This window comes from Vitis vinifera, chromosome 17 (assembly GCF_030704535.1).
Source record: "Vitis vinifera cultivar Pinot Noir 40024 chromosome 17, ASM3070453v1".
Lineage (NCBI taxonomy): Eukaryota > Viridiplantae > Streptophyta > Magnoliopsida > Vitales > Vitaceae > Vitis > Vitis vinifera.
In genome coordinates, this window is record NC_081821.1 from 8417760 (window position 1) to 8531854 (window position 114095).

The window sequence follows — 114095 nt, forward strand, 5'->3', positions numbered from 1 at the left end:
TTTTTTGTTTATCATACCATTTTTTTTTAATTAAAATTGTATGTCCTTTTTGGTAATTTATTAATATTAAAAGTGTTTTTATATTTATACAATATATTATCAAAAACACTTTAGAATCATTTTTTCTGATTATCATAAAAGTGTTTTTCACAGAAACACTATAACAGAAAACACTTCAAATAAAAACACTTCCACTAGAATCACTACCAAACGGGCTCTAAGTACGACAATTGACAATAAAAAAAGGATCACACATAGGGCCCCCACCAAAGCCCAATTTATTACTCATGAACTAGTCTCACAAATTCCGTGTTTTAGAATTATGAAGAATTTATTATTGTTTATGTAGAATCAAGAAGATCAGAAGATTATTTAAGAACCGGAATAGAATTAAAACTATTCAAGTGAAAACTGGATTTTTGGAATTTACTTGAAAATTGGAGTATTGGGAATTGAATTTAAAATATTAGAGCTTCGGTAATTAAAATGAAATTTGCCAAAGAAGATGAGAAATGAACTTTAGGAAATTGATTTGCGAGAATATGGGTTTTGAAAGTTGAATTTGTAATAATAATAATAATAAGGAGTGAACTTTAGGAAATTGAACTGCGAGAATATAGATTTTTAATAATAATAATAATAAAAAAAAATAAACTTTAGGAAATTAAATTGCGAAGATATAGATTTTTATTAATAAGTATAATAATAATGATAATAATAATATTAGGAAATTGAACTGAGCGAGAGTATAGATTTTTAATAATAATGCTAATAATAATGCTAATAATAATAATAATAATAATAATAATAATAATAATAACCATAATAATGATAATAATAACAATGAGGTTTTGGAATAATAATAATAATGATAACAAGATTTTGAAAGTTGAATTAATAATAATAATAAGAATAATATTTTAAAAGTTGAATTAAGAATAATAATAACAATAATATTTTAAAAGTTGAATTAATAATAATAATAAGATTTTAAAAGTTGAATTAATAATAATAATAATAATAATAATAATAATAATAATCATAATAATAATAAGAATAATAAGATTTTTAAATAATAATAATAATAAGGTTTTGAAAGTTGAATTAATAATAATAATAATAATAATATTTTAAACGTCGGATTAATAATAATAATAATAATAAGATTTTAAAAGTTGAATTAATAATAATAATAATCATAATAATAATAATAATAATAATAAGATTTTGAAATAATAATAATAATAATAAGGTTTTGAAAGTTGAATTAATAATAATAATGATATTTTAAAAGTTGAATTAATAATAATAATAATAATAATAATAATAATAATATTTTAAACGTCGGATTAATAATAATAATAATAATATGGACTTCAAAAAAATGGGCCTTAATAATGATAATAATAGGCCTTGGACCTCAAAAAAAGGGCCTTGGGAATGAATAGTACAGGGGGCATGAGGCCCTTCATTAACGCGACTAGGCTTGGGCTTCCCCACCAGGCCCATATCCATCATCTTGGACAGGCCCCAAGCTCTAACTCCATCACATGCTTGGATTGGGCCCCAACTCAAGCCCAAATTAAAAGCAAACCCAAGAACACCAAATTCTCTCACAGCCCACATCTCCAACCTCCGCCTGGGCATCACCATCTAAATACTCTGTGTCCTCGAGCTCACCGTCAACCTCATCGCCTTCTTCATCGGAACCCCACATCTCATCATCCTCTTTCAAGGTTCGCCGCCCACGCGCACTCACACGCGCTTGCTCTGGTTGCCGAAGCCAAGGGTTGAACCAGTCTTGGACAGCCGCAATAACGTCAGTGCGCGGGCATCTGCTCAGTTCTCATGTTAGACGAAGGAGATGGGCCTTCCGATCAGGGTTGAGGAGAAAAAGGGAGGAAGCGATCCTGCTCGTTGGAGCAATGCGCCAGGTGACCATGGAGATCGGTGGAGAAGTTACTCCTAGCCTCTGAGACGAGCAATGGAGGAGGAGAAGCTCCACTGCCGCCATTGATTCAGCTGACTGGGCAAGCTTGAGGAGGCGGGTATGAAGGATGGCGGCCATACATGGCTATGCGTGGCCACGTGAGAACGAGAGGAATGAGTGCAATGGACAAGGAAAATGGGTTTGGATAAGTTTAGAGATATGATATGCATGGGCTGCTAGAGAGGAATATGATGGATGAACATGGAGTATACTATGGATGGGAAGGTAGGGATGACTATGCGCATGGAGCTCCATGCACACGAGAAGACAGAGAATCAAAGGGTTAGTATAGATAGCATGGGATCTCAGACTTCAATGTCTTCAATATTGCGTTCTCTGCATCACTCCAAACATGACGCTGGCTTTCAGGATGGAGGCAAACAGAGCAAAGGAAAAAAAAAGCAAAACCAAGCATGGATAATCGAAACAAATGGAACCCATAACAGCCTCATGTTGTGCATTAATCCCTGGGCTTAGATGGAGGTGGGTGAAAATAAAGGATCATCAAACAAAACCAGAGCATGGTTGCAGATATATTATGGGGAAAAACAAAGACGAAATCACCTTAAGCAAGAACCATTAAGAAGGGATATATGGATATGCTTACCCTCAACACACAAACATCACCCAAGAATGGACAGAGAAAGAGAAGAGAACCATACCTGTGAGTGATCTTCTCTAACAAGATCGAGCCAAAAACTCAGCAAAGCATCCCTCTTTTCCCTTGCTTAGCTTTCCACCATTCTCTCCTTTTCTTCCTTTCACTATCTCCCATCTCTCCCTCTTGTCCCGTCTTTTCCTCTCTGGCCCCCCACTTACTCCTCCTGCCACAGCCCCAAAGAAAAGATATATTTATTATTATTTTTTCTTTGCTGGCAGCTTCTCCTCCGAGCTATCTCTCGCCGCCACCAGCAGCTCGCCTCATCCCATCCCATGGCCGCCCGTTTCCCAGGTGGTCAGTATATATATATATATATAAACAATCAGATGTCTCTCATGGGGGGTCTACACATACTTTTATTCATTCATGTATAGAGTATATATGAAGGATAATCACCATTCTAAGAATGGGAAAGAATGATACAAGGAAGGAATGATATAAGGAAATAATGATACAAGGAAAGGAATAATATAAGGAAATAATGATACAAGGAAAGCATTCCTAATATCTCAACACTCCCCTCTTAAGGAAAAAATGATACAAGGAAAGTATTCCTAATATCTCAACACTCCCCCTCAAGTTGGTGCATAGATGTCACACATGCCCAACTTGTTTAAAAATTTTGAGAACACTTGTCTTGAGATAGCTTTGGTGAGGATATCAGCCAATTGATCTTCTGATTTAATCTTAGGCAATTCCACAATCTTATCATCCAACTTCTCCTTAATGAAGAATCTATCCACCTCGACATGCTTTGTATGATCATGTTGTACTGGATTATGTGCAATGTCACATGCAACATTATTGTCAGAAAACAATCGGATTGGTTGCCTAGATAGGTAACCTAAATCCTGTAAGAGGAGTCTTAGCCATAATGCCTCACAAAGTCCTAAAGCCATACCCCTAAATTCTGCTTCTGCACTTGAATGAGCAACGACATTATGCTTCTTACTTTCCATGTCACAAGATTACCACCTACAAAGATAAAGTAACCAGATGTAGACCGCATAGCATCCACTGTACCGACCCAATCAGCATCAGTATATACTTCTATACTCTGATGATCAACATTTTTAGCGAACAAAATTCCCTTCCCAAGAGCATTCTTCAAATACCTCAAAATACATATGATTGCATTCATATGTTGTTCTCCAGGATTATGCATGTATTGACTCACTATACTCAGTGCATAAGCAAGATCTGGTCTGGTATGAGCTAAGTACATTAATCTCCTTACAAGTCTTTGGTATCTTCCTTTATCGGTTGATACTTGATTAGGCTCAACACACAATTTCAGACCTTTTTCTATTGGTGTATCCAAGGATAGAAATATCGGTAAATACGGATATATCGGTACTTGGATTTTACGGATATATCGGAAATATCGGTGGATTTTTCATCAAATATCGGTGAGACAAAAATTATCCAAAATTGATGGGAATGCTTAGAAAAATCCAAAGAATGATAAAATAAGCAAGAATATACATGTTAAAGTTATTTTATAACTGTAATTGACATAAATATGGTCAAAGAAAAAAATATCGGTAAATAGTTTACGATACTTGGATTTTAAGAATAGAAAATATGAAATTTGGAATTGTACACTTAGAAAGTTAGAATTGAGTTAAGAAATATTTGATTTTATTAAATGAAAACAATTTACACATAAACATAATACATATGACATTGCAATGGTCCTTAATACCAAAATGAAGATCGATGTGGTTCCATCATATTGTTATTGTTAGATGAAGGGAGCCCATCTTGTTGAAGACAATATTCATACCAGGACATGGAGTTTCGATAGTATTGATTGTATGTACGAACATGCCATGCATAAATTTCTTGAGTCTACCAACAACTTGTCCATGGATAGGAAATCCAAGGTTTTCCCATGTGCTCGTTTGAAATCCTTGTTGTTGCAACTGATGTGGAAGGTAGTATGGCATTTGTGTGGAAGAAGGATAGTTATACCTTTCATACTCTTCATCAGTGGAACTTGAAAGATTTTGAGGAGGCTGACCATAACTCATTGCATAAGGGGCATAAATGTTGGCTTCGTTTGATGAATCACTGAATTGAGTCTCTACACTCATCGACTCAAAACTGGCCGACAATGAGTCCTCGTTGTACAACATCATCCTTCGTTGTCTTCCTCTATATGGCTTTCCAATGGCTCCAACACCTGGACCGGCTCTTCTAGAGCCGTGGTCTTCATCTTGAGTACAATGTGTGAAATCATCTTCACAAGTAAATGCCAATGGTTGTCCACTTTGTTGTTGTTGTCTAACATCCCCTTCATCATTTCCAAGGTCGCTACCATCATTGGTCCCCTCTTCTCTTGAACCATCATAACCGGAAGCGGAGGCGAAAGTACCAGTAGCACTAGGTCTACTACTATGTTCAACACTCGTGGAGTCAAAAGAAGGTCGAGAAGTGACTGCCGGCTGAGAAATTCCTTGTCAAAATGAATATCTCGTGTCTTGGCTGAAACTATCAGTATGAACTTCTTCGGATAACACTCAATCAACATCAACACCTGCTTCTCGGACATGTGCGGCAATTCGTGGGTCGGGATTTCCATCTTCATCATCTAAATGAAGAGGTCTAACCCATTGAAACAATTGGTTATCTTCTTCTTCACCAACCTCAGTTGCAATGTCAAGTAAATCGAGGTAATCTTTCTCTGCAACTTTGTCATGTTCTGCTTCCATGTCACGTATCTTTAGTTTCATGTTATAATAATAGAAAACTAATTGTTGGAGCATCGGGTAAGCAAGCCGATTTCTTTGTTTTGTATGAATTAAGGCAAACGTGCTCCAATTTCTCTCACAAGCTGAAGATGATGCAGTTTGCGATAAAGCCTTGATGGCCAACCTTCTTAATGTAGGAGTGTGATTTCCATACATGAACCACCATTCAGCTACAACCAAATAAATGATATCAATACTTATATTGGAAAGTTACAATAATATGCTAATGAAATGAATTATTAATTCACAAATAATACTCACCGGGAACCATTTCTGACCTCGAAGCAATCGCTGCTCGATCACCGAATCCTCTTTTTGCATCTCGAAATAGTATAATCTACATATTAAATAATTGAAAGTGAAAAAGTTGAGTAAATGAAATTCAATTATTTAATTTATATTATAACTCTAATAATTTACCTCATTTCCAAATTGACTAAGACCTTCTGATGTAGGATCTAATTTCGCAAAGACTTCATGAACAGCTTGAAGTAGATCAGGATCAGTACCAACTCCACGTTTATATTGAAATCTTGGATTAAGAAAGAATGCTACAATAGTAAAGTAGAAATGTAAAATTAGAATGTTATGAAAGAAACATATTAAATACCTATAAATTTCAAAGATGAATAATACTTACCTGCTGCATGAAGAGGATGTTTAAGAGTTCTATCCCAACGATCTGCAATTATTTCTAACACCCATTCTTTAGCATTAAGTCGAATGAGGTTCTCTTTCATAACTCGAATCAATTCATACACAAATGGCATTGTAGGAACAACTTCTGAATCGACAATGCGAAGAACTGTGTATAACGCCTCATATATTGACACTCACTTTCCCACTCTTTCCCAGTACGCATGGTCAAACATAAGTGATTCAACTTCTTTGCCGATTAATGTGCGACTTAAGTTGTGTTGTGCCCATTCATCACTGATAAACACTTTCTTCAAGTTTGCTTTCTTTTTCAAAAGACTGTCGAGGGCTATATAATTGGTTGCAAATATTGTTGCTCCAGGACGAACTATGTCTCCACCACACACCTTCCGCATCTGTGCAAGCAACCAACCATGGTTATAAATGAAGTTGGTTATCTTTCGAGCCTTTGTAATCACATCTGCAACACTCGTCCTTTTACCGATGTCTTCGAACATTAAGTCGATGCAATGTGCTGCACACGGAGTCCAATAAAGATTGTATTTTTTCATTAACAACTTCCCCGCCTTCACAAATGCCGACCCATTATCTGTAACTATTTGGACCACATTTTGTTTGCCAACTTCCTTGATTACATCCTTCAACAAACCATATATGTATTTGTTGTCCTTTATATTATTTGATGCATCAACAGATTTGAGGAAGATTGTGCTACCTTTTGAATATACCATGAAATTAATTATGCTTAATTTCGTGGGTCCAGTCCATCCGTCAGACATAATCGTGCATCCATAAGTCTTCCACTTTTCTCTTTGAATATTGACATAAGCTTCCATGTCTTTGTACTCCATATCCAAATACTCGTGTTTGATTTCATAAGGAGGCGGTGGTTCTATACCCATACCTACCATCCATATATAATTAAAACATATAAGAACATTTGTGGCAATCATACTATATAAATAGTAATGATATTGTTAAAATGAATACAACTTTTAAAATTATAGTAATTACCTGCTTGTTGTGCACCAATAATCATGTTCTTGAAGTGGTGAGAGTCTGCTTTATTGGGCGGAACACTCTCATATATGAAGAACTTACTGATCAAAAGTCCCATGGTTTCCTTGATGGCACCACATTTGAAAAGATTTTTCATAGTTTTCTGTCTTGCCGCTGAAGATTTGTACAATGAGGGTGCATCAGGCAGTGATGGATCTGAATATCGAACACTTTGCGATTTTCGCATTTGCCTTGTTGTTGGATTGGTTGGATGTGAAGACTCGCCTATTATAATTATTAAAATTAAACATATATGCTAATTTAATATTATTGATAAAGTTGATAAGAAATAGTAATAATTCAAATTAATATTATACTTGTTTTTCTTTTGCTTTTTATAAAATGTTCTTCTTGTTGTCGATTCCATTCAGCAGCTTTTGATGCTTGAACCGCCTCTCTATAAGCATGTCGCTCATCAGGGTGCATGTCAGCCGGATACATATACACATCATCATCTCCATCATCATCATCACCACCAAGGTTCTCCTCATCGTCCTCATCAATTACATGTCTATGTCTTCTTCCCATTGTGTCTCGCAGTTCTGATCGAATCTCTTCTATATCTGCAGCTTTCTTCGCTTTTGCCTTATTTTTTTGCTCTAGAAGTCGTCTTATTTCTTGTTTCACTTCTGGAGGCACGTTAAGACACTTTTTTGTATTTGAATTAGGGTCTGTATGTGATAGGTGAAATTTAAAACAAGTAATCCCACCACTCTTTATTGCCAACCCACAGTAATTGCATATTGTTCCATTTTTGTTCCCTTCCATAGGTGTACAATATTTCCAACAAGGATCTCGACCCATGATACCACTTTCACTAGCCATTTTCTAAAATTGAATTATGAAACTAATATCAAATTTAAAATTATTAAAGATAAAACATGTATGAAATTTAATATTCATGAAATTGATAAGAACTAATAAAAATTGAAATTAAAATTGAATTATGCACATATGAAATAGATAAACATTACAATAAAATTTCAATATGAATTAAATTTAAATTAAATTAAATTTGCATATTCATGAAATTGATAAGAATCATTACTAATAAAAATTAAAATTAAAATTGAATTATGCATATATGAAATAGATAAACATTACAATAAAATTTTGATAAGAATTAAATTAAATTAAATTAAATTAAATTTGCATATTCATGAAATTGATAAGAATCATTACTAATAAAAATTAAAATTGAATTATGCATATATGAAATAGATAAACATTACAATTACATTTCCATATGAATTAGATAATATCAATTAAACTATATATAACAAATAAAATTGAATTATACATAATAAAATAAATTTTATGGAAGGTAAGACATACCTTAATTAGCCTTGACTTGGAGTTAATCCCCTTCACCACCAAATTTTCAAAATAAAAAAATTTTGCTAGATCATATAAGAATTTTGATGTATGAAATGGAATGGAATGTGGGTATTTATAGGAATTTTTTGGTCAAACTAGCCATTGGATGGTCAAATAGTCGTTATAAATTAATTTTAACCGTTGGATCAAAATTTGGTTCAAATTTCACCATTAGATTTTCATATAACCGTTGGAAACACTCCATAGCCCTTGGATAAAGTGAAGATTGATTTTCCACCATTGGATCACAAATCTGACCGTTGGAGGCCTTTACAAATACACGGGTGAAATCTGGGCCATCAGATCCTCAAAAATTCAAAATTGGCCATCAGATCAAAATCATTGGAGCTGGGAAAAATCGGCGATTTTCTCGGTAAAAAATCGGCGATATATCGGTAAAATCGTCGATTAATCGCTGATTTTTTCAACTCCTCTGGCAGCTTCTCCGCGCGTGCCTCCACTCTTCGATTTTTTGCCGATTTATCGGTGCTTCACCGATATTTCGCCAATATATCGGCGATTTTGCCAATTTTTGGCCGATTTTTCCATCGATCGATAATCGGTGACGATTATTGTTTCAGTGCCGCCCGATATCCGATATTTATTCGAAATATCAACGATATATCCCGATTTTTCAATCCCTGGGTGTATCAACAAGTTGACATCCCGACATTCCAGTCTCCTATAAAAGATTTAAGGCATACTTTCTTTGAGACAGAAAAATTCATTCACTTGATTGAGAAACTTCAATCCCAAGAAAGTATTTCGGAGGACCTAGATCTTTCATTTCGAATTCTCTAGATAGATAATTCTGTAGAGCTTTTCTTTCTTCAGGATCATTTCCTGTAACTACCATGTCATCCACATATACGATGAGTGTCGTAATCTTACCATGTTGCTTTTTCAGGAACAAAGTGTGATTTGAATTACTTTGATGATAGCTAAAAGCTCTCATTGACTTTGTGAACCTTCCAAACCATGCTCTCGGGGATTGCTTCAACCCATACAATGATTTCTTCAATTTGCACACCTTCTGACATTGCTTTTCTGACCCCATGCATCCTGATGGAAGATCCATATATACTTCTTCAGATAACTCGCCATGTAGAAAGACATTTTTTACATCGAATTGTTGTAATGGTCAATCCAGGTTTGCAGCTAAAAACAGTAATACTCGAACTGTATTGATCTTAGCTACAGGTGCAAATGTCTCTGTATAGTCAATTCCATAAGTTTGAGTGTACCCTTTTGCTACCAATCTTGCTTTAAAACGTTCAATACTACCATCTGCCTTGTACTTCACAGTATAGATCCAACAACACCCAACTGGCTTCTTTCCTGGTGGACATTCTACGAGTTCCCATGTTTCATTCTTCTATAATGATTTCATATCTTCATTCATGACTGCTTTCCACCTTGGATTAGCTAAGGCTTCCTGCACACTGTTAGGAATAGTTACAATAGATAATTGATTTACAAATGACTTATTTGATTCAGACAAACAATGGTTAGATACATAGTTGCTCATGGGATATTTGACATTGGTAGACAATTTAGGTTCATATGTGGGTTTAGGAATATCTCTATTATGACGGTGTGGAAACCGTTTTGTGAATGGATTAGGTTCCAAATTAAGAACACCCTCAACAGACGACGATTGGTTTGGTATTTCAGTGAAGGCATCTTTAGACCCAAATTGCTCGGATGGTTCAATTGTACTGTCTCTCCCCTCTTTTATCACTTCTTCAGCTTCTGGGTGGTCATTACTACCTGGTTCACCCGCTTCTTTATTCACTAGTTTAGATTGTCCATATTCATCCTCCTTAGAGATATCATAATCGAGAGTCTGAATTTCCTTATAGTACTCCCCTTGAAGTTCAGACTCAAATGAAAAATACATTGAATCTTCATGAAACACCACATCCATTGTAATAAACATTCGTCGAGTTGGAGGATGATAACATCGATATCCCTTTTTGTGCAATGCATATCCAACAAACACATATTGCAATGCACGGGAAGTTAACTTGGTGCGTTGGTGTTTGTGTAGATGCACAAATGCCATGCAACCAAAAACACGAGGAGGTAGATTTGGGATGGTTGGGGCAACTACAACATTAGTAAGAGCTTGGAGAGGTGTTTGGAAGTCAATTGAACTGGAAGGTACCCGATTGATCAAGTATGTAGCAGATATGATTGCTTCTCCCCAATAAGATATCGACATTTTTGCTGCTATCAAGGAAGCATGAACAACCTCTAACAAGTGCCGATTTTTTCGTTCAACGACTCCATTTTTCTGGGGTGTATTGGAACAAGTAGTCTGATGAATGATGTCATGTCCTTCCAAATACTTTTGAAGATCAGAATTATGATATTCTCCACCATATCGCTACGCAGAACCCGAACCTTTGCATTGTATTGAGTTTCAATCATTTTATGAAAATTTTGAAACAACAAGTTCACTTCATCTTTGGTCTTCATCAAGCATAACCAGGTCATTCTGGTACAATCATCAATAAAAGTAACAAACCAACGCGAGCCTCTCAAAGTTGGGACTTTGGATGGGCCCCAAACATCATAATGTATAACCATAAAAGGAAGCGGACTTTTATTCAAAATTAACGGAAACGAAGTACGATGACTTTTAGCCAATTCAAAAATATCTCAACGAAAACCAGAAATATCACTCATTGCAAACAAATTAGGAAACAATTTTTTAAAATAGCCAAAGGAAGCATGTCCCAAGCGTCGATGGCACAACCAAATTTCAGACTTTTTCTCCTCCCCCTCAAATCCATCTATCATCAAGGCTTGTCGTAATTTATTGGAATCCTTTGACTGCAAGTCCAAGTAATAGAGTTTTTCCACTTAATACCACAACCAATCGTCTGTCTTGTTTGGATGTCCTTAAAAACACAAAATTCAGGCCAAAAAATGACAATACAAGATAATGCTGCAGTGATTTGAGAAATTGACAAAAAATTGTAATCTAAAGATGGAACAACTAAAATAGAATCCAAATTCAAAGTATCAGTAAGAGTTAAGGATCCTTCCCCAATGACTGGGGTTGTGTTACCATTGGCTGTGGAAATAATTTTTTGTGAGGAAGGTATAAGGGGTGAGACCTGTCTAGAATCAAAAGTCATATGATCTGTAGCACCAGAATTAATTATCCATGCACTATTAATAACAGGTGTAGAAGTATTCAAAAACTTACCATCATAATCTATATTGGCTACCAATGCAGAGACATTCTCAGTAACATTAGCCTCTGTTTTTATTTCGGCAATAGCTGCAGTCGAGGTTTTCTTGGAATTCTTCTTCCGTTGATCACGATTATGATCCCACCAGTCTGGATATCCCACAATTTCAAAGCAACAACTCTTGGTATGACCAGTCTTATTGCAGTGAGTGCATTTGAAGGTTGACTTATCAATATTAGGGCCCGTCTTAGGATGGTTGGTCTTGGATTGGTCCTGCCAATTCTGGGTTGATCGCTGTCGGACTACCATAGATGAGGTGTCAGGATTGTCATATTATGTTTTCATACTAGCATGACGCACTGCCTCTCGTCGAATCAGTGCATAGCATTCTTCCAAATTGGGAAGAAGATCTTTGCGTAGAATCTCTCCTCGAACTTGCTCAAAGTCACCATCCAATCCAGCAAGAAAGATGTGCACCCATTGTTGTTCAATGGATTTCCGATATGTTGTAATGTCATCAGGGTCTTTCATGACCACCTTATCCCGATGATCCAATTCGCAAAAAATCTCAGTTAACTCTCCGTAATATTCAGAAAGAGACCTGCCGCTTTGTTTGGAAGTGAATACTTTTTTTATTCAAAGTGAAAACTTGTAATTCATCGCTTCCATCATAGAAGACATTTGATAATGCACTCCAAATTTCTTGAGCGGTGGGTAAGCGTAAGTAACACTTCATAATTTCTTGACTCATGGACATTAACAACCATTTCTTCACCTTTTGATTCTCAGCATACCATTTTTCATATCTATCTTCTGACTCTTTTGGTGGATTTGTTTTACCTCGAATGTAGGAAAGTTTTTCCCGTTCAACAATATGCATCTTCATAAGTTGTGACCAAACGTCATAGTTTGATTCAATCAAAATAATTCCTAGATTAAAAGTACCTTCAGATTGAAAAATAATAGTATTTTTTTCACTTTTTTTTTTTTTTTGATGATTAAATATAATATATATTCAACTGGTGATGTAGGAAGAAAGTGACAAAAAATAGGGGACCCTAAATAGAAAGAAAGATTTTTCAAGAAAATCAAATAATAGAGAAAAAAATAGTAGAAGACACTGAAAGTACAAATAAGCATGCCAGGTTGTAGGACAATGTCAGTTTTCCGGCAACTGTCCAAGATTTCAGTTCCATGGCTTTGATACCATCTTCAAATTAATGAATGAGGTTTTTTTTTTTCTCATTCATATTTTTATTCATTCATGTACAGAGTATATATAAAGGGTAATCATCATTCTAAGAATGGGAAAAAATGATACAAGGAATGAATGATATAAGGAAACAATGATACAAGGAAAGGAATGACATAAGGAAAGAATGATACAAGGAAAGTATTCCTAATATCTCAACAACTGGTATATCACTTTTGACGATAAAAGGAATTTTAGTTAAAAGTGAGGTTAATTGCTCTATTGTAATGATATGATATAAAATGTCTCTTTGATGGAAAAAATTGAAAATTGAGTTCATAGAATTTAGTCTGAAAATTATTGAAAAATGTCTCAAATTCTTAATTAATAAAAATTTATTTTTACACAGAATATTATATAAAATATTTTCTAAATTAATACATCATTGTAATATTATATTATTTTATAGAATAAACAAAGTTATTAGAAATATCTTAATAAATATTTTAGGTTAAGAAAAGAAAAAGTTAATAAGATAAATATGAGCTTTTAGAGACTACACATTGTTTTATCTTAGTATCGGAAGGCCAGGTTGCGGAGAAGTTGAACATGGATAAAGCATATGGGCTGGCCTTACAATGAGCCGCCCCACTAATGGTGCACCCACAGCCGAGGCTGTCACCCCAAGGTTTCGGGAAGTAAATGAGGTTGTTTTCCCATGATTAAAACAGAAAACTTGATGATGGATTTGGCTGAATAATTATGACGTTGGAGAGCGATGGAGTGTAGTAGTTTCGTGATGGGTTTTCCCTCAGCCACGTGGACGTTAATATTGTAAACGTTGACTCTGAAGGAGCTATCTAATAATGCAATATGTCGGATTAAAAATTAAATTATTTACCCCACAATATGAATGTCGAGCGTAGGAGAAGAAAGTCATATGATGAATATGAAGGCATCACAATCTAAAGAGTCGTGCAATGCGGCGAGTGAATATGACCAATAAAAGCACGAAAACTGAACGGGAGTCGCTTCATCTGTCCTGCATTCATTTACATTCTTTGCCCCATTGGTTAAGAATCCGTCCTGTTCTAGGAAAATTTTTCCCATCATTTCGAATGTCTTCCCATTTAAATATGAAATTTTGAATGGTCGTGTATGATTTTTTTCTTACTAGCCATTATTTTGAGAATAATACAAGTTTGACCAACACAACTATGTCTTTTTTCCTCATAATAAATTTCCAATCTTGATTCATTATAATTTTTTAATGAAATAATTCAAAAAAACTACATACAAGTTGTTATACATCTTGCTCATGTGTGTAAAAGGAAAGAGATACATCCTTGTTTTTCAACTATTAAAATGATATCCTTGGGCCAATTCTTTCATTACGTCTGAATATTTTGGGAGAATTGTGGAACCATTTTGAGACAGTGAATTTAAATAGCATTTTTAATATTTTAAAAAATTATTATTAAAAACGTTTTTTAATATCCATTTTTTCAACATCAGGACCAAGAACGCAAAATAAAATATAATTTTCCCTACTTGCTACCAAAGATTTTGGTTGATTATTTTTCTGATAATAAATAATATTTTATTTTGCGTTCTTGGTCAAAAAATGGATATTAAAATATATATAATTTTTCAGCTACAACAGCGCGCACGGAGCACGCTCTTAGTTAGAACACACTTGTACCCGTCATCTTTGATTTAGCTAACCCCGAATCTCCCTTTATATTCCTCTCTGGATTCAGGAGCCGAGACTCAGAGATAAGCCAAGAAGCCATGAATCCCCTGGCGCTGATTTTCTGCACGGCTCTCTTCTGCATTCTCCTCTACCACTTCCTCACGCGCCGCTCTGTCCGCCTCCCTCCGGGGCCCAAGCCATGGCCGATTGTGGGGAACCTCCCTCACCTGGGCCCCGTCCCTCACCACTCCATTGCTGCGCTCGCTAAAACCTACGGCCCTCTCATGCATCTCCGTATGGGCTTCGTCGACGTCGTGGTGGCCGCCTCCGCCTCCGTTGCCGCTCAGTTCTTGAAAACTCATGATGCTAATTTCTCCAACAGGCCTCCTAATTCAGGTGCCAAGCATATCGCCTACAACTATCAGGATCTGGTGTTCGCTCCCTACGGCCCCCGGTGGCGCATGCTCCGCAAGATTTGCTCCGTCCACCTCTTCTCTGGCCAAGCCTTGGATGATTTTCGCCATATCCGACAGGTACCTAGCTTAATCTCTCTCAGAAATGAATCCTTTCTCAATTTTAATCCATTTTTCGTTTTTTCTTCCTGATCGCTTCTATTATTTCATCGCAAATTAAGATCTGGTTACACAGATTTCATTTTTCCATAAAAACATGTAAGAAAATAATAGCATGTGTTCACCATCATTGTCTAGTCCTGTCAGAGTATTTGCAGTCTCCACTCTCTCTGTATACACTACACATCTTTTTGAAGAAGGCCCGGCTCCACAAGTTTATTATTACTATTTTTTTAATGATTTTTTTTAGTAAGGTTGTTTTCCTCCGGCAGTGGAAGTCCGTGCATTCACGCGAGACTTTACCATTTAATATTTAAAATTATATTTTTTTAATGTTTGTTTTATAAAAATACTGAACTGACAAATGAGTTGCCGCTGAGTTTTATCCAATTTTGATGATTAGAAAAATAATCAGTAGATGAAAATTTATGTGACGTACAGGAGGAGGTTTTGGCGCTAATGCGCGCACTTGCGAGGGCGGGTCAAACGCCGGTGAAGTTGGGGCAGCTGCTGAACGTGTGCACTACCAACGCCCTAGGGCGGGTGATGTTAGGCAGGAGAGTGTTCGGCGACGGCAGCGGAGGCGAAGATCCGAAGGCCGACGAGTTCAAAGAGATGGTGGTGGAGCTGATGGTCCTGGCCGGAGTTTTCAACATCGGCGACTTTGTGCCGGCGCTGGAATGGCTGGACCTGCAGGGCGTAGCTTCCAAGATGAAGAAGCTCCATGCTCGGTTTGACGCTTTCCTGGGCGCCATCGTGGAGGAGCACAAGATCAGCGGCTCTGCTGGTTCCGAGCGTCACGTGGACTTACTCAGCACGTTGATCTCGCTGAAGGATAATGCCGACGGTGAGGGAGGCAAGCTCACCGACGTTGAGATCAAAGCCTTGCTCTTGGTATCTCTCATTATCCATTTTCTGTCACTGTTTCGTCTACTTCTTGTGGTAATTTGGCACCTGAAATTGATGAAAACCGTCTGTTGACATGGCAGAACTTGTTCACAGCTGGAACTGACACCTCATCCAGCACAGTGGAGTGGGCCATTGCAGAGCTCATTCGCCACCCTGAAATGATGGCCCAAGCCCAACAAGAGCTGGACGCAGTGGTGGGCCGAGGCAGGCTTGTAACTGATTTGGACCTGCCCAAACTTACCTATCTCCAAGCCATAGTCAAGGAAACCTTCCGCCTGCACCCATCCACGCCCCTCTCCCTCCCTCGGATGGCGGCGGAGAGCTGTGAGATCAACGGCTACCACATCCCCAAAAACGCCACTCTTCTAGTGAACGTGTGGGCCATAGCGCGGGACCCAGAGGTGTGGGAGGAGCCACTAGAATTCAGGCCCAACAGGTTCCTCCCAGGAGGGGAAAGACCAAATGCGGACGTGAGAGGGAATGATTTTGAAGTGATTCCATTCGGGGCTGGCCGGAGAATATGCGCGGGGATGAGCTTGGGACTGAGGATGGTGCACCTGTTAACCGCGACGCTTGTTCATGCGTTCAACTGGGAGTTGCCGGAAGGCCAGGTGGCGGAGAAGCTGAACATGGATGAGGCATATGGGCTGACCCTACAACGAGCCGCCCCACTCATGGTGCACCCACGGCCAAGGCTGTCACCCCAAGTTTTCGGGAAGTAAATGAGGTTGTTTGCCCATAATTAAAGTAGAAGACTTGGTGATGGATTTGGCTGAATAATTATGATGTTAGAGAGCGAGTGTAGTAGTTTTGTGATGGGTTTTCCCTCAACCACCTGCATGTTAATACTGTAAACGATGATTCTCAAGGGGTATCTAATAATGCAATATGTTGGTTTAAAATTTAAAATATTTACTTCACAATATCGAGCGTAGGAGAAGAAACTAGAAAGTCATATGATGAATAATGTCCCCAAAACTCAGGGAAGAAGGAGTAGCTTCATCTGTCATCTGACCAACAAGCCTCCTCACAAAAAACCATATAACAAGTCAAAGGTAGTATATATGATTTATTGGATGAGAAGTAGAGGCTCCAAACATTGATATCTTTAATACCCCACCTTTCAAACAAAGATACCTGAAAATGTATAAAAATAAATAAAAAATAAAAATAAAAATCACTTCATCCGAACCAGGACTATAAAAGAAGAAGACCTCCTTGACTGACCTGTGTCTAAAAAGACGAGTCCAATTACCCTTATCCTTATATGCTCAAAAGTCAATAAAGCCTACTCACATACCGTAAAAAGTGTATTGACCTATCAGATAACCAGATTGATCGACTTGTGTCTAAAAAGACGAGTCCAATTACCCTTATTCTCATATGCTCAAAAGTCAATAAAGCCTACTGACATGCTGTAAAAAGTGTGTTGAAACCACTCCTTCATAAAGAAAGTGACTTTAAAAGAGAAGTCTCTTCCTCCTCAAGGCTCTCTCTCTTTTAAAGATGTAGAAAATGCATCTTTGTATCCAAAATGATTGAATAAAATATCCAATATGTTTCTTGAAGAATTTTAGCATATTCAAGAAGCATCACAACTCTTAATAGATTTGATTATCACTATAATGATTGAAATAGAACCTCTAGATGTGTTGTGATCATGAATGCTTAAATATAGTAATTTTTATTTATTTTTAAAATAAATAATAAATTAATTAATTTAATCTTATATATTCTCTAGATCATGTGGTATCTTTTAATTTTTTTAATATTAATTTTTTTACAAATTAATTATCAAATTTATAAAAACCCCATGAATAATTGACTAAATCAATTCTTCCCTAGCTTTCAATATCTTTCATAAATAGGTAATTTTTGAAAATATTAAAGAGTAGCGTGGAAACTAATTATTAATCTAATTACAATATTAAATAAATTAAAATTAGATATTTTTGAAATTCATGTACCATGTAGTTATTTTTTCATAAATAAATTCTTATTCGTAATTACTAATTTGCATTAATAAAAATTTATAACATTACTTATATCATTGTAATAAATTTAAAAAAAGTGGACTTGTCACGTTCATTTCTTTCTCTCTCAATATATTGTTAAATACATAAATTAATAATATTTATTAAAATGATATTTGCAAGTTGGGGGTGGGATGAGAACTCGTGTTGGGATTTTTGATCCTAAAGGTCTAATTGAAGGGATTTTGAAAAAAAAAACATTTATTAAAGTATATCACTTTTAAAACTATTTTCAAATCTACTATATTTTTTATAATATCAATTAAAAATTGTCTTTTTAAAAAAACCAACTTTAATTCAAATATGAAAATTATTTTTTGAAAAGATAATTTTAAAATTCAACTAAGTTGTCTCTTCAAAAAGCAACTTTTACTTTTAAGTTTTTGAAATTACTATACATTTGGAAGTAGTTTCAAAAGTGCGATATTTTAATAAATATTTTTTAAAATTGCAATAGTTTTTTCAAAATCTTGACACTTAAGATAGAGAGTGGGCAAGCATGAGAAAAAAAATTACATACACTCAGATTTATGTCGTAGACTAGGAACTGAAAAATTGTGGGGCATATGGGGCATATGGATCATACAAAAACAATTATCTTACTTAGTGTTACTTATTATTACTTAAGCATTAATTAAAAGGAAGTGTTAAGGTATGCAAGTATCCAAATGCTAGATATAGAACTTCAAATTCGGTCCATTAAATTGAATAAAAATACAAAATCTATATAATGATATTTAAGTAATGAAGATTCAAACAAATAAGATCATAGTGTAAGAATACGAATAAATGAGATTACGATACAAATGATAACATTTGAAAATGTATACCTAAGACCATTTTATTGAGTTTTTTCGTACATTTATTTGAGCTTAGGATTGTAGATGGTGCATGATGGGAAGTGTCACAAATTCCTAATTAGTAAAGATTGGGAGATACTCAATGAAGCGAGATGACTCGTGGTTCTAAGTGTGAATACAAGGAGTGAAAAAATGTTTTGAGAACCCAATAATTATATCTGGTTTTGTTCTCTATAATGTTATCTATGATATAATTGAAAGATTTTCTCTCGTGTGTGAATATATGAATAATTGACCAAACCACGTTAAAATCTCGTGTAATCTAACATTGCTTATATTAAAGCTTTTGTTAGCGTAACAAACTTGTATAGGACTTTTGAAGATAAAAAGAATTTTAGTTAAAAGTGAAGTCAATTGCTCTATCGTGTTGATATGGTATAACAAGTCTGTCTCATGGAGAGATTGAAAATTGACTTCATAGGATTTGATATGAAAATTATTGAAAAATATCTCAAATTCTTAATTAGTAAAGATTCATTTTTACATAGAATATCATATAAAATATTTTCTAAGTTAATACAACATTGAAATATTATATTTTTTTTTATAGAATAAACAAAGTTATTAAGAATATTTCTATAAATATTTTAGATTAAGAAATGAAAAAGTTATGAGATGAAAATGACCTTTTAGATACTACACATTGTTTTATCTTTGTGTCGGAAGGCTAGAAGGCCAGATTGCGGAGAAGTTGAACATGGATAAAGCATATGGGCTTGTAGGGAATTAAACCGAATTCCCAACCCGTGAGAAACAAAAAAAATTAGAGAAAACACACGCCAAAGAAAAACAATCACACACACAAGACAGTATTTACGTGGTTCGGCAATTTGCCTACATCCACGGAGTTGCAGGGATATCACTATTATCAGGGAAGAATACAGGGTACAACCTGGCGGCTACAATATTCTCTATATATATATAGCACGGCAACACTACCATACTAAAAAACCCTAATTACAAAGGGTGGTTCCACAATGGGCTAAACGAGCCCAACAGGCCTCAATAAATCTCCCATTAAAAAAGTCATGCAATATTATTCGGGTCGGGTCGTCAAACCAGATCAAACAAAACTAGGCTCCACAAAGCCCAACAAATCTCCCACTTGGAGACTAGTCCAATCACCAACATCAAACCGCTATCCTCCAAGAAACGATCCCTCATCCCTACAACTCATCCTCCTGTCCTCAAGCTAGAAGACCAATTGAAGTTGCGCACAGCTTCAACTTCTCAATAGTGACACCCTTAGTCAACATGTCTACAGGGTTTTTAGATTCACAAATCTTCTCAAGTATTACCAGTTTATCCTCAACAAGATAACGGATAAAGTGATATTTTGTTTGTATATGTTTCGACTTTGAATGAAAAGCCGAATTTTTTGCAAGAAAAATTGCACTCTGACTGTCACTGTGTAGAATGCCCATCTCTTGCTTCTTACCCAATTCATCTAAGAAACCATGTAGCCAAATCATCTCCTTTCCAGCTTCAGTTGCTGCAACATACTCAGCTTCTGTAGTAGACAAAGTAACAATCTTCTGTAGATTTGAAGTCCATAATATAGCTGTACCACCTAGAGTAAAAACAAACCCAGTAGTACTCTTTCTATTATCAATATCACCAGCAAAATCAGCATCTACATAACCCTGTAGTTTCAAACTTGCACCTGTGAAGCAAAGACATGTATCTAATGAACCCTTCAGATATCTTAAAATCCACTTGACTGCCTCCCAATGCTGCTTTCCAGGCCTACTCATGAATCTGCTCACAACTCCCACTGCATGTGCAATGTCTGGCCTTATACACACCATAGCATACATCAAGCTGCCAATAGCTGAGGCATAGGGCACCTTGCTCATATGGTCCCTTTCTTCTTCTGTCTTTGGTGACTGTTCTTTGCTTAGTTTGAAATGACTACCCAAGGGTGTGCTCACTGGTTTAGCTTCATTCATGTTGAACCTGCTGAGAACTTTCTTCACATACTCTGACTGTGAAAGCTTCAATGTACCATTAGCTTTGTCTCTAATGATTCTCATACCAAGGATTTGCCTTGCAGCTCCCAAATCCTTCATTGCAAACTGTTTGGACAATTGCTTCTTCAGATTATTAATCTTCTCAATGTCAGACCCTGCAATAAGCATATCATCCACATACAACAGTAATATGATGTAAGAATTGTCAAAGAACTTAATATAGCAATAGTGATCAGCTTCACATCTCTTGAACCCAATTCTATGCATAAAATTGTCAAACTTCTTGTACCACTGTCTAGGAGCTTGTTTAAGGCCATACAAGCTTTTTCTCAGTTTGCAGACTAGATTCTCTTGTCCCTGAACAATGAACCCTTCTGGCTGAATCATGTAAAGGTCTTCCTCCAAGTCACCATGAAGGAATGCTGTCTTCACATCTAACTGCTCAAGATGTAAGTTTTCTGCAGCCACCATTCCAAGTACAAGTCTAATTGTTGACATCTTCACAACTGGAGAAAATATCTCTGTGTAGTCGATGCCCTCCTTCTGCTGGAACCCTTTAACAACTAATCTGGCCTTGTAACGTTTGCTACCATCATGCTCATTCTTTATTCTGTATACCCACTTGTTGTGTAAAGCCTTCTTTCCTACTGGCAATTCAGTCAGTTCCCATGTCTGATTCCCCAACAGGGAATCCATCTCATCCTTCATGGCTAACTCCCACTTGCTTGAATTCTCATCTTGCAAGGCTTCATCATAACACTCTGGCTCACCACCATCAGTCAACAGGAGATAATTTAAAACAGGTGAATAACGCTGCGGAGGTCTAGTGTTCCTAGAAGATCTGCGAACTTCAACTACAGGTGTACTCAGATCTACCTGTGAATTTACATTCTCCTTATCTTCTTCACCCCCTTTTTGGACAGTACTTTCAGTCAATTCATCTAAGTTGACAAACTCAGATTTCTTTTGATCTATCTCTGTAACATCTGACACTACAGATGACCTGTCTTTGTACATAACCTGTTCATTAAATATTACATTTCTATTTCTGATGATTTTCCTGTTTTGTTCATCCCAAAACCTATAGCCAAATTTCTCATCACCATAGCCAATGAAAAAACATATTTTTGACTTTGCATCAAGTTTACTACGAGCATCAGAATCAATATGAACATAAGAAATACAACCAAAAACTTTTAAATGTGAAAACTTCACCTCTTTACCGCTCCAAACCTCCTCAGGAAGTCTGAACTCCATGGGAACTGATGGTCCTCGGTTTATCAGGTAAGCTGCAGTGCTAACAGCATCAGCCCAAAAAGTTTTTGGTAGTCCAGCATGCAACCTCATACTTCTAGCACGCTCATTGAGAGTTCTGTTCATGCGCTCAGCCACACCATTCTGCTGTGGTGTCCCAGGAATGGTCTTCTCCATCCTAATTCCCTGTGCAGCACAATACTCACTGAATCCTCCATCTATGTACTCTCCTCCATTATCTGACCTCAAACATTTTACTTTCAAACCTGTTTCTGTCTCAACCATGGCCTTCCACTTCTTAAAAGTTACAAATACATCAGATTTATTTTTCAGAAAATAAACCCATACCTTTCTACTTGAGTCATCAATAAAGGTGATGTAGTACCTTGAACCTCCTAGGGATGCAACCGGAGAAGGCCCCCACAAATCAGTGTGTACTAGTTCCAATTTTTCAGCCTTCGGTGTCCTGCCAGTTTTCAAGAAGCTCACCTTTTTTTGCTTTCCTAAGATGCAACTTTCACACATGTCAAAATCAATGGACTTCAATTCTGGTAGTTTTCCTTTTGACAACAACATCTTCATCCCTTTCTCACTCATGTGACCAAGTCTGCGGTGCCATAGGCTTGTATCAATACTTGCATCAGCAACTGCAATTGTGTCTCTTGGACATGAGGTCATATACAGAGTGCCAGTCTTCTTTCCACGAGCCAATACCCTAGCTCCCTTTGTAACCTTCCAAGTACCACCAACAAATAGTATTGCATGTCCTTCATCATCAAGTTGTCCAACAGAAATCAGATTCCTCCTCAGGTCAGGAATATGTCGAACCTTCTCTAGTAACCAAACAGACCCATTGGGCAACGATATCCGGACATCTCCCAGACCCACAACATCCAAGGCTGAACCATCAGCCAAATACACCTTACCAAAATCACCTGCAACATAATTCTGTATGATTTCTCGGTGTGGAGTGGTATGAAACGAAGCTCCTGAATCCAAAACCCAATCATCAAGTGGACTGTCTACTGCAAGAAGTAATGCATCCTGTACCTCTTCTGTTACAGCATTAGCAGAATCATCTTCATTCTTCTTCTTAGGGCTTTTGCATTGCCTTTTAAAGTGACCTGTTTTCCCACAATTCCAGCATTGTACTTGTTGGCCTGATCTAGATTTGCTTCTGTTCCGATTAGAATTTCTGGAATTTGATCTACCCTGATTTGAATTTCTGTTATTACCTCTGCCTCTTGTCTCAAGGTTTAGGGCAGAACCAGATCCTGAGGTTTCACCTGCATCTCTTCGGCGAATCTCCTCAGCCAGAATTAAATCTCGTATATCATTGTACTTGAGCTTTTCCTTTCCCGTAGAATTGCTTACTGCCATCCTCATTGCCTCCCAACTATTTGGCAAAGAAGCCAAGACGATCAGAGCACGAATCTCATCATCAAAATCAATTTCTACAGACGACAATTGATTTGTGATTGTATTAAATTCATTCAGATGTTGTGCTACTGATGCATTCTCTGCCATCTTCAAATTGAACAATTTTGTCATCAGATGCACCTTATTGTTTGCGGACGGCTTTTCATACATACCGGACAAAGCCTTCATCAGATCTGTTGTGGTCTTCTCCTTTACAACATTGTGTGCAACAGACCTAGACAGAGTTAACCTAATAACTCCTAGAACCTGTCTGTCAAGAAGCGCCCATTCCTCAGCCTTCATACTCTCAGGTTTTGTCCCCAAAAGAGGCAGATGTAATTTCCTCCCATAGAGATAATCTTCAATCTGCATCCTCCAATACGCAAAGTCTGTGCCATCAAACTTTTCTATTCCAGACGCCTTTCCTGCTTCCTCTGCCATTGCTCCCACTCAAACCTAACCCTAGGCTCTGATACCAGTTGTAGGGAATTAAACCGAATTCCCAACCCGTGAGAAACAAAAAAAATTAGAGAAAACACACGCCAAAGAAAAACAATCACACACACAAGACAGTATTTACGTGGTTCGGCAATTTGCCTACGTCCACGGAGTTGCAGGGATATCACTATTATCAGGGAAGAATACAGGGTACAACCTGGCGGCTACAATATTCTCTATATATATATATAGCACGACAACACTACCATACTAAAAAACCCTAATTACAGAGGGTGGTTCCACAATGGGCTAAACGAGCCCAACAGGCCTCAATAAATCTCCCATTAAAAAAGTCATGCAATATTATTCGGGTCGGGTCGTCAAACCGGATCAAACAAAACTAGGCTCCACAAAGCCCAACAGGGCTGACCTTACAACGAGCCGCCCCACTAATGGTGCACCCACAGCCAAGGCTGTCACCCCAAGGTTTCGGGAAGTAAATGAGGTTGTTTTCCCATGATTAAAATAGAAAACTTGATGATGGATTTGGCTGAATAATTATGACGTTGGAGAGCGATCGAGTGTAGTAGTTTCGTGATGGGTTTTCCCTCAGCCACCTGGACGTTAATATTGTAAACGTTGACTCTCATGGAGCTATCTAATAATGCAATATGTCGGCTTAAAATTTAAATTAATAACCCCACAATGTCAACGTCGAGTGTAGGAGAAGAAAGTCATATGATGAATATCCTCAAAACTCATAAGGAGATCGGCGAAGAAGCCATCACAATCTAAGGAGTCGTGCAATGCGGCAAGTGAATATGACCGTGTGCCAACGACCAATAAAAGCACGAAAACTGAACAAGACGGGAGTAGCTTCATCTGTCATGCATTCATTTCACAAACCGGTCGGCCCCTCACGTGCGCTATGCCAAAGCTGAGCTGACCCACCGGCCTCCTCACAAAAAACCCATACTCCAACTTCAGCAGAGCGCGCATGTTGTGGCGTATGCCGATGGTTACCGATCCATATACATTCTTTATCCTGCCGCCTTTGATGAAAAATTACATAGGTTAAGAATCCGTCCTTAATGTCTACTCGTTCTTGGAAAAATTTTCCCATCATTGCGAATGTCTTCCCATTTAAATATGAAATTTTGAAATTTTCTTTCATTTCATTTTCATATATTTTGAAGCTTCATGGTCGTGTATGGTTTTTTCTTACTAGCCATTATTTTGAGAATAACACAAGTTTGAACAACACAACTATGTCTTTTTTCCTCATTCGCGTAACGAAATAAATTTCCAATCTTGATTCATTATAATTTTTTATTACTCATTTCTCTACGAAAATAATTCAAAAAAATATTCAATTAAAAAAACTACATACAAGTTTTTATGCATCTTGCTTATGCGTGTAAATGGAAAGAGATAGATTCTTGTTTTTCAACTATTAAAATGATTTCCTTCGACCAATTGTTTCACCACGTCGTAGGAAAAATATGGAACCAATTTTGAGATTGATAACCCATTTGATAGTGATTTTAAATAATATTTTTAATATTTAAAAAAATTTATTATTAAAAATATTTTCTAAAATTACTATCAAACGTATTCTAATTAATTTAGTAACCCATCTTTTCAACATTAGGATTAGGAACTCAAAATAAAATATAATTTCCCCTACATGCTACCAAAGGTTTTGGTTTGATTATTTTTCATTTTCAGTGATAATAAATTATATATATATATATATATTTAAAAAAACACACATTAATTAAAGAAAAGTTCAAGACATTTAATTAATGATTTATTGATGGATAGAAGCATAAAGCATCTATAAATAGAAAAATTCACACAAATTTTTATCCACCTTAAACAAATATTAAATTATAAAGATATATATATATATATATATATACATATATATAATAAATGGATAATAATTATTTTAATAAATAATGTAATGATGAAATTGGTAATATATATATATTAAAAAATGATAATAATCTATTAAAAATATAAAAGATAGATATTAATATCTTAATAGATGATAAGTATTAATAATATTTTATTTAAAATAATAATAAAATCGAGATGTTGCATTTGGGAAGATGGGTGAGTCTGTAGGGTAGAAAAAATAAATGATTTAAAAAAAATGAAAAACTGAGATTACAAGTAAATAGAAAAGGCATTTTTGAAGGTTAGTATTTTTATACGTCATTTTTTTTTCAATAGGTACTAAAGCCACCACAAATCAGGTAATGTCACATATACAATTTTAAGTCTTATCGTTTATACCTTAGTCCTATTTATTTGTATTTTTGAAATCAATGCTCCATACATGATATCAATGCATGAAACTGTATACAGATGACAAGTTTTTCTTCTGGTATTGCAATTTAACTTACAATCATCCTTCATACTTAATAGATGACTGAAACACAGACTAATAAATAGTATTCCAAAATGAAGGCAACTGAGCAGTAACTGTATTACTCTTTATATCAACCAAGATGGCATTAAATCTCTTCAAAAAACTAGGTATCTGACATGTAAATGGAGAGATTAGAAGCTAGGGAACTGAAGAGCAATTGGTTTGGCCACTCTTTTCATTCTAGGGGAATAATTAGTAGTACCTGGAAATACTGTTTTGTCTCTTGGTGTTGATGAAGAAGGTGAGGTTCGATGTTAAATTTACAAATACCTATTATTGGAAGCTTCAAAATCTTGTGGTATTTGGATGTCTTGGGTCCAAAACTAGTCAAGAGTCCTGATTACAGTTGCTGAGATCCATCAAGTTCTTCGATGGAGTGCTCTTGTTCAAACCCAATATAACAATCTGAAACTAAAATCAGCTTCATTCCCTGGAAAAAAAAAAAAGACAACATTTTTATCCAATCAAATCAGAGAATTACCAGACAATTGTAGATTTCTGCTGCAGAGAAAAAGTATCATCACAAGAAAATTTCTTAAATCACATCTAGTAACAGACAACTGTACCTATTTACAATGGTCCAATTTTGGGGAACTCAGGTTTCTCTTGCCTTTTTTAAATAATAATAATAATAACTTCACAAGTTTGAGTTTGTGGGGGTTTCTCTTTGTTTTTAGCTAATGTTGGGTGTTTTTTCTGTTGTTCAGATTGTGTAGGAAGGACCTCTCATCCTTCTAGTGGTTTCTTTTGTTTTTTTTTTCTTTTCTTTCTCCTGTATCTTTCCTTCTATTAATATATTTCTCTTCGTTTCTGATAAAAAAAAAATAATAATAATAACAGACAACAGTACTCATTTACAATAGGGCAATTTTGGTTTATAAAAATAATATTGATGATGATGATGATGTTTCTCTTGCCTTTTTTAAATAATAATAATAACAGTAGTAACAGACAACAGTACTAGTTTACAATAGGGCAATTTTGGTTTATAAAATTAATACTGATGATGAATTTTAACCCTTCTTCAGTGATTTTCTCCACCTCCGGGCAAAAAGGCGAATGAAATAAAACCTCTCCACCATGTATAATTAAGGGTATAATTATAGAGAAACAGAAGGAAAAATGATGATGAATTTTTAACTCTTCTTCAGTGATTTTCTCCACCTCCAGGCAAAAAGGCAAATGAAATAAAACCTCTTTACTGTGTATAATTAAGGGTGAAGGTATTATAGAAAGAAACAGAAGGAAAAAACAAAACAAAGTAAAAACTGTAAGTTGGAAATTAGATGTGAAAGTACCTGGAGATTGGTTGGAGTTGATGATGGTAACTTCATGTGGGTGACTAAGCGGTCAGCAAAACTAACTCTCTTCAGAGCAAAGAGTTCGGAGGTTGAGGTGTTACCAAGAACCAGCCACCAAGCTTCGTTTTTGACCTGTAAAGAAGTGATAGCTTAATTGCATTATGGATAATGATACTAAAACAAAGTGAACTTTTACCTTTGGGAATCGAGGGGCAAAAGCTCTCAAGGATTTCCGCTTGGAATTCATTCTTTCCAATCTAATATTCAGAGTGGGAGACTTTCCACCATTAGCGTCCTTTCTCTGAAGCTTTAATATCACACGAACATGGGGGAAATACTGCAGATCCTGAGAAAATGATGAACAAAATGCTCAGACAGAAACTAGTGGACATGCCCAACTGTAAGGCAAGAAAACGGAAGCACAATCCATTTGACAGAAAAGCTAATACAAAAAACAAAGAGAGGTGTGGTGCAGATTTAGATTTGAAAAGCTAATAAAGTGATTCCTGTCAATCCAAAGAACTGACAGAATCAGATTGACACAACCAGCTTCCAAATTTAGATTTGAAATTTGGAAATACAGAAACCCAAGAGTCTGACATAATTCAACCACTTTCTGTTTTCTTTTTTGCGCTAAAAAATAATGATATAATCAACTAGGCTCTTATCTTGAATGCAGTCTTAGATCTGGAATTTCACTTGAATGCAGTCTTACATCTGGAATTTCCAATCACTATCTCAACATGTTTTCTTGAATTTTGAAAATGAGAAAAATAGAGAAGGCAAAGAAAAACAGGTTTCACACATACAAATTTTTAAATCACAATCAAACAGAAAACAAAATTGCATAATCCTGAGGCTCACATTGTGACTAAAGAGAATAACCATGATACCCCCACACCAAGATCACCACCACTAGTCTCCCCAAACAAAGATCACCACCACTACTTTCCCCACACCACAATCACCCCCGTCACAACCATCATCATGACCACCTCCAGTCTCATCCCTAATATCATCTGATGCATTCATCTGTTTTGTGTGTTTCAAAAGTAATTGCTGCTGCTACCAATTGACCAAACACACTATTTTTCACAGGAAATTTAAAGACAGCTACAAGTTCCTAGAGTTCTAGTTATAGAAATAGAAGACACAATCCATCCAGATGGTCCCTTAAATATAGGATTTTCCTTCGGATCTTCATCTGATTTTTTCTATTTGAAGAATTGCTTCTACAAGGAAAACTTCAAAAACAAGCCCCATCTTCACTTGCCCCTGACAGCCTAGGTTATGAGTATTCCATGATATAAATGCATTTTGGAATCTCAAATAACAGTCAAAACACATGCTTTAAAAAAATGAATTAACACCTGAAACTGAAGCAATAGCCAAACAAAATTTTTTCCATACTCGAAAAGAAGAACAAGTGGCACAATATTTAAAATTATGAGGAACCATTGACATGTTCATATTATCATAAATAAATTAAAATATAAATTATTTTCTTCAATGGCACAAAAATCAAATTAATGAAGCTAAATGGGATGATGCCTTGTGTGCATGCACAGTCACAAGCTGTGTATTGCCCCCAAGGATCCAGGCCAATGTGTTCCCATCCAAATAATATACATGCTGCATCTTTTTCATGCACTTGATCTGTGCCATCTTTGTACCATATTTCTGTTCCTGTGATGTCATGTGCTCCTCCCTTCATAAATATCATTAGATTCTTGGCATGCCATATCCTTCTATTGACTCTCGCTAATTGTTTTGGCTCATGATGCAAAAGAATAGGTTTGTAGGGATGCGTGACTTGAATCCTTCCATGAGCTGCCACTATGAGGATATGAACTTCAAAAGCTAACAACTGGGTACAATGGTTTCACACCCTACAGTGGTGGATCAAGAACTAATACCAATATATTATTGAGGGTCATCAAAACTGATTATGGGTATTATTTGATCAAACAGGTAACCTTAATTCAACTATATGTTAAAAACCTTTCATCACTAAAGTATCATGCAGTGTCAGGAATGTAAACTTTGAAACCATTCTCATGCACCTTTGAAACTCCAACCTCAGAAATAAAATTTATCTCAGAATCATTGTAAGTGTTTTTGGTGAAATTTCGACACATGTTCCATACGGATTGAGTTGAAAGAATGCAGGATGACTTTCTTTCACATTAATGCAGAGATGAAGATAATTTCATGTTCAAGAAATGTATGAAAAAAAATACTAAAAAAAAACCTTGCGAAATATCAGAGAGCAATCCAAACCTGATATAATCTTGAAGCAGGGAAATTATTAATCAAAGCCTGCAAAGTTGCCTTGGGAAGATCTAACAGTTGCTGCACTTTTGAGATTCCTCTTCTGGTCAGTGAACCCTCAAGTTCATTAGTCATGCAGGGCAACATCCATAGGCAAGAAGTCTCACTAAACCATAAACCCTGAAAGTAAAGGAGGAATAATAAATGGAGTAACAAAGATAAGAGTGTGTTTCCTTCTGAGCAAGCAGGAATGTTTATGAATACTGGAGATAATTTTTCACCAATTCAGCCACAGTTGCATTTGAAACACAGCAAACTAAAAAACTGTGTATTTTTCTCCCTAACATGCTGTGTAGCAAAAATGTGGCTCCTGTTTACAGGTCAAATAGTTATCTATGACAATCTCCACTAAAAAAGAACGCAATAAGGTGTAAGTTACATTATCCTAGTGTGTCCTTGGTGCAGTGGTTCATGAATCTACATCCACTTAACTTTTAGTTCAACCCAACTATGAAAATTATTCAAGAGGCTTCAGTTCTCATGCTGGTTGGACTTTTCCATGAAAGATGTGTTGGTTGGGTGACAAGCTGCATGAACATGCAGACTTTCTCTGGAAGGATAGATTGCAAAGGGCCAACTAGATGTGCTGGGCGCTAAGTCCACAGATAGTCAGATGAAGAAGGCAAAACTATGGTACATGTCATAATTACGATTCTAACATGTGATTAATAACCTGACTTTGACTGAGATTGAAGAAGCTAGTAACACTTTGTCAAGGAATGTCTGAAATTTAATATCACAGGCCAGAACAACCTGGAATATAAGTGCTAAGGTAGCATAATGATGAATGACTAGTGCTGATTTTGAAAAGCATACTTTTGGGCTCAATTTGAGCCAATAGGTACCAATGCTTATAAAATTTGGACATGGAATGTGATTTCAAGGGATATACCAGGTTCGAATTCATGGCCTAACTAAGAAAGACCACAACTTCAGATTTATTTCTCATTTCTGGAATATATTTTAGTACCTGCTAGGAAGGGGATTTACATTCTCCTTGTCTCTTTGTAATTGATGAGAAAGTAAAGGAAGCTAGTCATCTATAGCATTATAAGTTGCTTGTGGAAGAGGACAACTGGTCTTCAAGATCCATAAGTGAAGCTGATTTCCTCCTAAAGAGAGAGGCCAAAATGCTAAAGGACTTTGGGAGCCATTTCTGCTCTTCATAGTTGTGTTTACCAGATTGTAAACATGGGTCTTTTCTTTTTCCTTAATTTTTCTACCGCTTTCTTAAAGGACATATTATTCTCTTTTGTGCTTTTCTTTTCTTTCTGTTTTTTTACTATTTTATTACTTTTCTTTTTCTTTATGCTTGGAATTCAACCTGGTGCCTCCCTATCCCCTCCAACCTCTTGCTTAGTGATATTTTTTTATTTCTATCAAATGAAAAAAAAAAGCCCACATATAATGAGATCCCTAGTGCATCGCATCATCTGGGATCTGTTTCTACCACTAGCAGAATGCCTACCTCTTTCAGTCTTCCGGATAGAATTCATTCAGCTTGTAAAAGTGGGATTAAACAATCAATTTCTGGGGGATCAAAAGTTATAAAACTTTGTAAGGAGGAGTTGATCCTTTTCGGATAATTTTGACCATGGTACAGGTCAGAATGTCTTTGATTAGGTGATACAAGGCATATTTATGGCTAAGATAAGTCAAAAAGTAGCATAAAATGGAAGGCAGTACATGAGAGAAGAGACAAAAAGCATGAGTGAGACAAATTTTGCTTTCTTTTAAAAAAGAACAATCATTTTCACACCTTATTTTCTGTTTTATACCAAAAAGAAAAAAATATTGATGGTCAAATGGACGGGTTGATAAAGCAGGCTGGAATCCTCAGACAATTAAAATACAGGACAGTTCTTACCACAGGAGGTATTCAATCTTGATTGAAAAAATAACTATAATTAAAATGAAAAATCACTGGCATGAAGGAGATTCTCAGAATTGAATGATCCACGGTAAGTAGAAGGCCTTTTTGTTGTATCCTACAGATGGAAGAATCTCAAATTGTGATTTAGTATGTGCATGAGCACATATACCATATACTAGAATTTCAAGTTCATGGACATTGACAAAAATTATTAACCAAGATGTAACTTTCAGTAACAGAAACACAATGTTCTAAATGTTGATTGTTGTTAATTACCTTACTATTCCATTGTTAGATTGACACCATGCTTTTACAAGTGTAGCAACATCCAGCCCATGTATTTAATGAAAATGATTATTCGATCAATATGGTCAGGACACCTACATTCTCCTTTTATCAACTAAAATTCCCATTTATTATAAACAAGCATCAAGGCATCAATGGAGAGGAATACCTGCATGATCATTTGCAAGAGATGCATACAAGTAATTGTGCTTGAAAGCCATCCACTGTTAGCACATATATCTATCATTGCCTGCACAATACGTATACTTTGATCCAATACTGACTTCAAGTCTGTGACATAGTCACTGATGGGCAACTCTAGCTGAGAAAAATGTGCCTGAATTCAAAAGTTCACATACTATTATAAGACCATAAAATAAAGGTGCTTGAAATGACCACCACTTCACATTTACCAATCCTTTGATAAAAGGTCTGGTCAGAGATGAACCTGACCTGAAATAGCAAATTTGCTTTGACATGTGGGTCATCTAGGCGATTCTTATCCACCATACATGGAACTTTCGCAGATAGTGCTTCATTGTAATTTTCCTATGAGCAACACAAGAAAATTTAGAGAAGGAAAAATGAGAAACAACACATAAGTTTCTTGTCCAGTGAAGTTTAACACGTGACCATGACTACTATCGATAAATCAGAGAGTTAGTGCATATGTGCAATTGATGATACTGATGCCAGAATTTACACAGATACGAGTTTGAGGGTCTACAAACCATAGAAAAGGTTCATGAAGATGCAGAATAAAATCTAGCTTATAACCAAAGGACTTTTTAGTACAACAAAAAACATTCTTTATTGGATATACAATTCACAAACACCTGCGTAATAAAGATCAAATCACAAAAGATAGCAGGACAAGTATAAGTTTTTATCTCCAGTTTAGTAACTAGAAAAAGAAACAGAACTTGCAATGAATAGCGGAGTTAAGAACTGAACTGAACTTTCATCTTTTGAAAAACTTCTTTGTTTCACAGCAAAGAGAATATCTTTGGCTGCCTTGCTGCAGTTCAAAACCAGGAGACATCCTATGTTCTTGAAGTTAAGCAAGGATTCTCCATTCAGGACTTCCATAAATACATTTCCTCATTCTCTCCTGAAAATCTGGCAGAAATTTTAGTTCTCCATTTTCTCAGAGGTCCACAATGAGTCCAAATTTTTGTTAAAAGATTCCATCCTGAGTGCATGGCTAATTGAATCTAGGACAAATTTAAAAGGAGCAATTGTAATATTACTTTGTTTTGGTAGTTAACAGACCACACCCCACCCCCCACCAAACAAAGAATTATCTCTGTAAAATACTGAGAAAAAAAAGAAGGGAAAAATCACTTGTCATGGCTGAACACTTTCCTCTCAGACACAAGACGTAAGGGACTTGTTCCCGCATGCTCTTTTCTGACTTAGCCTTAAACCCAAGTGCCCATGATCTTAACCTATGATGCTAATTGGAAGAACCCATTAAAAATATCAAAGCAAATAAAATTTATATGATATCACAAAAAATAAATAAATAAATAAATAAATTACAAGTCTTAGCCCAAGGTTTGGCTAAACCTAAGTTTTGATGATAACAAATAAAGACTTTGATTTAATGTTTAATTTCAAGGGTGATATAAAAGAAGATCACCTTGGATGAATAATGAAGAAACTATACAACTCAATGATGTAGAGCTAAGGTAGATCAAAGTGCACATCATGAAGAACTCATCAAGATCGAAGATTTATTTTTAGGTCAATTTCATGTAAAACTGGTGTGCACCAAGTTAGGAAGCATGTGATCATTTTGAGGCACCAAAACTCATCCAATTTAAATCAAATTGTTTTAAACCTTTTCAAAATTGTATGAAATATCTTTTCAAATGAAAACGACTTTAAAATTAGGTAATTCATGTCTAAAAGATTTTCAAATCATAAGGAGTTTGTTTAGTTGGTTTTCCCTGAGTTTGTTTAATTGGGTGATTGACCAATTGAGGAGGTTTTGGCAAAGGGAGAAAGTAGTGGCTATTGGTCAAGGAAAACCTCTGCCAGTCGTGTAATAGGTCGACTGATCACTCAACCATCCAATTGACCTGTAGAAAACAAAATGTGTCTACCCACTCTTTTCTAATTGAAACTCCTATTTAAAGCTCTCCAAGTGCATTTATGAATGAGAGGAATCTTGAGTAATCATTGTTACATCATTTATTAAGCTTTAAAGAGTATTTAAATGCATCCTTCATTAGATTTGCTAATCCATACATAATGAACCTTAATCCTAGTTTTTATTGTATCCTTGAGCTTCAAAATTGCAAACTAGGAGGATTACTTGTGAGGTTTCATTCTTGTAAGCTTGAGAAAGTTTGTATCAAGTGTGAGGTATCACTTGAGAGAAATTGTTGAAGGCCCATTGGAGTCAAAGAATCAAAGTGTAAGAAGTTTTAAAGGCTTTGAATTGAAAGTTGATAGCGGAGCCCTTGGCTTGGGATTGAAGTTAGAGGAGAGTGGATGTAGACGGGTTGTGTCAAACCACATTAAACGGAGCTTGCATCTCTCTTACCCTCTTTCTCCTTATTTTATTTATTAATATTAGTGCTATTTGCATTTAAATTTGTTAAAATTTATTTAAAGAGACTGATTGATACCCAATTCAAACCACACCCAACCAAACCCAACACCCCACCCCCCTCTCTTTCCTCCCCCTCTTCTCTCTTGGGTGATTACCTAGGTTTGCTAATTAAATTGACTTCACAACAGGGACTTTGAAGTTACTTTCTTGAATAAGATGTTATTCTCTTATGTGAAATGACATCCTTGATTTTAAACAAAATCCATAAAACTTCTACTCCATCCTGTTCCATACTAATTAGGTAGTCTATGTGAAGTTGTTTTCATCATTCTACTCCATCTTGGTCGATACTAATTGCTAAGCCTTATAACACCATGTCTTTCCTCAAAGCATCAAAACAAAGAACCCAGTAAAAGGAACAACCCAATTTTGTGGTAATATTAAAAATTTGGTAGAACCACTCATCAAACCTTGATGAGCCTATTTCCTAAGGATTCATCCATGAAATGGGAGCAATGGAATCTCCCTCAACTACAAGATTGGAAAGGCCTGAAGCTTTAGCCTACAAATAGCCCTCTAGGATGGTTAGAATCACAGTCCCAATAGTGGAACTCTAATCTGCAGGTTTAGACTAGGTCTTTATCACAGTACTGCACTGATTTCTAAGCACTCCTTCAGCCCTTAGCTGCCTTGGGATATACCCAAGGAACATCCATCAAAGTTTAATTTGACATAACCTGTAGGAAGCAATGACCATACACGAAAAGTCTTCTTAGGCAACCTCTTGGACCTGCATACAAGGTTCCAATTGCTCAAAGGAGTGCCCATGAAGGCTTCATTAATAGAGGCCCAAAGAGAGGAAGAAAAGTAAAACAAGTTCTAACAAAATATACTGTCCTTCAAATATCCCAAAAAATCCTCACAGTACTTTTTTGCCCTATAGCCCAAATCAAATTGAGGCTTGCAATGTTTCATAGAACCTTGATCCTAGGCCAACCCCCCAAAAGCCCTAAAAGAAATTATCAACTCATTTAATCTCAAAAAGGATGAATAATCTGTGCCACGGGCACATGACAATTGGACAATGAAGGCATTTGCTTGTAGAGCATATCATTGGTATTAACCTTCTTAAGGATCATATTTACTCCTTCCTAAACATGTCCAATCTTTCCTCTATAACTGGTACAGAAGGTGGGGCCCAACATTGTTCACTTGACCTAAATTGTGATAGGCAATTCACTTGGCATAGTTCTCATTGTTCACATGCTCTCCATCACACTTCCATTGATTGTGTATATATGATAATTGTTTTGACTCTAGAGACAGTTGTTGTTGTTTCTTTAAGGACCCTATCCCAAGCTTTTTTTTAAAATAAATAAATAAATACCTTATTTCTTCTTCTATCCAAACATTTCATTAATTGATATAGCATCAACAGTGATCTACCTGCCATGGCACCAAACTAATTATATGATTAACATGTTTCATATTTTAGTATTTGATTCAGCACTCTCTCCTTTAGTTTTCACAGTATGAATCAAACATTTCATGTATTGCATTTATTCATATACGTGCCTATGTATGTATATGTGTTCTCTATGAAAAATGACATCAAAATTCATTGCAATTTGAACTAAAATGAAGAAAAATGAGTTATTCTTCAGGAAGTATAAGACACAAAATAATAGTCTCTAAGAATGTGATGCAACACACAATCATTATTAGTTTCTATTTTAAATTCATCATTAGTTTCTATTTTCTACATCATTAGTTTCTATTTTAGGTTCATTATTAGTTTCCTATTTTAAGTTTCCTATTTCAATTATTTCTTTTATTTTTGCATTACAAACATTATTTAAAGACTTGTTGTAATTGTTAGGAGTTGAATATAATTTTTCAGAATTATTCCATAATTTTCAGATCCTATTGTGATCTTTGTGTTTGTTCTTGAGTGTTTTTCTGTTTCGTTTCAAAACAAACCTTCCGCTGCCCCAAAATTGGTATCAAAGCAAGAATTTTTACCTCGATCTGATGGCTAGCGACAATTCTAGTGGAAAACGAACCATCAACAACAAACGGTTCGAAATTGAGCAACGACTCAACAGGATCGACGAAACTCCTTGCAACCTCACGCAAATGGTGACTGTGTTGATTGTTGAAGGGAAACGCGAACCCATGGAGCGACGACTAGACCAGTGTGGTGACTAGCAAGAGGATTGCTACGACGATTGACGTCGGTCATAGATCAGGCCAGAAATCAATGGCAAATGAGCGATTCGTGCGGGTCCAACCACAAATCGCAATTTTCGCGAGCCCCTTCCATTATGAGTGTTTGAGCGTCAGAATCGGGGAGCTCTTAGGCGGCGTGATGACGACGACCTCTGGCGAGGGGTTTTTGATGAACAAAATGAGTTTTGTCCACCTTTTCGAGATGGTGATGATTTTCAACTTCCACAGTAGAGGAATATTCAACAAAGGCATCAACGGAGGTTGAGTTATTCATCTAGAGAAGAAAATGATTTTTGTTTCAATTATTAGGCTAACAATCGAAGTCAAAATAACCAAGAGTTTAAGATAAAGATGGATTTACCAAGTTTCAACGATCGACTACACATTGAAGATTTTCTTGATTGGGTCCATATTGTAGAAAACTTTTTTGACTATTTGAATATTTTAGAAAAAAATCAAGTAAAGCTCGTGGCATATAAGTTGAAAGATGAAGCTTCTACATGGTAGGAACAACTTCAATATAATCGTCAATGATAAGAAAAACGTGTTCATACCTGGCCTAAGATGAAATGGTTATTACAAGGGTGATTTCTCCCTCCGGATTATGAACAATTTTTATACCAACAATATCAAAATTGTCGACAAGCCAACCGGACTGTGAACGAATACACGGAGGAATTTCATCAATTAAATGCCTGAGTTAATTTGTTTGAGACGAAGTATCAATGAATTGCTCGTTATATTAGGAGCCTAAAGTTAGTTATTCAAGATCGAATGGCTCTTCAAGGGGTTTGGACCATGACAAATGCAACTAATTTGGTGATGAAAGTAGAAAATCATATCAATAGGTCCACGATGCACACTCATGGTAACTTTTGTCGACCAACCCAAGAAACTTCTTTTGCTCCAAATGGGTCAACAACTTCGGGTAGCAATGATAACAACAATAAAGATGCCCCTTCAACTCAAAATTCGACGCAGAATCAAAGTGGAACTTCAATTCCTATTCGATCTAATACTCAAGGCTGAAACCAACAGCAACAACGAATCAATAATGACCCTTATGCGCGTCCAAATCTAGTGCAACCAATCAGGCCATCTTTCAAATAATTACCCGAACAGATGATCTATTAACTTTGTAGAATAAGGTGGCAGTGAAGAGGATTAGGTTCTTGACGAAGATATTTACGAGGGTGCTGAGTTTGTAGAAGGAAATGTGGGAGAAAAAGTGGTGTGCATCGTCCAACGACTTTTGTTTATCCTAAAGAAGCCAAACGACTCTCAACGACATAAAATATTCCGGACTCGATGCACTATTTGTAATAAAGCGTGCAACGTGATCATTGACAGTGGCAATAGCAAGAATGTTGTTTCCAAGGCTTTGGTGAAAGCACTAAATTTAAAGACTAAGAAACACCCTTCTCCATACAAGATTGCATGGATTAAGAAGGACCCAGAAGTTCAAATGCTAGAAGTTTGCAAAAGTCCTTTGTCGATCAAGAAGTATTACAAAGACGAGATCGTATATGACATGGTGGATATGGACGCTTGTCATATTTTATTAGGAAGGTTGTGGCACTATGATGTTGATGCCACTTATTTATTTTTTTAATCAAAACAAAATATATGTATTAATAGAGAAAAAAGGCATGAGAAGAATGAGAAATCCTCCCTAATAAGTACAAACTTGATAAAAAAAACTAAGTAAACCTTCACTAACCAAGGAAGGCTATACAAGAGATACAAAAGGTTGCATGATCAAAAGAATTAAGTAAACCTCCACTAACCCAATGAGGGCTATGCAAAAGGAACGAAAGGCCTATACAAGTAAAATAATCTTGACCCTATAGCCCAACCCTAGGGTGTACACAACTAAAGCCAACTAAGTTGGATTACACTCAAAGGATAGGGTTTTAAAATGTCTATACAGTAAGCCTAGAAAGAAACATGAAAATGAATTTGATCCCACATCATCTTTAGAATCTTCCGAATGTCCTCGAAAATCTTAGCATTTTTCTCTCTCCACACAATCCATAGGAGAGAGAAAGACGCGATCCTCTAAAGAGTATTGCCTCTAATAGAATTCCCAAAACACTTGAAGGAGATCACCAACATAACGCAAATACTACTAGGTTGAACCCACTCCATTCCAGCTTGTGAAAAGATTCTATGCCACAATCCCAACGTAATCGGACAATGTTAGAAAAGATGATCAATCGTCTCTCTGCTCCTCCTACAAAGGATGCACCAATTAGGGCTAAGGGCTTTGAAAGGTCTTCTTAACTGCAACATGTCATTGATATTTATCTTCTTATGAGCCACTAACCAAGCAAAGGCCTTGACCTTAGAGGAGACTTTTGAGTTCCACAAAAAATTAGTTGGGTAGAAAGGAATAGAATTTGAGACACTGGCTAAGGCTGAAAAAAAAAAAAAAATTAACTGAGAAAATTCCGGAAGAGGACGGAATCCAAGCTTTCGCATCTGGAACTGAAGGAGTCAAATAAACAAGGAAAAGTAAGGATTTTAGTTTTTCAAGATCCACAATCTCCTCATCAGTTAGGTTGCGTCTAAATACTAGATTCTAGGACAAAGAAGTGTTATTTCCCAAAATAGCTGAAATAGGATGAGTTTTAATGGTGGTGATTCTGAACAGTCTTGGAAATTGTAAACAAAGAGGTTGGTTCTCCCACCAAAGATCTTCCTAAAAACGAATTTTGGTCTCATCAGCTACCACAAAACGAATGTGTAGAAAAAATTTGAAAAAAATGAGCAATGGCTTTCCAGGGGCAACAATGTAACCATCTAATTATATTGTTGGCATCCCATCCATTAGGATGTGTCCCATAGATACTCAAGATAACCTGATGCCAAAGGGCAGAGGTAGTACCTCCAAAGTCACTTCCCTAATAAAGCTTGGTTCCTCAGAGAGATTTTCCCAAACACTAACCCGCTAGACTCCTTAGGCTTACAGACCATGTCCCAATTGACCAAATGATCCTTTTTACCCTCCCTAAAATTTGACCACAAAAAATCTCTTTGTAATTTTTCAATCCTTAAAGCTATTAAAACTGGAACCTTGAAAAGAGAAAGAAAATAGTATGGGATGTGTGACAAACAAAACTAAATAACGGTGATTCTTCCTCCTAAGGACAAAAAGGTTTTTTCCATCCATCCAACCTCCTAGAGACTATCCAACACTGGATCCCAAAAGGCGACCGAATTTGGATTTCCTCCCAAAGGGAGACCCAAATACGATAAAGGTCAATCAAAGACTGCACACTCAAGCAAAGAAGCCTACCTTGCAGTTTAGTCTTGACTAATGTTGATTCCCGAAAGAGTGCTCTTATTTAGATTGATCCTTAGCCCTAATAACCGCCCAAACACCAATAGAATTAACTTGAGAGAATGCAACTCTTCAAATGATGCTCTAAAAAAATATGGTGCTATCCGCAAATTGTAAATGAGACACTTGGATCCTATTTCTGCCCATTAGAAACCTCTCAAATAAACATGTCTCCTCCGCTCTCACAATCAATCTACTTAAAACATCAACCACAAAGGTGAAAAGAAAAAGGGAAAGGGGATTGTAAATGATGCCACTTATAAGGGTCGAAATAATACTTTTGTTTTTTGGTGGTTTGACAAGAAGATTGTTTTGATGCCATAGTCTCAATCATCAAAAAACAATTCGATTACTAAGAAAGATAAGTTGCTATTCACCAACATAACAAGCCTAGATTTCTTTAAGCAAGTCAAGGATCCAAATTTTGTTGTAGCATTGGTGGTTAAGGGCCAATCTGAAGCAACTATTAATATCCCCACCAAGGTTCAAGAGGTACTTGCTGATTTTCCTGATTTATCTCCTAATGAATTACCTAATGAGTTACCTCCTATGCGAAATATTCAACACCATATCGACTTAGTACCTAGAGCTAGTTTGCCTAACTTGCCACATTATCGTATGAGCCCAACTGAGCATGAAGAGTTGCAGCAACAACTTAACGAGTTGCTTGATAAAGGCTTGATTCGTGAGAACATGAGTCCTTGTGCAGTCCCAGCTTTACTCACCCCAAAGAAGGACGGTAGTTGGCACATGTGTGTGGACAATCGCACTATCAACAAAATAGCGGTCAAGTATCGTTTTCCTATCCCACATCTTAATAACATGCTTGACAAGTTAGAAGGTGTTGTGGTGTTTTCCAAACTTGATTTACGAGGTGACTATCACCAGATTCGTATTGGACCAGGAAATGAGTGGAATATGACTTTCGAGACTAAAGATGGCCTTTATGAATAGCTAGTGATGCCAATTTGGGCTATTACATGCGCCAAGCACTTTCATGTGGTTGATGAACCAGGTTCTTCGTCCATTTATTGGAAAATTTGTGGTGGTTTATTTTGATGATATTCTCATCTATGGTAAGAACGTGGAAGAGCACTTATCACATTTCAAGGAAGTTCTTTTAGCCTTACAAGCTAATAAATTATATATCAATCTTAAGAAGTGTAGCTTTATGACTAGCCATCTTCTATTCCTTGGATTTATAGTGGGAAAGAATGGTATTCAAGTTGATGAGACGAAGGTGAAGGCAATTCGGGAATGGCCAGCTCTTAAAACTGTGCATGAAGTGCAAAGTTTCCACAATTTAGCTACTTTTTACAAGCGTTTTATTCGAGGATTTAGCACAATCGTCCATTACCGATTGTTTGAAGAAAGACAAGTTCCAATGGGGTAAAGCACAAAAGACAACTTTGAATCGATAAAAGCAAAGTTATGCACTATGCCAGTGTTCGTACTCCCCAATTTTGAGAAAGTGTTTGAGGTTGAATGTGATGCATCAGTTCTGGGAATTGGGGTTGTCTTATCTCAAGAGGGTCGCCCAATGGAATTTTTTAGTGAAAAGGTTAGTGAGCCTCGACAAAAGTGATCCACCTATGAGCCTTCAATTTTATGCAGTTGTTCGAGCCTTAAAGCATTGGGAGCATTATTTGTTTCATCAAGAGTTTGTGCTATTTACGAATCATCAAGCTTTAAAGTTCATCAATTCTCAAAAGACGATGAATCGAATGCATGCTCGATGGATTGCCTTTTATAGAAGTTCACTTTTGTTATCAAACATAAGTCTAGCCAACAGAATAAAGTAGTTGATGCATTGAGTCGACGAGCCTTTTTACTAGCCACAATTAGTACCAAGGTGGTGGGGTTTGATTATTTGAAGGATACTTATGCTGTTGATGAGGATTTTGGTGGCATATGGGCGCGATGCAACAATAAGGAGTTTGTTACTGACATCTTTATTTAATATGGATTTTTATTTTGAGGTACACAATTATGTATCCCTCATTCCTCTTTACATGAACATTTAATTAGAGAATTGCATGTTGGTGGACTAGGAGGACATGTTGGCTGGGATAAAACAATCAGCTTGGTAGATGAGAGATTTTATTGGCCCCAACTTAAACGGGATGTTGGGCGTTTCGTTCAGCGTTGCCTAGTGTGTCAGAAAGCTAAGGGACAAGTTCAAAATACTGGTCTTTATACTCCTTTACCTGTTCCAGAGACAATTTGGCAAGATTTAATTATGGATTTTGTTCTTGGCCTCCCAAGAACTCAACGTGGAGTTGATTCAGTTTTGGTTGTAGTTGACCAATTTTTTAAGATGGTTCACTTTCTTCCTTGTAAAAAGACTTCGAATGCTTCTTATGTGGCCAATTTATTTTTCCGTGAAATTGTTCACCTGCATGGCATTCTTCGTTCCATAACTTCAAATAGGGATGTGAAATTCCTTAGTCATTTTTGGAGAACTCTATGGAAATTGTTTGACACTTCTTTGAAGTATAGTAACACGAGCCATCCCCAGACTGAGGTGGCTAATCACACTCTTGGCAATATGATACAATCTGTTAGTGGAGATAAATCGAAGCAATAGGATGTTGCCCTTCCACAAATTGAGTTTGCTTTTAATAGTATGCCTAATCGTTCTACCAAGAAGACTCCTTTTGAAGTTGTCTACACTAGTGTTCCAAGGCATATAGTGGATTTGATTCGTCTTCCCCTTTCTCATGATGTCAATCCTAATGCAGAGGAGTTTGCAGAGCGTATTCAACAGATTCATCTAGAAGTGAAGAAGAATTTAGAAAAGGTTAATCTTCATTACAAAATTGTTGCAGACCAACATCAGCGCCTTAAGTTGTTCAATGAAGGTGATCTAGTAATGGTCTATCTCCGTAAAAATCATTTTCCTACTTGCACATACAATAATGCTTACAAGATTGGTCCTTTTCGAGTCCTTCAGAAGATTGGAGATAATGCTTACAAGATTGATCTTCTAGCCGATATAAACATTTCCAATACTTTCAACGTTGTTGATGTCTTTGAATACTTTCCCTCGGATGAGTTTTCTTTGCAGCCACAAAACTTGAGGATGAGTTTTCTTCAAGTGGAGGGGATTGATGCAACACACAATCATCATTAGTTTCTATTTTTAGTTTCCTATATAATTAGTTTATATTTTAAGTTCATCATTAGTTTCCTACATCATTAGTTTCTATTTTAGATTCATCATTAGTTTCCTATTTGAAGTTTCTTATTTTAGTTATTTCCTTTATTTTTGCATTACAAACATTATTTAAAAACTTATTATAATTGTTAGGAGTTAAATATAATTTTTCAGAATTATTCCCTAATTTTCAGATCCTATTGTGATCTTTGTGTTTGTTCTTTAATTTTATTTTTTTTTGTTTCGTTTCAAAACAAACCTTTCGTTGCACCAGAATGAAGAAAGAGAAAACAAAAACCATAAAGATGCACAAACCCTCTCAAGGTGGCATAAACTCCTCTACGAACGCCTTTAGCCTAGAACCCCCTGGTTTACCCAAAGAGTGAGCTAACTAATTAGCTGAGTGAGGAATCCACCTGAAGGAGCAACCCAACTCAGCAGACAAGACATTTTCTGCAATAAAGACTCCTTCATTCCTATATTCCTTGGATCCTATAATTCCTCTTCCAAATAACTACTTTTGAGACTCTGTATACATGCATGCATAAAAAACAGAGACAAGAAATTCTGTCAAAATGTACAAAACCTGATCAATACCAACAAGCTGAATATTAACTGTTCCAGTGCATAAGCAAAACAAGCTCTGCAACACAGGAAAGTGACAAAAATGTACAAGCCCAAGAAAGCACTATAATAGCATAGAGAGAATCCAGCAAAGGAATTAGAAAAACACAGCCATTTCACTGTTGAAAAGTGAGATATATGTTAGTTTGTGGCCAAGGGAATAAGGAAATAAAACCCAAATTTGATGACAACTGCATTTTTATCCAATGCAAGTACAGTATACCTATATATTATAATGTTACTAACACCAAGCATAAATATTTTCTGATATTCATCTGAAGAGGTAAATATACAAATCTGGGCATATCCTAATCAGAAAATTACCTCATTATGCCGCACAGGAAGCTCATCATACTCAGAAGCACCAGATAGAATATGAAGGAAAACCTGAGATACAGATCATTTTCAATGAAAAACAGTCTGAAGGAAAACAGAAAAAATAAATAAAGAGGATTAAATTAACAATACATTGGAACAGTTACTTACTTCAAGTGATGTATCAGGGCCTATGTTAGAACCAAACATTGACACAGTCATGTAGCTAAGGTAATACTGAGATGCTATTGAACCTAACATCATAGGCTCGACATTATCTTCATTCATCTGGATGCATCCACTGTCTTCCAGATCCTCGAAAGTGTTTTGCACTAACCTGCCAAAAATATGGACAAAGAAGATAGAACTGTCATCAAAAGGAAAGAAAATTTCCTAATAGAAGAACTTCCATGGAATCAGTATGGCAATATTACCGTGACAAGTATGAACTTAGAATCTCAGGGTCTGTATCATCTAAGCCATAATAAGCTGGGTTAACCATCTGTCACATGGATTTGTTGCTCAGAACTTTTAAAGAAGACAAAGAACAAGAACTTTTGGAATAAGTGCAAAATCATCAATACTTGGGCATGTTTTGTCATCTAAGATTCTATAGGAATAGAAGAAGAAACACAATTTGAGAAGTCCAATAATTTTCTAGATGTTGCAGTGTCAAATACAAAATCTTTCACTTTTCTCATGTATGACAGCATTTTTCTTACTAGTCTGCGAAATAAATAAGTCCAGGTGAGATAATGCATGGCGTCCTCTTTATGACAAATTGTTCCAGAAACTATCTCTGCATTGATGTGATCATGAAAGTGCTCCCTCAGACTACTCTCAACTGGAAATGGTTCATAAAGGAACTGCAAATAGAAAAGATCACAAGTTGTTCCAGGAAGTTTAGCAACAAATATCGCTCAATGATCATGCATTTCTTTTATTATAATAACAACAAAACTTTATTTCATTGACCTTTTTATAAAAGCTCTTTTTAGGTTCATGAACAAGAATGACTGCTTTCCCATGTTGGTCATATTGTGGTCGGCCTGCACGCCCCATCATTTGCAAGATATCTGTGATAGGAAAGTCAACATATCTTTTGGCCTTTCCGTCATAAAACTCTGTTCCCTGGATGAGAAATAGAAGTTATGTTAAAACAATGTTAGTCACAAGGTGTCAAAGGAGATCCTGCAAAGTAACAGATTCTCACAGAAAAACCAATTTAAATATATATCTATCCACTTGATTTAAGATCTAGATAACATTACATCCAAATTTCAAAAGAAAAATAGTTGACTTAAGCCAGTACCTGAACTGAGTTACCCTTAGTAGTTGATGTGATAAGACCGGTTTGAAAATAAAAAGTCAACTGAGGGTTATTTATGTTTTAAAAGGTAAAATATCCATAAGCTGATACATAATAGGGTAATTACAGCCAACTTCTACAGTAGGCTCCCTTTCCATAAGATGTTCACAAGAACTAGGGCAGTAAATAATGTGTTCTATCAACTTCCAGTCCAGTTAATTGATTTAGAGGGTGGATGTTTGATAAAGCAACTTAATGACTTTATATGAATTAATAACTTAATTTAAGTCATTAACTAAATTAAATATGTTTGGAAAAATAACTTATTGTCATAAGTTAAGAGTTAAAAATAACTTTAAGTATTAAGTCAAAATAATTAACTTATTATGAATCTTAAATCTCTTTTGCCCTAATTTCCCACATTTAGTGAGAGCCTCTTATGGATCTAGAAGACTATAACTCCACATTTATACCTCATTTTTTATAATAAATAACTATTTTATGCATCTACAAGACTTTTAATATGGATGTTTAACAAATAAATTTATTCCTTGAGATTAAAGAAAGTAAATATTAGTTAAAATTAACAAGAGTAAATATGAAAATTTGATGATTTAGAAAAAAAATTAACTCTAGAAAAAAAAACATTTATACTTACAATAAAAATCAAGTAATAATTACTAAACCTAAGTTAAGCAAAAGGTGTAATCAGTTTGTTATGTTCTCAAAACCATTTACTAAAGAAAATGCAGGAAAAGAAAAAGAATTTACTCACCCCTCTTCAGGAGTTCATACCAACATTAACAGCTATAAATAATAAATATATACATATATATATAAGCATACAATATATAGCTTTGCCTCACCTTGATTATAACTAGATGAGCTGGAAGGTTTACACCCCAGGCTAGTGTGCTAGTACAAACCAAGACCTATCAATATATAGAGGTGAAAATGCCTAGTCAATAAAATGAGTGAGAACATACCTTCATTTTTTAAGGTTTGTCTTCTCCAAATAAAAATTACTGAACAGGTGACAAGGAAGAACCTGAATCTTGTTGTTTGAAAAAAGCTCCTCAACCAGAGATCTGTCTTTGTCATTTAATCCTGCATGGTGTAGCCCAATGCCAAATTGCAAGGTGTGCCTTAGGTTCTGATCAGTAACCTGAGAAAGAACCATCTGTAGTGCTTCTTCTGGCATGCTCAGAAATTGCCTTGGGTGTTCATCCGAAGCTGCAAACTTCAATTACATAAAAAGAAAAAACAAGAACTGTAAGTCTCAACAGTGACAGAACAATTTATTTTCCTAACTGGTTGTTTGATGTCACCTGAATAAGATCTAGTGCAGTAAGCCTTGTCTGGCGACGAGATGAAACAAATATAAGAACTGGTTTCATAGGAGAATGGGTGCAAATGGCAGCATATGCTGGTTTATTCATGCTATTCATCCTTGGGCAGTAAAATTTACCAGGGTATCCCTGTTCATGAAAAGTGACATTAGAGTGATAACACAACAGTTGTAAATACAAGATCTTCAACCAAATCAACCATACCCAGAGGTAGTAATTAGAACAAAGAAAAGCCAGTCTAACCAATCTAACACCCATCAAGAAAAAAATTTTAGTTGGATGAGATACCATGACAAACATAAATCAAGTTCTGTAGGTCTTTTTTTTCTTTTTTTCTTTGGTGTAGTAATTATAAATTATACAGTAAAACAAGTCATTCCATCAATTTTCTAATCAAGATTTCTTTTATCAGACATCAGTAGCAGGTGGCCCATGTATTCAGCCCTACCTCTCCTGGTTTTATATTTTTCAGTTTTTATAGGATAGGATAAACGCTTCTTCCCTTCAACCCTCTTCAAAATATCTAAAGAATTGTTCATGCTAACATGACCACATATTTGGCCTGTTCCTTGTACATTCATACTTATCCCCCACATTGGAGAATACGAAGTCAAGCTTTCAATTCATTATATAGAACATCAATGGAGGAATCTCAACTTCCTAGCTCTCAAATTTTCCATTGAGAAATTCCATGAGGAATAGAAAAATATATATCACAGAAAAGGATCGTTGATCCATTGTTCAAGCTTAATCTACTGAGATATATATTTTTTTTTTAATTTAAGTTATAACTAACAAGATCTACGGAAAGAGAATAGGAAGAAAAAAAATATCAACTTATGATAAAGCTCTGTTTTCTTAAAAAAATATATAAATATGTTACATTGTCCAAGCTTTTTCTGTAAAATCTTTTACATGTAAATTCACCCTTTTTCCCTTGTTTTTCCAGTGTTCAGTTAGAAGCTTGAAAATGTGCATACTCATTGCCGTTCTAGGAAGTACTTCCACACAAAGAGTCAACAATAAATTCATTATGAGGGAGAAAAAGGCCAAAATAAAAACAAGATCCAACGCCATTCCCCAGAAACCTGATCTATGTCCCCTCATGAGATGTTCAGACAATAGGACATAGGAGATAAGACATCCAAACCCAAACCCTAAACCAACCATCCATTTGCCTGCTCAAGTATCTGAGCCTTGAAATATAATCCTTTACCCCTCCTTAATTTCTTTGCTTCTCCCTTTGAAAAAATCCTCCTTGCAGACCCTATAGAAATTATGAAGGAAATGAAACCAAGACACCCAAACCCAAATCTGAAAGAAACTCCACTTTCTGGTTTCAGGTTTTGCAGGCCAAAAGCAAAGCCCTGATTTCCAGCTTCCTGGTGTTCTTCCCCCTCTTCCTCTCCTTCACTCATTCCAGTGACAATCTTTTGCAATCTTATTGAAATTTTACAAGCCACACCTCAATCTGACAAACCCTGATAGATGATGATCTATCAAATTTGTGATTTCTCATGGAACTGATAATGGCAAATCAGAAACCGCTTGTTTTCCTAAAGTGAAGCAATAATTAACTTGATTAAAGAAAAAAAGTCATTTCAAAGAGTTGACCAACCTTGTTGACAAAAAGGAATGTGAAATATGAAGCTTTTTTTTTTTTTTTTTGATGAGAAACAATAGTATAGTATATTAAAGTAAGAATAAGTACAATAGAAGGATGAGTAATCCTCCAAAAAACTACATAAAAAGAGAGTAGGAACCTCTAAAGTACAAGTAAATCTATACAACTATGAGGTTCCACAAACCATGTCCCATGTGGGAATATACAAAAATAATCTATACTTGCTAACCCACACCCTTGGAACTACACACCAACATCCAATCAAGTTGGATCATATTAAGGGGAATACCCTTAAAAGTTGTAGTCCAAGAGGCCCAAAAGGAGGCTAAAAAATGACTTATGTTCCGAAGACCCTCTGAAGTTCTCACCTTGTTCTCAAAAATCCTAGTATTTCTTTCACGCACACAACTCACATCAAAGCAAGACAAACGAACTGCCACAACACCTTGCCTCTAATGGTACTTCTCAATCCTTTGTATGAGATAATCATCATGTCGCATATACTCCTAGGAGGAACTTAATCCATATGAGCCAAGCTGAATAGTCTGTCATAGGCCCAAACTCAAAGGACAATGTAAGAAGATATGGTCTACCATTTCACCACTCTCCATATGCAATAAAAAAAACATCAGGACTAAGGGCTTTGTAGGATCTTCTAAGTTGTAACATGTCATTGATGTTTACCTTCTTGTGTGCCACTAACCAAGCAAAAGATCTAACCTTAAATGGGGCTTGCAATTTCCAAACAAAATCAGTAGTGAATGATGGAATTAGATCAATATGGTTGAACAAGACTCAAAAGAACAATTTTACTGTAAATAAACCTGAAAAAAAATGGGAACCAAGCTCTTATATCAGGACTAGATGGAAATAAGTGCAAATGAGAAAGAAAGGACATCAGTCTTTCAAGATTTCCTATCTCAAAATTAGAAAGATTGCGACAGAAGTTTAAATTCCAAGAGAAAGGATTAGTGGACCCGAGAACTAATGAAATAGTGAGGTTTTTAACTGTGACAATTCTTAATAGACTTGCAAATTGAGAACACAAAGGTTGATCCCCCCACCACAAGTCTTCCCATAAATGAATTCTTGTCCCATCTCCCACCACCAACTGAGTATATCTAGAAAAATCTTGAAAGACTTGTGCAATGGTCTTCCAAGGACAACGATGTGACCACTTAACTATAGTGTTGGCATCTCACCCATTAGTATGTATCCCATAAATGCTTAGAATAACCTAATGCCAAAGAGCAAAACTTTCCTTAGGAAATCTCCATAGCCATTTCCCTAATAGAGCACAATTCCTTACAGAAATCTTCCCAAACCCTAACCCCCTTCCCCCTTAGACTTACACAGTAAGTCCCAACTAACGAGATGGTCTCGCTTGTCCTCCCCAACCCTTGAGCATAGAAAATCCCTATGCATTTATGAAGTATGAAGCATTGTAGTGATTTACTAAGGGTATGAAATGACTCGAAGTAATTTACTAGATGAATCAGTTGCTGAAAGAATGCCCCCTCATTTTTGGATACAAACACTTAACAAAACCTTAATTTACAAGATAAGAAACATTGTGAAATGTGAGAAAAACTTTGGGCTTCTTATTAACCTAGTTGAAAAGAAGAAGAATAATCATTTTATTCATTTAGTACAGATTTCCAAGAACCATGAATTACTCAAAATATCTCTTTGTGTATTTTCTTATAGGTTTTCTTTTTATTTTTCATTTTTCTCTGTTGCTAGTACACAAAATAAAAACAGGAACCTCTCCCATCCTAACTCCAACCCCTTGCCACTTGGGCTTGGCCTCAAGGGCACCATATCATTTTATGTATATTCCTCAAGGCATCTTATTCTCTTGACATATGTCCACTTCATCAAAATAAACTTAAGAGTTGGCACCTATCTTCATTCAAAAGAATAATAAGTACAATGCAACAATAGAAAATGAAAATCAGGGTTGATATGAAAGCTAGTTGATGTTGAAAGAACCATAATGCATGCAAAATACTGCCTCCACTTACCTGGATATGAACTTCAAGAGGGACAGGCCTCACACTAGGCTTGAAATTGAAGAGTCCAATTTCACCAACACCCAACCAGTCAGCCAAGTCACTAAGTACAGATAAGTGTGTGAGAAAATTAGTAAATGAGATAACAGCCAATGAACACAAAAGCACCTAATATCCCACAAATAATCTAACCACATGCAAGAGAATGTTAAGGTGACAAGCCAAAATTTATTCTTCCTGAATTCCAAATCTCTTTGTAGATCCCAAAACCCCAAAATCAAACCAAACCAACCCCTCCTCCCCTCCCCTCCCACTCCCATGCCACCCCTACCACCAAAAATCATCGACTAAAAAAGAAAAAGACTCAATTTGATTACAAATTAAAACAAAACAACCAAGGTATAGTATCTTGGTTAAAAAAGAAAAAGGAAATACTTGAATAGATCTCTAAACGAAAAGAGAATAATTTTTTTGTTGGTTAAAATCTTCCATTATTTGTAGTTCTTTTTTTTTCTTTCTTTTTCTCATAGAAATCGACAAGTCTTTTGTTCTTACATGTAATGTTTTTGTTCTCATAGTTCAAATATGCAGTATCAGTTGTTGACTCCATTGGTTGCGAAACAAATCAGTCTACACATCATGGATAAATATTGAATGACATATGATACACTAGTTAAAAAGCTCAAAAGATTCTAAAAAAAATATTGAAAATTTTGACAAAGATAATTACAATTTAATGTAGTTAAACAAAATAATAAAAAAACAACTATCGCGTATGAAATTATCTAAATAGTTATACAAGCATGTGTTCATATAGTTCAAAGTATCAGCTAAGATCAATACACCTCAGCCAAGTCGTATTGATCGTAGCCACGGTTGCGATAAATCCAAGATGCTTGTTGTGCAATTCAGTAATAACTCAATCCCAACTTGAATATAAATCACTTCATTCGACCAACTCATGAGACAACTAGGAGTCACAACCCCATGACCCGGATCCAATGAAAATGGACAAAAAAGATAGAGAATCACTACAGTTCTCAAAGATGTTTCTCATCAAATAAGAAAAAATGTCTCAATCCATAAGTAGGAACAAGAAATTCCAAATGATTTATTTTCAAACAATTATTGACTTGTTAGCAATCACATTTCTTTTTATTCTTCTCATTTTTTGTTTTCAAGATATACCAATTATAAAAAATTGGTATTGAGTACAAAATGGATAATGGTAATATTTTAAGAGTTTTTCAATTCTTAACACTATCAAAAACGAATCTGAAAACCCATGCTTCTATGACTATTCAAATCATTTCACTTCTTAACACTATCGATTCATGGAACAAGAAATTCAAAATGATTTATTTTCAAACAATTATTGACTTGTTAGCGATCACATTTCTTTTTATTTTCAAGATATACCAATTACCAAAAATTGGTAGAGTACAAAATGGATATGGTACTGTTTTAAGAGTTTTTCAATTCTTAACACTATCAAAAACGAACCTGAAAACCCAAGCTTTTATGACTATGTAAATCATTTCAATTCTTAACACTATCAAAAACACATCTGAACCCATGCTTTTATGACTATTTAATTTTAATTAATTTTTTGAAAATTTCCATTATTTTTTTAAAGAATTTTTTGAGCTTTTTTAACTAATATATAGTGCATATCACTTGATATCAATCAGAGATGCTGAGATCAATCCCCCTTAAGACTTGCCAAGTCAGCAACCAATGTTGTTAAGCCTGAACGATGTGTTCAAATTGATTTATAATTATATTAAGAGTTGAAAAACTCTTAAGACATTACCATACTCATTTTTATATTCAATACCAAGTTATGATAATTGGCATATCTGGAAAATAAAGAAATGAAAATAATTAATATTTGTTTGAAGATAAATCATTTTGAATTTCTTGATTGATAAGAGAAATTTCTGATAAATGTAGAGATTCTCTATCATTTTTCTTCCATTTGCTTTGGATCCAAGCAATGATGTTGGGATTCCAAGTTATCTTGCAAGTTAGTTGAGTCAAGTGATTCAAATCCAAGTCAAGACCAAGTTATTGGGCTAACAGTATATATCAAGCTAACCTACACTTGGGCTAAAGCCCTAACACCTACCTCATGGGCAGCCTACTTTGGGCTTGTGCGTGAGCTCAATAAACGAGGGTAATAAATATCAGTAAGGTTTGAACATATTAACTGCACATGACCTGTAAACTAAGGCTCAAATGCCCTATTAAGTTACCAATTGATCAAACTTACTATTAGGTAATGGGGCAACCATGTAGATCAATTTAATTTACACTTGAACTAACGCATTAACAATGTTATAATCTATATATGCTCCTATTACATTAGTGTTGAATCAGTACATCATTTAACAGAAATGCAAATCTATAATGCTGGAATGGTATGTACAATTTGTGTTGCCAATATCTCATAGTTGGAAAATGTACATTATATCTTCCAAATCTGATACAAGAGGCCATGGTAGTGAAGTCCTGGAGAACAGGGGATATTCTGAAGATTCAATTAAGCGTGAGTATATAGACATACCCTGCATTTGCTAAAGCAGTTGAAAGTCCTACAAACCGCACTGTCCTCTCTGTTTGTGATGATATGTATCTCATCCTTGAAACAATAACCTGGAGTCAAACAGTTCTTTGGTGAGATTTACAAGTAAGTTACAGTTATGAAAACAGTTTGTAGGCTACTAAAATGAGGATGATTAACATAACAGCTTTAAGGAACATAATGAAAGAAGGATAGATGCATCTTGTCTAACATCCCAAACATTCTAGACAATAGTTTTATACAATTGTCAGATGTAAATATAAATTCCTCCTCACTTCGATTAAGAGAATCTCTATTTTTAAGTCTTTTCAGACAATGGAGGTTTGAAGTGTCTCATCTGCTTTACCACCTCATATTCCCCCTTTTTAAAATTTGGATACACATGTCAAAAATGATTTGTCAATGTCAAAATTCTTCCATTACTTGGAAGACTAAAAGAGAGAGAATCATACACTTATCTCAACAAGATGAAGATAAACCTATTCCAACCACTGATAAATGTGGCTCCCACATATGCTCAAGGACCTAATAGACCATTGATATATATATATATGTGTGTGTGTGTGTGTGTGTGTGTGTGTGTGAGCATGCACATGTGTGTCTTCATCCTTATCTCTACCCCTTGCCACCTGAGCCAGACCTTAAGGCCCAATAAACCACTGAATAATTGAACTTTCAGAATTAGTGTCTAATGTATTTTGTTTTCAGAGCATGGCAATAATTAAAAATCAAAATTTATTATTCATGACTTAACCAATTAAACTAATAAAAGTACCATGTAAAATATCAAATTCTGAGAACATAGATTCTAATATAAACTAAGTGATTCAAAAATATGTTATAGCAACTAGTAAGTAAATACCTCAAGAATGGGTCCACGATCAGCTCCAAGTAAGTGGATCTCATCCAAAATCATAAGCCCGACCTAGATATCAAATTTCACAGGTTTAAATGCAGCCAACAAATATGATTAGTTTGTGTACTAATTAAAGGTACAATGGCAATTCCCCAAAGAGATAGAAGTAAACAAATAACAATTTTCACCTTTTTAACATAGCCTCGATTATGCCAGTTACGACTGATACCGTCCCATTTTTCGGGCGTAGAAATTATGATATCTGCTGACATGAGGGCCATCAAGTCTGGAGTATAATCCCCAGTCATCTCAACCTGACAGAAACAATGTATTAATACCCATACCAGATGTTTTCATTGCCTATGCATGGTTAAAAGTAAAAAACATCACCATCTCTTTTCCAAGTTGAGAGACAATACGCTTTTTCCAATCAATCATTCTTTCCCGAACAATAGCCTTCAGAGGTGCTATGTAAATAACCTGCATTAAGGCAACAATTTAACCATGTCCTTGCATTTTGTAATATGGGACATAAAACATTCAGAAAAACTGTTAACAGAAAGTAAGGATGTGCAATTTAAGCACACATTGGACCTGGATAACAAGAGACTTAATTCATTGTTCTCTGTGACAGTTGTTATACTTTGGTGGAGCATGTAAAACAAGTGGAGGGACTGTTAACACAAATTATGGATATTCAATTTAAGCAGACATTGGACCTGTATAACAAGCGACCTAAGTCACTGTTTTCTGTGAAGTTTGTTTTACTTTCCATTTCATAGGGAAAACCAAACAAGGAGCAAACAGAAAAGGATCTATAAAAGAGGGGTGATAGATCCTTCATGGGAGAAAAACCAGAAAAACAACATAATGCCCAACAACAATTATAAAGGGCATTATAGACTTGAGAGATCTATTTCTTCTTTTATCCAAAAACCTTCCTACTAGATCTTTTCGTTTTTTTAATCTCTGTGTGTGTGTGTGTGTGTGTGTCTTTTATAAACAAGCATATTCATTGCGTTGAATGCAAAGAGGGGTGAGCATTCCTTCCAAGGTGTAAAATTTCTGATTGGAAGTATAAATGTAAGGCTCCACATAAACTTAAGACTACCAACACAAATTATAGCAATGTACACATGATAAAACCACTCTATACACTCAATGAAGGAAAAGGTCTCCAACAAAAGAAGCTAAGTCTTTTGCTCCTCACTTGGCTAATTGGTTAACAACTTGATTAGCTGAGCAAGAAACCCAAAAGGAGGAGCATCCCAGCTCATTAGAAATATCAATTATTTTGCAGAGTCAACCATCTAACTTCCGTGAGTCTCTTTCCTATTGGACACCCAAGACACAAGAATAGAAAAATCTCCCTCCACATTTAGGTTGGACAGACACAAAGCTTTAGCTTGCAACAAAGCCTCTAGTAATGCCAGTATCTTTGCCTCCATAGTTGAACCCACTACAGCAAATTTAGAGTAAGCCCTTGGTGTTATACCTGAATGATCTCCGAGCAAGCTTCCCATACCTAATTACCCAGGAGAACACAGAGAACACCCATCAAAATTAACTCTATTGAACCTACCAGAGGTAACCAATCAAGCATAGTCTTCCCATGTCATTTCTTGGAGTAGCAAGCATTTCTCTAATCTAGCAACAGTAGGTTTAAAGGAGAACCCACAAGCTCCATGGGTTGAAAACCTCTAGGCAAGAAATTGGCATACCAGTATTAGATTCAGTTCCTCTCTATTGCAACAATCAAGCAGCCATTCATGTTGCTAGCAATCCTATTTTTCATGAATGAACAAAAAACACATGTAGGTAGATTGTCAGTGCATTCCCTCAAATCTGGAGAAAGGAATCTTTACTCCATTTGTATCATTAATGAATCAACTAACCAACATATTCACCAAAGCCCTTTCAAGATTGTCAGGGAAATTCTAAAAAAGATTGTAGGAGAATTTTTTAGAATATTTTTTATTTATCTCCTTTTGTTTTACTTTTATAGGCTCATAAATACCATTGTAACTTGATTCAGAATATACAGAAAAATATGAGATATATTCTATTCTTTTCAACAAGGACCAAATTTTATTTGAAACCTCCAAAGCCACCTTAAACTAGAAGCAAATAACAGCCACTAAATTCCAAAATGTTGCTGAGGATTTGAGTTAGAACTGATGGCAGTTTGATCCGATATGCATAAGCTATAGAAGGTACATTCTGGCAAGAACATGACAAGTAGTATAGTTTAACATGTAGTCCTAAAAGGCATGCAAATCTTACAACAATCATTAAACTTAAAGCAAGAATAGAGCCAAACATTTGGTCAACCCTTCAGACCTTAACTTCACCTTTTGCCTAAGATTAGAGGCATTGCACTACAATACAATTTTCATAGCCTGAAGTACATGACTCAACATTGTTAAGCATTGTACAAAATGAAAATTATCACTGAAATCCCAAATGAGGCCCATGTATCATTAAAGTGAAAAGATCAACAAATTTACCTTCATATCAGGCTGAGTGTTGAAGAGATGAAGCATAGCAAGCTCAGCAGATATCGTTTTTCCACTTCCAGTAGGAGCTCCTAAGAGGACATTGTTGTCTGTGTGATACAGGACATGAAAAGTCTGCAACTTCCCAGCAAAAGCATTAAATCAAAAGGTCCAGTGTGATGAATAAAACCTGAAACCATGAAGAATAAATCCAGAAAACTAGGGGAAGGTCACTGAGTGCAAACCTGTGTTTGAATGGGATTGAAGTGTGAAAATTTGTACAAGAGTTCATACGTTCTGTTGCCAAGTGAAGTCACAGGAAGAGGTTTCAAATCTAGAAGTTCTGTGTGGGAAGTACGAGCCTGAATGGACCGGTATTTATATAAGACACGTCATTAATAGGAGAAAGAAACCACAAAATCACCATCCTATTGAATCCTATTAAAATAAGGAAAAGAATATAAAATATAAAACCTCTGGCAGTGCTAGATTATGGAAAGATATAGTGTAGAAGGCCTCTGCCTGCAACCAAGAATCAGAAACAGCACGAATGTAGTATTGAGGTGGATGTGGTTCAAATATTGGCACAGTGAACGAAAGCTTCTGAGGCTCCCCTCTTGCCATCCGCTTTGTCAGTGTGAAATTCTCAGAGTGGTAGATGTGGTCATTGTCAGAGTCCTGTTTAAAATAGTTGATTAAGCCTCTAATTCAGATTTAGTAAACATTATCAAGTAGAATACATAAACAGCAATGTTATCACAACAGTTTGTATTTGAAGCCATGGGTTGATCTGCAAGTGCATTGAAAATTGAAATAAAGAAATTCTCTACCGACTGCATTATAGGTTGCACCTAACTCACAGTATAAATCACCATGCCTTTATTGTATAAATGCTCAAAACATGACTTCACATCTAAGCCATCTTAATATGTACTAGCTGCATTTTTGCAACAAAAATAAGACAAATAAAGAAGAAAACATTGGATTCATTTTACAACTACAATTTCATGTCAGACTGCTAGTCACTTCTTTGAATACGGTCAACAAAAATCAAGCCTAATATCTGGAAATTCTTTTAAATTCAGAAAAAAAAAAACATAAATTACCTTAATAACCTTGTGTTTGAAGGAAAACTCAATTTGGCCCCCGAGCTGCTTCAAGTAGCAAGGGGTTGGGGTAGGGATGTGGGAGGCTTCAGGTTCTAGTCCCAGCAGGGGCAAATATTTAATAGTAAATAAACAAATTTTATCCATAAAAAGAAAAGATAAAAAACATAAAACAAAAAAAAAAACTCAATTTGATGTCTGTCCAGTGTCCAGTGGTCCTCTACAACACTGCAAATTATTAAGCTTAGAATATGAACTCACAAGAAAATTTCTTTGCTTGTGTAGACATCATCCACCTCAATTAAAAACCTAGAACCTCTATTCTTGCTTTGCACTAAACATTTGAGGTTCCAACTGTATGTCAGATTTCAAAGTTAACTGGATGAAACCATTTTTGAAAAGAAATGAATAGCATATTTGGTAATGAAGATCCATTCAAACCTGCATGGGACATCTTGCTAGGAGATTTTGGAGAATACATTGTAGAAAAGAGAGAGAGAAAAAAAAGGAGCTGAAAGTTGAAATAGTGTTCACCAGGTTGCCTGCTACTAGATTTTTTTTTTTTTTTTTTTTGATAGGAAACGACAAAGGAATATATTGATAAAAAGGAAGTACAAGAGAAGGATGAGGAATCCTCCCACCAGAGAAAAACAAGACTACAAGTAATCAAATATAAGAAAATACAAAGAAAAAACAAGCGAACGCTCTAGTTAGACCAACCCATTGGGATTACACACCGCTAACCAATCAAGTTGTAACACGTTAAGAGGTATCCCCTTAAAAACCTTAGAACAAAAAGCCCAAAGAGAAGCTAGGAAAAGAATAGAATCCCAAAGATACTCTGAATTCCTTACTTTATCCTAAAAAATCCTTGCATTTCTTTCCCGCCACACCACCCACATTAAAGCGATGCACGCGTCATGCCATAAAACAATCCCTCTCTTAGAAGATCCAAAACCATTAAAATTAGTAGATAACATGTCAGAGATGCTCCTTGGGGGGACCCAATCCGTCTTTGCTAATTGAAATAATATGTGCCACAACCCCATCGTCAAAGAGCAATGGAGAAAAAGGTGATCTACTGTTTCTCCATGCTTCATGAACAACTTACAAATGTCGGGACTAAGTGCTTTGTAGGGTCTTCTCAACTGTAGCAAGTCATTAGTATTAACCTTCTTGTGAGCCACCAACCAGACAAAGGACTTGACTTTGAAGGGGACTTGAGAATTCCAGACGAACTTAGTAGGGAAAACTGGAGACGAATAAGAAATTTGAGATAAGGCAAGAAAGAAAGATTTGACTGTGAAAAGTCCTAAAGGAGATAAAGACTAAGATCTCATATCTGGAACCGAAGGTGATATGTGTAGACGATCAAGAGACTGCATAAGGCCTTCTAAATCTTCTATCTCATAATCGGAAAGATTTCAACGAAAGTTGAAATTCCAAGAGAATGGACGAGTAGATCCAAGAATTGAAGAAATAGGAGTATTTTAATCCGTGACTACACTAAGTAGTCTTGGATATTGGACCCCCAAAGGTTGGTTCCCCCACCACAAGTCTTCCCAGAACCGAATTCTATCCCCGTCTCCTACCACGAATCAAGTAAACTTGGAAAACTCTTGGGAGACTTGTGCAATGGCCTTCCAAGGACAATGATGTGACCATTTGACTATATTGTTGACATCCCAACCATTGGAGTGTGATCCATAAATGCTTAAAATAACCTGATGTCACAGAGCTGAACGCCCCCTAGGATATCTCCACAACCACTTCCCTAAGAGAGCGACATTCCTCACAGAAATCTTTCCAAATCCCAATCCCCCTTTCGTCTTCGACTTACACACTACGTCCCAACTAACCAGATGATCTCTTTTGCCTTCCCCTACGCCTGACCATAAAAAATCTCTTTGCAATCTCTCAACTTTTGCTGCCATTGAGGCGGGAATCTTAAACAAGGAGAGAAAGTAACATGGCATATGGGTGAGACAAGATTGAATGGGAGTTATCCTGCCTCCAAAAGATAAATACGTCTTTTGCTACCCATCTAATCTCCTTGATATCCTCTCAATCACAGGATCTCAAAAACCACACGCCTTAGGATTCCCTCCCAGAGGAAGACCCAGGTAAAATATAGGCCACCCAGAAGCCTTGCAGTCAAGCATCTCGGCCAACCTAGAAAGATGATTCTGTTCAAGATTAATGTCATAGATATTACTTTTGTCAAGGTTAACTTTCAACCCAGAAATATGCCCAAACACTAGCAAAACACTTTTGAGGGTCATCATATCCTCTTCTCGAGTACTAGAAAAGAAAATGGTATCATCTGCAAATTGTAAATGGGATACCCTTGTTCTGTTTCTACCCACCCTGAATCCCTCCAAGACGTTTCTCTCCTCAGCTCTCAATAACATCCTACTCAATATATCTGCAACTATAGTGAACAAAAAAGGGGATAAAGGGTCACATTATCTTAAACCTACAGAAGCCTTAACCCACCCTTTCGCGTTACCGTTCACTAGGACTGCAAAAGAAACCGAGGACAAACAGCCTCTCATCCATTGCCTCCATCTAGGACTAAACCCCTTCATCTCCAACACATGATCCAAAAAACCCCAACTCACGTGGTCATAGGCATTTTCAAAGTCAATTTTGAAGACAACTCCTTCCTCCCCTGATCGTCTTTTCTCATCCACTATCTCATTGGCTATGAGAACTACATCCAAAATTTGTCTCCCTTGAACAAAAGCTCCTTGAGTAGAATGTATGGTTTCGTAAAGTACCCCTCTTAGACTCCCTGCTAACACTTTGGTTATTATCTTATAAAGACTATTGATCAAGCTAATAGGTCTATAGTCTGAGATTCTCTTTGACATGCTTTTTTTGGGTAACAAAACTATAAAGGAAGCGTTAGTGCTTTGATTGATAATTCCGCTCCTGTGAAACTCTGCAAACACTCTCACTAGATCCTCCTTTATCACTTCCCAACAATCTTGAAACACTGCAATGGTAAAGTCATCCGGCCCCGGTGCCTTATCCCTATCCAACAGAAAAATGGCCTTAGAAATCTCTTCTTCACTAAAGAGGGATTCCAACCTAGACGCACTCTCACCAGATATAGGGGACCAATCTAAGCCTTCCACTCTCCAAGGCTCTCCAGAAGGACTCGCATAGAGCTTTTCAAAACCTTAATATCTCCTCTTTGATGCTCGCTGAATTATTCAACATTAGGCCACTTTCATTCTCTAACTCCTTGATATATTTTCTATTTCGCCTGCCATTAGCCACTTTATGAAAAAAAATTGAGTTACAATCCCCTTCCTTAACCCATTTCACCCTACTTTTTGTCTCCAATGTATTTCTTCCCTCAAAATCAACTCCTCTAGCTCCCCTTTTCTTAAAGCTCTCTGGACTAAAAGTTCAGGGGATAGACCCCCTTCTTGCTCCAAGGTATCAAAGCTAGCTAAATCAGACAAGATGTTTTTTTTCCTTTTACTTAGCTCTTCAAAAGAAGCCTTATTCCACTCTTTCAATTTGGCTTTAACGAATTGTAATTTCCTCATGAACTTGTGCCCTTCCCACCCATTTCCTTGAAACTCTCTCCACCAACTTCCAAAGCTCTCCTTAAAACTAGGATGTTGCAACCACATATTCTCAAACCTGAACGGCGTTGGGCCCCACTTGAACGGATTGGTTTCCAAGACTATCGGCCAATGATCCGATGTCCATCTAAGAAGAACTTCTTGAAGACTTTGAGGAAATAATTGTTCCCACTCATTTGAGTACAGGAAACGATCTAATCTCTTGCATACGGGATGCTCTTGCAAGTTTGACCAAGTGAATGGTGCGTTCCTTAAAGGTGAATCTATCAATTCACAATCTCTTATGAAATCATCAAAGTCCTTCATGCTTGGTGTTAATCTAGAACCTCCCAATTTTTTTGAACTTCTCCGTATGACATTAAAATCACCGCCCACACACCAACGCAGAGAAGAAAGCCCAAAAATGTCTGAAAGCTCCACCCAAAAATCCTTCCTAAGAGCTGAGTTGCTTGGGCCATAAACTGCAGATAGCCAAAATGGTTCGCATCCATCCAATGCGAACTTGATTGAGACCGAAAAGGAACCTAATACTACCTCCTCCCTACGCAATTTTTTAGAGTCCCAAATGATCAAAATCCCACCTGAAGCCCCACTTGCCGGGAGGGCTGCCCAATCCTTATTTCTGGTTGTCCAAACACTCTCCACGAACCTTCTATCACACTCCGCCTTTTTTGTTTCCTGAATCATCACTACATCCAACTTTTCTAATCTCAGAAAATCTTTAACCACCCTTCTCTTTTTCTTTGAACCCAAACCCCTAGTATTCCAACTGATTATCTTCATGTGTAAAACTCACTGACCCTAATCTCCAAACCAAATCCTACAGGTCTCACAATCCTGTGGAGCATCTGCTCTTCCTCTTGGAATATACCTTAATATCCAGAGACTTTAAAACCTCACGCACTTTTGCCATTTTCCTAGGGGACAGTTCTTCTATTTGGAACTCACCCGAAGGAGAGCCCGCAGTAACTCCCTGGTTACCTGTAACCATGTTGGAGTCCTTAATAGGCGAAATTGGATTAGGCGAAAGAGGGTTGACACTCTCGAACATCTGGTATGGAAAAGCAGGCTGGATCACCTCCATTTCTAAAGTAGGGATATCAACAGAAGTTTGACCTTCATAAGCATCCTAGATGGCTCTAAGCTTTTCTAAGTAGTCTTCTCAAGGAATTAGAAAGGATTATTTAATCCCTACAAATTTCAGGGGAATGATATCAAGCAAAAAGTGCATCAATGGTTTAAAGAGATTCACTGTGTTCGAAGGTGTTTACAGTTAAGAGTTGAAGTAGCTAATAAGTAAAGGGGGTATATTAACATTTTCTAATTTCCTTATAAATAAATTAAATAATAAAGGTGCAGGCTTCCTAAGAATAATCCAGAAAGTTCCCTGCATTTTTTTCTTCTCTCTTTCATTTTCCTTTTTCTTTCTTTTGTGCCAAACAACTTGGTACTAAAGCAAGGTTTAAATCATCAGAATGGAGACATAAAGTTGAAGACAGATTAAGCATGATATCTGAAGGATGTTGAAATCAGCAGTACACACAGATGCCGGCACTATATGGACACAAGAATCCTAAAACTCTAGGGTTCTTTCAGTAGTTGTTTGGAGAATTAGAATCTGTCATTTCATAGTATTTTGAGGTTGTCTGATAAGTCTTTCCATTCTTCTTGTATTTTTCAAAAAAAGGAATGTTTTAAAAAAAAAATGAAAATTTTCGTAGCATTTTGGTTTTCACTAGTAATCAACTTGCAAATGTTCTTACTAAGGGAGTCCCAAGTCATGAATTTCATTAGGTGTTAAATGTTAGATAAGTTGGGCATGTGTGATATACATGAACATATTTGAGGAGTGTTGAGAAGTAGTTAATAAGTGAGAGAGTACATTTGTATTTTTCAATTTCCTTATAAATAATAAAGGAGTGAGCTATTGAGAACAGTCCAAACATTTTCCTCCTTTCTTTTCTTCTTCATTTCTTTTCCCTTTTTTCTTTTGTGTCAAACAACTTTTACATGGTGGGGTAAGTAGTATAGCAGCAAGGATTCTAGATGTCTAAACTTCCCAAATGTACCTTTTGTACTTTGCAATCATGTGACCAATTTCCTCATTCATGATAACCTCTCAAAATTTTCAGTGTTGCACTGCTACCCCTGAGATTGTACTGAACATAGAGCACAATGTGCCTAGGGTATGCAGTGTGATTGGCTGTATTACAAAATTCAAATATCTAACAGAAATATTTGAATTTTTTCGTTTTCTGATAAATAAAAAAAATCAATATGCGCATGCTTATGTTACACATGTGAGTCCAAATTCTGTGTCTTTCAAATAAAATCTAAGCACCCAGAAAGTGTGGAGCAGAGTAATTCTTCAAGGAAAGTTTTAATCTTATGATATAAATGATTAAATACAGGCACATCTGAATCCTTTCCATGAGGAGCCACAAAGCTAACAAGCAAGGAAATGGTTCAGAAGTCAACACCTCAACCAGGATCCACCAACGTTGTGCTGCACCATGAAAACGATCCTTCCATACGAAGTCTGAAGCTATGAGCAGATCAATCTGAGAAATGAAATTAAATATCAAAATATAGAATCTACTTTCAATTTCTAAATGATCAAAAAAAATGTCTCCAAATTGAAGAGGAAAAAGTAAAACTGTTCATCAAAGGAGTTACCTTCAAAACAGTTCTGGTGATTGGACTTACAGTTGCGGACAACTGGATTGATGGGAAATATCCTAAGTATTGCTTAACCAACTACCATTGCAAATACAAGCCAAATAAAAACTATCAGTATTAGCAAACTGTAATACCGTAGAGAACTCCATCACACCATTTTTTAAGAGGAGTTACACCTTTCCACCAGATGCATAACGAATCAGGGCACCAATGTCTTTTTCCTGCATATCGTAGAGGCGATCTAAGTCAGCCCCACGATCTTCAAGCTTCCGCAGTATCTGAAACAAACAAGGAGTGTTACTTGACAATGAACATAGAACACAATCAATTTAAATAATACTATAATAATGATAAATTGATGATATGCTAAACTAACGTCTGATGAAAGATCCTTGTCAAATTGTCTGAGGGGATGTTGATGTGGCCAAACTTGGCGATCCACAGCCTTGCAGTAATCCAACATGAAGGAACACATCTCACACCACCCTCTGCGCAAACAAATTTCAAATAACGCTCGCATGATGCGAGCCAAACTTGCGCTTATGTATGCAGCATCAGAAATCAATGAAAAACTATCTATTGAACCCCGAGATATGTACAACTGCAAATTATATAAGCAGCATAATTGTCAGATACAACCTTCTCTTCGATTTCACAAACAAAAAGTGTCTGCTGCTGTGTGACAACTGACCTGAATAAGAATTGAAATTTTTCCATGTTTATTTGAAGGACCACCCTTAATTTCTAAGGGGCATGATGTACGTGCCAACATTTCTAGCTCATTTTGTTCCTCCTCTCGAACAACAATGTTTTCAAACTCAGAAGAATGGGCTACCATGTCAATTACCTATAGATAAAAAGGAACAAACCCATAAAATAAATAAATATATATATATATATATATATATATATATATTAAAAAATAAATACAACTCTATAGTATGATATTAGTTATAAACACATAACACCAGAGATTAAATAAGTCAATAGATTGCCATAAGAGTCGTGGAACCTTACACCTAGAAACTACGAAAATATCTACTAAACAACCTATTTTCCTAAAAGCTTAAGCTTGCAGGATTTGGGTTCAATATGCATATCATGCTATCTTCAACACCCTCTCTCATGTGCAGCCCTATACTCGTACGTGGAGAGATACACAAACTGCAAATTGGGGGAGAGGAGAAACAAATGGGGAAACAAGCATGCAAATTGCGGAAAGGTGGCTCCAACGCATGACTTGTCAAACCAAATTTTGCTTCCATATTGAACAACCAATTTTCCTAAAAGCTCAAGCTTGTAGGATTTGACTTTAATATACATATCATACTCTCTTTAACAATATCTTTCCAAAAGATAACTCTACATGAGTAAGAAATATCCCATAATTGGTATGAAAGAGAAGCTCATAAATCACTAGGCCTTTTGAACTAGATCCCAAAAACTACTTAAAAAAGGAGGTAAGAATAACTTGTACCTTACAAAGATTTGTTTACTTTCTTCTTTTTCTTTTCTTCGGTTTTTTTTTTTTTTTTTGTTAGAAAAATAAAAATAAAGGTAAGAAATGTTATAGGCTTCTAAACTAAATCCCAAAAACTACTTAAAAAGAAAAGGTAAGAGTAACTTGTACCTTACAAAGATTTTTGTACTTTTTTTATTTTGTTAGAAAAATAAAAATAAAGGTAAGAAATGTTGTTAGTATAAAGAATGGACGGGTATACAGGAAGAACAAGAGCTCCTTAAGGGAAAAAAAGAAGAGAGTACATTGCATATAGTTTTTGAATTAATTTCATGTAACAATAAGAAAATAGGAGTCCAAAAGTAAAAAAAAATTATGTATATTAAAGAAATGCAATAATCATAACCAATCACCTCACTGTCATTCATGTGGCGCCTCAACATTTCATTGTAAGTTTCAACACTGGAGTATTGAATATAAAAGTGGCTAGCAATTCGACCAAGCTCTGTACAGTAAAAGTTCCCACTTTTCTCATCAAACCGCATCATTTTTGCTTTGTCTAGTGCACGTGCAGCATCTGTTACAAAAGCTCTCTGCTTTAAACTCAAAGAAGGATCTGCAATGACCTGTCAAACAAAGATGCATGGATTGTAGGAAAAAGTGAAACCTAATCAGGAACCTCTCTTTTCTGATGCAAACTAAAGACAGACAACATTGTAAAAAATTGAATGTACATAATAGCAACCACCCATTTTAATGAATGAAAATGCACACAAGAATGGATTAAGCATCAGCAAATTAGAAAAGAAGACTGATAATAAGAAAATGGAAACATTGGTAAGAACGTTCATATATACATACGCATGCACAGACACATGTAAGAAAGTATGTATATATACATTGCTGCAGGCACACACATGTACACTTCCCGTGACATATCAAGGTGGATTAATATTAAAAGCCTTACTGTGGATCACAATGAATTCTTATCCATAATCATGAAGATACCTCATCCCATCCAATGCCATATGCCAAAGGATTCAGCCTCATCCTTATAAAAAGGTATGTATACCCAAGCCATGCACAAGCTTCCTTAACATTTGTAACAGTACCCAATGCCACTTCTGCATTCAAATTATCTTTCAAGGAGCTAATAAACTGCAAAAATAAAAAATAAAAAATAAAAAAAGCAAGAAACAAAGAGTGTATCAAGTGTTAAAGCCATATTTTAGGACTGATCCATAGATGCAAACAAGTAAAAACTTAATGTGAAGTCAAAATAGATATGTATCCAAACAGCATATAATATATCCTATATCCAAGGATATGCATGAAGCAAATAGTTTTCCTCCTAATGGTGTTCTAACAAACAACTTGAAACTACTAGAACATGTCAGGGAGGATCAGATGTGATTCAATTGCATGGAATAAACTGAATTTCCATTCCTTAACCATCAGCCTAATAACCTGTTGAGCTAACAGCATAAGCTCATATCAGACATATAAATCTAAACTACCAACTGGTTGTGAGGTGCCTTCACAAAGAATAAGGACTTCCAATCTTATCACTTGATTTTAGTTAAACAAAATAAAAGAAGAAACTCTGCATATCTGCCAAGAAGGGTCTATAAGTCTACCCCTTAATCAACCAAAATCATCTTAAAGCAAACCCAAGCAGTGTGTGTACGTCCATATGTAGTTGCAAGCTATATGTTAATATAACCAAAAGTCCTCATCCCAGTTATCAAAAGTAAAATTACATCATGAAAATATGTTAAAAGAAATTTAGTGAACTCTCCGCTAAACAATTGCTTAAAGTAGAAGATGGCCATATGACAGCATGGAGCTAATGACAATGTATAAGGTTCAAAATTTAATATAAATAATAAGATACCACTCGTTGGAAGAGTATTGTGTTCCTAAAAACAATGTGCACATGGAACACATAATGCAATTTGACAGTTAATGTCAAGAGTTACTTCTTTTCCTCAGTAACCCACTGCAAAGCACAAACATAAGAGAGTAGCATCCAATCCCATGGTAACCAAACTGTCACTATAATATTTCAAGGTCTCAACAAAATCTTCTTGTTCTAGGTTTCACAATAAATCAAAATACAATAACTACCTGACTTTCTATGGGTAGTTGACTTGTCAGTAACCGTAGATAGTAGGCTAGTTTTTCATGAGATGTTATTATGATGCCTTCACCACTTTTGTCAAACTGAGGTCTTCCAGCACGTCCAAAGATCTAGACCAGGAATACCATGAGAATAACTGAAATGACTCATGAAAAATCATAACTTCATAACTTAATTCCAGATATAATTCAAGGTGGAAGATCTATCTCTTGCCTGCATCACATCAAGCATGCCCAGATCTCGCCATCCACCTGCCTTTGGATCATATAATTGAGTCCCCTGAAGAAATAACACCAGATAAGTTGAAAAAATTTTAGACAAAAAATGCCATATAAGATTCATCTGTCTACAGAAGGTATTACATGATATATCCAATCCTCAAGCTGCCCTATATAATATTTTTAAAGAATAGGGGATCTAAGGAATGCACTATATAAAGATTCATTGAGCTACAAAGGGCTTATTATTAGAAAACGAATATCCAATTTTTACTCAACACAGACAATCATAGTTTGAGATGATATGTGATTTATATAGTGGATCATTACGCAGTGGTAAGTGAGAAAGAGACATGTAGTTTCTTCTCTATACAGGAATCAATCCAGAATTTATTGAATCATCTTTTACTTTTCTACTGAAGTATGAGATATAGTTTCTACCCATTTCAAAGCCTCATATTTCCTTCTTGTTATTTTCCAGTAAAAGAACTTAGAATTGTGGGTGATCACCCATAACTAGGGAAAGGACAACACCAGGTAGGTACCTTTCCTATACAAGGAGTGAGGAAATGGTTGGTTATTCCAATCATCATTAATTATTTCTTCTGAGTGAAAGGAGCTATTTGTGTAATTGGCAGGCTCAGCAATTTGTCAAAGCTGCTTTAGAATTGGCAGTGACTTTTTACAGGAATCATATTATTAAAAGGAAAGAGTGTAGTGCAGGGAAGGATTAGATGTCCTTCAAGAGAAACAAATAAGAAATAATTGGACACTGCACTCGCATACAACCAAGCAAGTTCAAGCCCACTCACACCTATAGAAAATCCCCCTAATATCTAGGGGCTTTAAGGGGGATGGAGTCCCAAACAAACATTTCTAGTGGACTGGTTCCTTGCTTAGCCAATCGATCCGCTATCTGTTTGGCCAACCCAGGCTTCCAATCAAAGAAGCAGCCCAAACTTCTAGAAAAAATACACTATTATGAGGATTAACAAATCATAACACCAGTGTCCTCAGATGACATGCGAAGACCCAGCAGTGGACAATTATCAAGCTCCCCTCCACCAAAAAGTAACATCCAATGGGACCACTTTGGTTAACACCTGCAATAAAAGATTCCATAGTGCCTTTACCTTCCAGAGGGAAGATAACTTGGAGATAGGACCCTACATTGGTTTACTGAAGCTCATGGAAGTGTAGGACAGTGGGAACTTGAATAATATCAGGTAGTCAATCAACATTTAATTTTCCACCTTGTCCTGGTTTGTGGCTTTGTAAAAATTCTAATATGACATTTCAATCAACACAATGCTTAAACCATAGAAAAGTTATAGAAGTTCAATTAGCAAATCATGCAACAAATTCCACAAACCTTAATCACAACAGTATGAGCAGGTAGATTTACTCCCCATGCCAAAGTTGCTGTGCAAACAAGAACCTGAAACAAGCAAATAGCATAGTTTCACAAAAAACATGTAATCCAAAATCTAAAACCAGTCAGGTGAAGCATGAAAAAGCTCTACCTTCAAAAGGCCATCAGAGAAAAGCCGCTCAGTTAGACCTCTATCAGCACGTAACATACCAGCATGGTGAATACCAACCCCAGACCCAAAATATTCAACCAAATCTTTGTTTCTGGATTTCATGACTTCCATCTGAAATGATTAGAGTGGATAACCGATCAACAAAAAAATGAAATGGTTACAAGTGTATCACCAAAAATGAAGCATATGAGTTCCTTGCCTTGACTAAGGAAAACTGTGGATGTGTTTCATTCTTAAAAAGCTCTACATCATCATTCCTTCGCGCAAGCTCAATCTGTTGAATACTCAATTTTATCATAAATAAAATACTGTGAACAGTACAGTGCAACGACATGCAAAGGATGGCATTTCACAATTTAATGTTTATCGAAGTGAGTTTATCTTGGGAGGAAAAAAAAAAAAAAAGGAACCATTTCTGACACCAGGCAGCATAAGAAAACAAATATACTATGACAGAATAAAACTTGTAGCATACTAAGCAGACTACATTTATGTGCCTCCATTAAAAAGATCTCACAACGAACTGTGTGGTCAGATCTATACCACAAGATAAGAAATGCCAACAATATAATGTACATCATCAGTTCTAATGCAGTTCTACCTCTAGTTTAACACACCCGTTTTTTTTTTTTTTTAATTTACTATATATATTTTTAAAGAGAAGGGGCATAGTATGGTAGATAAGGATGAGAGATCCTTCTCAAAAATAAAACAGGGGAAACAGGCCTAAAAACAAAAATCAAGACTACTCCCACTCATATCATTTAGGGGAGAGGAGTTAAAGAACATCTGCAAATCAGTAAAAAAAGGAATATGCAAGATTGTGATATCTAAAAACTCAAGATATGTGGGTTCCCTCTTACGTAAAAAACGCAACTGACCATCTGCCTTGTGCTGTAACCTCCAAGGGAAGGAGGCTCCCCTGCCTCTGGAAATCTGAGTGATTTTGTGGTGCCACTACAATTTTAATCAAGAAGAAGATTGTTGAACCCTGATCCGGCGTAAAACCAATAATCTGAACCTGTGACAATTATTGAATCTAACCCTAGTCATTCCCCTGTGTCACCAATGTTTTGAAGACCTAAATTTGCCAATAGCTCTTAGGAAAGGAGTTAAAAAATGCACCAAACACCTATGTCCAATTCCATATCTTTTGATAGATTATTCTCACAACACCAAACCTTCACTACCCAATTAAATCTTATTGAAATTTCACCAATTGCCGAAGAGGCACTTAGAAATGAGAATCGGAGAAAAGCTATTGGTAAGGAGATGAGTGCTCTTGAAAAAAATTAAGAAATAGGAGATTGTTGATTTACTCAAAGGGAAGAAACCAGTAGGGTGCAAGTGGGTGTTTGCTGTAAAATATGAAGCAGATGGAACCTTGGAGAGATACACAGCTACACTTGTAGGTAAAGGCTACACTTAAGACATATCAAGAGGACTATCAACAAATCTTTGCTCTGGTAGCAAAGATGAATACTATAAGAGTATTATTGTCCTTATCAGCTAATCCTGGTTGGTCTTTGCAACAGTTTTGACGTTAAGAACACCTTCTTGCATGGTGACCTAGAAAAAGAGGTTGACATGTAAGCACCTCCAAGGTTGAGTAATGTATTCAAGGCTAATGAAGTATGTAGGCTACAAAAAGGGCTTAAAAGCATTCTTCTAACACATGGTTTGGAAGATTTGCTAAATGGAAGTTCCGATGGAGCAAAAGGAATCATACTCTTTTTATCAAACGGTCAACAACTGGTAAAATCACACCTTTGATTCCTTATATGCATGATATAATTGTAATAAGGGATGATATTGAAGAAAAAGGCTCAAGACCAGATGACTTATCTAAGTTGGCTTCTTATGTGGTTCAAGGCTTGTTCAGGTTTGAGAATCAATTTGGAGAAAAGTGAGCTAATTCTGGTGGGCAAGGTGCATAATATAGAGAATTTGGCCTTGGAGTTGGGTTGCAAAGTGGGCAGCCTCCTTTCCAGCTATCTGGGTCTTCCTTTGGGGGCCCCTTTCAAATCTGTGATGGTTTGGGATGGTGTTGAAAAGAGCTTTCGAAAAACGCTAGCCATGTGGAAAAAACAGTATATCTCAAAAGGAGAGAGGCTCACTTCAATTTGAAGCACTTTGTTTAGCATGCCTATCCATTTCATGTCTCTCTTTTGCATGCCAAGACAAGTGAGGTTGTGATTGGAGAAGATATAGGGGGATTTTCTTTGGGGTGGTGGGGCTCTTGTGCAGAAACCGCACCTTAAAAGGTGGAAAACGGTTTGTTTGGAGAAAAGGAAAGGTGGTTTGGGTGTGAGAAATCTCTCTCTGATGAATTTAGCCCTTTTATGCAAGTGGAGTTGGCGGTATGCCATTGAAAGGGAGGCACTTTGGAAGCAAGTCATTAGTCAAAGGTATGGTGAAGATGATGGGGGGTGGCATTCCTGTGAGGTGAGTGAGAGGTTTGATGTGGGGTTGTGGAAAGTTATTAGGAAGAAATGGAATTATTTGAGTGATAGGTTGACCTTCCAAGTGGACAATGGGCAAAGAGTGAGATTCTGGATGGACAAGTGGTATGGAGATGAGCCACTTTATGAGTCATTTCCTTCCTTATTTACCCTTTCTTCGTCTAAGGAAGCTTGGGTGGCGGATGTTTGGAACCCTAAAGGTGAAGAGGATGGATGGACCCCTCTTTTCTCTAGGGTCTTTAATGATTGGGAGTTAGATTTGGTGGAGCGTTTTCTGCAAAAGATTCAAGCAACTAGAGTTCACAGGGCTGTGGAAGATAGAGTGATTTGGACAGCTTCGAGGTGCCGAACCTTTTCAGTCAAATCTCTCGATTCTATCTAGGAACCCAAAGATCCTCTTTTGTTCCCTAGTGGTAGTATTTGGAGATCGAGCACGCCTCCTAAGGTGGATTTCTTTGCTTGGGAGGCTTCTTGGGGGAAGGTTTTAAATATGGACCAACTTCAAAGGAGGGGGTACTTTTTAGCAAATAAGTGTTTCTTTTGTCTCTCTAAAGTAAAGATGGTTGATCATCTTCTTCTTCACTGTGCAAAGACTTGGGTTCTTTGGAATCTTTTTTTCTCCCTCTTTGGTGTGTCTTGGATTCTCTCTTGTTCAATGAAGGAAACTCTTCTTGGGTGGAATGGGTCGTTTGTGGGTACTTGGCAAGCGGCCCCTTTATGTATATTTCGGACTATGTGGAAGGAAAGGAATTTGATAGTGTTTGACAATGAGGAGTAATCAATCCAAAGATTGAAAAATTTTTTTGCATGTAACATGTGGTCTTGGTTTAGGGTGTCTATAGATATGTGCCCTATCTCTCTTGTAAGTTTCATTGATTAGCTAGGCTCTAAGTAAGGGTAGGTGATATTTTTTGCTTCTTCCCCCCCCCCCTCCCTCTGGTTTGAGCCTTTAGGCTTCTTTTGTATACTTCCCGTATACTCTAAGGGCACTGTTTTTGGTGTCTCCTCTTCACATTTATACGACTTTTCTTTACCTATCAAAAAAAGTATTGAAGAAATGGTTGGCCAAAGAATTTGAGATAAATGACTTGGGTGAGCTCAAACATTTCTTGAGAATTAAAGTGGCTCATTCAAGAAACAATATTTTTATTTCCTAACAAAAGTATATTCTTAATATTCTCAAAGAAACCAAGATGCTTACATGTAAGTCTGCCAACACACTTATTGAACAAAATCATAAGCTTGAAAAAGCATCAAAAGATGTAGTCATAGAAGCAATATTTTTATTTCTTAACAAAAGTATATTCTTAATATTCTCAATGAAACCAAGATGCTTACATGTAAGTCTGCCAACACACTTATTGAACAAAATCATAAGCTTGAAAAAGCATCAAAAGATGTAGTCATAGACAATGAAAGTTACCAGAGGCTACATTTATTGGTCTTACACTAGACCTAATGTAGCTTATGCAGTGAGTGTGGTAAGCCAATTCATGCACTTTCCTAAAGCAACTCACGTATGGGCTATACACGAAATTTTGTAATACCTAAAATCTACTTGGGCAAAGGAATACTCTTCAAGAAAAATGAAGAGTTAAGTTTGGAAGCCTACATTAACGCAAATTGGGTCCGATCAGTAGTAGATTGCAGATCAACCTCTAGCTAATGTAGTAAGAGAAAATTTGGCGACATTGAGAAGTAATAAGCAAGTTGTAGTTGTTAGGTCTAATGCAAATGCAAAGTTCAAAGCCATGGAAAAAGGAATCTATAAACTACTTTGGCTTAAAACAATTCTTTGTAATCTAGGAGTGAGGTGGAAAGCGACTATAAAGCTATACCATAATAAGAAATCAATAATAAATATTGCTCATAACCCAATTCAACATGATTGTATAAAACATGTTGAAGTGGATCAATGCTTTATCAAAGAGAAGATAGATAGTGGATTGCATTGTACTCCTTATGTTTCAACAGATGGATAACTTGTTGATATTTTAACAAAAGGTCTACCAAATCACTCATTTCAATAGATAACTAGCAAGCTAGAAATGGATAATATCTATTCACTAGCTTGAGAGGAAGTGTTGATGAATCTCATTGAAGATACCAGGTAATTAACTCCCTAATATCTGAGATTTGATTAAAAAATATCAGGAAATTAATTCCCAAATTTCCGAGATTATATAGCCATATATTTCTTAATTTATTTTTCTGATTTTTAGGGTAGAGAATTTCTAAGAATTTGTCAACCTTCTGATTTTGTGTAATTTAATTTCCTAATTTGTAGGATTGAACGCTATAAAGACTATATCATTCTGTCATAAATGCAAGAATAAAAATCATTCTTTTCTGCACTCTAGGTGGATGAAAGTTCTTTGTCAAATGAAATAATTGTTTTTTTTCTTTTCTTATTTTGGGCAATCAAAAACACCTTTTTATCTTTGTTATGACTGTTCATATTTACATAAACTATGTTTTAATATGTCCTACAAGCACAATATTAGACAATCACGAATACCAACACACCACACATCCATAACAAAATTGAATTCTATAGTTCCAAAAGAAAAGAAATTTAAGCCAACATATAAAGATGATGGCAATAATATGAATTAAAATTTACAAGAAGTTCAATCAAACACAAACAACTCCAACTAATTCCATGAAGATGGAATGTAAGAAGGAAATACCAGTTTCTCAGCAGTTTTTGCAGTGTCTTTTCGTGAATGAACAAAAACCATTGCTTGATGCCCTTGCCTCAATGAATCAACAACCTTGAATAGAAAACATTAAATCTCCCAAGTGGTCATTCCAAGTATTAAGTTACATAAGAGAGCCCAGGTGAAAAAAGAAACCTTATTATAGCATATCTCATTTAAAAGTTCAGTGCGAGCAAGAAAGTTCTGCTCACTAATTCCAATATACTGTTGTGCAAGAGGCACTGGTCGATAGCTAGAATCAAAGTAGAATAGTCCTGCCTCAGGATTCACCCTCAGAAACTGAGCAACCTGGATGTTTACAAGGGAGATAAAACCAACCACTAAATAATAATGGTAGAGGCTTGAAAAATGAGAGCGAGAGACTAATGAATAAATTGAATATAAAGTGTGTGATTGAGAAACCTCCAAATAATTGGGTAGAGTGGCCGAAAGGCCAACGATACGTATCATGGTCTGTGTTGACTCAACCTGCCAAAAAGCTCAGGATGAAATACTTAAGAGTTAGAACTAGTTATATGTAGCAAGTCCCAAGAATAAATACAATAATACTACTATGATTCCAACGACCTAGGATGGACAAAATCACAAATACATGGCATATTATTTACAATTAACAGCAGTCTGGGATTTGTTTCAATTGCATATATCAATTGTTGGGCATTGACAAAAGTTGCCCTCCAAAAAATAAATAAATAAGGAAAATTGACAATTTTATTTGATAGAGGCAAAGAATTTATTTTTTTTTCTCAAGACAGGGAAAATGTCTAATAGCCTTTTTGTAAAGAAATGTTTCCAAAGATATTTCCTAAAAATAGAACATTTCATGAAACGTGAAATATTGTTTTTCACGTTTTTCACAAAACACAAGCATTTTAACAATTAAAAACAGTTGAACTACCAATTTTCCTAAAAGTTTAAGCTTGTAGGATTTGGGTCCACAATGTATATCATGCACTCTAACACCCTCCCTCATGTATAGCTTCATACCCGCACATGAAGAGACACATAGTCCAGTGAGCAAGCAATCACAATTAACCTCTTTTAGGCTTACTTAATAAATTGGGGGTATAAATATATAGTGGTGAGTATCAAACACATGACCTCCCACCAAACAAGGCTCCGATACCATGTTGAACTTCCAATTTTCCTAAAAGCTTTAGCTTGTTGGATTTGGGCCCACAATGTATATCACACACTCTAACAAAAAACAATTCAAAAAGGATACAATTTCTACCAAGTCCATTGTTTTGGCTTTTCACTAAACAAACCTGAAAATTCTGAATGGAAGTCCTCCGTAGATAAATTTAAGGCTACATGCCTACCAGCAGAGAATCCTTTTCACCACATACTCTTAAATTTCCAAACATTTATGTTATGATGACCAAATTCCTTGTGTCATAGAAAAAACTAAAACAAAACCTAAATCACAACAACGACAGGTTTATTCTTGGAAACTCTACCATGATCAACCCATGGTATGTTTGGTCTTCTTCTAGTTAACATTCAACTTGAACCAAATTAGTTTTCATACCAGCAAAGTCCATGGTCTTCATTACATATAAACAAACCAGTCAAATAACATTCCCTTTTCTTGTCCTTAATTGGTGCTAACTCTGGGCTCTAGCTTTTCACATGCATTTGCTACTTATTCCATCTTTTCCTTCATTTCTACTCACTTGTGTCAAGAATTGCACTTCAAGCACATTCAATTCATAGACATGCTGGGACTTGACCACCTGACCTCTGAATTTTCTCTTTAAATGTCAAAAATAAGCAAATAAAACTGAGGACTAAGACTAGGACCAAAAGATAGAAATCACCCAATGTTGATGGTTATGAAATACAGTCAATTGCTTCAAACTTAAATTGGTTGATATGAAACTTAGTTAAGAAAGAAAATTACATCACACTGACATTTTACCTGTCGAAGGGTCCGAGCAACTAATGCCTCTATTACCGCCCCTCTATCATCATTCAAAAGATGCACTTCATCAATAATTAAGAGCTTTACGAGCATCGAGAGTGACATGTCACTGCTCTTACGAGTAATGACATCCCATTTCTCAGGTGTGGTCACTATCATCTGATTGAAATGAGTAAACAAGGTTAAGTTATTTACTTTTAATCTGTATGTTCCTACAGCATGACAAGGCAACAGAATATCGTTCAGCAAGCAACCTGAGTTTCTTCAAGCTCATACTTAGAAAGTTGCATGTCTCCAGTAAGTTCTCTTACGGATATATTCAATGGAGATAAACGATGACTAAATGTTGATGTGACCTCTGCAGCTAATGCCTAAAAATGCACATGATCATAGATTAGCAATGGACAATAGATAAAACATCAGAGTAAAATGTGGATGAGTTTTACCTTCATTGGAGCAACATAAACTATCTTAAATTCATTTTTATGCAAGTAGCCATCCTTGAAGTGCTGGCCAATCTGCCACAAAACATCTTACTTCCCCAATCAGATAAATACAAAATTGCAAGGAAAAAGTGCATACAATCCACCCAAAAGGAAATTTGCCTATATGATATCACCAATTAGGTTGTTGTTGTAGAACAAGCAAAGCTACAAGAGCTTGGCTCAAGAAGCAACTTGAGAAGAGAGAGAATATTAGATAGGCAAGCAAAGTTCAATCTTGCTCTGGAGGTCATGAATTTTTATGTGAATCCAAGCCAAACACTGCCTGGCTTGATAGGCTCATCAGTGCTCTTAAGATTGTCAGAAAAATCCAAGATACAAGATTTTGAGCCCATGCCCAACTCAATTAAAGTCTTCTTGAGATAGTAGTAGACAGATATAGACTATGCCCAATCCTACCTACTAGACACGGCTTGGCTCGTGTAAAACCCCAATCAACAATTGTATGAAATTTCTTAAATGGCCAAGATGTAAAATTAAGTGGTGGCTTAACTCAAAATTTCAAGAAAAAGAAGCAACCTTCTTGGTCAGGGTCATCAGATAAGAGATCTTCCTCCAACTCCAAGACGTCACTCAAGTGGGACAAATTTACATATGCAAATGACATAACAATAAGACTCATAATACATCAAGGCAATTTCTCCCACTTATACAGCATTTTAATCTCCAACCACCAAAAGGACAGGATTATAATTCCAAAAGCCTCATATATTTATGTCAAACTATGCTTTAATCCCAAAGATCTTTTTTTTTTTTCTTGCAGATTTTTTTTACTACATGAAATCAAACCAGGAATTTACCCCATTCCCAGCCAACCCTTTGCCACCTGAGAGAAGCCTCAGAGGTACTTTCATCCCAAATATAGAGCATAGCAGTAAGGGTTGAATCCTAACAGAAGAGCAAAGAAAGCCAAGTAGAGCTCACTCTTTGCATACCTCATGTAGAATAGCAATCATAGCTATATTCGTTTTGCCAGCTCCTGTTGGAGCACAAACCTGCAGGCATTTAAAAATCATTGAGCAAAAAAGCATCAATTTAATAAAACTGGTTCAACAATACACTAAATAACATACCAGTACATTCTCATTAGTGTAATAAACAGTTTGGAAAATCCGGCTCTGGATACGGTTAAGTGATTTGTAGCCATGGAAAGCAGCTTGAGCAAAGTCATCTAACTCCTTTATATCAATCTAAGAACAAAATATAATAAGCACAAAACATAGTAAGAAAGAAATCAAGATGAAAAAGCATCTAAAGAGAATTTTAAGAGCACACCAAACAGTAACCCGATTTGTTATAAAAAACAAGAAAGACAGTATTCAATACAGAAGTGAACTCTGAAATCAAGTCTTGCCAATATACTGTGAAGAGCTATGTTTAAAGGATTAAAATGGAGCTATGATACACTTTATGTTTCCAAAAATTGAATCTAAAACTTCAAACCAATAATGTTCTACAGAGAATGACAGGTAATGTAAATTCCAGGTAAACTTGCACATTGCATCCCAGTTAATATTAGAGATAGGTTTAAGAGAACAGTTGACCACAGGGAAGCATCTGCATGGCTGGTCAAGAAAGATCAGCTAATCTTTAAATACTTTGGCAACAGATCAGCTATCGTGGTGCTGGGTTCATAGACACCTGCTAAGGTTGGCTTCTTCCCTAGGGAGGCAGTTAGGGGGAGAGGGGATGGAGAATAATTGTTCCTCTTTGTTGCACTTCATTGACTGTATAGGATCCCATAACCTTTTTTGGCACCCTTCATATAATCCCGATACACTAGGGGTGCCGCCCGCCCGCCCCCCCAAAACCTTGTTCCTACTCACTATTGGCCTATCAAAAAACACAAGAAATGAAAGTTACCAGTTTTTCTCCAGGTTTCAATTGTGCTGTTGGAGTTGGTGGGACTATGACTTCTTCATAACCCTTGTAATGCTTCCTGAGAGTTCCTTGAGGAAGGGCAGTAACTGGTAATGAGTGTGGGCCTTCTCCACTCCCAATTAGACCATCAAATGGACTCTTGTTTTCACTAGCTTCAAGTAAAGAAGAAAAATTTGCAGCCAACAAATTGTCTCCAACCCCATATTCACTTCCACGTCTATGTCGTTTTTCCTCTTTGCGCCGAAGTTTATCAATCTGCCGCTCAGACTCTGTTTGAACGGTAACCTAAAACAATGGTTTAAAAATCACAATGAGAAATATAGCATCTTGATGACTGATAACAGGGCAGAGAATAGACCAGCTAACATGGTAAACCACCCTACCCCAGCCCATTCAAGTAGGGCAAGGGATGGTACTTCCATTGCTGACTCATCAGATATGGCATGGCAATGAGTTTAAGTTGTCTAACTGGCCCCATGGTAATTACATTGAGGTGATTTGTTCTACAGCTAAAGGAAACTTTGTTTAATCAGATTATAAAGAGCACCCAACTACTCAAAAGTCTAGCAAACGGCTAATATGCGACTGGAAACATGTAGAATCAAGATTAAATTTCATTGTATTTGAAGGAAAATAGCAAAAGTTTAAAATTCCCTGCTCCCTTTGGCTGCCCCACAACCCAACCCAACCCACCAACATTCATTCTCATTCCAAGGTTCTTTCATGCACTTTGCCTGCATGTAAACTGTTTGACAAATTAAAAATAAATAATAAAATAAAAAAAAAATTATTACAAGAGACCCATAGGAAAACCCACCCCACCTTGGCCTGCTTTTCCCCTTCATCTCAGCCAACCTTTCCCTGGCTCAAGTTTGGGTTGGGTATGGAAGTGAGATTTTTAATACTAGGATAACCCCAATTCTCTGGCCATCCCTAATTGATGACATGAATCCCTACTTGATAATTTAACAAGACAAATTTTTTTTTCTTCTGATGAGTAAGATAATCCATGGAAGGGCACCAAGAAAGGTGTTGTAACCTAAGTTAACGAGAACAATTATTTTATACAGAAAGTTAAGACCATACCTGAGTGCCATAACTAGGCATACGTGATTGTGAATTCGAAGCTGCTTTTTCAGATTTCAGCACCAGCAAGCCATGATGTATAGCATCAGTAAGGTCCTTTCGATGCTAAAAAGGTGAAAAGGAAGATTTTAATCCAAGAAAAACAAGAAAAAGAATCTTGTAAACTTAAGTCATTCAATGCTTAATCTTTTTAAATTAACTAAAACAATAATCAGATCATTAACCAATGGGTTAATATGGAGCTAAAGTAGCAGGATGGACAGGAATGGACAGGAATGTCGTCCTTAAATGTCATTATCAACCAAAAAAAAAAAAAAATCAATAATTCCAGTTGCAAAATTTAGCAGTGAATATGAAAAATAAACAATTTATTTGACCTCTCAAAATTTCCACCAAGACAATAAATTGCAATTGTTCAGAACAGAAGAATCACATATCAGTTAATACAAGTGAACTTCATGAACAAACATCCAACATAAATAATCAAGAATAGCTCATATCCTTACCGATATAATATCTTGAACCATTTCAAATGCATTATCCCCGACAAGATCCAACAAGTCACCAGCTATCTTCACAAAAATAGTTTAAGAAACTAAGAATTAAGTGCACATGAAATTGAGACACAAGTGCTCAAAAAATCATCATAGATCAAACAGTTAAAGAGAAGCTGGTGACCAGTACCTCCTCACCAGGTTTGTCCGAATCAAGCACCCGGCAAATGGCCATTGCTAATTCATCTTGGGAAAGCTGTGAAGTACTGCCTCTGACTATTCCATCACAAGCATCTCTTAACCATCTCAAAGTGAAGTTCCGCCGGTCAACAGCAGAATGATCATGTGTAGAGGCAGTATGATCATACCATCTATCACGTCCTGCAGAAGGTGGAGCACTTTCCTCCCCCAAAAATTCCTCATCTTCCAAAGATGCATCCACCAAAAACCGAGAAGGTGCTTGGAAAGCAAGGTTAGCACCAAATTCCACATCATCACTGCTCCCATGTACTTGCCTTTCATGAACAAGTCCAGTCACAAGGTTGTTAGGCTGCAAATTGAAAAGCCTCTGTGCTAGAGAGGCAACTTTCTGCAGATTAGCATCTGAGACCACATAACCAAGAAGTTTTTGCAATTCCAACCTGCATTGGAAGAAATTTTGTTACAATCACAATGCTTGAATATAAGTAACAAAACTCCTATGTACAATTTAAGATCATATACTCTTGTCACAGTCTCTGTACTCCATTATTAGAATTTAAAATTACAACTAAGGGGCATTGCCATTTTTATTTTCCAATTCATATTAACAAATTGTTTGTTTTTTTATTAATAAATAAACAAATAGATAATGGTCCTCTCCTCAGGCAAAAGAGTTTGCACTATTAAAGGCCCTGAGTTTTTGCAGTGCAAGTATATGAAATATGATAGGTAAAAACACTGAAATTTTGCAAAATACATGAAAGATGCCTTTTTCTTGCAAAAATATGTTGGGTAACACACCATATATGGAACATGATTGTTACAAACTTGAACTTCTCTGAATGTATTTGTAAGATGCCTCTTTCTCAGAAATGCTGAACACCTTGAATTTTTTTAACCACATCTACTATATATTTATTAAATCATGTAAATTCTTTCTTAAATAAAATGACATTAACATTACATCATCATAATGATAGACCCTTAACTGAATTGCATGGCTTAGTGCCCGCTCCAACTCTGTTTCCCATTCAAACAAACAGAACTTAAGATAGGGGAAAACATTATCCTTACTTTTTCTCGGCAATCCTCGTATCATCTTCATACTCATCTCTGGGGCCTGTAAAAAGATTATAAACCAATAACGCTACCTCACGGAAATATTCTGAGGCCACTTCACCATCTATCAACTCAACCACTGCAGCAATAAAGTGTTTATATGCTTGACACACTTCAATGGAAGCTACAAGAAAAAGAAAACACATCAACATCTGAGAAGTCATTGATATCCATGTGAATGAAAAGTTTTATGCAAGGTAATAGTGCATAAATATTATATAAAATTAAAAATAACACATTTCATTCACAGAGCAGCTGCTTCACTAGTGACTTTACCACTCACAAACTATATCATCATAAAACTGGCTATTGTCTTTTTCATATGCCATTATCAGGCAGTGCATTGACAAAAATTGCAAGCAATTCCCAAAATTGAATGTCTCTTGCGAAATTTATAGATGGAATAAAATCATGAGCGATGGATTAAAAACTTAGTCAAAAATATCTTTCTGAAAGGGGTTGGATATTTACAAGATATTTTCTTTTTGGTGGCAACTCCAAAAAAAATTGAAATTATTTCTTCCAAAATCACAAGCAAACTTCTGATTTTAAGTTATAATTTTCACTTGTTGGATGTGCCCTAATGAGACTAGTGAACTAGCAAGTAAAAGCAACTGTTAACCAAAACACCTTATATGCCAATATATGTACGACTGAAATGAAGTTTCACATGCCACAGTACAAGGAAAAAACAAGTCCATATTAGAAGCAAAATTTTGAAATTTCACAGAACTTGGTTCCGAATCAAATCCAATTCAGTAATCCCGTACCATAAAAACCAGCCTTGTAGAATTCATTCCCTACTAAAGCTTAAATATCAATACTAAACACAAACTGAAAATATCAACAGCCATGAGTCATAATACCTTCGTCCCACCCATGAACTATCTTCCGTGCAAGCTCTGATTCCTCAACCGAATTGGCATCACTGATTACAGAATTAACAATCCCAAGATCAAATTTCACAGATTTTGACAAACTAACCAGCCCCTTACCCTCCATTTGGTTGCTGAGAAACTTGAGTCATTTCCACTAAACTAAACTAGCTCAATTGGGCTGAGTTTGTTAACATCTCTAATTTTCTCGTAAAGAATCATGGATTCAGAATTATAATTCCCCGGACTCACCAACATTTTCTCGGCAACCAAACAAAAATAATTAATTAATTAATTAAACCATACAGAAGACTGTGTTTGAACCTGCGAGGGTTGTGGTTTTGGAGGATGAGTTTGCGTTGGAGATAGGCATGGTCGACATCGAAGGGGTCTCGGAGAGAGTTCGTTAAGCGAGGAAGCTGAACCAACATTACTTCCTGTGAAGATTCTGGAAAACTAGAAAAGGTTTTCTCAATAGAAGATTACTCGAAGTAGAAGGTGACGGTGATCGGAGACAATGGAATCCGAAAATTATTGAAAATGTACGATTATGAAGATTGCTTGCGGCACAGGTTTCGTTTGTATTATTTCGGATACGAAACGGCTGAAGAGTCCAATAGCTACAAACCAATCACATCACGCCACGTCACTTCACGCAGGGCAAAATTGTCATTTCTGCGCATTACCCCTAGCTTCCAACACCGTGAATACCCTAGCGAATTCAGAGAAGGCGCGAATCAATCCACGACGTCACAGTTGCCGGCATTTTCGCCGTCGAACATACTTTCAGATTCTGGTTTTTGTTGCTTTTAGTTACAGCTTGATTGTTTGTTGGGAATTTGAGATTCACCAGAAAACCTGAAATTCACCAGTGGGAATTTCTACCTAAGTGATGCAGAGAAGAATAATTTCGCAATTTTCTTATTCCAAGAGGGTACACTGCCAATTAAGTCCAATTTTCTTCTTTGCTTCCAGAAGAACCCTAACCCTAGGAGGGGAAGGAGTGGATGATCCACTGTATGCAGATGTACCAAGGCCTTGTAGAAGAAAGTCGGAGAGGAAGCCGTATCCAACACCCATGAAAATTCTGATCCGAAGAGCCAAGGAAGAGAAGGAAGCTAGAAAGGCCCAGCCTAGTAGGGTGCTTGAAGACCCCCCCGACAATGGTTTGCTTGTCCCTGAACTCATCGGGGTGGCTCATCAAGTTTATCAAGCCCAACAGTCACTCCTCCTTGGCCTCAGAAAACTCATTGATGTCATTCCCGTTCAACGCTGCAGGTACTATCCTGTGATTTTTCTTCTAATCTTTTTAATGGGATATCTCTTATATATTTTGTTTGTTGCCTTTTCCTGTGGGAATACATTTTCTTGTTTCATAGGCAATGGTTACAATTCACATGAATGCTAATTGTAAGCTATCCTTTTTCTCTGCAAATTTAGGTCTTTTAGTAGAGATTGTTAGCCCATTTCTAAACTGTCAATACAAGGTCTAGAAACCTAGAATCAAGCTCAACAAAATTACATTTAGGTTATATGTGGCCTGTTATTTTGGTGTGTCAGAAAATGAAAAACTTATGAGTTAAGTCTTTGTTTCTTCTATGTTGGTTCTGGATCCTACTGGTTTTCCAAGTTGTGTTCAGTTGATTTCCTGGGTGAGATTTGTCTTTGTTAATTTTGGGGCGGGCTCAACCTCTTGCAGCTGGGTACTTCTTTGTATCTGGCTCAACCTCTTGCATCTTCTACTTAGCATTTAGTTTTGCTGCTTCTTTGTGGTTTCAGATAAATTAAACTTTTTCCTCGAATATCAAGACAACAGGGTGAGAAGATGATCTTATTTTGGAGAAAACTGGAAAATATAGAGACAGAGAGATAATTGAAACATACCAAATTAATTTGCACAATTAAAACCTCCAATTCTCCTCGCCTTCCTGTACATGTTTCACTTTTCATGCCTGGCCTCCATATGAGTCTGCTGCTGAATAACCGATGCCCTTGCAGCATTTAACTGATTTGCTAATTCTCTATAAGGCTTTGCTTTCAGGTTCTGCTTTGAAGTTCACATTGGCCATATGGGTCACGAAATTCGAACGTGCACTGGTCCAAAGAGTGGTTTCCGTAGTTCTAAACATGTTTGGAGAAAGGGGCGAGTTGAAGATGCAGTTTATTTTCCCAAATGCTTCCATCTCTGTGATCGTGTTGGAAAACCCAGAGTTGTACATGATGAGAGGTTTAACATCAAAAGAATCCCTGCCATTTTAGAGCTCTGCATTCAAGCAGGTGTAGACCTTGAAAAGTACCCTACAAAGAGAAGAGCAAGGCCTGTATATTGTATTGAAGGAAGAATTGTAGATTTTGAGCCAGAGACAGAAAAAGATGAAATGAGAAGAAATGTAGAAGCTTCTGATTTGGGGACCAAAACTGAAGAGATGGAAAGGAATTCCAATTCACATAATCCTAGTCATTTTCTCACACATTCAAATAATGGGGAGGAGAAGAGCTTGAAGGAATTAAGTACCACCACACTTGAATCATGGTTTGAGATGATATCAGGAGCGAAAAAGATTATGGAGAAGTACAGTGTGAAGACTTGTGGATATTGTCCTGAAGTTCAGGTGGGTCCCAAGGGACACAAGGTGAGAATGTGCAAAGCATCAAAGCACCAGTCTCGCAACGGTTTGCATGCTTGGCAAGAAGCAACAATAGATGATCTTGTGGGTCCCAACTATGTCTGGCATGTACAGGATCAAAATAGGCCTGCTTTGGATAACAGCCTGAAGCGGTATTATGGCAAGGCTCCAGCTGTGGTGGAGTTGTGTGTGCAGGGTGGTGCATCCATTCCAGATCAGTATAGGAGTATGATGAGATTGGACGTGGTTCCGCCTGACCGTGATGAAGTTGATCTTGTTGCTTGACATGGTGTTTCTTCCCACAGATGAATGGTACATTACTCAAAACATTAGAGAATCTGAAGATCCTTTGCTTTTGCATTAGAGCTGAAGTTCTTTGTCTTGATGGAATTCGACTCAAAAGGAGTTTCCAGTAAGTCCTTTTCATTTAAGGCTGTTGATCTATTGTAGATGTGCAAATTTTTCATCACCTGCAGTCTCATTAAAAGAATCTAGCACATACTACTAGAAGAGGCCACCTTAAATTTGATGTGGCTTCCAAATTGATTACTGCCAACTGTTGGTGGTCCATAATTTCATAGTTTGGCAACTGGACCATATCTGGTCCAAAACCCACTGAGAGGCCTGGACAAAATAACTTGAGAAGTGTCCATACCCATATAATATGACTTTTTTCTTAAGAATTTATGGGGAAAAAACACTTTCAAGATCGTTCAGAAAGGAAAATAGATAGTTTCTTGTTGGAATGTCACATGTAGTGATCAGAGAAATTCTTGTATCCTTTAATCTCCTCCTTAAATTGTTTTGCTGAGACTCTCATCTCCTCCTTCAAAGTCTAGCACCTAATATAGATTCTTAGTCCAAGGTTATCAATACCTATTGGAATTACTTGATGCTGAGCACTTAAGTGGGTCTTTGTGGAGTAAGCCATGGCACAAATCAATTGTTTAAACAGTTTTATCTCCTCTTCTTCCTCTTCCTCTTATAAGATGAAACATCAAAATTAAGGAACAAATCCCGATTTCCTGAGGGGTGAAACCATGGGGAAAGGTGATAGAATTATGTACCTCAAATCTGTATTGTGTCTTTGGATCAAACCAGTTAGGAGGGTTTTGGTATGTGGATGGCCAATACAAAGCATATATTGCACATAGTGGACGGGGATCATGAATATTAATTGAATCTTGTCTTAAATTGTTCAAATTGAATGCTTGTTTTTTACTAGAATAAGAGGTGGCTTGCTTGTTTTTCTATCTGTTGAGGATTTCAATAGATGGCCTTGATTCAATTCATTGTCTTCTTTTCTGCAATTTCAGTATTGATTAAATCTCTGTGTAGCTTTTGACTACTATCAAAGTGGGAGCTGGTCCCTTCATGAAATCATCCTTGAAGAACCTTGATTTGGACAAATTCAGCATCATTCGGTACTATCGTTCATGCTCATCAACCCCACAAAGTGCCATTCCTGCCGGAATTCTGATTTCTCTCATATGGCCTGAGGCTGGAATACGTGTAGTATTGCCCCAGTTTGAGACTGAAAGCATTACTATCTTCGGCCGGGATGGAAAAAACATGTGCTGAATACAATTTTTCACATGGCCGGATCAGCCCTCTCCCTCTGGGAGCCTGAAGCTTCCAGTTTTCACCTGGCTTCTACAGAGACAGGGTTTTCCTGGTAATTCTCCATTTCATCCTCTGTAAATTGCTTCCCAATTTTTGCCCTCGTGTTGATCAAAATTTGGATTTTTTTGGGGAGTAAGCTAATTCGATACCTTCTAAGATTTTGGAACCCAAAATGCATTTCCAAATACAGCATTTAACTTCACAACTTCCTCGGGTTTCTGTAAAGATTCACATTGGGGTTGGTGATTGGCCTAACAGAGGCTCGAGGTTTTGGGTGGCTGTCAATAAGAATACGACACAATGTGGATCTGATATGAGAAACCCTATGATTTTTTTTTTTTTTGTTATCAAAGCACCATTCATTTTACTGGATTTGTATGCAGTGTGAGATTTTGGAGACGTGGCATTAGGCAGCTGACCTATAGCTGCAAGTGGACCAATAGCCAGAAACCAAACAGAGACAAAAAGTACGAGCCACGGACTGTGCATTCTCAGCTGGCGCGCATGTGTGCATGTGTGACACAATGGCTCCATTGGCTCCCTACCAGCAGCTAGGCTCAAGAGCATGTCTTTATGCGGTGGTGTATGGGCCCATGTGGAGCAACGGTCGGGAAAAAAAATGCCGTTGTGGCGGATTGCTCTTCAGAAATAGGTCGGCGCTGGGGTGTGATTTTGTGTTAAAGCTTAAAATCATGCACGGTTTTTCATGTATTTTTAGACCAAATACTCCGGTGACAAAACAGGTGTTTTGAAAAACTGCCTTTTTATTACGCAAAAGTTTAAATTAAACTACTTTTTCTACATGTTTCAAAAATAAAATTAGAATAGCTTTTTTACTTTTGACTTGGTAAAAGCTAAAGTTGAAAGCTTTCATTTGAAAATAGTAATTTTGATATAATATAAAACATATTTGAAGTGTGAAATGGCTTAGAGCTTTTTTCAAAACTGATTTTGAAAACAGTTTTCTTTTCTTTTAAACAAAAAAAATAATAAGAAAATATATTTGATAATTATAAATTATTTTTTGTTTTGTGCTTTTAATAATAAAAATAAGTTGTTTTTACTTTTTTTATAATTGTTTTAGAAAATAATTATATGGATATGTAAAATGATTAAAAAAATAATAAATATAAAAATTATTTTTAAAAATATTAAAAATATTTTAGGTTTTGAAATTTTTTTTATAAACGGTTTTTAAAAATTATTATTCAAAACCTTTTTCAAAAACTGTGAGGCCTTAAAATATTTTTAATTTATCATCAAAAAAATTTATTAAGGACTAAAATAATTGTAAAATATGCTTAAAAAAACATTCTTCCTTATGAGAATATTTGAAGTTCAAAATGAATATTTTAGGTGGTTTATTCCTGTGATGAAAAGTATAATTTTAACGTTAATTTGGATTGAAATTTCGTTTTTATTATAATTTATATAATAAAAATAATTAGCATTAGCATTCTTTAACGTTGGTCAAGAGCCGTTGCAGAAAGGGGATGTTTCTTGGGGTTTTCAAAAAGGAGCGAGGATTTGGTAATTCAAAGAAAATAAAAGGGCAATAAATAAATTAAAGGAAAAAAAAAAGGGCCGTTGCACTAAATCCAAAGAAATTCAAATGGAGAGAGAAATAAAAAGGAATCAAAAGGACACAATAATGACAGGTGGGGAGGATGAGGCGGGGCCCACTGCCAGCTATCGTCCACCTCTATCTTGGTTTTTTAAGCTCGTAGTCACCGTTCAAATCATGCCCAATGATTCACGTTCATATTTACAATTACATTAATCCCATCATCATCCATCATATTATCGTTCTTGAAATATTTAGGGTATGTTGTTTGGTTACCGAGAAACTCGAGGGAAAATGAAAAAGGAAGAAAATAGAATGAAAAATAAAAAGAAATAAAAAGTGTAGGAAAGTGAAAAATAGGTTTATATCTGATAAATTGTTTTTATATGCTCCTCTAAATTTATTTTATTTATTCCCCTTTATAAATTTGTAAATAATCTTAATTATATTTTATTTTTATTTATTTTTTTATAATAAAACTAAATATAATAAAGTTATTTTCTTTAATACTTTTTTTTTTAGGTTTTTTCTTAACATAGTCTTACGAAATTCATATATAATATTATTTCATAAAAATAATTTATAAATATTTGTAATATTTTATTTAATCATAAACTAAATAGATGGATCCCATGGGTTTGAAAGTGCAAGAAAGTGTGGGGGACTCTCCGATAAATACGCAACAATGAAGCTATTTTTATAATTTTTTTATTTAGATATAAATCAGTTTTGAGACTTTACTTATCAACTTATTTTTTTCTATACTTCTTAAAAATGTTTTATATCTAATATTTTATTTTTAATAATGTATCATGTTTATCAAATCAATTTTTAAAATAATTCCCAGAAAAAGTGAAAATATTTTTTAAAATACCATATTTTAATAATAAATAATCATCAATCTTATTTTTGAGTGCAAAAAAAGTCTTTTATTTTTAAAACTCTTTGAAAAAAAAAAAAAAAGAGTTCCTAAAGGTTTTATTTAAAATAGTTATCAATTCTAAAATAAAAAAAAAAGGTTTTTTATTCTTAAAAATAAAAAATGTGTTGTTTTAAGAAATCATTTTTTGAACGTTTTCTATTATAATAATTTATTTTCTAAATATTATATTAAAAAATAATTATAATTGATTCAAAATAAATGACTATATATCAAAGTTATTTTTAAAATATATTTAAAATATAAAAAATAAATTTAAAATATTTTACTTAATCAAATAAAATTTCAGTTTATAAAACATCGTATAATAATTTTTAAAAATTATTCTCAAAATTATTTTTTTATAACCTTCTAAGAGTACTTTTGGAAATAATTTTAAAAAAAATTACAGTATTTATAATATTTAAAAAGTTAAAAAAATTTCAAGTTTTAAAAATATCAGAAACGTTTTATAAAATCATTGCAAATGTATTATAACATTTGAAATTTTTTTATTTTTTAAGTATTTAAAAAACTAAAAAGATTGATCGAAATTATTGTCAAATGCATTATACAAATGTGTTTGTCAATAATTTTTTGAAATGTTTTTAATATTTTTAATATTTAAATAATAAAAAATTTCAAGTTAGAAAGGTTAAAAACTGTTGATAGAATCTGCAAAACCGACTCTAAAACAGCTCACAAATAGAGGACAAATGCTCCAATTGTATCCCTAAATGCGATGATCCGAATTCATATGGATTTGGGTTGGTTTGTGGGTGGAGTATGCAGAACAGCAGAGAGGGGGAGAGGCCAAAAAGCTTACGCATGCTCGCCTCCCTATGACACTCTGCAATGTCCTTGGTAGATGATAAAGAGAAGCGAAGAGTAAGAGTAAGAGTAGAGTAGCAACAAACAAATACACTACCCATTAACCGACACACACAGCTGGCCCACTTTCACCCCACCATCTACATCACTCTTGTATCTATATATTTCTTCTTCTTTTTTTTTTACTAGAAATTCCCATTTCTCACATCCTCTCCATCACTGTATCTCTCTCTTTTTCTCTCTCTAGTGCTCTCTCAACCTGCAAGAAAAAGCCTTTCTCTGAGCACCAGTGTTATCTCTTCCACCCCATACTCAAGACTCATCCCCTTTGTTTCTTCTGCTTAAATCATGGCTGCTTTAGTCTACATGGTGCTCATTTTGGCCATGGCTGGTCATTCAAGTAAGGCTTGAATATCTGGTCCCTTTTTTTTTCTAATTTTTCTACTGATATGTGTTTTTGGACCTGGGTTCTCCTTTTTTCCTGCTTTTATTTGGTTGGCATGCTCTTTCTGCAATGGATCCTCCTAAGCAGCTTTTGGTTTTTCTTTTGAGTCCGTTTTTTTGTTGCAAATTCATGGGTTCTTCTTCTTCTTTTGAGTCTTCTTTTTCATATTTGTTTGGTTCTGGGTTTTTTTTTCTTTCTTTCTTTTGTAACCCTTTCACATGGGCTGAAATGTCACATGAAGCGCTCAGGACTTACCCTCTGCATTTATCTTGATTTTTTTTTTTTTTTGCTTTTCTTCTGATGGAATTTTTTTTTTTCCTGAATTTTTGTAGGTGCTAATTGGTGTGTTTGCAAAGATGGGCTTAGCGATGCTGTCCTGCAGAAAACATTGGACTATGCATGTGGAGCTGGGGCAGACTGTGGCCCTATCCATCAAAATGGTGGTTGTTACAACCCCAACACTGTAAGAGCTCATTGTTCATATGCTGTCAACAGCTATTTCCAAAAGAAAGGTCAGGCTCAAGGAACCTGTGATTTTGCTGGCACTGCCTCTGTTGCTACATCTGATCCAAGTAAGCCCTCACAAGCCATCCCTCTCCCTTTAACATTTTTTGTAGTAATAATATTAGAGAACTAGTTCTTTTTAGTTACAAATTTTGCTTTTTGTTGGTGATTTACAGGCGCTTCTGGTTGTGTCTATCCTTCTAGCATCAGGTATGCATTTTAATCTCTTTCATTTTTATTCTCTTTAATGGGGTGTTGCAGGTCTGATACTTTTCAGAACAGTGATTAAGGTGCCTTTATTTTGGAAATGGGGTGCCCCTGTTTATACTAGATAATTCTGGTCCAAAGGGCACAATGGGATGACCATGAACCCAACTCAGATCTTTTCTTCATCTGAAAGTAAATTAGTGTATGGCAGTATTATGAGTAAAAGAGGTGTGTCTGAAGAGAGCTAAATCAATGCCTAGAAAAAGGGTCAAAAGAGAAAGAAAAAGTTAACAAATATAGGAGTAATGGCATGGTTTGTTTCCATGTAGAAATGCCCAGATCCCCATAAATATTTTCTGTTTTCTAAAATCATTCCAGGATGTGGTCCATGGTTTTTGAATTCAGAGCTAGTTGGTGGGATTCCGATTCCTCCACTCCAGGAAATGAATTTTATTTCAGATGGACACGCTCCCTTTTTCCTGGAAGCTGATTGAAAATTGGATATTTGGGAAAGGTTTTGGCAACTCAAATACTTTAATATTTTTGGTAGCTATAAAATATGGTTAATTTTGGAGGAGTATGATGAACTGCTTGTTTTAGAAAGCTCGGGTGGGTGAAATTTGCTGAAAATAAGATTGCGGAAAAAAAAGAATAGAAAATTTTGGAAATAAAAGCCGTGATTTAATCGAAAGTGGAGCCTGCTTTTTGTGTTGTGCCGCTTTCTTTTGATTCCTTCATCGATGAGCCTTTCTTTTATCAGATACATTTTTCCTTGGTGGATGGGCATCTTTTCTTTTTTTATTTGGAAAGAATAGCTTTTTGAATGGTTGCAGTCTGCATCCTTTGTTTCTTTTTGAAGCCTTCTATCTTATGATGATAAGTTTAGTGTGAAAATCCAACACCAACACCCTCTTCTTTTTTTCATCTTTGATCTAATGATGAATCGGAGCCCCTTTTTCATTGGATGCATTGTAATTGTATGATGATGTTCCTGACTCATTACGCATTTATTGCTGGTAGAGCTGTTGGTGTAGCTTTTCGCTTTCTTCAAAGATTCTTCAATTATTGGTATCTAGTGTGTCTTTTACTGAAGGTTAGATGTGAGTAGAGTTGATTGGTACAATGTGTATCACCTTGTGAAAAGATTTCCCTTTGTTCTGAGACTGTATCCTTTGTAAATAAATAAATAAAATATCAGCACCCAGAACAGTGATAAGGGGAGGGGGGAGGAGAGGGGGGAGTGTAGGGATTTTGTCTGGACACTACTGTCAACTAAGCTTGTCCACATTGAACGAACGGTAAAGTAATTATTCATGAGTATGATTCAAAGTGATGGGTGGACCACTGCCTCGAGATTTGAGGAACTTTTTGACATTTATTGGTATCCTGAGGGCTGTATGTACACATGTGATACCATAGTGTTTAGGTGGCTCCTGGGGTTTTATTTTTAGGTAGAGCCTCTTTCATGTCTGCATAAGTGTGTTATGAACCTTTTGGGATTGGCTTTCCATTGGCAAATCTAGGCGCTCTAGTATTTTTGGGCTACTATTTTCTATGCGGAATATTCGTTTAGAATATTGGAACTCATCAAATGATAGGTTCTGTTTGAGAGGATAATTGTGTAAAAAATCAATATGGTTGGATGATTTTATCCATTGGTTATGTTGAAGAAGCGAACCTATCCAAGTACGATTTAAAGAAAAGAAAAGAATCAAATGGTTAAATTTTTTTTAATCATATTGATTTTTTGTACAATTGTTCTCTTAAGTGGGGTTCATCATATGAATAGCCCCAACATTTGGAAGGAGCATACCATATGGAACCAACAGCATGTGATTCTTGGATTGACTAATTCATTCCCAGATTACCCACATTGATGTAGTTCGGTTTACCTCTTTCAACACAGTCGCTTAAATGGAAAGACCACCATGTTAAATATTGATTAATATTTCATTTGGGGATAGAGTGATGCAATTTTTTCACACAATCCTTTGTGCTAATACCGTAGTGTTTACCATTGTTCTAAAATCTTTAAGAGAGATGGAATACAAACTAAACTAAAATGGAATTTTGGGTGGTTATTTCAAAAATAATAAATTTAGCCGTCAATGTGCTGGTGTCAAGGTAAGTAATTATGCATTGGATATATAAGAACCAGCAAACAAAAAGTTTGTGTGAGCATTATGGCAGTCACTGGACTGGATATGTTGGAACCAATCTTGTTATGTATTCATAGGATTTTAATTCAAATAAATATATTTATATATATATATATATATATATATTACAACTTTATTGCGGTTTCAATGGCCATCTTATTTCATTCTCCATCATGAATTTTGATGAAGAACGATGTCATATTTTGGGATTTATCTTACAAATGACATCCTTCTGTATCAAATTTGGTGAGGAGAAATTGGCTGTGATGGTCATCTTATTTATAATGCTAGGGTGGGTTTTTTCACGTGAAACAGCGTTTATAGAATTTAATGTATGTTTGGCTGTGGAAAATGGTTGCTGGGATTTCGTGTATTTCTGAGGACATACTTGTGGCAAGCTTGCTTTTTATAAATGTTCAAGACAAGTTCACTTCCATGACTTGTATAGAATGGTAAATTTCAGCCCAAATGCCTCTCCCCTGTGCCATTTATGTTCTGGAGTACAACCTTCTTCCTTTTAACCCATATGCTTGGTAGATGCCTAGGTAAAACTGTTGCTCTCCCTGTCTTTGCTTTATGACAGCATAAAAAGGGTCCCAAAACGTGGGACAATTTCTTACCACTAGGTTATACAACCGAGAGATAATAAGAACTTAAGCTTGCTTTGAAGGGGGCAAATATTCTATGTCTCAAGTTATTGGTTGGAAAATTGGGAAGTTAAAAGTTTTAATAATGTTGCATCAGATCTGTGCAACCATCTTCTTAGGCTTAAAACTCATTAATTTTTGAATGACCTTAAGCCTGTCTGGATTACTGTGTACTATCTTGTTATGCATTTGCTTTAGTGGTATATGGTTTTTCAAGGTTGATGCTAATGCGCTTGCATTGTTTTCTTGGTTCAGCTCTGCGGGCACCAGTACAACCCCTTCCACGACAACTCCCTCAACCACACCATCAACCACAACGCCCTCAACCACGCCATCCACTACAACACCCTCAACTACAACACCCTCAACCACTTCACCTTACACTGGGACACCTTCTACTGGGGTATATGGCGGCATTAACAGTGGTGTTGGCCCATCAGGAGCTGGCATCAACACAGACATCAGTCATGGTGGGTTTATGCTTCAAAATACTTGCATGTTCTCTTTCTTTATAACCCTCTGGTTTTCAGGCTTGATGCTTTTGTGGGGTTGAAGAAACAAAGAACTAGATGTGGTGGTGGTGGGGCAGGGTGGTGAAAGGTGGATGTTGAAGAATTGCGCAGTGGTGGTGCAATGCATGTGATTCTACTGTTGTTTTGTGGGAAATCATCTAAAGACAGCCTTGCTAGGTTTTTGTTTTTTTCTTCCCCTTCCTACTTGGTAAAAAAAAGATGGCTTTTGATTCCTTTTGGGTTGGGGTGGGGTTGCTGGTGGGACTGCTCTCTTCTCACTCTCTCTCTCTCTTTCTCTCTCTCTCTCTCTCTCTCTCTCTCTCTCACGCTGTGTACTCTGTACCCTTTTTCCCTTTTTGTTGTACATCTAGATCTAGAGAGGCAGTAATATATTAATTTGATGAGAAGTTGGTGCCTCATTTTCCTATTGGTATTCATGATCTTCAAGGGTCTTTTTCTTTTTATCTACTCTTTTTCTATATGCTAGATTCTTCATTTTATATTCTAAACTCACATCTGCAGTATGGAGACCAGAAGATCTTGGTATTTGTTAGTTTAGTTTTTTAAGCTTGTATTGCATTTTGTTGGGGTTTTAGAATTTGGTTGAGGTGTCTCTATCTAACTTGGCTTGAGCTTGATTAGGGGTGTCATAGTCCTGTCTCAGCTGCCCAATACAGAACCTCAAAGAAAGCCCAGACCTTTATCTCCACAAGGGAGACCAAATGGGTCTTTGTGCCTTGAGCAAACCAAGGACAGAGGAAGGCTTTTTAGGCTTTTACAGCTTGATCACGATAAAGTCGCACTTCGTGCTGGAACTTCAACTTGAATGGGGCACACCCCTAGTTCTAGAGATGAACTCCATGGAAGTGCATCTGAGAATCTTTTGTAATGCTCATTGCCATATTGCAATATGACCCAAAACTAAAATGGAAGAAAAAAGATCAACCTGATGAAAATCAAGGAATAATGATTAATTCAGTGATTTCAATTTTTCTTTTTGGCATATTCTGCTCTGTTCATGTTCATATCATGATTCTCTTTTGTGATTAAAGCTTTAACTCAATGGCTCTCATCATGTACTCAGAACTTAAAGTCAAATGTTGTTGTTATGGGTAACATCATTGGTGACACTGAAACATTGGGCCATCTGACATGTGACTTGCCTCTTTTTCTTGCTAATATTCTCTTCTGAGCAAACATAGTAATTCTCTTTTTTCATATCTTCCAAGAATATTCTCTCCAAATCAACACCAGACCCATTCAGGCTGTTCCTTGGCTTTATTAAATTATTGCCCTTCATATAAACCACTTTTAAATAATTTTAAAAAAGTTGATTTATACATGTGGATAAGGTGGGGTTGATGAATTTTTATGCCAAATTGATACATATTTTGTTAAAATAATATTGTATTTACTAAATTTCTAATGAGAGAAGTCCCCTTCAATAGTAAAGGATGTTATGCTCTTGTTTGTTTTGAATTTTGAGAATTCTTTTTGAAGTTTAATAGGAGCTTTTACACCTATTTAGTTAAATTTGTAATTTTTGTTTAAAGAGCTTATGATTTAAGACAATTTAATTTCTTGTTAACTCTATTTTAGCTTGCGCAATAATTTTTTCATATTTTATGAAACTTTTATATATCAATATTATCTTTTAAAAATTGTGACTTTGGTTCAGGTTTTAGCTTTAAACATTAAGAGGTGCTCAAAGATTTATGTACAACTAAATCTTGTTTCAATTACGATGTTAAAAAATTTAAAGATTTGCTCCCAGTCATATGAGTCAGAAACTTTTTTCCCTTATTCGACGTAGAATATCGCAATTATATCTCATGTGAACACAAATGTAGGTTGGAGATCAGAGAGAGATCAATTCTAATACCATTTGTAATGCTGTACTCTTAAGTCTTAACTATTCTCCACTTTGGGTCTAATGCTAGTGGTTCTAACACCATACCTTATAACTTATAAGGTTGCCTATGTTGGGTAGACTAGCTATTTGGACCAATCCAAGCCCAAACCACTTTCATTGGGTTGGGCTTGAGAGTGGTGGGCTTTGGATTATTCAATTTACAATATTATCTTTTAGGCAATTTGAGAAGTTTTGGGATCCAATAGATTTTGCATTTGAGGATCTAAAATCTAGTATGAGTTTTCATTCCACCGTCAAAACTATTGCTTGCCATCTGGAAGTCATAAGTCACCGTTATGAACTTTATGAAATGTAACGTTAGAAAAAGTATGTAACTTAAAAAATATCAATCATGATAAAGGTTATCAATCCACGTGTTAAAAGTTATTAATTCACATGATTTTATCATGATTGTTTAGCCGTGGTTAAAAAAAATTGCGACCAAATATGACCTTTTGCCACCATCAGAAATTTTGAACATGGTTGGAGGGAAATTGTGACCACGACCAAAATAACATTAAGCTTTGATTTGTTTTAGAAAAAAAATTATTACTAAACCTTTCTTTTATATTTTTTTATTAAAATCGTGACTAAAAATGTATTGGTATCAAGGATTATGATCACGGGTGGGGTTCTCTATAACCATGACTATTGAGTCACAAGAAGATAATCCTATGTTAATGTCTCCATATACCATTATATGAGATGTGCACTTGCAAAATCCCACCATTCAAACACAATTTGTTCACAATCTTTTATGTTTTTCCTCTTGTCTTTTTTCCCACCAAAATAAAGTAAATATAATTTAATTATCCTTTAAACACTACTACTACAAAAAAAAAAAAAAAAATTAAATTAATGACGCTTTATTTCTTGACACTTATATGGAGTGCCATTATTTATTCTCAAAAATGATTATTATTGACAATTGCATTTTCTTGGTGCTTCAGAGGGAAAAATAAAGACGTTTTTAAATAACAATGCTTTTACAAGCATCATTTTTACGATGAATTTCAAAGAATGACATTTTTTATAAGTGTCGGGAGAAGCTTTAACCTTGACACTTTTTAAAAGTGTCGTCTTTTGTTTATTTTATTAATACTCTTATTTTCCAATTTAAAAAACTGTATTTTATTTTTTATTTTTTAAGAAATCCATAATTTCAATAAAGCCACATTTAGACCACAGAGTCCTTCACAATGGGTACTTAATATTCACACTCCAAGTTTCATCAACAAGTCTTCATTTGACTCAACCAACAAGCTATTGTCAATCTCCCATTAGGAAAGTGAACTTGATATAGATTTGGTTGTTTGGTTTGACCTTGCAAATGTTATGTCTTTGATAAGGTGTCAACTATATGTTAACTACATAGCGTTCGAAAATAACATTGAGTTTGCTTTGTTTGAAATCATTGAAGCATTATTATTATTTTTGTACTAAGCAACCATCACATGGAAATTATGTAGGATTTTAGTGGTAAACAATTTCTCATTTGATAGTTCAATGTTTATGTTAATTTAAACTTGGTAACTTCTAAGAATGACTTCTTTTGCTTCTTTTTGTCTTATTAGATGTGGTGGTAGTTTGCTTTGTGATATAAATGCTTTTTACTTCAATGCTCCAATTAATTATGTGAAGTTAAGGAATCCAACGTAAGAGGGAATGAATCGGATGTTAATGAATAGATTTTTGAAAATTGTTCAACTAATAGACATTTTAAAGGCTAAGTGTACATTTAATAAGGGATAGTATGTAGACAATAAAGAGCAAGCAAACGACAATTTAAAAGTGGTTTGACATAAACTCGCCTATATCCATGGCTTCAAGCTCAAGCCCCAAGCATTGAGGTATTTCATTGTGCCAAGGAATTCCACTTTATACTTTATTTATAAGTAGCAATGGACTTTTATAATCTCTCATAAGAAAAATATACTCAGTTAAATATGTTTCTGTCATAGTATAATTGAATTGAATAACAATAAATACAAGAGTTAGCTTTAACAAAAGGATACAAGTGAAGATACTTAGCGTTGGAAAGTGTCTCAAATTCCTAATTAGTATAATTTCTTTTTTGTAAATAATATTATATAGGATATCTCATAAATTGATATGTTATTGTAATATTATATTTTCTTATAAAATAAGAAAAGTTTTTAAGAATATCTGTATGAATATTTTAGATCATGAATGAAAAAAGTTATGAGATAGATATGAGCTTATAAAGACCATAGGTGGTGAATAAAGTGTGAGAAAAAATGGGAGATACCCGATGGGGTAGGGGGTTCATGGTTAAGGGTGTGGATGCAAGGAGTGGAGAAATATAAAATGCTTTAAAAACCTAATAATTGTATCGGTATTGTTTTTTGTAATATTTTTTTATGGTGTAATAAAATGATTATTTCTCATCTGTGAATGTAGACATGGTTGGTCAAACCACATTAAAACCTTGTATATTATTTGTGTGATTGTTTTATTTTTATGTTTTTAAAGCAGTATGTTTGCATTAAAAGCTTTTGCTGGTACACTAAATTGGTATCAGAGCTTCCGCATCCACAAAACTTAGGCTCTAATGTTGCAAGCAAGATAGTATGCAAGTTTGGTAGCATTTACACTTAAGAGAGTATTTAAGGCTTACAACGATAATATGATGATTTTTAGGATTAAGAATGACTAGAAAGTGGCCATTAGGTAGCGATTTTTGTACAACTAGTAACTTAGTCGATCAATTGTCTAACTAGTCATTAGCAATTAAAGTTTCTAATAGGTGACAATTACAAAAGCATATATGGCATTGATGATTAACAAATCTATGGTAATCACCTAAAAAAGAGAAGTGAATTGGGTAGTGATCATTTTTTAAATTTTTACAAAATGTTATAAGATAACATATAAGAATATAAAAATAAAGGCATCACCAGTAACAAATATAAGAGAAGGAAAGTGCAAATAATGATTTTATCATGGTTTAGAAAATTTTGCTTTCATCCACGCTCCAAAGTTTCTTCCAAGTGCCAAGATTTTTTTTATTATTATATATTAGTTTAAGGGGTACTAAGGGACCTCCACAAGCTCTTTCTCTCCTCACACCTTTATAAGCTCTATCAAAGCTCTCACAATATTCTCTAAATATTTCACAAATTTATAATTGAAGAATGAACAAATGGGACTCTCATCTAAAGTAGATACACAAATGAAAAGGGTTTGGACTTTCGAGCATAATAGAAGGATATGCAAGTTTGGTTTTGATGCACAATAAATGCTTAAAAAAAGGTTTGAATTAAGACTTATAATAATTTGCAAGTTGTTGGTTTATTATAAATGAGTTTCAATGATCATACTAGTACCATTTTTATGAGAAATAGTTGTTAGACATATTTTTAATGAGTCGATAAATCACTCATTCGACCACTTACTAGCTATTAGCATTTGCAAGTGTCCTTTGAGACGACTCAACGGTCAATTGGTTGAACAATTGATCAACCAATTGCTTAAGTGATAGGCGCTATAAAGATGAACTAGTAAACCACTTTTTTCAACTACATAACAAATTTAGAAAATTGTTACATAAGTAACCTCTAATGGCTTGAATTAGTTCATTTTGAAACTTCTTTAAATGTTAAAAATGCATATTGAAATATATGCTTATCATTAAACTAATCAATATTGTTGTCGCCTCGCGTATCCGATGGTCCACGTTGCTGCTATATGGATGGACACGTGATTCTCAACACACAAGGGGTTCTTGATTCAGTGGTTGCACCTGCAAAAGGCATCCGGACAGGGTGTCCGGACGCACCCTCCGATGGTTTTGTTAGCCATGGTGAGAAAGAGATATATAAATCAGTTGGCCTTTTTTAGGTATCAAGAGGTTACCAGAAGATCCCCCCTTCTTCTTCGTGCGAAGGTATATATATCCAGCTTCAGGGGTACTGTTCCTCTCATTAATGGTGAGGAGATCTTTTCTGTTGTGATGATGACAATAGGTATTAGTAGGAGCACTATCATCCTATGAATGGCTGTCAGAGACTATGGTAGGTGATGCGGCCGTCAGAGATCGTGGGAAGCGATTATGCAGAATGATCGTGGGAAGTGACTTGCTGTCACTTCCTCTTGTCTTCTCATTCTGCAGGTGATGGGATGTGGGCCATGGCTGCTTGTTGTGATTGCGTGTAAGACTTGCTTTACTTTAATTGACCATCCAGAAGATTTATATCCGGATGGCTCATGCTTACTATCCGGATGTGTTGTGGAGACTATCCGGATGTGTACGCTCTGCCAGCGTCGTTTGCTCTTCCTTGGATAGGAGAAGATGAAACGTCGTTTGCCTTTCCTTGAGGCGGTCCGGATAGGATGTCTACACCATGCATATCCTTAGGGGAATCCGGGTAATGATGGTCCGGATGATAACACGTGCCACGTGTCACTATGAGCTGCGTGCCACGTGTTTCCCAAGGGGAGGGGTCCCTACATTGCCCCCCTTTTTAACTTGCCTATTTTGCCCAAAAAATGGGCGGGTTAAAAATAACTGGCTTTTGAAAACTGAAGAAGTCCCTTTGTCTGACTGGGCCACGTGGCGGGTGGGGGTGCGGAAGCCAAAAAGGCTTTTATGACGAGCCGCCGACCCTGCGTATCCCCAGACAATATGTCGTTTCAATGATAATATGGCTGTTGGTTTGGCTTTCCGAGGGGCTGTCCTGCTATAAATAGGGTACTGTACCTCTTTTTGTATTTTTTCCTACTGCATTCTCTTGAGAGTCTTTCTTCTTACTGCTTTTTCTACGCCCTTTGCTTTTCTGAGAGAAAAAAAACTCCGAAAGCTCTTTTGTACCAGTGCTTTTGTATCGCGACTTTGTTGGTTTGCTGCTGGTGATTTTGTATCGAGGCGGTACCCGTTCTTCTTCTTCGGTGCTGTATTTGGTACGTATCTCTTTGCTACTGCCGTTCCTTTGGTTGCGTTTGCTGGTTCTTTACACTTGCTTTCTGGCTTGCTTGGGCATTGTTTTGGACGAGTCGTTTGCAATTGTTGTTGAATGTTGGTACTTTGTTGTTGTTTGGAGGGGTTTTTGAGGGGTTTTTCTGACGGCTTTGAGTTAGGGTTTGTGTATTTTCTGATTGCTTGGTCTGAACCGTTTGCATTGTTTTTGCGTGTAGATTTTGCTTTGGCTTTGTGGTAAGGAATGGCTCCAAAAAAGACTGTTTCGTCTGTCCGGGTCAGCGAGGCTAGCGAAAAGGCGATAGACAAATTAAATGCGAAGGAGTTCCGGGAGCGATTCCTGATCCCCCATGACGTGTTGATAGACCTGGTGAACGAGGAGGCGGCTATGCCTACTGAGAAAGGTGGAAAAAACGCTATCCTCTTCACAAAGGAACAATTCAACGCGGGGCTCCGGTTCCCTCTGCCGGCGTTGTTCAAGGAATTCCTCCACTTCTCTCAAATTCCCCCTATCTTTATTCACCCCAACCTTGTCCGGGTGCTGATGGGATGCAGCATCATCAACATGCTGTACAGCCTCGACCTGACGCTACTGGAGGTGTTCTTTGTCTATTCCCTGAAGAAAGCAAAGAATGATATCTTCAGTGTGTCCGCTCACCTGCCCTCCCTTCAAATGGTGACAGAACTGCCAGATTCGACAAAGGGAGGGGCGAAGGGGCTGGTGGCAGTCTGGGGTGGATGGGCGGGGCTATCGCAGCATCCGTCGAGGCCTTTTTCTCCGAATTATACCCTAAAAATTCCGGGTAATCTTGTTTTGCAACTTTTTTTTTTTTTTTTTTTTTTTTTTTTTTTTTTTATCCAGATTTTGCTTTGCTGATTTTTCCAGATCTTTCCGGGCGGAATTCTCACCTTTTGTTGCTGACAATGCAGGTTTGGAATTGAGGGGCCACCTTGTGGATTGGGTGGAAAAGGCATCCTTTGCCTGTGTCTGCAAATTATTTGAAATAGATCCCAAGGAGAGGGCCTACAAAACATTGCTCTCGGCGCGGAATTTGACAGAGGTCGTCCGGGAGCCCCAGGAATATGTTATCAACATCCTTCCTAGGAAATTGGCAAAGGATGAGATAGTGCCTGGGGAGCATTATACAGTGAAAGAGCTCCCCCTCTATCAGGAAGCTAAAGAAGCTGACGCTGAAAGGCGGCGAAAGCTCCTGGAGGATAGAGATCAGAAAAAGACTGAAGGCACTATCCGGAAGGCTCCCGGACAGAAGCGGGGTCCGGACTCCCCTCCGAAGAAAACTTCAGGAAAAAGGGGGAAGCTGGTGAAGAAGCATGGGAAGGATGCGAAGGAACCCACTCCTCCCAAGGAGTTTCCTCCTCCACAAACTACCTATGAGGGGGAGGTAATGATAGAGGAGCCAGTAAATGCTGCTCCGCACTCTATCTCAAGCGGCCCCGGGCGCATGTCGGGGTTGAATCACTCAGGTCCCTCCTTAGTCGCGGCTGCGCGTCTAGCCAACGTGGCTGAGGAAGCTGCATCTATCAACCATCCGGGCAACCTCAATCCGGATGCAGCTGAAACGGCCCCGTTGGAGGAAGCGGGGGCAGAAAGCCAAAGTCAGCCTTCCGACGACCCGGATCGCCTGGCTATAGTCCTGGTGAAAGGGCCTCCCCTCAAGAAGCCGCGTTTGACGCGCGATCTACAGTCCGGACTCTTTGAGCGGCTTCAAGAGCGGCAGCAAGAGATTGAAATTAGCTGCGCTTCTGCTCATGACGCTCATCCGGATGGAGGCGAGGTGGAGATGGCTACTGAGACCTCAGCCGTTCCGGCAATAATTCCGGCTGAGGATGCATCCGGACCTATGTGCCCGGACGAAAATATGGGGGCTCCGATTCCGGGACACGAGCTACCCTCTCCTTCCTCATCCGAGGAGGAATCTGCTGATGATGCCGCTCCCGCTAGCCCTTTCAGCTACGCGGAGTTGGAAGCTAAGTTAAAGCAGATTACTCCTGACTGGAAAGCCATCAAGCCCTCTGCTAAGATGTTTGATATGATAGAAACGGTACGCCGCTGTCTTGTGTTTTTGCTTTTTGACTTTTTGTTGCACTGATGTGTTTGTTGTAGTATGATTTATGTTTTTGCTTTTCTTGTTTGTGTGTTAGCTGGTGAGGGGCCTCCGCAGCATGTCTCAACAACACGCTCTTTTTACTCAGCTGCTGCAGACCGCAGACTATATGAAGACCTTCTCCTCTCGGCACCGAGAGATTGAAAATCAACTGCGTCTGAGAATGGAGGAGGCTGAGGCCAGTCTATCCACCATGCGAGAGGAAAATGAAGCCCTCCGGGTGGAGTTGGCTGAGGCAAAGGGTCAAGAAGAATCAACTGCGGGCCGCCTTCATGAGGCGGAGGGTGAGGCAGCCCGGCTAAGGGATGAATTGAGTCGACTCCGGACAGAAGTTTTGAATGAAAAGAAGCAGAAGGAAGACTTGCAGCTGCGTCTGGATGTGCAAAAAGAGGAACTTGAACGGGAGTTTGCTGTGGAAAGGGAGGAACTTGCAGCGGATTACCAGAGGCAAGTGGATGATACATTTATCTTTGGGTATCGCTGCTGCATGAAGAAGAACGGTATAAAGCGAGATACCCCTTCAATTCCTCCAAGTGAAGAAAAGAAGCTCCATGAGAAACCTGCTCCCTGATAGTTTATCTCTTTTTGCAATTTTTCTGCTGTAATTTTTCCTTCTGTATATTTTTGTGGTCCGGATGTCTCTTTGTAATTTACATTTACTCATATCAATAAAACTTACTTCTTTCTCATTTGCACTTGTGTACTCTTTCTACTGATAATACTGCTTTAAATTAAACACATTCCATGGTCTGAGTAACGGAGTGCCATCTAGCTTTTGTAAATGATAGGCTCCATTTTCATTTGCCTTAGACACTATGTAGGGTCCTTCCCAATTGGCTTGGAATTTTCCTGCGCCTACTTCAGCAGTATTTTCAAAAACTTTTCTAAGTACTAGCGTACCATTTTTGAAGTTTCTGGGCCTGACTTTTCGATTGTAATGCGCTGATGCTCTTTGTTGATAATCTGCCATCCGGATGGATGCGCTTTCTCTGACTTCGTCTGCCCAGTCCAAATTTCTTCCTAGTTCTGTGTCGGCATCTTTTTGCTTTGCTGCATCAGTCCGGATAGTAGGAAGACCTATTTCAGTGGGAATGACTGCATCCATTCCATATGTGAGGGCAAAAGGAGTATTTCCTGTTGGTCGTCCGGGTGTGGTCCGATAGGCCCACAGGACGCCGGGTAGTTCCTCCACCCACCTCCCTTTGGCTTGCTCCAGCCTTTTCTTCAAGGCATTGACTAGAGTTTTGTTTGTGGCTTCCGCCTGGCCATTGCTTTGAGGATAACGTGGCGTGGAGTATGAATTCCGGATATTCAATTCCGAACAGAAATTCCTGAATGCAATGCTGTCAAATTGTGGACCGTTGTCAGCTATGATGATTTGGGGAATCCCATAACGGCAAACAATGTTCTTCCATACGAACTTGGTAACATCTTTATCTTTGATGCTTGCATATGCTTCAGCTTCTACCCATTTACTGAAGTAATCAGTGGCGACAAGAAGGAATTTCTTTTGGGCGGGTGCTGCTGGGAGGGGTCCCACTATGTCCATGCCCCACTGCGCGAAAGGCCATGGGCTTGAGACCGATTTTAATGCGATTGATGGTATATGTGGAATGGGAGCGTATCTTTGACATTTATCACATTTTTGGACATATGCTGCCGCGTCTTTCTTCATTGTTGGCCAATAGTATCCTTGTGAATGAGCTCTATGTGCTAGGGATCGTCCTCCCGTATGATTTCCGCATACTCCTTCATGTAACTCAGCTAACACATACTGGGCCTCTGAATGCCCAAGACAGCGAAGATAAGGCCCTGTGAAGGATCGCTTGTACAGGTGCCCCCCAATCAGGGTGAAACGGGCAGCTTGCACCCGGATTTTGTGCGCTTGTTTAGGATCTTCGGGTAAAGTTCCTGTCCGGAGATATTCTGCAATATCATGCGTCCATTCTTGATCATCCGCTTGGTCTGCTTCAATGGAGTTGCAAGTGGAATTTTCTGCGACAGAGGGATTGGCTTGTACATGGATAGGCAATAGAATGGCTTCTCTGGTGGGGAGGGAAGCAGCTATACCGGCCAAGGCGTCAGCGCGCCCGTTGTCAGCTCGCTTAATTTTTTCAATTGTCCACTCGGTAAATTGCTGTAAGGTGCTTCTTACTTTGGCCAAGTATCGCGCCATGCGTGAGTCCTTAGCCTCATATTCTTTCTGGACATGCCTTACCACTAGTTGCGAGTCGCTGTAGATTCGGAGTTTGGAGACGGATAGCGCAAGAGCGAGGTCCAATCCGGACAGGATGGCCTCGTATTCTGCTTCATTGTTAGACGCGGAGAATCCCAGCCGGATGGCCTGCTCCAGATGTTCCCCAGTTGGGGACTGCAATAAGAGCCCAACTCCAGAGCCTGATGAGCGTGAGGCTCCGTCAACTCGTAGAGTCCACCACTCCTGTTCACCTGATTCGTGGTGCTGGTCGGGTCTTCGTGAATATTCGAGCACGAAGTCGGCCATTACTTGGCCTTTTTTGGATAATCTGGGTTGGAATTCGATTCCAAATTCGCTCAATTCGATGGCCCACTGTAGCATTCGCCCAGTTAAATCTGGCTTGTGTAGAATGCTACGAAGGGGCTGGTCGGTCAGTACAATCACTGGGTGAGCTTGAAAATAGGGGCGGAGCTTTTGAGCAGCACTTCGAAGAGCTAAGGCTGTTAGCTCCATTTTTGAATACCTGGTTTCTACATCTGCCAAAGCTCTGCTGACATAGTAGACAGGTTTCTGCTCCTTTGGCGAAGGGCAGCGGAATAGAACGGCGCTGATTGCCCATTCTGAGACAGCTAAATACATATATAGCTTCTCCTTTGGCATGGGGCTGCTCAAGATGGGCGGATGCATGAGACAGTGTTTTATTTTTTCCAACGCGTTTTGGCAATTGTCCGTCCATCCCTGCGTTCCAGCTTTTCGTATCGCTAAGAAGAAGGGTCGCAACTCGTCAGTGAAGCGGGCTATAAAACGTCCTAACGCAACGAGCTTGCCTGTGAGGCGTTGTAACTCCTTTTTGTTCCTGGGAGGAGGTGTCTCCATGACTGCTTTGACTTGATCCGGGCTGACTTCTATGCCTCTTTGGCTGACCATAAATCCCAGAAATTTGCCAGCACTCACGCCAAAGGCACATTTGGAAGGATTTAGCTTCATGTCATACTTTCGCAAGAGGTAAAATACTTCTTGTAAATGGAGGATATGCTGCTCTCGAGTTTTGCTTTTAACCACGATATCGTCAATGTATACCTCGACCGAGCGGCCTATCAGAGGTTTGAAGATTTTGGTCATCAATCTTTGATACGTGGCGCCAGCGTTTTTGAGTCCGAATGGCATGACTTTGTAGCAATAGAGGCCGTGTGGCGTTATGAATGCTGTTTTTTCTTCGTCATCCGGAGACATGGGAATTTGGTGATAGCCGGAGAAGGCATCCAAGAAAGAGAGCATCCCTTGCCCGGAAGTGGAATCCACAATTTGATCTATCCGCGGTAAGGGAAAACTGTCTTTTGGACATGCATTATTGAGATTGGTGTAATCAACACAGACTCGCCATTTGCCCTCTTTCTTTGGTACCACTACTACATTTGCCAACCAATCCGGATAAGATACCTCTCTGATGAATCCGGCTTCCAACAATTTGTTAATTTCATCTTGGATAACTCTTTGTCTATCCGGGTGAAATCGTCTAATCTTCTGTCGAATGGGTCTGGCTGCTGGAAAGACGTTAAGCTTGTGAGAGGCGATAGAGGGATGAATTCCCTTCATATCCGAATGTGTCCATGCGAAGATGTCATGGTTACTTCGAAGGATATTCTGTATGCTCTGGGTTTCTTCTTGTGTCATGAGGGAACTGATGTTTGTGAGGTGATCATTCTCTTCTGAGATTTGGATTGTTTGTAAGGGATCTGCTACCGGGGGATCCTTGTCCACCGGACCCAATAATTGCTATTGGTCGCGCGCAATGCTAGGTTCAGGGGGAGATGCATCTTCCTGGTTAGCGACTGCTTCACGTGCTATTTGGTAGCATTGGCGAGCGGCTAACTGGCTGCCATACAAGTCAGTTTGCCCTTCATTGGTGAGGAAACTCACCATTTGATGATATGTGGAGGGGATGGCTTTCATGTAGTGAAGCCATGTGCGTCCCAAGATGATATTGAAGGGTGACAATTCTTGCACCACCGAGAATTGCACGTTGAGAGTGACTGGTCCAGCTCGAACCGGCAGTATAATGTCTCCTAAGGATGTTGTTGATGATCCGTTGAATCCAGATAAGATTCGTCCGGGGTTTTCGAGACCCGCGAGACTGTGTCCCATATGGCCAATGACTGATGCTTGTACTAGATCGGCTGAACTGCCTGGATCAACCAAGATACGTCTTACATCAAAATCTCCTATTTCTAGAGAGAGGATGAGGGCGTCGCGATGTGGCTGTAGCGTCCGGGTGGGATCTACTGGTGGGAAAATGATTGTCCCATCTATGGGGCGAGGGCCCTCTCCAGTAAGACCCGGCCGGATGGAATTAATGCGCTCGCGTATTGACGCGGCCCGCAGCAATTTCTGCCTTTTACGCTTGGAATCGTATTCCTCGTCAGACGGGCCCCCATTGATATAGTTTATCACAGCCTTGGGGGCGACTGGGGCCCTCGGGGCCTCAGAGTTATGATGCTGAGATACGTCCCTTCCTCCAGTATCTGAGCGGAGGTACTGTTTTAAATGTCCTGCTTTGATGAGCCTTTCAACTAGATACTGGAGGGATCGACACGTCTCTGTTGTATGACCATGGTCTTTGTGGAAGGCGCATTTCTTGCTGCGGTCTCTTATGGATGGGTCCGTTTCGAGGGGTCTAGGCCACCTGAAGTCGGACAACCCTTGGATCATTGGGAGAAGTTTTTCGTATGATACGGATAGGGGTGTGACGGGCGGCCTATTCGGACGACTCGGCCCGTCCTGTCTCCGGTCAACTGGTTTTGGACGGTCCGGAGGCTTGGCATGCCTGTCCGCGTTATCTCTAGAAGCCCGTCCGGCAACCAAAACTTGTTGAGTGGCTGCACGCACGTCATCTTCGAGCATTGAATATTTGTTAGCACGTCTGAACAAATCGTCCATCGTTGTGGGAGGCTTTTTTGCCAGTGATTCAAAAAATGGAGTGCCTGGACAAATGCTTCTCTTGAAGATTTGTAGGACAGCATCCATGCTGCAAACCTCTATTTGGAGTACGGCTTGGCCAAATCGTTTCACAAATTCCCTCAAGGATTCGTTGTCTCTCATTTTTATGTTCTGGAGGGTGCTGATATTCTGCTTGTGTCGAGCAGAGCACAAGTACTGTCCCACGAATGCTTCAGAGAGGTCCCTGAAATTGTCAATAGAGTTAGGAGGTAGGCGATGAAACCATGAGAGGGCCTGCCCTTGAAGGCTGGCAGGGAATACTTTGCATAATAATGCATCGTTGCCGATATCGAGCGTCATAAGCTGTCGATAGTGCATGATGTGATCGAAGGGATCGTTGGTCCCATCGTATGTGGAAAACTTTGGTACGAGGAATCCTCTTGGGGGCTCGTAATGGGTGATATGAGAGCAAAAGGGCGTGGAGAGCATGTCATCCAGCCTTTTGCTGATGGAGCCAATGGGTGGCTCGTTTGGGAGGTTTCTCCCAGCTGGTCGTTCCGCTAGGTGTGAATGAACGTTCCGCATTGCTAGGGTGACCATGGGGTCACGATGCGGAGGTACGTTCTGCACCATGGGAGCGATCATAGGATCGGGGCGTGGCGCCCGGGTTGTGGCTGCTGGTGGCCTTGATCTCCCAGGCTCTTGTGGGCCTAGTCTTGCGCGCATAGAACTTGACAACTGTGATTTTCTATCACGCTGTCTTTTTGCTGAGAAATGAGTGGAATCTGAGCTTTCCTCACGGGGAGCTCGAGGCATGGGTGTGCGTGGCTCATGGGGCCTTGCGTTGTACGTTCCTGGGATAGCTCCTGTTGACCCAGGGTATATTGATTCTGGCTCTGGTTTTGAGTTTGCCACCTGGCCTTTTGAGCGCTGACGACGAGGAGGTCCTGATGTTGAGGCTTGAATGCGTAACACAGCGTTTTCTTCCCTTAACCTCTCCGTCTCCTGGAGGAGAGCTTTTAGCTGTTTTTCGCTTGCCAACTGTCTTTTTTCGATGGCTTGACGCCATTCGTGATTATCTTCTTCCTCTCTACCAGATGATCGACTTTGGGAAGGTGTGGCCATCTTTGCCAGTGACTGAATCCAAATAAAAAGTAAAAGTTTCCCACAGACGGCGCCAATGTTGTCGCCTCGCGTATCCGATGGTCCACGTTGCTGCTATATGGATGGACACGTGATTCTCAACACACAAGGGGTTCTTGATTCAGTGGTTGCACCTGCAAAAGGCATCCGGACAGGGTGTCCGGACGCACCCTCCGATGGTTTTGTTAGCCATGGTGAGAAAGAGATATATAAATCAGTTGGCCTTTTTTAGGTATCAAGAGGTTACCAGAAGATCCCCCCTTCTTCTTCGTGCGAAGGTATATATATCCAGCTTCAGGGGTACTGTTCCTCTCATTAATGGTGAGGAGATCTTTTCTGTTGTGATGATGACAATAGGTATTAGTAGGAGCACTATCATCCTATGAATGGCTGTCAGAGACTATGGTAGGTGATGCGGCCGTCAGAGATCGTGGGAAGCGATTATGCAGAATGATCGTGGGAAGTGACTTGCTGTCACTTCCTCTTGTCTTCTCATTCTGCAGGTGATGGGATGTGGGCCATGGCTGCTTGTTGTGATTGCGTGTAAGACTTGCTTTACTTTAATTGACCATCCAGAAGATTTATATCCGGATGGCTCATGCTTACTATCCGGATGTGTTGTGGAGACTATCCGGATGTGTACGCTCTGCCAGCGTCGTTTGCTCTTCCTTGGATAGGAGAAGATGAAACGTCGTTTGCCTTTCCTTGAGGCGGTCCGGATAGGATGTCTACACCATGCATATCCTTAGGGGAATCCGGGTAATGATGGTCCGGATGATAACACGTGCCACGTGTCACTATGAGCTGCGTGCCACGTGTTTCCCAAGGGGAGGGGTCCCTACAAATATCATTTTTCATAAACATCATCAATAATATACAAATGAATTCTTTAAGAAAACCTTTTAAAAAGTTTAGAGTCTATTTGGTTATGTTTTCTAATATTTGTTTTTTAAATTAAAAAGCCAAAAATAGTTTTTTAGTATTTTATAACAATAAGGGTATTTGGTGAGTTGCTTTTAAAAACAATTTTTAAAAATGAAAAAAAAAACTTATTTGGATAAGTTGTTTTTAAAGGTAAATTTTCTATTTTTATTTTTTTTAAAACATTGTAAATTCAAATTATACAATATTAACTTCAATTCAATTAAAATCTTGTTAAAAAATAAAAATAGTTTTTAGTAAAGCATGAATAAAAATATTATAATAATATTTCCATAAAAGCATTTTTTTTTTGTTAAAAATGAATAATAATAATAATTTAAGAATAATAATTGCTAATAATATTTTATTTAAAATGAATAACAAATAAAATTTAATTTTTTTAATATGTAAACGAGTCAAATTTTTTGTTACATGGACACATTTATTACTTAATTACAAACACAATATTTTAGAATTCTTTAATTTAATATGAAATTAATTGGATCAATTTTTTGAATTCCAAATTATTCTTAAAAATTAAAAGATTCATTAAAAAAAATTAAATTGTTAAATATTCCTTGGATAATTTATAATTTATTTACCCAATGAAAATATTAAAAAAATATGGATGTGTGTATAAGAGAAACAATAAAATCGTAAATTATAATATCCTAATTTTAGTCTATTATTTTTTTTTAGCAATTATGTCTATTTTTTTTTTCAAATTATTTTTAAAAATTGTTAAACTTGTTAATAAAAATGATACAAAGTATTGTTTGATTTGGAATTCATTTTTCTTGTGAAAAAATTATAAAAATATAATTATTTTCAAAAAATAAATAATAATCATTGTTAACCAATTTTTATTCATAAATTTCTGATATTAATTTATTATTATTTGAGTTTTAAGTTATTTTAAAAAAAAATTATAGACTCGTTAATGAAATCAAAACATCATGTCTTATTTAATTTAGAGTTTATTTGTCAAGTGAAAAAAAAATGATTTTTATGTAAAAAAAAAAAACACTAAAGTCATTATAAACCAATTTTTGTCCATAAATTTATGACATTAATTCAACTACTATTTGAATTTTAAGTTGTTTTTAAAAATTACTAGACTCATTAACGAATCTAACAAATTAAATCTTATTTGATTTACAGTTTATTTGTCCAGTGAAAAAATTTGTAAATGTATTATATATGTAAAGAATAAACTAGTCTTGTTTCCGATTTTCTTACTCTTATATTCTCCCCTTGTTTCATTGTCACTATCTCTAATACTTTAGAAAAAGACAAAAATAAAAAATAAAAGGCAAAATACTTTTTTTTCCATTATGAGAAAAATTATCTTAGAAAATATGATAAATTAAAAAGAAAATAATTTTAAAATATTGCATGTCTAAATGCAGCTTATTTTAAGATTTAAGTCAAAAAAACAAAAAGATCGACTTAAGTAAAATTAAATTATATTTATATTTAAGAGAAAAAAATTGTCACCTTCTTTACGTTATTCCAATAATTCAAGTAAATGTAGTAATTATTTATTTTAAGAATTAATCGTATACTTGAGAATTGTATTTTAAATATATGGTCTTTCACATGTTAAGGTTAAAAGATTATTCCACAATAATAACCACCACTCAACTATAACAACCATCAATTTAATAATAATGATAACCTAACTAGAATGAACAATAGTAATCCAAGAACATTCAACCAATAAAATGACGTCAAATATAACGTGGAAAAATCTTTCAAATTGAGGTAAAAACCCATGAATTTTTTTTTCCACTTCAATAAAATGGGGATACAAATAATCAAGTTTTTACTCGTTTTTTCATTTTGAAAACTTATATAAATATATATCAATATTTGAGTTGAGAATCTCACATCATAAAACAATGAATAGAAAGAACTTTGGAAGAAATTGTGTCACCGGAACTTTCCCAAAAAGTTGATAAGAAAACTTGTAATTTTACCTTTAAGCCCTATAATAGTGCCCAGGAAAATAACCATAATTTTCTTTCCTTTTCTTAGTCACCCTTTCTCCCAATAAAAAAGATTTAATGTTATAAGGAATACCCAAATATAAAACCCAATTTTTATTCGCAACATTATTTTACATTTTTAAATTACCCTCCCTTATTCCTTTCACCCTCTCTCTCCTTCTCAACCTCACGTCCCAGTTACACCCCTTTTTAATTTTTTTTCTTTTTATTTTTTCCAACCCTCACCCCGCATTTTAACATTCTTTTTCTTTTATTTTTATCTTCCTTTTCATCTCTACCCACCCACCCCCCACCCCACATAAACTTTGTTTTTTTCTCTTTTCATTTCTTTTATTTTTTCACACTAAGTTGTTTTTCATATTCTTCTTATATTTTAAAACAAAATAATTTCTTCAAATAATAAATTATAAAATGATTTTTTCACCAAAAGTATATTATGTAAAATGACTTTATCATATTCAATGTTTTAATGTGAAATTCATGACTCAATTTTTTAAAATAAAAATTATTATTAAAATTTTAAAATAAACAATATTTAATTTGAATGGTTTTTAAAAAAATATATTTTTTATTGTGTTCAATATGATTTTTCTTTTTTTTTATAAATCTTACCTGAAAATTGTCATCAGATGATTAAATTTCGTTATTCATTATATTTTGTATGTGATTCACAACTTTAATCAATTAGAATTTAGGTTTAATATGTTGAGAGAAAATTAGAGAGAGTTCTTTATTAAAAAGAATATATGTGAAAATAGTATAGTAAAAAGGATGTTACGAATAACAACCTCCATATAAAATAGCATAATACCCCGGGAGATAGATGCTAGACAAACTTAACCTTTTCTATCTTCTTAAATAATAGGTGGCTCTTGAATACGATAAAAAAAAAAATTAAAACCATAACAAAATAGTTGAAAATTGCCACATAATAATGGGAATTATGGCCGTGGCAGCTTGTTGTAATGAAAATATTAATATAATTTATGAAAAAAAAATACTTAAATTATTATCCTTTCGATGCAGCAGAATACACCAACAGTTAAAAAAGTAAAAGATGCAGCAACGGGCCGGGCTCAGGTGTGTAGGGAATGACTGCAGCAATGGTCAGGACGTAACAAGAGTAAAGGATGCAGCAGAAT

At 36.6% G+C, this 114095-nt stretch overlaps 6 protein-coding genes across 9 annotated transcripts; 4 read left to right on the forward strand and 2 right to left on the reverse strand.

Moving 5' to 3' along the window:
- Window positions 1–4198: 4198 nt before the first annotated feature.
- On the reverse strand, window positions 4199–5801 carry LOC104882295 (uncharacterized). Its single transcript, XM_010664953.3, has 2 exons — window positions 5666–5801; window positions 4199–5574 (listed from the first exon to the last, which is right to left on the reverse strand). The coding sequence occupies exons 1-2, from the start codon at window positions 5673–5675 to the stop codon at window positions 5174–5176; spliced, it is 411 nt and encodes a 136-aa protein (XP_010663255.3). The 5' UTR covers window positions 5676–5801; the 3' UTR covers window positions 4199–5173.
- An 8746-nt stretch (window positions 5802–14547) lies between these two features.
- LOC100263810 (flavonoid 3'-monooxygenase-like) lies at window positions 14548–16975 on the forward strand. Its single transcript, XM_002284115.5, has 3 exons — window positions 14548–15118; window positions 15599–16051; window positions 16147–16975. The coding sequence occupies exons 1-3, from the start codon at window positions 14684–14686 to the stop codon at window positions 16786–16788; spliced, it is 1530 nt and encodes a 509-aa protein (XP_002284151.1). The 5' UTR covers window positions 14548–14683; the 3' UTR covers window positions 16789–16975.
- Window positions 16976–26408: 9433 nt separating this feature from the next.
- Window positions 26409–83319, reverse strand: LOC100251846 (DExH-box ATP-dependent RNA helicase DExH14). Of its 2 annotated transcripts, XM_002284093.4 has the most exons (49): window positions 83059–83319; window positions 82726–82787; window positions 81815–81983; window positions 80730–81180; window positions 80552–80617; window positions 80046–80150; window positions 78942–79244; window positions 78152–78268; window positions 78014–78073; window positions 77022–77093; window positions 76830–76946; window positions 76573–76734; window positions 75054–75119; window positions 74787–74939; window positions 74622–74705; window positions 69669–69743; window positions 69449–69580; window positions 69298–69363; window positions 67921–67986; window positions 67695–67817; window positions 66576–66725; window positions 65981–66193; window positions 64800–64955; window positions 64485–64709; window positions 64285–64386; window positions 64106–64186; window positions 63910–63990; window positions 57199–57402; window positions 56970–57086; window positions 56737–56859; window positions 54620–54709; window positions 54418–54543; window positions 54236–54298; window positions 53356–53444; window positions 50802–50892; window positions 47133–47282; window positions 46853–47044; window positions 46671–46736; window positions 45471–45626; window positions 45218–45361; window positions 44930–44997; window positions 44667–44832; window positions 44505–44567; window positions 32721–32816; window positions 32437–32604; window positions 30059–30229; window positions 27975–28124; window positions 27776–27910; window positions 26409–26907 (listed from the first exon to the last, which is right to left on the reverse strand). In XM_002284093.4, exons 1-49 carry the CDS (start codon window positions 83163–83165, stop codon window positions 26818–26820), a joined length of 6282 nt encoding a protein of 2093 aa, XP_002284129.1. In that variant the 5' UTR covers window positions 83166–83319; the 3' UTR covers window positions 26409–26817. The 2 variants fall into 2 exon arrangements, with proteins under 2 accessions (XP_002284129.1, XP_010663252.1); XM_010664950.3 differs by lacking the exons at window positions 81815–81983; window positions 82726–82787; window positions 83059–83319 and having other exon boundaries at window positions 80552–80613; window positions 80730–80841.
- Window positions 83320–83359: 40 nt separating this feature from the next.
- LOC100854712 (APO protein 3, mitochondrial) lies at window positions 83360–87740 on the forward strand. 3 transcript variants are annotated; one of them, XM_010664952.3, is made up of 4 exons: window positions 83360–84012; window positions 84776–85773; window positions 86678–87036; window positions 87368–87740. In XM_010664952.3, exons 1-2 carry the CDS (start codon window positions 83627–83629, stop codon window positions 85644–85646), a joined length of 1257 nt encoding a protein of 418 aa, XP_010663254.1. In that variant the 5' UTR covers window positions 83360–83626; the 3' UTR covers window positions 85647–85773; window positions 86678–87036; window positions 87368–87740. The 3 variants fall into 3 exon arrangements, with proteins under 3 accessions (XP_010663254.1, XP_003634299.2, XP_010663253.1); XM_003634251.4 differs by having other exon boundaries at window positions 86700–87036; XM_010664951.3 differs by having other exon boundaries at window positions 84776–87036.
- Window positions 87741–90372: 2632 nt separating this feature from the next.
- Window positions 90373–95191, forward strand: LOC100241539 (PLASMODESMATA CALLOSE-BINDING PROTEIN 3). Its single transcript, XM_002284076.5, has 4 exons — window positions 90373–90698; window positions 91076–91315; window positions 91424–91457; window positions 94516–95191. Exons 1-4 carry the CDS (start codon window positions 90647–90649, stop codon window positions 94811–94813), a joined length of 624 nt encoding a protein of 207 aa, XP_002284112.1. The 5' UTR covers window positions 90373–90646; the 3' UTR covers window positions 94814–95191.
- Window positions 95192–100357: 5166 nt separating this feature from the next.
- LOC132252766 (uncharacterized) lies at window positions 100358–105140 on the forward strand. The gene is made up of 4 exons (XM_059733959.1): window positions 100358–102423; window positions 102551–103683; window positions 103784–103901; window positions 105115–105140. The coding sequence occupies exons 1-4, from the start codon at window positions 101865–101867 to the stop codon at window positions 105138–105140; spliced, it is 1836 nt and encodes a 611-aa protein (XP_059589942.1). The 5' UTR covers window positions 100358–101864.
- Window positions 105141–114095: the final 8955 nt, after the last annotated feature.

What these genes read in the sequence shown, in the direction of transcription:
- LOC100263810 (XM_002284115.5), top strand. Translation starts at nt 14,684, where the DNA reads ATGAATCCCCTGGCGCTGATTTTCTGCACGGCTCTCTTCTGCATTCTC. An exon ending in ATTTTCGCCATATCCGACAG is followed by an intron (nt 15,119 to 15,598) that starts GTACCTAGCTTA and finishes TGTGACGTACAG; the next exon opens with GAGGAGGTTTTGGCGCTAAT. An exon ending in AGATCAAAGCCTTGCTCTTG is followed by an intron (nt 16,052 to 16,146) that starts GTATCTCTCATT and finishes TTGACATGGCAG; the next exon opens with AACTTGTTCACAGCTGGAAC.
- LOC100251846 (XM_002284093.4), bottom strand. Translation starts at nt 83,165, where the DNA reads ATGTTGGTTCAGCTTCCTCGCTTAACGAACTCTCTCCGAGACCCCTTC. An exon ending in TGCCTAGTTATGGCACTCAG is followed by an intron (nt 79,245 to 80,045) that starts GTATGGTCTTAA and finishes CCATTGTTTTAG; the next exon opens with GTTACCGTTCAAACAGAGTC. An exon ending in CTGCACTAGATCTTATTCAG is followed by an intron (nt 47,045 to 47,132) that starts GTGACATCAAAC and finishes ATGTAATTGAAG; the next exon opens with TTTGCAGCTTCGGATGAACA.
- LOC100854712 (XM_010664951.3), top strand. Translation starts at nt 83,627, where the DNA reads ATGCAGAGAAGAATAATTTCGCAATTTTCTTATTCCAAGAGGGTACAC. An exon ending in ATTCCCGTTCAACGCTGCAG is followed by an intron (nt 84,013 to 84,775) that starts GTACTATCCTGT and finishes CTTTGCTTTCAG; the next exon opens with GTTCTGCTTTGAAGTTCACA.
- LOC100241539 (XM_002284076.5), top strand. Translation starts at nt 90,647, where the DNA reads ATGGCTGCTTTAGTCTACATGGTGCTCATTTTGGCCATGGCTGGTCAT. An exon ending in GGCCATGGCTGGTCATTCAA is followed by an intron (nt 90,699 to 91,075) that starts GTAAGGCTTGAA and finishes GAATTTTTGTAG; the next exon opens with GTGCTAATTGGTGTGTTTGC. An exon ending in TGTTGCTACATCTGATCCAA is followed by an intron (nt 91,316 to 91,423) that starts GTAAGCCCTCAC and finishes GGTGATTTACAG; the next exon opens with GCGCTTCTGGTTGTGTCTAT.
- LOC132252766 (XM_059733959.1), top strand. Translation starts at nt 101,865, where the DNA reads ATGGCTCCAAAAAAGACTGTTTCGTCTGTCCGGGTCAGCGAGGCTAGC. An exon ending in TTATACCCTAAAAATTCCGG is followed by an intron (nt 102,424 to 102,550) that starts GTAATCTTGTTT and finishes CTGACAATGCAG; the next exon opens with GTTTGGAATTGAGGGGCCAC. An exon ending in AGAGATTGAAAATCAACTGC is followed by an intron (nt 103,902 to 105,114) that starts GTCTGAGAATGG and finishes GACCGTTGTCAG; the next exon opens with CTATGATGATTTGGGGAATC.